The 138,176-nt window shown below is 51.0% G+C and overlaps 4 protein-coding genes and 1 long non-coding RNA gene across 9 annotated transcripts in view; 3 read left to right on the top strand and 2 right to left on the bottom strand.

The window, feature by feature from the left end:
- The window catches only part of G3BP2 (G3BP stress granule assembly factor 2), a 19,729-nt gene extending 15,694 nt beyond the window's left edge, over positions 1 to 4,035 (top strand). For both annotated transcript variants that reach the window (XM_071555302.1, XM_071555300.1), the window contains 3 exons: positions 52 to 180; positions 337 to 455; positions 1,164 to 4,035. In XM_071555302.1, the coding sequence (XP_071411403.1) occupies positions 52 to 180; positions 337 to 455; positions 1,164 to 1,463 (548 nt within the window). In that variant the 3' untranslated portion in view covers positions 1,464 to 4,035. The remainder of the gene's footprint in view (positions 1 to 51; positions 181 to 336; positions 456 to 1,163) is intronic.
- A 12,436-nt stretch (positions 4,036 to 16,471) lies between these two features.
- On the bottom strand, positions 16,472 to 26,830 carry ALB (albumin). Its single transcript, XM_071555299.1, has 15 exons — positions 26,694 to 26,830; positions 25,792 to 25,852; positions 24,432 to 24,564; positions 23,531 to 23,745; positions 22,819 to 22,951; positions 22,551 to 22,648; positions 21,706 to 21,835; positions 20,648 to 20,862; positions 20,371 to 20,503; positions 19,469 to 19,566; positions 19,197 to 19,335; positions 18,433 to 18,656; positions 17,789 to 17,921; positions 16,864 to 16,920; positions 16,472 to 16,653 (listed from the first exon to the last, which is right to left on the bottom strand). The coding sequence occupies exons 1-14, from the start codon at positions 26,776 to 26,778 to the stop codon at positions 16,870 to 16,872; spliced, it is 1,848 nt and encodes a 615-aa protein (XP_071411400.1). The 5' UTR covers positions 26,779 to 26,830; the 3' UTR covers positions 16,472 to 16,653; positions 16,864 to 16,869.
- A 3,940-nt stretch (positions 26,831 to 30,770) lies between these two features.
- LOC139671987 (uncharacterized) lies at positions 30,771 to 42,499 on the bottom strand. Of its 2 annotated transcripts, XR_011697835.1 has the most exons (5): positions 42,251 to 42,499; positions 40,380 to 40,494; positions 37,462 to 37,577; positions 34,942 to 35,189; positions 30,771 to 31,657 (listed from the first exon to the last, which is right to left on the bottom strand). It is a non-coding gene; the product is annotated as an uncharacterized lncRNA (long non-coding RNA). The 2 variants fall into 2 exon arrangements; XR_011697834.1 differs by lacking the exon at positions 30,771 to 31,657 and having other exon boundaries at positions 34,065 to 35,189.
- ANKRD17 (ankyrin repeat domain 17) lies at positions 42,357 to 117,012 on the top strand. 3 transcript variants are annotated; one of them, XM_071555297.1, is made up of 34 exons: positions 42,357 to 43,002; positions 77,406 to 77,559; positions 78,520 to 78,676; positions 81,231 to 81,378; positions 81,610 to 81,757; positions 83,382 to 83,615; positions 84,697 to 84,791; positions 88,479 to 88,716; positions 89,579 to 89,770; positions 90,082 to 90,191; positions 90,987 to 91,074; positions 91,627 to 91,754; positions 92,244 to 92,387; positions 92,950 to 93,052; positions 94,561 to 95,316; positions 100,223 to 100,368; positions 101,423 to 101,534; positions 101,692 to 101,837; positions 102,835 to 102,977; positions 103,418 to 103,631; positions 103,967 to 104,142; positions 104,372 to 104,534; positions 105,258 to 105,353; positions 105,579 to 105,695; positions 106,195 to 106,366; positions 106,632 to 107,079; positions 107,167 to 107,322; positions 107,521 to 107,670; positions 108,166 to 109,820; positions 110,781 to 110,978; positions 111,366 to 111,614; positions 115,254 to 115,429; positions 115,517 to 115,681; positions 116,423 to 117,012. In XM_071555297.1, exons 1-34 carry the CDS (start codon positions 42,643 to 42,645, stop codon positions 116,480 to 116,482), a joined length of 7,797 nt encoding a protein of 2,598 aa, XP_071411398.1. In that variant the 5' UTR covers positions 42,357 to 42,642; the 3' UTR covers positions 116,483 to 117,012. The 3 variants fall into 3 exon arrangements, with proteins under 3 accessions (XP_071411398.1, XP_071411397.1, XP_071411399.1); XM_071555296.1 differs by having other exon boundaries at positions 100,220 to 100,368; XM_071555298.1 differs by lacking the exon at positions 42,357 to 43,002 and adding an exon at positions 59,794 to 59,871 and having other exon boundaries at positions 100,220 to 100,368.
- Positions 117,013 to 118,824: 1,812 nt separating this feature from the next.
- On the top strand, positions 118,825 to 124,885 carry LOC139671785 (cytochrome c oxidase assembly protein COX18, mitochondrial-like). Its single transcript, XM_071555044.1, has 6 exons — positions 118,825 to 119,103; positions 120,943 to 121,043; positions 121,744 to 121,907; positions 122,632 to 122,744; positions 123,098 to 123,208; positions 123,913 to 124,885. Exons 1-6 carry the CDS (start codon positions 118,843 to 118,845, stop codon positions 124,093 to 124,095), a joined length of 933 nt encoding a protein of 310 aa, XP_071411145.1. The 5' UTR covers positions 118,825 to 118,842; the 3' UTR covers positions 124,096 to 124,885.
- Positions 124,886 to 138,176: the final 13,291 nt, after the last annotated feature.

The raw sequence follows: 138,176 nt of genomic DNA, 5'->3' as shown, positions 1-138,176 counted from the left end.
TGTCCATCCTGTGCTCACCTCCGTGGTTGTGCCTCCCTCCTGCTGCCCCAGGGCGAGGGGACATGGAGCAGAGCGAGTCGGAGAACCGCCGGATCATCCGCTACCCCGACAGCCACCAGCTCTTCGTGGGGAACCTGCCGCACGACATCGACGAGAGCGAGCTCAAGGAGTTCTTCATGAGTAAGTGCAGCCTCCAGCTGGGCAGGCTGAGGCCACAGCTGTGTTACAGACTCAGGCCCGGGGGCCTGGGCCCCACGGGGGCTCTCACCCCCAGCACAGCTCTGCACAGCTGCCACTGGGCTCTGGCAGAGCAGCTCTTCCTTTGTGCTTCCCCAGGCTTTGGAAATGTGGTAGAGCTTCGCATAAATACTAAAGGAGTGGGAGGAAAACTGCCCAATTTTGGTTTCGTGGTATTCGATGATTCCGAGCCGGTCCAGCGGATTTTAGTTGCAAAAGTAAGTATTGGCATTGAGTGTTCCCTTCCAGGGATGGACTGAATGCCTGAAACCCCAAGTGACGTGGGCTGTCCTGGTTGGCATTGGTGTTGGTTCTGGCATTCAAAACCAGCTGTAAGACAACCAGAGGTTTGTCAGAGTCCTGCCAGAAGTGCTGTGTAGCTTGCAAAAGCTGTGCCAGCACTCCTCAGAACACTTGAGAAGGAATTTGGGTCTCTTACCTGCACACTGGCAGCACACAGAGCTCAGCACTTTTAGAGAGCATTTTGAGGTGAAAGTGGAGCAGGTCACCCTTCGAAGGGCATCACCTGGATGTGTGAATTCTGCACCCTGGGGATGAGAGGAAGGAGCGGGGTTGTTTGCAGGTTTCACCTGAGGAAGAGGAGAGGAGGAAGCAGCAGTTTTCGTTGCTATGATGTGGGAGTGAGACCGGGCAGGGCAATTCTTCAGGAACCTTAACCCTGAAGTGAAAAGGCTAAAGCTGGAAGTGAAAGAGGCTTTTAAAGACAGCCCTGCTTTTATCAAGACCAGCACTTTATTGCTGCATGCCATGAGTGTAGGAGTGGTGTTGTGGGGCTGCCGGTGTGCTGCAGGGAGCCCGAGCTGGCGCTGCGTGCCGGGCAGGCAGCCGGCTCGGGGCTGTGCCGTGCCTGCTGCCCGTGCCTCCGTGGCACAGCGACTAACGCGTGCCTTGCCCCTTCCCACAAGCCCATTATGTTCCGGGGCGAGGTGCGCCTGAACGTGGAGGAGAAGAAAACCCGGGCGGCCCGAGAGCGGGAGACGCGCGGCGGCGACGAGCGCCGGGACCTGCGGCGCAGCGAGCGCGGCCCGGGCGGGCCCCGCGGCATCGTGGGCGGCGGCGGCGGCGGGGGGATGCTGCGCGACCGCGACGGCAGGGCCCCCCCGGCCCGCGGGGCCATGGCACAGAAGCTCGGCTCCGGCTCCGGCTCCGGCTCCGGGCGCGGCGCCGCGCAGATGGAGGGCCGCTTCGCCGGGCAGCGCCGCTGACAGCACCGCGGCCGCCCCGGCACCGGTACCGTGTCCATCGTGTTTGCATTCTTGTTCATTTCTTTTGGCTTTGGAATGTGACACAGCCCTTCTGATCATTTCTTTGATGTGAAAGCATCCTTTGGTTTCCGGTTTAAATTGAGGTGGACCTTCTTTCCCCAGTTTCACAACAGGAGTCACACTGCTAATTTATAAATGTAGACTTGGAGAATTGAGGACTAAAATGGAAAGAAAAGAGAAAAAAAAAAGAAAAAAAGACCGGTTAACTATCTGCAACAAAAGGACATGTCCAGTAGAATTCAGGTCCTTTCAGTCAAAAACCCTCTGCTGCACATTTGGTGTGAGTGTTGCCGTTTCTGCCTACTACTGTTGGAAACACAAGTAGTGCAATTTGTGCAATTGGAGAAGCTTGCCTTTTTTTTTCCTTCTTAGAACACTCCAAACAACTCGTGTTTACGCACTCATCAAAATGCACTAATGGGTCCTTTGAACTCATTTGTACTGACAGCTGCAGGGGGCCTCGGAGGGAAACCCTTCATCTCTTACTCAGAATAGCCTGGGGAACGGTGCGGGCATTGCTCTGCTTGCTGTGACCAACCTCTGTACACACAAACCTTAACGAGACTACACCTTTGTTCCAGAAGGAATCCATTTAGCTGTAAACTAAGCAGAACCCAGAGTTTCCAAGTCGTAGCCCTGAGCACGCAACCAGTTTGGTAGCTCACATTTTCTATCTGCCCCTCTTGAGTGCAGGGCTGGCTGCTCAACACACTCCTCCTGCCCCTCCCCTTCAAGAAGCGTTGTACAGTGACACTTGTCTGACTGTATTTGAGTTCTCTGGTAATGTAATAAGCATGATGGTGCCTTCTATGAATACATCATTCCAGTCTTGCTGGTGATTTTGTACAGTATCGTGTATGAAGTACTGTGCTGCCAAGCCAAGTGGCTGCAGAGCATTTAAAGGAAATAATTGGAAAACTGTATTAAAAAATTGCAGTATCTTTCAATGAGTAAACGTTGCTCAAATGATCATCCACCTTGCTCTTCAATTACCCAGTTTGCCTGTGTCTTTGCAGAGGGGGGAAGGGAGGAAGAAGGCAGGCAGGGAGGCTCCAGCCTGGCCCCTCTTTAGTCCCTGTCACAGTTAAAGGCAGCAGTTCCCATTGCCCGGGACTCGACTTGCAGGAGTCAGTCCAGAGCGGGGGCGCTTCTGGGCAGCTCCTGCTGGGTAGACCTGAGCCTCCCTTGTGAAGGTGAGCTTCTAAAACGGGGATACTGCAATTTTCAGAGGACTAAACAGCAGCTCTTACGTTCTTGCATTTTCCAGTTGCACTTTTTTAAAAACTCGTACTCATTTTGCACATAACTCTGAGCTGAAGGTGACGCTGACGTGGCTCTGGGCCGAAGCATAGCAAGGACACCTCCTCTTCTGCAGTGTGACTGGTGGGTTTCTGGAAGGTGTTCTGGAGTGCACTCCTGTCCCTGCAGCTGGAGCAGACAGAGGAGCTGTGCCTGGGGCCGGGCCTGGGCCCTGCGGGCTCGGGAGCCGAGGGGTGTGTGTGTCCCTGGGGAAATGTGACCACCTGAAGCTGCTGCTCAGCACGGAGGACCTCAAAGGGAAAAATGGCAATTCCAAGCAAAAGCAGAGAGGGCATCCGAGCACTCTGCCTCTGGATTATGCAATCATTTGCTGGTTTCCAGGAAGCTGGAGGATTTTGCACAATACTTTCTGTTAGGCTAGGCAAGGTGCAGTGGCATCTGTTCTCTGCCAGGCTTGAGGTCTTCTGTGTTCCGTGGTAAGTCTTGCACTATTTTCATGCGCTTTTTTCTTTCCAGGATGCATTTCTACCGGTCTGCATTTTCATATTTCAGGTTTTTTGTTGAAGGTCTTGCAATTTCAGCTGTTACCTGGAAATCTGTAGTACTTGAACTGCTCTCCACACAGCTCCACTCCTTAGGTTTGGAGCCCTTGGATGAATTGCTGTCAGCAGTTAGCAATTTGCCACGGCTGTGGTTTGTGTAGCCTGGAGGGGTTTTTTCCTTCTGTAGTGCTGTGGTGTTTTGCTGCCTCCTAATTCATTGGTATGGCAAATGGCACTGGAAATAATCAAGAACAAAAACAGAGTAGTAAAAAGAGCCACTGAGCCGTTCTGCTTTTTGGCTTCTTGTTCAAGTGACACGAACCCTTGGGACATCATGCAGAGAAGTTTACATGGTGATAGCTCACCTGCTGTACTGTGGACTCTTACGTGTTCTCGACCCTCTGGATAGTAACTGTACCTCTCAGAGCAAAGGAAGGGACTCACTGACCATTACTGTTAGTTGCTGATTTGTGAATGGTGGGAGTATTTTGTCATTACGGTTCTATTTCGACAAACTTGGCTGACCATCTTGGCTTTAGTAGGTATTCAAGACAGTGGATTACCATCTTTATTGCTGTAACGTGTCAAGCATTATATGCTAGTAGATTCTAGTTTAATTGTTGCAGGTGGAAAGTATTTTTACTTTTAAGTTTCCATTCTGAATGTGTTTTGACTAAACATACCAATAAACTACTGATGTCTGCAGCATCTATCCATGTCCCTAATTCTCTTGCATGCAGGTGGCTGTGGAGCACTGTCACCCCTTGTTTGGCACAGCATTGTCCCTGACCCGGCCACTCACCATGGAAAGCCACAGCAGCACAGCCTCGTGTACCTTGAAGTGTTTGACCTTGGCTTCTCTCACCTCGAGGTGCCAGTGGGGTGTCCCAGGTGGGGTTCTCCACACCCTGCCAGGCTGCAGCCTCCAGCTCCAGGGTGCAGCTTCAGGGAGGTGGTGCTGCTGCTGGGAGGAACCTGAGCCGAGTTGTCTTAAAAAACAAACTGGAGTTGTTTGCTTCGCACCTCAGGGCTGGTTACTCTTGATGGTGAAGTGATTGTCCGTTTTGTTGGCAGTTACCCACAAAGGCTGGTTAAGGGGTTGTTCTCACACTGCTGAGGGGTCAGGTGTGGCTGCCTCATGGAATCTGGGCTGTTCTGCTCTGGGTGAAGCTGCGGTGGCTGCTCTCTGCTGTGTCCTGCCACAGGCATGTCTTGGCTGGAGTATTTATTTCCTGATAAACAGCAGTTAGGAATGGTCTGAAAAGTAGTGCAGCTGTGTGAGTTGGAGCACTGGACTGAAAAACCAGGACCCTGTAGAAGACGCCCCAGAGCCGGAGTCAGCAGAGGAGTCCTCAGAGGAGCAGCCTGGACAGCTGCAAGGTGTGCTGGCCCCAAAGATCCCTGGAGGAACACGATCCCTGTGCTGCCTGCAGCGTTCAGGCCTCGGGGCCCTGCTTGGTGAGGTAAATGGGGCCGATTCTGTGGGGCTCAGGGGGAGGGCAGGAGATAATGGGATCCTAAACCCACGGGCCAGGCAGGACCTGCTTTTAGTTGTGCATCAAGTCCTGCATCTTTAGAATTGTTCCAGAGCACCTTTTGTCAGCACCAGAGCTGATGTTTAGGCTTGTAGTGGCAGTAAAAAAGTGAGGAGCTGCCAGGGCAGCTGAGGATGCCACAAAGGTGTGACCTGCCCTGTGCTGCCAAGGCCTCGCCGGTTCCCTGGGTGGTGCCCACGCTCAGGCCCTGGTACAGAGTCCTGTGCTGCCAAGGCCTGGGCAGTGCAGCCATTGCTGGGAGTTGTGTTTTATGAGGAGAAATACAGCATGGAAAAGTGATTTATTGGACAACAGGGCACCAAGGACCCAGGGGTGCCCTGCAGCCCTCACAGCAAGTCCTGGAGTGCAGCTACACCAGTGCTGCTCTGGGCAAGGTGTGGGCACCGTGTGTCCTGATGGACCGAGGACACAAACTTGGAGCTCCTGTGCCACCTCTTGGCCACTGCAGCCAGCCAGTTACCTGGTGAGTGGGTGGGTGTGCTCTGCCTGCAGTGCACCTGAGGGAGGCGAGAGCTGTTTGGGCATCTCTTTGGGATACAGGGTGGGTGATGTTTGGGTGGTCAAGACCAACCTCCCTCTGGCTCAGGTCCCCTCAGCAAAGAGAAGAAACACGAGGTGTGTCCCTCCCAGCACGCTGCAGTGAGAGCTTCCCTGAGACTGAGGGAGTGCTTGGCCTTTCCCTGGTCTGTCAGACTCTGCTGGCCTGCTCCTGTATTCTGCTGAGCTGGAATTCCATTCCCATCCCTGCAGTGCTGCTTGGAGTTCCACTCCCATCCCTGCAGCCCCAGTTCGGTCCCAGTCCCGTCCCTGCAGTCCCAGTTCAGTCCCAGTCCCGTCCCTGCAGTCCTAGTTTGGTCCCAGTCCCGTCCATGCAGTCCCAGTTCGGTCCCAGTCCCGTCCCTGCAGTCCCAGTTCAGTCCCAGTCCCGTCCCTGCGGTCCCAGTCCCGTCCCTGCAGTCCCAGTTCAGTCCCAGTCCCGTCCCTGCAGTCCCAGTTCAGTCCCAGTCCCGTCCCTGTAGTCCCAGTCCCGTCCCTGCAGTCCCAGTTCAGTCCCGGTCCCGTCCCTGCAGCCCCAGTTCGGTCCCAGTCCCGTCCCTGCAGCCCCAGTTCGGTCCCAGTCCCGTCCCTGCAGTCCCAGTTCGGTCCCAGTCCCGTCCCTGCAGTCCCAGTTCGGTCCCAGTCCCGTCCCTGCAGTCCCAGTTCGGTCCCAGTCCCGTCCCTGCAGCCCCAGTTCGGTCCCAGTCCCGTCCCTGCAGCCCCAGTTCGGTCCCAGTCCCGTCCCTGCAGTACCGGGTGCAGTTCCCAGGGGCGGCCGCCAGAGGGCGCGAGGGGGCGGTGTCCGCCCGAAGCCGCCAGGGGGCGCTGCCGCCGCGGAGGCGCACGTGCACCCATCGGCCGCAGGCAGGCGCATGCGCGGTGCGAGCTCCGTGTGCCGAGCAAGGGCTCCCGCAGGGAAAGGGCCGGAACTCCGCGTGTGCCCCGAGTGTTTGCGGCTTGGACTGCACAGGGGCAGCTGGGGGGGAACCGCACCGGGGGGCTGCGGCTGGAGTGCCCCCGGGATGGGGCTCCCCCCGGGATGGGGCCCCCCCCCGAGGATGGGGCCCCCCCCCGAGGATGGGGCTGCCCCCGGGATGGGGCTGCCCCCGGGATGGGGCTCCCCCCGAGGATGGGGCTCCCCCCAGGATGGGGCTCCCCCCAGGATGGGGCTCCCCCCCGAGGATGGGGCTCCCCCCCGGGATGGGGCTCCCCCGAGGATGGGGCTGCCCCCGGGATGGGGCTCCCCCCCAGGATGGGGCTCCCCCCCGAGGATGGGGCTCCCCCTGGGATGGGGCTCCCCCCCGAGGATGGGGCTCCCCCCGGGATGGGGCTCCCCCCCAGGATGGGGCTCCCCCCGGGATGGGGCTCCCCCCCGAGGATGGGGCTCCCCCCAGGATGGGGCTCCCAGCCCGAGGATGGGGCTCCCCCCCGAGGATGGGGCTCCCCCCCAGGATGGGGCTCCCCTCCCCGGGATGGGGCTCCCCCCCCGGGATGGGGCTCCCCCCCAGGATGGGACTCCCCTCCCCGGGATGGGCACCTGCAGCCCCCTGTGAGACTGCGCAAGCCCGGGGAAAGGCTCCCTGAGTGTCCCTGTCCCCAAACAAGCCGTGCCTCTTCCCAGAGGTCCTGCCTGGGCACGGCGGGCGGGAACCCCCCGGCTCTGCGGGCACGGGGAAGGGGAAGGCGGGCGGTGCCTGCTGCGGGAGGGTGCGGTGGCCTCGGGGGTGCCCGAGCGGCGGTTCCGGAAGCCCCGAGTGGGGCGCGGGCCGTGCGGGGGCTGCAGTACCGGCGGGGGCCATGTGGGAGCGTCCGTGTGTGTTCACATGTGCTTGTGCACACTGAAGTGCGTGTGAATACCTGGACACACCTGTGGGCACCTGGGCACACTCACCTGTGCACACCTGGACAAGCTCTCGCACACCTGTGCACACACACACGTGTGCCCTTCGAGTGCAAGGGGGACTGGGGGACTGGGAGGGACTGGGGAGGTGACACTGGGACTGGGAGAACTGGGAGGAACGGGAGAGGGTGACACGTGTGTGACACTGGGTGTGTGACACAGTGTGTGATAGTTGTGACACCGTGTGTGTGTGACATGTATGTGACACTGTGTCTGTGAGATGTGTGACACTTGTGACAGCATCTGTGTGTGACATGTGACACTGTGTGTGTGTGTGACACTGTGTGTGACAGCGTGTGTGTGTGACATAGCACTGTGTGTGTGACACCATGTGTGTGACATGTGACACTGTGTGTGTGTGACAGCGTGTGTGTGTGACATAGCACTATGTGTGTGACACCGTGTGTGTGTGACACGTGTGTGCGCGTCCCCACGTGTGGCCCCGCCCCAGGCCCCGCCCCCGCTCCTAGCCACCCCCCCCATCCTTAAGCCCCGCCCCTCAGCTCCTGCCACCTTCTCATTGGCTCTCAGCTCCCCAAGCTCCGCCCCTCTGGCAAACCGCGCCCGATTCCCGCGCCCATTCACGCCGCCCCTCAAGCCCCGCCCCTCTTTCCACTCCCCATTGACCCCCAGCCCCAAGCCCCGCCCCCTCGGTCACGCCCCTTTCCCGCAGGGCGTGGCCAGGCCGCGCGGGGCTGGGGGGGCTTTGGGGGGTCCCGAGGGGGCCTTGGGGTGCCGGGGGGTGCCGGGGCGATGTTCGACTGCCTGGAGGCGATGGCGGCGCCGCGGCGGCTCCACGATGTGACCAACCGCGGGGGCTGCGCCCTGCGCGGGGTCCTGGTGCCCGCGGGCTGCGAGACCCCCGCCCACAGGGGCACAGCGGGTACGGGGGCAGCGGGGGGTACGGGGGGCACAGCGGGTACGGGGGTACTGGGGGGGTACGGGGGGTACGGGGGGGGCACCGGGACATGGGGGGCACAGCGGGTACGGGGGCACTGGGGGGCTACGGGGGGGGGCACCGGGGGGTACATGGGGGGCACAGCGGGTACGGGGGCACCGGGGCATGGGGGGCACAGCGGGTACGGGGGCAGCGGGGGGTACTGGGGGGGTACGGGGGGCGGCACCGGGGCATGGGGGGCACAGCGGGCACGGGGGCACTGGGGGGGTACGGGGGGGGGGCACCGGGGCATGGGGGGCACAGCGGGTACGGGGGCACCGGGGGGTACTGGGGGGGTACGAGGGGGGGCACCGGGGCATGGGGGGCACAGCGGGTACGGGGGCACTGGGGGGGTACGGGGGGGGGTACCGGGGCATGGGGGGCACAGCGGGTACGGGGGCACCGGGGGGTACTGGGGGGGTACGAGGGGGGGCACCGGGGCATGGGGGGCACAGCGGGTACGGGGGCACTGGGGGGGTACGGGGGGGGTACCGGGGCATGGGGGGCACAGCGGGTACGGGGGCACCGGGGGGTACTGGGGGGGTACGGGGGGGGGCACCGGGGCATGGGGGGCACAGCGGGTACGGGGGCACCGGGGGGTACTGGGGGGCACAGCGGGTACGGGGCACACCGGGGGGTACTGGGGGGCACAGCGGGTACGGGGCACACCGGGGGGTACAGGAGGCACCGGGGCACAAACATTGGCTGCACATTTCTCCTGTCAAAAATCAAAACCTGGCCTGATGAAGAGGGACCGTGCCCAGAGGCGCGTGTGAAACCTTTGCTGTTCAAGCACCAGAGAGCTTTGCCCTCCCTAATGCTGCACAAATAGTCAGGCAAGCTGCTGTTCTGTTGGTGTTAGTTCTGTGTAACTGAGCAACCAGAGCTCCAGATTGTTTCATTTCACAACCTTTTCAGTTTTCCTTCTGCTGTGTTGTGTTTGTTTTCTGGACATACTCACTTTTGCTTTCACAGGTAAAAATAATAAAATAAACTTTCTGGCAGAACAGCAGGAAATAAATGGCACTTGTGCATTTTTCATTGATCTTGAAAGATGAGCCAGAGTTACTTTTGGATTTATCTGTGCTGGTTGTGTTAATGAGCTCCCAAAGAACCTTAAAGAAACAAAGTCTCTGTTTTGCTCCTGTCTGTGGTAGAGGCAAAGAAGAACCAAATGAAATATCAAAATCACTTGCTTAAAAACCTGATCAACCTGTAGGAAAAAGATGTTTTCTGCTGCATCATTTGTCATAAATGGAATTAAGATGTGAAAAACCACCACAGCCTTAGTGGTCTTTGCCAGAAATGGGACAAGCACAGCCATCCTGACAGTTATTCCTTCAGTCTTTGTGACCTCCAAAGACAACTGAATTAGCACAGAAAGCAGAGCTCTCACACACCCCACAGCCAACGGCTGCCAAAGCTGTGAAAGCCTTTATTGATTCAGGTTACTGCAAATGCTGTCCCGAAGCAGCAAAAGTGACTCTGCACTGAATTATTTAACCCTTTTACTCTTTGACTGAGGTTTGCTTTGGCCTTGCCTGGTCCCACTGAAGAGCAGTGGGGGGCAGGAACAGGGAGAACTTGATCATGGACTCACAAAAGCATCAGCACACACTCTTGGGTTGGGGTTTTTCTCTCCCCACCCCCTGCACTGGGGGACAACACTCTGGGCCTGCCTGGTCTGTTTGCCTGGGCATTTTTAATTCTGCACTGATGGGTTTGTTGTCAGTCACCACACAGAGCACGGGCACCAGTATTGGTACTTCCTGCAGGTTTGGGGCCTCCTGTGGATGTGGCTCCAGGTTTTGTGTTTACAACCAACCCTCAGTTCTTGTTTACACTGTGCATTTTGTTTATAAACCAGAGAAAAAAATCACAGGCTCCCTAAGGTTGAAAAGCCCTCTGAGAGCATCGAATCCAACCCTGTCCCCAGCACTGCCAAGGCCACCACTGACCGTGTCCCTGAGTGCCCCATCAGTGCCCCCAGGGTGGGCCTGAGCCCACAGTGACACAGTTATCCATCCCAGGAGGCCCTGCAGGGCAGGAACTCACATTGCTGGAATTAGGAATCTCCACAGTGTCTAACAACACATCCATCACCTCCTGTCCCAGCCAAGGCAGTGGCTGCACCAATCACAGATCTCTGGCACAGGCAGCCCCTGAAATCCCATCCAGCACCCCAGCAAAGCTGCCCCCTCCCATTTCTGTGCTGCTCTGCAGTGCCTGTGAAGGGAGATCCCAGAGGAAACAGGCACGAGGATTCCCTGTGTGTGCCTCAGTCTCTGCACCAGCGCCCCAGTGCAGCCAAAGGAGAGAAAGCAGCACTGCTGGTAGCACCTCCTCTGTGACTGAGCAGAGACTGACACAGCCAGAGCTGTCAGACAGCAGTGAAAGTCTCACTGCACGTGCTGAAAATCTTTCAGTGCTAAATACACATTGAAACAGCCTACTTGTCATGTTTCTTCTAATGGGGAATTAGCATTAGTGTCAAAACTTGTTAATGCAATACAGAAATTATCCTGGGAATCTCCCTGTTCCAAGCTCAGTCTGGGTGTGTCGCTACCCTGAAACACGTGGGAGGGAACAGTGAGTGTCAGCTCTGCTCATGCTGCTCCCAAACCCAACCCTGCAGTGCCTGGGCTCACCCACAGTCCCAGGACAGCTCTGGGGGGACAGACAGAATGTTTAGAACAATGAAACCTTGGCACAGCGATCGTTATTTCTAAGTCTGTGTTTCTCTCTGATCCCTTTGTTGGGGTAACTGATCTAGAGAGTGTTTGTCACCTCGGGCAGTAAGTGAGGTGTGTCAGCTCCCCCAGGGGCAGGATCAGCACATTCCCGGAAGGAATATTACCCTGGACTCTGTCAAACACAGCAGGGAGGAGAGGAGTGGGGCCCATGCAGTGCCACACAGCAGGGCTCCATCTGCCCCGTGCAGCCACTCCAACGGGCAGCTGGAGCTTCGGAGCTCACTCCAATCCACACTGACTCTGTGTCTGCACCTGTCCCAGCAGTGGGAATGTGCCTGATCACCCAGAGGGACAGACTCCAACAGACCTGTGGCCCAGTGTCCCACTGGGGACCAGGGCACTGTGGGGGGCACTCACAGAGTGCACAGGGCACCCAGAGGCACCTTTCTGCTCATACCACCCCCCCAGGCTGCCCCAGGCTCTGTCCAACCTGGCCTTGGATACTTCCAAGGATGGGGCACCCATTTAAATCCTTTAAATGCAACGTCTCCCGTGCCCCTTTCCATACTCGGCAGGATAGATAACTGATTTTCCCTTTTCTTGGAAAATCCTGGCCCTCTTGGGATGGAATCAGGTTGTGTCCAGTGAACACTCATTAGCAGGGGGGAAACATGTATGGAGCATTTAACTGGAGAGGAGTGTGGGCAACACTAGGAATGAGATCCACTGGGGAGCTCAGTCCTCATTAGGAGCTGCCATTGTCCTTCAAGGTGCAGAAGCCACATGGACAGATTCAGTTTTAACAGAATCCATGGAATTGACCTTCCACACACCGTGGCAGTTTGGGTCAGACCCAGCCCAACCCACTCCTTTGGCTGGAGTGCTGCCACCTGAGGCTTACAAGGCACAGCAGGGGTTTCCACTTGGCTTTTGGGGACCTTATGGGAGAGAGAGGAAGGTTTTCTCTTCAGATGCCTTAGGAGAGTGTGCCAGTGGGTGAATCTGTGCCTCAAACCAGAGGAGTGGCACGCAGTGTGCATGCAGGGCACGGGGAACACCTCAGGTTACAGACTGGGTGTTACAAGAATCCCGTGAGAGGGTCCTCACTGCCCTGCCCCAGGTGTGACAGGTTCCCCTGGGCTGGGCACTCATTAGCACCTTCCCGCACCTGAGGGCTCTGCTGAGGGCCCCATGACTCGCTGGGCAGTCCCACCTGCACCTGAGCAGAGACAAGCTTGGGCTTGGGGGGCGTTTCTGCCCCTTGTTGGGGTCAGAGGAGGACCAGAACCTCAGCAGGACTGCAACTGCCACTGCCGACCAGACTGTGACCATCATACTCACCAGCAGGTTTGCCTTTCCTTTTGCTTTGCGCTCAGGGGGCCGACGTGGGCCATTCTGTTTGTGCCCCAGGGGCTGCGTTAGACCTCTGGGGTTTGTGGGTTAAACCGGTTTGTCTTTGTATCGTTGTATTTGCGGTGATCTTTTCAGGAAGTTGTAACTCTGGCTCCTAATCCCTTTGGAGCTGGTTCATTTCTCACGCTGGTTTACATTTATTAGACCAGCACACCTCATTACCCATCCATTCAGCAACCTGGCTCTGAGTGTATGGCCTGGGAGCAATTCAGGAAGGAAATCCAAGTTGTTCACTTCATTAATGGCTGTTAACGACTCTGATTATTTGCTGTGCTGGGGAGTGCGAGGGCAAGAATGGCTCTTTTCAGCCCTTGCCAATGATTAATTCTACCAGAATCACTTAGGAACTCCTTTTAGACCCAGATATGATTTCTCACTCTTGTTTCTGACTCCACGTGTAGCCCAGACCTTGTTCTTTCTGAAGGACTTTATAAATGTAGGGACTATCCATATGGAGCATGACTTGTTTTGTGGAAACCAGGCAGTTTTCAGTGGTCCTAAAGGATTTCCTTGTTGCCCAGCCCTCCCCTTGGCTGAGGGATGCTGAGAAGCTGTGCATGGTGTGATCCAAACCATCATTTGTCTCGCTAAAAGGATCCTGTTCGAATTCTTTGAACTTCAGGGAACTGAAAGATTCATCCCCATCTGTTTCCTCCCTTGTTTGCAGCCCCTCTGAGGTGATTTGTGGGGCCCTTTGGTTTGATGTGAAGTGGCAGAGTGTTCCCCACGTGTGAGTGACTGTGTGGGCACAGGACAAGCTGTGGCAGTGCCAATGGGAGTGTGCCCAGCCCACACACCCCCACACTCTGCTGTTCCTCTGCCCTTGGTCTCCTGGGATTCACCTGGCTGGGAATGAACCAGCTTTCCTCACTGCCTTTCTGGCAGTGCTTCTCTCAATCCATTTGTTTCTGGGCTTGTGAGGACTTACTGGATCCATGTTTTGTGCCAATGGCATGTGGGCAGGAAGTGCACTGGGTGCTTGGCATGGTCCCAGTGTTGGGAATAAGTTGCCAGGTCTCTCAGGACTGCTCTGTGTGGGATGTCAGGTTTTGTGTCAGGTGCAATTTGGTCAGAGGACAGAGTTGTACCCAGTGAGTTTGACTGGTCAGATTTCCACCCTGCCCTCCTCCCCTTCCATTTCATTCCACAACCGTGGCAAAAGCAACACACACCTCTCCCCCAGAGTACACCAGGAACATCCTCCAGGAGCTGTGGCTTGCCTAGGAGGCCATCTCTTCTGCAGCAAACATGTTTGACAGGAAAAATAACCAGAGGAAACTGATCCTACTTTGGACTTGGAGGACTGACACCTCAGTTTGGGAGCTGAAGTCCCAGTCTGGTTCCCAGAGTGGTGGTGGTGCCAGCAGGGCTTGATCAAAAGAACTGTTTGCTTTTATGCTGCCCCTCACACTACAATGAAATGGTTTTGTTGTCCTACCTTAGGTGAGGGTTGTTTCAAGGTGAGGCCCTTCCACTCGGTGCTGAGTGCAGGGAATGCCCCTCTGGAGGCTCTGAAGGAGGGAGCTGTTACCCCCAATAGAGGAAGGAATGAAGAACTGCCCTGGGGGGCTCTCAGTGCAGGAGGGGGCTCTGCAGCCCCACCCCAGTGTGCCAGCTGTGCAGGGTGCTGTTGGCAGGGCTGCACAGGTGTGTGGCACCAGCACCACAGCCCAGCTGGCAGCTCCTGTGAGGGCCAAATGGCCCCCAGCCTGTGGAGCAGGAGGGAGACATTGCCCAGCTGAGCCTTTGTCCCCAGCCCTTCCCAGGCAGAGCCCTCCCCTCCTGCCCTTGGCTCTGTCCCAGTCCCCCCGGGGCCCATCACAGGGCAGGGACACAGCAAAGGGCAGAGTGTGCCATGGCCAGCCTGGGGGGCCCTGGGGCAGGGCTGGGGGTGCCAGCAGGGCTGTGGGCACAGCTCTGGCCCTGGGGCAGGGCTGGGGGTGCCAACAGGGCTGTGGGCACAGCTCTGGCCCTGAGGCAGGGCTGGGGGTGCCAACAGGGCTGTGGGCACAGCTCTGGCCCTGGCGCAAGGCTGGGGGTGCCAACAGGGCTGTGGGCACAGCTCTGGCCCTGGGGCAGGGCTGGGGGTGCCAACAGGGCTGTGGGCACAGCTCTGGCCCTGGATCTCAGCAGGGTACACTGACCTGCTGGTCAAGGGGGGGCACTGGCACTGACATAAGGGCCAGTGAGCCAGGGCAGAGGGGCACTGGCTGTGCCTGGCACTGACACAAGAGCCAGTGAGCCAGGGCAGAGGGGCACTGGCTGTGCCTGGCACTAACACAGGGGCCAGGGAGTCAGGGCACTTTTCCCACCTCTTTAGGCAGCTCTGAAGTGGTTCAAGAACACTCTGTCCAGGTGCAGGTTTGGCTCCAGCTGCAGGTGTGCTCTGGCATCTCTTCCTCACCTCTGACTCTGCAGGGAAAAGGGAAGGGAGTCCATTAGAAACTAACCTAGATGGCAAAAGTTGCCAGCTGTGGAAAGGCACAGCCCAAGGAGAGCCTGGGAATACAAGGACATGGCTCAGCAGAGGACCAAAAGCTCTGGAGTAGGAATTTTCCAGCCCACACCACCACTGAGGCTTAAGATGCTGCTTTGAGTGCTGCAGAGCTCTGTCCTGGTGCCACCTGCCAGACACTGGGACACAGCTGAGTTCCTGGGCAGGGTCCAAACAGGGCTGGGATCCAGGGAAATCAGAGCTTTTCACATATTTTTGGCATTTTGGTAATTGACTTGATTCTACTCTTGTGGCACATTGTTCTCTTCAGCATCAATAAATGATCAATGCAGCCTGCAAATAATCTGTCAATTCTGTACCTCTCTGGAGGCAGCAACATGACAGACACAGGAATTATAAACACATTGTCATTTACTAAAGCTTAATGGAATCCTTAACCTGCTTTGGTTTGGAATTGGGTGGCTGAAAAGCCACACCAGTTGTGGCAGGAAGGGAGGGGGCAGATGTAACAATTGTGATGGGAAGGGTGTAGGGAGCAGCTGGAAATCTAATGAGAAGCCTCGATTTTTCTGACAGATTTGTGGGGCTGGTGATGATCGTTGTGCCTCAGAATCTCCCCTGAGTCTGTCCCACCAGCAGGCTGAGCTGCAGCCTCCCTGTCCTAGAGCAGGTTGGTTTTAGCTGCAGGGAATGACTGTCAGATTTTTGGGTGAATTTGATATGAGAATGGGCTTCAGAAGGACAGATTGTGCTCTTTTAAACTGAGAGGAGAAGCTTAACTGAAACTGCCAAATGATTATTCCTCAAGTTCACAACACTTGGATCCTTGATGTTTGTAAATGCTTTGGGGTCATGTAAACTCCCTACACCAACATGTAAGGATGCCTTGGAGTGAGTGAAGGTTCAAAGCTTTCAGCTGAAACAAGGCTGAGTCCTCCTGTCCAATTTTGAACCCAGTATCTTAAGAATTTCATCCTCCAGCCTGGAGAGCACTCCCAGTTCCAAACTCCAGGCACAAAGGGTCTCAAGGCCAAGTCAGCTGCCCCTGTGAAATGCCTTCCTACACAGGGGCTCTGTAGCAGTGCAAGGGACTCTGTTCAAGTGTTCAGGGCTTGGGGGTTGTGTCCATGGGCTGACAAGGAAGGTGTACTGGAAAATCACACAGCAAATGTCTCTCTTGGAGCTTCCTGCACTGAAGGACACCACTGAGCTGGTGGGCTTTTCAGGGGAAACTTTAACAGGTTTCTTAAGAACAAGTCAAGTAATGAAAAGTGTTTAAAAGCAGGGCTGTTTGCAACTCTTTGCAAGTGAAGAGATACTTGATTTGTGGCTGATGAAAAAATAATCTCATTTCTTTTTTTAATAAGGGCTCCTTGCTGCTCATCTTACTTAGACTAAGCAGTACATTTGAACCTTCTCTTAACAATGGCTGAAGTCAAGCCTAAAACCAACCAGCAGTAGAATCAGAGTAGTAAGGTCTGGCTAAATGTCTTACCACCTTTCATATTCTTTCTTACAATTTTTCCAAGAGCAATAAACAAACCCCAAATCTGGAATTTGGAATCCCTGCCCATGTATTCTACTCAGAGGAACCTTTTGGTGTAGAGAGCACTGCAGAGCTTTGCCTTGTGGTAGTCCCCAGCAGACAAGGACAGTTGCAGTTTTATTGAGCTTTTATTTTCTTTTTTTTCAAAGTAAAGGAAGTGAAAAGTTTGTGGAAAAGCACAGTTTGACAAAACACAGGAGACTCATGAAACATTCATTCAGTACCAAAGGGTAAGGGGTGGGAGAAGTTACACAGAAGGGTTGTTTTCTTCGTGTTTTTCCCACTGGCAACCTGGATTGGAGAGACAAACAGGAGTATTGGGTCAAGTGGCAGCACAGGGGTAGCAGTTCAGCTTTCTGTATCCTGTGCAATGCAGGTGGTCAAACAACCACTCAAGGAAGCCAAGGTGGTGTTGGAAGGGAAGCTGGATGCTTTGGGGGGATAAAGGAGCCAAGGGGAGGGGCAGACAAACAGACCATGTGCATTATTGCTGTCACCTACCTGGGGTTAAGCACCAATTCCTAATATGGCTCTGCTCTGGACTATGAGGGCTGCACCCTGGAGAAAGGAACACACAGTTAGGAGACAAACCAAGGAGGTTTTGCTTGAGCTGGAACTGTTGCCAACTTAAACTTGTGCCTGAAGTGCAGTTCCAAGGATAATTCTCCTGGTACTGCCTGACCCTGGAATCCATGTGCTCCTGCAGGTTGGGTATCTTTCAGTTTGGCCAAGGTGGAAAATGATTCTTTGGACTGCATTTAGAGACAAAACAATTCTTTCCTAAGTCTTCCTAATATTTTTACCTATGCAATACTTTGGATCTAAATAAAAGAGGATTTGATTAATAAGCAGTTTAAGATATTAGCAGTACAGTTCTGTGCTTTATATGATAATGAGGTTGCTATTGGAAACTGTGACATTTTTCCTAGGAACACAACATGGCTCCAGATGAACTTTTCCTGGGACATAATCAGCGGAAACCCCCCAGCCAATATATCTGTATGTGCTGGGCAGTTCTGATAGTTGATCCAGGTGCACTTTTACTGGTAATCCCAGAGTTCTGTAAGGATCTGCAGCACAAAAGGAACTTTACATTTGCTAGAGGTCAAGTTTAAATTCTACACCTGGGTATTTTTCAGCTGTGGCTTGTAAACACTCAACTCTTCTGACAAGGCCCTGAAGAACTTTATCTAATGCAGGATTTAGATGTGCTTTGAGCAGGTGACTGATTACCCTCAGACAACCTTTCCCATGAAATTGTACAATAATTCCCATCTGTGGAGCCAAGAGAAGTGCTGTGCTCTGCACATGCATTGTGAGAGCACACGGACAAGTGGCCATAGCAGTTTGCAGAGCCCCTTTGCCATGCACAGCTCCCAGTTCCCTGGTTTGGGGTGGGTTTTTTAAGGAAGGAGCCAGGCAGTACCTCCTCCCCGAGGCAGGTGTCAATGTCTGCTGCCTTGCAGCACTTGTCCATCATGGTAGTGAAGCCCCCAGCAATGGTCCTGATCTGCTCGTCTGTCATCTGGGGCTTGCGCTTGATGAGGTTGATGAGCAGCCTGCAAAGGAAGCCACGGCACACACACAGTTAGTGCTGCCTGCTGGGGCTGAGCCCCCACTGCACAGCACGCCATTCTAACCAGCTACAGCCCTTTTCTGAGGGCTTTTTGGTCATGCCTAGAGAGCCTGTGCCTGCTGGTGACCCCAAACTCCCAGCACAACAGAACCATCTGTTTGCTTTTGCTAACCCAGTTACAGGTAGGCAATAACTCAGGGAAATGATCTGCATGTTGTCTTAACCAAGTGCAGCTTAAAACTTGCCCTGGCAGTGGACCTGGCTGAACTCATCAGTTAAGAGAGTGATTGTATTTGAAGAAAAACCCTCTTTTGCCCCTTCCAGACTGCTTGATGTTACGCACTGCCCAGGGCTGTGCACACAGTTCCACCTGGTTTCCTGTGTCACTAGTGGGGCCCCAGCTGGATGACAGAACAGGGTGTTTGCAGCTCTCCCCTGCACCCCACAGTGCTACACTTGCCCAGCTTGGCCCCCAGGTGTGTCTCAGGGCTCACTTGAGCTGGCTGTCCTCACGCTCGGCAGGAGGGGCACTGCACAGCTTGTCATCGAAGTTGAACATCATGGGGTCGAAGGGCGGGGGCACGTATTTGGTGTCTACGCCCATGGCAGTGAAACATGGCCTCTTGTAAGAGTACAGCTCATTGCAGCAGTGTGAAACTTGCTCATTGATGGGGGTGCTCTCCTGTTTCTTGCACATTTTTTCAATCACGATGCTCAGCTGAAAAGAGAAGAACAAGGGTGAGTTACACCTTGCCCAGAAGCAGAACAACTAGGTGAGGTTGGTGCCACAATAGCATCACTGGAAGGGGAAGCTGTAGGAGCTAACACCTGCTGGGAAGTGGCATGGGTTTAAAATTCAAAATAAATAGGCATTCCTAGAGTTGGGCATCTCTTCTTCTCCAGAATGGCTGGGCATTGGGCTACAACCAGCAAGCCTGGGGTTTTCAAGAGACTGCTTGGCTTTTCCAAATGCAACCTGACACAGACTTGATCAGGGAGCTCTGAGCAGCCCAGTCTAGTGGAAGGTGTCCCTACCCGTGGCAGGGGGTTGGAACAGGATGATCTTTAAGGTTCCTTCCAACCCAGGCCATTCTGTGGTTCTGTGATTCATGATTTCATCATTCTGTGGACTTCCCTCTGGTTTCTGAGGGAGAGCAAAGCTTAGCTAACATTTTGAAGCTATGTCACCAGAACCCAGTGTCTGTGAGAACGGCCGTGTCCCAGGGGAAGAGGGAGGAGAATAAACCCATGTACTCACGTAATGCTCAGAGCAGGACAGGCGTTTCTCCTCAGGAAGGCTGCAGCACTTGGAGCCCACTGCTGTCATCTTCTTCCCAATTTCAAGCAGGGTGTCAGTTGTCACTTGGGGCATTTTTTTAGTGTAACGGACCAGAATTCTAACAAAGTCAAAGCAAAATGACTTAGTATTCTTAAATGTGAGCTGAGCTAAGCACTGAAGACCAAACCCACTTGCCCAAAGCAGCCAGCACAGATGCTTACACTGCAGAATATGGATCAGCAAGTGCTCACCCTTTGAGGAAGTCTCCCTCGCCGTGGGTGTTGTAGAGGTCACAGTTTGTCTTCACAAGGTCCTGAGTTTCCTTGATGTGCTTGTTCAGTTCCTCTTCCTGCAAACAAGTGCAAATTCTTTAGTAACAGTAGAGCAGGACTTGATGGCAACAGTCATACAAATACCTCTTCTAGCTCTTATTAACCACTAAATACTCATTTTGCAAGGCTGATCACTAATGTATAGTCAGGGTGGTGTAGGCAGGACTTAATTCCTTTGTGGGTCTTAAGTTCTAACAGCAATTCCCTTAAAGAAGGCAGCCACATTTCTGAGATTTAATTTACATTAATTGTTTGTTGGACTTATTTTCCAAGCAGTGGAGTTTTGTTTATATAAATCAAGTTGATAATTTGAGTGTAGGTTTATCAGCCATGAGGGGAACTCTTTCTGTCCCTTGGCCAAAGCTGCCAGGGGCTCAAGTTGTGCTGTGTGATTGAGGTGAGGATGAGGAGCCCTAAGCTTAGCTGTCTGTGTGAGCTGGCCCTGCACACTCCCATCCCCATCCATGAGCATCCACACTGTATATGCAGCACAGGCAGTGGGAGCCATGGACTAACTCAGCTATCAGTTGTTTTCAGGCAAGCAGAATCGCTTTTGAGACAGAGGCACCCGGCAGTGGAGTCAGACTAGTGTGAAATGTCATAAGATGACCAATTAGTTACTCTGTGATTTGAGAAGAACCTTGTGTTCTTGCCATTGGCCCTGGTCTGCCTCATGTCCTGTCAGAGCACTCAGCTTCCCCTGGGATCAGTCTCCCCAAAGCCTTCTTGTCTGCCCTTCCACAGGAGCTTCTCAACCCAAGTGTTTCATGGCAGTCCCACCCAAGCCTTCCAGTCCCCTGCTGGCAAAGCCTGGCACCTACAGCGTGTCCGTAGCACTCAGCAGGGTTGTCAGTCTTGCAGCACTTGTCCAGGAGTGTTTCATAGCCCTTGGTCACCCTCAGGATCAGCTGTGTGGAGAACTCGGGGTGTCTCCGTGAGTATTCATAGACAAACCTGGAAGGCACAGCAGCAGAGAGAATCAGAGCCCCTGAGTCACGTGCTGCTCTCGTCAGGCACAGGGCAGTGCTGACAAGGACAGTTCCTCTGGTAACATCCAGTCAGGGACAACGAGCCTGCCATGCTGCTGGCACTACTTACTCTGACAGGAATGCATCGTGGCCTGCCTCGTAGCTTTTACACACTTCCTTATCCTGAATGTATTTCTCAACCAGTGAGGGAAGGTTGTCAGGCTTTTCATCAAAATCTGCCTCCATGATGCACTTGGTCCGTTCCACAACCGGCTTCTCGCAGCAGGGCTTGAGTTTGCTTGAGAAAACATCTTGTTTAGAGCACAGGGAGTTCACGAGCTCTGACTGTAAAAGTGAAACATGGTATCAGACAAGCTATGAAATAACAAACACAGATTAATTATTCCATCTCCTCTCCCTGTTTCGGACTCTTCCCTTTTCATTCAGGTCACCTGTTTACTTAGCACTTTGCTAGAGACACGATGTCTCCATACAAGAGGGATAAGCATGTCCTGTGTATGCTGAACATGATGTTCACAGGTGCAGGGCGAATGGTTCCCCCCTGATTTCCTGGAAAATCTGGGAATCCAGGTTCTGGAAAGCCAAGGCAAGTCCCTGAGTGCTCTGTCACAGGGGTGCCTGATGGATTTTCTCAGGCCTGTCAGATGCCCAACTCTGGCACAGGACAAAACATGGTTATGTCCAGAGCCCTGGACAGCAGCTGGTTCAACAAGTGTCTCTGAGTTTCAGTCAGTCAGGATACATTGAAATCATGTCACTATTGCACAGGTTTGTTAGCCTGATCTCTGGCATTCATTGGCAGGAAAGCTGGACTAATGGCAGTGCACTTGACAGGGCCTTTTTGCCTCTGCTGCCTTTTGCTTTGTTTATGATTGATTTAAAGTTAGTAAATACCATCAAACAGCCTCTCTGACAAATGTTTGGATTTCAGCCAAACACGGTGCAAGCAGCAGCTCCTCACAGGCCTTAAGGGCTAGATCCCAAAGGGGCCCAAACCTACTTGCAGCAACAGTCAGCTGAGCTGACCCTGAGTCTTTCAGTGCCTGAGGAGCCTCCCAGCAGTGCTGAGTCCAACTTTGAGTCCCCTGCACTGTGAATGCCTGCACAAATTATGATCTTTCTGAACACTTTTTGTGTGTAAGCATTTGTTTGAAACAGGGAGCTTACCCAGTCATCCACACACTCCACCATGTCCCCCTCACAGCACTCATGGTAGACATCCTTCACCTCATGGACCATCTTAACAAGCTCTCCAAATGGAGCCTTGGGGTACTTCTGGCTGAAGCGAGCGAGTTTGCTGGGAGGAAAGGAGGAAAACACACTTGGTTGGGGGCACTGCAGGAACAGAAACCTTGCAAAGCACTGACATGTGATATGGTAAATCAGGACTGTTTCAAGGGAATGTTCGTTCTTCTCTAGTTTCTGGTAGCTAGAAAAGGGTATTGACAGGTGCACCAGTAAACCAGAGCTCCTTTAACATAGCCAGGAGGAAACAGGATTCTGGTGGTTCTTGTCTATGTAAGGATTGCTCCCCAGAATTCCCCATCACTCCTGAGTGACCAGAAAGCACTCCAGATTACTTGGCACAGATGGATATAGTTTTGATTAGACCCTTAAATCAAAGCTGACTGTATGTGTAAGACAATCCTAGTCACTGTTAGTGTATCAGTCTGGTAACAGAAGCAGTTCTCTGTGCTCAGGCAGGTGATCCACTTATTAATTGCAAAAGCTTTTCTTAATCTTTTAACAGCTCTGATTCTGCCAAATTTGACTTTTCCATTGAAACTAGCAACCTACTTTGCTGATTAGTGGTGTCCATCAGTAAAGCATTGGAATAGGGCACAGCTTTGGAACATACTGGAATCTCTGGTTCTGAGTGGCATTCCATCATTTAACTGTGCATCTTCTGGGTTCACTCCAGTTCCATTGCTCTGCAGGTCAGAGCTGAGCTTTTTGCTGGCAGTCCCACTCAGGCTGACAAGTAAAAGAGGTGCAAATCCCTTGGAACTTACTTGGCTTGGAAGGTCCTCTCCCCATACTTCTCGAGGATCCGGCAGCCGTGCTGCTGCTGCACTCCGATCAGCTTGGCTCTCTCTTTGATCACCGCTGCCTGTGGGCACAGGGGGCACACTGTCACCCTCAGCTCAGCACACCCAGTGCCTGGCATCACCCCTGACCTGCCTCTGAGCTCTGCATGCCAAGATTTGCATCAACAGGAAAACTCTGCCTGTTTCTCGCTCAGTTGCTTCTTGTTCATGCACGGAGACAAACGCACTGTACCTTTTCGTCCAGGCAAGCCCCGATGTCGCTCTCTGGGCAGCAGCTCTTCAGTGCATTCTCATACTCAGCAGCCAGGCCCAGGATGGCTGGGGCGTGCAGGAAGGGGTTTCTCCTTGCTACAGTGTAGACAAAGCTAGAAGGAAAGGGAAACCTAAGTTCTGTGTTCCAAAGGCAACAGCAAATAGCTTTAAATCTCTTGTAGCTTCTCTAACCTTTTTCTCTAGTTTGGAAATGTAATTTACTTTTGTGACAAAAAGCTTACTGAAATGCTCTGTTAAACCTCACAGGACTCAGTAACAGTGAAGGGAAAGGAGAAGTCTGCCACCCAGTTTGTTGGACATCTGCTTTGTAAAAATATATCAACAAATACTTGAAAATTCTGATTTTCAGTGTGGAAACTTCATCTATGGCCCTTTCATGTCCCTTTGGGGGCCCTTTGCTAGATATTGTAAACCAATTCCTACTCTTTCACCCAGATTCTACTGCCAGTTTCTATTCTTTTTACCATTCTCTTTCTTCCTTGTTGCCAGTTACAATGGGGGTGGTGGGAAGCTGGAGCAAGGAAGTTGTTAAATCCCTGCTGAAACACTGTGGGCTTGCAGGGGCTTGGGGAGGAAAAGTCACCTGAGATGTCAAACCCTTTGCCCAGAACCCCTGTCTGGAGTGGGGAGCTGTGGAGGTGTGAGGAGGCAGGAGCTGCCCTGGCCCTTACTTGCCCAGCAGGGCCACCCTGTTGTCCTGGTACTCGGTGCAGATGACGTCAGCAGCAGGTCTCTGGTAGGGAGGGATGAAGTCTGGCTGGTGCACTTTGAAGGACAGGAAGCACTGGTTCCTCTCGGGGTCAGCCTTTCCACAGCAGTCAGCCATGGCCCCGTAGGAGTCACGGAGCTGCTTCACCTGGCAGATCCTGTCCAGGAAAATGGTGGGCTGCAAGGGAGATCCAAGGGTCAGAACTGGGGGGTGCACACAGTGGGAGGCACTTTCTAGTCATCTCTGAAAGAAAGCCCAGGCTGAAGAGTGAATACATTGTTACTGGATAAGATTCAGACCATAAACCTGAGTAATCTACTGTTTTTCACACAAGTTTTATTTTATGTGGTCTGATATCAAAACTGTTCCAATAGTTTATTGACTAAAACATTAACTACAATTTAAAATAGTGCAAGAAGGTGATCTCCTTTTACTTATAATCTGACTAAACTGAATTTTGAGATTAATGCAAGAAAGATTTGATATTTTACTTGATGAGCAGCTTGGGAAGCCTTTAGGGAGAACTAATGTCTCGCTGACCCACACACTTGGGTCAGTTTAATACCTACAGTTAGGCCTGTACTTTACACCTGGTTTTGCCCTAAATGCTCACACTTCTTTGCAGGCAATGCTAAATTTAATGTGCTGTGTGTGCTGTTGGTCTCCAATACAGGGCTCAGTGGATCACTCAGACACTTCTGAAAGGCAGCATTTTAGAGCCTGACAACAACAAGCTCTTCTTGTAGGCACTACACTGGCCAGTGAGAGCAGCCACACCCTGGGCTCAGGTATCAATGCTCAGCAAGGGAGATGCTGCAGCTGCACAGAGCGAGGAGAGGCACAGCCCAAGGGGTCCCACCTACCAGTGCCTTGGTGCACTCGGGAGCATCCTCGTTGGCCACACACTTGTGTGCCAGGTCAACAACATCCTTCACCAGCTTAGACAGCCCGTCGTAGGAGCACTTCTGGAGGTACTGGGCAAAGGTGATCATGGCCCTGAAACACAAAGCACAGGGGGGAATGTGAAGCTGAGAAACACATCAGTCAGTATGTTCAAAGGTGCTTTGAATTCAACTTGTTTGTGCAAAGCACGGGGGTTGACCAGAGTACCATAAAGAACATCGTGCAGATCCCACGCCCTTCCTCTTCTCACTTCCCTCCTGAACATGTTTTTAACCTTGCTTCCCAAGAACAGAATCTTGAGTAACAGGTTAGGAACAAACTAGAGGAGACTGTGATTGCAGTTTGCTACCACTGTTACCTGCACATTCATAAAGGCTGTAACTTAAACTGGGCTTGGCCACTGTTACAAATTCTGATTTCAGACTGTCTTCTTTCAGTACCTGTGCTCCTGTCAGACCCCTCTGCCTTTGCAAGAAACACTGAATTGTCTCAGAAAACCCATTGCAGGTTTGTTTTTTGAGATTGGTGCTTTGTTTGTGTTTTTTTTGGCAGTGTCTCAATCCAGCATAATTTCTCTTCATCCTAAGGATATGTATTCCTTGTGCCTGTTTTATTTTCACAAAAGGAACAGAGGTTTTTCCCAAGGTTTGCAGGGAGTTCTGTTCCATGAGAGCAAGCAAGTCCTTGTGATTTTTGCAGGTCTTAAAATACTTGTAGGTTTTGCACAATAACAGTAAGAGGCTGAGTTAAAAACAATCAAATCCAATAGAGCAGAACAGACCCCTTCCTTTGTTCAGCTCTGGGAACATGGGGGTGATTCCACCCAAGACATGTTCAACGAGACCTTTGTGTTTCCAGGTTTATATACTTAGTTACAACTGAAATTTAGGGTGACTTTTAACAGTTCTAGTGGGCTGCTCTAATCTCTGCAGCCCCGTATTTCCTTTTAACTAAACAATGTTACAGCTCCAAGCCTCAGCCCAGACAGGTTTTCTGATTTATTTCTTACAGCTTGGATTAAAGGCTAAGCTGTAAGGGCTTGGTTGATTAAGACTTAAAGTTCAGCTTACAGAGTTAAATTCCTCTTTGTCCAAAGCTCTGCATGGTTAAGATGACTGAAAAATTCATATAGTAAAGACCATATGATTTTATGGAGAAGAGAGAAATCCTTTTTCTTGAGGTGTCCCTGAATCGAGGCTAAATGTTTCAGTGAGACATACACACTGCTCAGAGCTCACACAGTGTGTCTGGTTCCTTTTCAGTACAACATCAACAGAGACAAAAGGCCAACCAGAAAACGGCAGCTGAACCTTCACTTACACTGCCTTAAAGGTCTCCTCCTTCAGGTCATTGTAGCGATGGGCGATGTGGCTCTTGTGGTCTGGGAAGGGAAACAAAGAGAGGGTGATGCTCCAGGGAGGGGCACCCCCGGGGCAGGGTCATGCACGGGGCGGGGGGGATGCTCCGGGGTGGGGGGGGGCGCACCCCCGGGGCGGGGGGATGCTCCGGGGTGGGAGGGGGCACACCCCCGGGGCGGGGGGATGCTCCGGGGTGGGAGGGGGCACACCCCCGGGGCGGGGGGATGCTCCGGGGTGGGGGGGGGGCGCACACCCCCGGGGCAGGGGGATGCTCCGGGGTGGGAGGGGCACCCCCGGGGCAAGGGGATGCTCCGGGGTGGGAGGGGCACCCCCCCGGGGCAGGGGGATGGTCCAGGGAGGGGCACCCCCCCGGGGCAGGGGGATGCTCCGAGGTGGGAGGGGCACCCCCCCGGGGCAGGGGCATGGTCCGAGGTGGGAGGGGCACCCCCCCGGGGCAGGGGCATGGTCCGGGGTGGGAGGGGCACCCCCCCGGGGCAGGGGCATGGTCCGGGGTGGGTGGGAGGGGCACCCCCCCGGGGCAGGGGCATGGTCCGGGGTGGGTGGGTGGGGCACACCCCCGGGGCAGGGGCATGGCCCGGGGTGGGTGGGTGGGGCACACCCCCGGGGCAGGGGGATGGCCCGGGGGGCACACAAAGGGAAATGAGATGCTGTGCTGCACGTGCTGGGCACCACAGCCAGACTCCCACAACTGTTGAGCATTCACTCAACTCTCCCCTGTGTGAGACACCCTTTCTTGCCAATTTACCTGCAGACACCCAGCTCTAAGTTGTTTGTGAAACTGCATTAAAAGCAGTGAATTGATAGAGCAGAGACTCCCAAGAGAATCAAGCAGCCCTTTCTTACCTGCATCTCGTGCTGCTCTGTGCAGGTTCCTGGATCTGGCAGAACTTAGGAGGAAAATAAATGAAATGAACGTTAACCACTTCATGGTTGCAGATTTTGATGTGAGCAAAATTGCTCAAAAGTGCTAGGAAGATTGAAGGGAGAGCTTTTGCTTATATACTCTAGACTAGCTGTGCCTGTAAAATATTAACCCCAGAGCTGGCATCTGTACATTTCCACTGGGCCTGGAGAGGATTACAAAACTTGGGCTGCCCTTGCCAAAAATTAATTTGATATCAGTTATTTATTATGGGTTGTTACTCTGGGCCTTTTCATCCTGAAGAGGTCGAACCTTCAGCACCCAAAAAGATAAAGTTTTGCGTAAATTTTCTTATCAAATGACAAACAAGGAGTTCAAGGCATCAGACAAAAAAGTCATCAGGGCTCATCCTATAGTCTTTTTTTTTTTTTGCTGGTATTTGGTCGAAAGCCAAGCAGGTTGATATTGTACAGCACTAACACACCCAGACAGGACTCTCTCCACTTGAAATTAGGGGATTTAATTTTAAATCACTTTCCAAAGATGAGATGACTCATGTGGAGCTCAAGGGTTGATTTGGGCATCTGGTTTGTCAGGTCCTGTTCTGGTTTTCCATGGGCACTGCTGTTCACCAGGGTCCAGAAAAACAGCCAAACACAAGTGCAAACATGTGCAAGAGCTGTCAGTTCAGAATTGTTGCAAGTCCTCATTTGCACTGACATCCTCCCAAGAGTAATCTCTTAATTAAGCCCCACTCCTCTCCAAAAATGTCCTATTGATTAGTCAGTGGAGATCCAACACAGGAGGAATTGTGCAGTTTGCACAGAGCCTCAGGACATGGAATAAAATGGAAATTACTTTTCTAGAACACTCAGTAAGAGGCTCAAACCCCCCAGCATTTATGAGGTTGGATCCTTACTAAGGGTGATGTAGCTCCCAGGTGGGGAATAGCAGGGTTTATTTTAATGACTGTGTCTCCCCAGTGTGTGGCTGTCACCCCACACACCTGCAGGTCGTGTCCTGCCTGGCAGCTCCCTGGCTTTGGCAGGACCCACGTGCTGCAGCTGAGAGTGAGGCCCTCAGACACTTCCTTAGGCCTCAAGATTCCCTTTTCCACTCCTCCTTTCCTCAGCTGGGCATTTTTGCTGTATTATCCCTAATGCAAGTAGTTAGAACAATTCAATCTTCAGTTTTCTGGAAACTTGACAAAATAAATTAAAAACTCCACTTCACTCTGTAACTGAGTGTGAGCTTTTGAATGTGCCTTAAACAAACCAAGTGATGTGTCTAAGAATAAAATATTTGCAGGCAGCTTTCACTTAGAAAATTGCCAAGGCCATGCATCTTGTGTTCCAGAAAGGCCCTTCTGCTCCTCAGGAATAAGCACAGGAACCTTAGATGAGTTCCCAGAGTAGTTTGACACAAGGAAATCCCTACTGGCTGCTGCTGTTGCAGAAAAGGGTTGTATTTCCCCAAGTCTGGTCCTGAGGCTTCTGTAGGTGAACAGCATTCCTGTGAGTGGTGCAGAGGAACAGGGCTCTGTTTGGGGAATTAAAGGTTATGTGGGTACCTCTTAAATGAAGGATGGTGGGGGCCAAGCCAGGTTGGCAGAAGAGCAAAGTCAAACATGTCATAATGTTAGAAATAGGGATTATTTTCAGGTGCTTGTAGCAAAATCCCACATTTTTGGAGAATGATGGGAATTATAATGAACGATTTGGCCTTTTCAGGTCTGTGCTGCTTTAGCCTGACAAAATCCCAGGAAAGAGCTGGTTAAATGATCCAGTCTGTGATTATTTCCCTGACCATATCCCTCTGCCAAGAACCATCTCCTTTCAAGGCTCAACAGAGCACTCAGTGGCACAGACACACACGTTTGGGAGCCCTGTGGATAACCACAAAGTGGCAAAAGTCTGTGGTAGTGGTGAGTTTCTTGCTTAGTACAGGACAGGAGATGCTCTCAGGCTGCAGCAAAGCAAGTCTGCAGAGAACTACAGGCAAAGGCTGGAGGGGGAGCTGAAATCCAGGGCAAGAAAAAGCCTCACTGTGCAGTCTTGCATCTTGAAAGCTGTCTGGAATTTTCCCCTGCAGCTTTGTGCAGTGTTAGCAAGAACAGTCCTGCTCCCCTAGAGTTAATATGTAAGTTGGGAATACAGGGTCCATGTTTATTTCCAGATAGCTTCTGTTGTCTGTCCTGTGCCCCATGCCAATGGTTCATATAACTGCTGAGGGGGAGCTGAACTCCCCCACTGCTGTTTGTTTAACAATATTAGTATTGTACTGAGCTTCCTGTTACACAATTCCTCCATCCTGTGTGCAGTGCCCCCCTGCACAGCTGTCCTGCTGTTAGGGAGAGGAGTGGAGCAATGGCACCTGAAGATGAATCCATTTCCACACACCTTTATGCCTAAAGTTCCAGGTGGGCACTGGTGTTACTGCAGGTGTGGGGGACCAAAGGACAGGGATGCCAAGGGTAAGTGACCTGGGAGAAGGATGCACAGTTTTTAAATATTCCATCATACCTCCCTGTGCAAGTGGGAAAGCAGACACAAAGTGGACCAAAACACACTGAAATGGCTCTGGAGTGACAAATGTGATCAATCATCACAAGGACAACCACCAGAGCCCTTTTGGAAAGTGAGTCCTTTCCAAAGTGACCTCTCAAAAACCAGAGAACAACTAACCCCCTAATTTTGTGGGCCTTGGTTTTATTTACTGCTGTTTCTTCTTTGTTTTCAAGACCCAAAGTTTTGTTTGGGTGTCTGAACCACGAGATACACCCCAAACCTGGAGACACTCTGGGCCATTCTGTGCCAGCAGCCACAGGTCTGGTCTGGTGCTTGGCTTGTTCCTGGGCTTGCTTTGGCTTTCATCTCATGACAACAGGAGGGAGGGCAGCCAGCTAGAGATCATTTTTCTTCCTCAAAATGTAAAACTTCCTTCTGCCAAAGCAGAAGGAACCAGCAAAGAGAATGTTCCCTCTCACCTGCCTGCAGGTGGAGGTGAGGGAATGCTGAGAAAGGAATTGCCAGCTCCTGTTTTCAACCCTGTGCCTGCAGACAAGTGGCTTGCCTGGTATTTTTTCCACTGGGCAGTAGCTCATGTTTTACTAACTGTAATGATCAGTATTCCTAAATAACTGTCTGTAGCTCTGGACACTCGGGCAGGTATCAGGTATGTTTTTCTGTGCCCTGGTGCACCATGTTTGCTGTTCTTATCAGTGATGTTTGGCTCCCATGCAGGAGGAGTCAAACAGCTCAGATATATGGCTTTTATTTGAACAAACTCATCACTGTAAAGGGAGCAAACATCAGGCTGGAAAGGGTTTGGTCCCACAGCAGAGCAGGCAGAGCCCTGCTCAGGTGTGGGTAACAGCAATCCAGGACAGGTGTATCTCCTGGGCACACCCTCAGTTCTCACACCAAACTGTTCCTCTTGGGACAGCAGCCACTCAGCTGCAGTTCTAGAGAGTTCTGGGCCATTAAAATAGGGGGTTTGAATCAGTGAGAGGGGCTGCCCTTGCTAATCCTGTCCCTTTGATGCCCAGGGAGTTCCACCATCCCAAGTGCACAGTGTGGTGGTGCAGCTGTTCTCCTAATCAAGTACCAACATCATCCTTTGGCAGCAGGTACAAGAGCAGCTTTGCTGTGCCTATCGGGCATTCCAGTGCTTGGCTCTACCCAAGCACACAGCCCTCAGTGCTCTGGGAGGGTGTCAGCTGGCACATCTGGAACTGGGCAGGACTTGCCTCTGCTTTCCATGTTCCCATTGCTCTTTTTTTGTGTCAGTACAAATAGGTAATCCACAAAGAAGATGAGTACTGGCCTGATTTTCTTATCCAGCCATAGTTATAAGGTCCCCACCCAAAAAACCACCCAAAACTCATTGTGGTGTTTTGGTGAGGGACAGACACCCCCAAGGTGCAGCATTGCTCAGTTCAGGAGGTCCTTCTCAGGCAGCTCTTTTGCTCCAGTGTTCCCTCCAAAGCCTTTGATGTGCTTTCTGGAGCTGCAATAGCTGTGGTGGTGTGACTGATGGTTGTCCCTGGGGTCCTTTTTCTTCCTCTTACATAATTCCCTGGAGGCCTTTGGAATCCAGAGCATTCACTTGTGCCCTAGAAACACGTTGGCACTGGGTTTCCCATTCCTCTGCTGTGCTGCTGGGTGGCCTTTGGCAGGAGACAAGAGCCCACTGCACTTGGTTGAGTCAGGAGCCAAAGCTGAAAGCTTTTGTTTGGCAGGAGATTGTTAATATTTCTCCCCCAGGTCTGATGAGCTTCAGGTTTAACAATAAAAGAGGTATTGAAAAGTTTTAAGGAAGAGCAGGAAATATTTGGAGGGATTTTTTGTCTGGAAGTCCTTGAACATTTATCCATGACCTCCAATCTCTAAAAACCATGGCTACAAACTTTCCTGGGAACTGTAAGAAGGTGCATTTGCTACATCAGAAACAAAGCAGGCTGGAAATGAACCAATGATTTTGGGAGCCCCACTGGGCTTTCTCCCAGTGTGAAACACTTCAGGGTCTGCAAACATTGCTGTGTGTCTAGGGGGGCTACAGGACTTGTGGAAACTGTTGTTGTGCAGCTGATGGTACTGCATCACTGACAGTGCTGACACTGATTTGTCCTATTTTTCATTTACTTTCACTGTAAACTTAGTTTTCCAATTCTGGCCCCAAAACTGCCAAGCTAAATAAATATTTTCTCTTTCATGTCCATCTCCATAGAAACAGAATCTGTGTTACTGCTATAATTGTTCTCTTGTGCTGTTTCTTCTCTCATGGCCTTGGGTTTATGTTAGTTTCTTTCTTTGGAAGATAATAGTTCACCTATTTAAGACAACTTGTAAATGCTTGAGCATTAAGGAGAAAAAGAGAGTGATCCTCTTCTCATTCTTTCCTCTATTCCTGAGCAAACATTCCTGAAGATAAAGGCCTCACAACTCTGAAAAAATGGAAAGATACTTATTTTAAATGAAGTCCTGGAGCAAGAATAGGATTTCCCACCTCCAACACCCCCTACTGCCTTTGGCATTTCTTTAACTGAGAGTCAGGCAAACCTAAGGACAGGGACTTTTCTGTGGTAAATCCCAATTGTTTTTAACAGATCCAAGTTTTTCAAGCAGCATTCAAGCAGACCACATTTCTTAGGTGAGCTCTGGCTTGTAGCTCCAGGTGCAGCACTTCCTTAGCTGTGAGCTGGATTCCATGGTATTTCCAGGATGCAATCACCTTTTAGAAGAGAACTGGATTTGCAGCAGCAGCACCAAAACATTGTCTTTCTTCTGGTTGCTGTTTTCCTTCCTATGTTCTCCTTTCCCTGGATTTGCTACACCATGACATGTAATGCCACAAGTCTGGAATTCCCAGTGTTAAGGAAATGACAAATAATAGCACAAACCTGAGGAAATGTTGCTTGGTTGGCTTGTTTGCTTTCCTTTAGAGGAGTGCTTGCAAACTCTGATCTTCAGAGGAGACAAGTGGTTGGGGTTTGAATTTGAACCTCTGAACCTGAGAGCCTTCAGGAAGATCCAATTTTAAAAGAGAGGTTCCTCAGGACAGTGCCAGAATCAGTTCTCATCTGAGACCAAACCCTGAGATTGGGGTTAGCAAAGATCTGTGTGGCTCTTATGGTTCTCTTAAAGAAGCAAACATCAGTCCCCACCTGAAGGGAACTCAGCAGGCACATCTGGGGCTGTGCAGAGCCTGAATAGCTGCTATGTCTGGTTTTTTCAAGTTGAATGCCCACTGGAGAATCCTTCCCAAGCCATGCAAAGAAACATTAACAAGCTCTTTGCCCGTGGAGCTGTCAGTGTTGCCTGTTGGATCAATCAAGCCGAGGCTACACTCCCCAGGCCATTCCTCTGTGCCCTCCCTCCAGCCCACGCTGCCAGGCCTTGACATTTGCTCTCTGCCCAGAGGCCTTGCACGCTGCCCCCACCAGCCCTGCAGCTGCCCCCCAGGCACACCCACAGCCTGCCCACAGGCCTCCAAAGCACCCCAGGGAACTCAGCTGGAGCAGGTCACTCACAGCTGCCCTTAGCCAGCACCTTCCCTTGGGATGGGCTGCCAGTTCTGACTCTCCTCCTCGCCTCTGAGTGCTGGAAACACAGAGGGGGGTCTGCAGTGCAGGCCCAGGAGCTGTGCCCAGTGCAGACAGGACTGAGGCTTCCCCCGCAGGCAGTGCAGGCCCAGGAGCTGTGCCCAGTGCAGACAGGACTGAGGCTTCCCCTGCAGGCAGTGCAGGCCCAGGAGCTGTGCCCAGTGCAGACAGGACTGAGGCTTCCCCTGCAGGCAGTGCAGGCCCAGGAGCTGTGCCCAGTGCAGACAGGACTGAGGCTTCCCCCGCAGGCAGTGCAGGCCCAGGAGCTGTGCCCAGTGCAGACAGGACTGAGGCTTCCCCTGCAGGCAGTGCAGGCCCAGGAGCTGTGCCCAGTGCAGACAGGACTGAGGCTTCCCCCACAGTCAGTGCAGGCCCAGGAGCTGTGCCCAGTGCAGACAGGACTGAGGCTTCCCCCGCAGGCAGTGCAGGCCCAGGAGCTGTGCCCAGTGCAGACAGGACTGAGGCTTCCCCTGCAGGCAGTGCAGGCCCAGGAGCTGTGCCCAGTGCAGACAGGACTGAGGCTTCCCCTGCAGGCAGTGCAGGCCCAGGAGCTGTGCCCAGTGCAGACAGGACTGAGGCTTCCCCTGCAGGCAGTGCAGGCCCAGGAGCTGTGCCCAGTGCAGACAGGACTGAGGCTTCCCCTGCAGGCAGTGCAGGCCCAGGAGCTGTGCCCAGTGCAGACAGGACTGAGGCTTCCCCCGCAGGCAGTGCAGGCCCAGGAGCTGTGCCCAGTGCAGACAGGACTGAGGCTTCCCCTGCAGGCAGTGCAGGCCCAGGAGCTGTGCCCAGTGCAGACAGGACTGAGGCTTCCCCTGCAGGCAGTGCAGGCCCAGGAGCTGTGCCCAGTGCAGACAGGACTGAGGCTTCCCCCACAGGCAGTGCAGACCCAGGCAGGTGGCTCAGGCTGTCCAACTCCTGGTGCCCTGGGCAGGCAAGGTGGAAGCTGTGCCAATGATGTGTTGAATCCAATTTCTCACTAGCAGAGCAGAGAGCCCAGTGCTGAGCCAAGGCTCAGGACTCTGCTGCTGGTGAATCCAGAAGGCCTGAGGATGCTGAGAGCCTGCCATGAACACGAGTGTGTCACCAGGGTGCTGCTGCACAGGTGGGCACTGCAGCCTTGTTGCTGTTAGCACTGTAAGAGTGTTGGGATGGACCCTCTGACAGTCCAGAACTTCAATGTTCTTGGATCATTTTACAGAAATCCCTCCAGCTCAGGGCCTGCCTCCCTGCAGGTTTGTCAGAGCCACAGTGGAAATACAACTTTAGATTTCATGGAAGTTCATCAGATCTCTGATGTTTCCAGAGAAACATTTTGGGTTCAGCTGATTGACACGGGTCATTGGTGCACTTGGCAGTGCTGAGCTAATGACCTGATGATTTTAAAGAAACCAGATTGGACAGGTACAGTTTGCCCTCAGTGAAGCTGTGCTGGCTGTCCTGGTCACCTCCTTGTCTGGCCTGTGCCCCAGCATTGCTGCCATGAGGATCTGCTCCATGCTCTTCCCAGGCACAGGGATGAGGATCACCAGTCTGGAGTTCCCTGGGTCCTCCTTTCCCCCCTTTTTAAAAACTGGAGGGATGTCTCCCTTTTTCCAGTCACTGGGGACTTCCCTTGATGGCTGTGACTTGTCCACTTGGATACATCAGCCAGTTCCCTCAGGACCTTGGGATCCCTGTCACCAGGCCCCAGAGACTGGTGGCTGTACCATCTCCCATGCCATTCCCAGCATCCCAAACCAGAACCTCCACTGGCAAGGGCTTAGGTTGTTTTATCTGGCCACCCACAGCATGAAACCTTCATATTCAAGCTGGTCATCAAATTGAGTCCAGAATGATGCAACATCAGAACCCAAAATCACTGTGTGCAGGTGGTGAAATGGAGAATCTGCCTCAGGTCCTCCGTGTAGGATTTTGGAATAGACTCAGCCCTGGCCTGATGCTGTTCAGGTCCAAGTCTGTGCCAGAACTCACCTGGCTTCATGGTAAGCAAGCTGGAGAGAGGGGAGGTTGGATCTTGGATCTTTCCATACAGATTTTTGACCCCCTCTACAATATTTTAAGGAAGTTATTTCTCACCAAATCACACAAATCTTTTCAGACTGGTTAGGGAAGAGCAGGAGATGTACCTGCTAAAACCAAGTCTAGCTCGGGCTACTCTGAGATGACTCTAAACCAGCTGCTCAAGTCTAATCCCTTCCTCAGCGAGAGCTCCGGCAGGGAAAGCTGCGCTGTATCCTGAAGAAATACCGGCATTCCAAAGCACTGCCCCGCGAGCCCTTCCAGGCTCTCAGGTGGGACAAGTCTGCCGCCTGCTGCTGACAGAATTATTTGCACAGAGAACCGGCGGACATCGAAAGGGAGAACTTCAATGTTCCTGTGGGCAAAGAAAGTGATAGTTTTTGAGAACTTGCCATAATGGTGTGTTAAAAATTATATTTGCTCTCACTGGGGCTTGATTAATAATGGGAGAGAAAACTTGTCTTGTTGATTAATAATGATGTGATTTATTGGGTGCTTTTACTGCCAAGTATTTGTGAAGGCTTTTAGATGTACTTTTGGTGAGAAAAGATCCCCTTGTCCTTACAAGGGTGTTTTTAAACGAAAGAAAGATATTGGAACCAGAGAATGTGAGAAGTTCCCTAAGACAGCAGGTAATGCTGCTAAAGCATTCCAGAAATTCTGAACAGCTTTTCTGGCACAGTCACAATCTAACAGAGGACTGCAGGCCTTGGAATTACGGGACCTAAAGGCTCCATGGGAAGTGCCTTGCTGACTCCAGGTGGTTTGAAACTCCCTGGAGTGGAGTGGCATTTAAGAGCTCTGATGAACATGTAGAGACTGCAGCCATATCTGCAGGTAAGCTTGGGAATTTCTGTTCCTCCTGAGCTCTGGGACACAATGTTAAGTACTGGAAATTAATATCTTGTCTATAAGTGAAAATGACACACTTGAGAAAAGAAACCAGGAGTTTCAGGCTGAGCCTGTGCATCAGAATTCATGAATGAGAATAAAAGACACAGACTCACCTTCCAACACACTCATAGGCTCACTCACCAGGCAGCTACAGGAAAATGTCTGAGGGACTTTTGAGGTGCTCCTCACTTAGAAATACAAATTAATTCATATTCATGAAGGAGAAAGGAAGAGTATGACAAGAAAAATTTACCCCATCAGCAATTTTTCTCCTTATTGAAAAGGTCATTCCTTCAGGAACACCAAGCTATTCAAGGCATCTCCTAACTATGCAAATATCTTGCATCAAAGTCAGTGGCATTAAGAACAAAACAAAACTAGTTCCTGCTTAGTCTGCTGGAGATGAATCACACAAAGAATCACTTTTACTGAAGAGTGAAAAACACCTTTCTGTTTTAGGACACACATGTCTAAGAGTCCAAGGCTTTGGTAACATTTCCCTCGTGCTGGGAGGAGAGAGCAGGCTGGGCTGCAGGTGGATCGCTGCCTTCCAGCCCCACCTACTGAGGCGAACGGAAACAACAGGAACACCGAGGTTTCCTCCTGGAAACACGATGTATCCCAGCTGCACGGCACACGGGGAACAAGGCAGGGCAGGCTGTGCCTCAAAACCTGGGGGCAGGGGGTTTTACACCATTAAAAGCTTGTAGACAGTTCCTAGTTTTAATTTGAACTCTGAAGAAATGTTCTTACTCCACTCGACGTGCCTTTCTGAGATATCAAAGGCATTTCTTACACCTCCTTCACTGAATTCAAGGTCTCACCAAGTTTCACATGTTGATTCTGACTCCCTTCCTTGCCCAGAGATAAAGTGCCCCGGGAGGATCAATATTTTGGAGGCACACTTGATATGAAGATACCAAACCCAGCCTGAGCCTTGTTGTTCTGCACGTCAGCCAAGGCTGCCTGCCCTGAGATCCCCCAGGCTGCCCCAGGAGAAGCCATTTCAAGGACTACTTTCAGAACTAATCAATTGTTTACTTTAAAAGTGGTTACTATAGAAATTATCATTATGGACTGGCAGAACTCAGGCAAAACACGAAGTGTAAGAAATGTTTAACCTCCCAGCTGACTCCTGTGCAGGCCACAGTTGATGCTGCCTGAAATGTCAGTGGCAAAACACCCCAATTAATTTGACACGTAGACTTTGATATGCAAATGCAGGCGAGGTCTCATTTACACTTGTGGATTACAGATGCATTATGCATAAAACAGACAAGAAAAACTCATTGTATCTCATTATTTGTCTCTATTTTACTGCAAGAGCATTTGAAGAGAATGAGAAAGAATCCAGGAGCTCAGCCAGATGCCCTTTGCCTCCAGCTGACATGGTGCTCTTCAGTGCTCTGCTCCAAGGATAAACACTTTGAAGGCCTGAGTGGCAAATGAAGAACCTCAAGCACACTGTGCAAAATCATTTTGCACATTAATATGTAAGTCTCCCCCAGCACTGCTGAGTTTGGGGATTTCAGGTGCTCAAGCTGTTTCTTACCTCAGACTCCCAGAGAACAAAATATTTTACAGAACAAATGGTTTAGTTTTTTGACTGTCACAAGTGTTGCTTTCTGGACTTGGTTTTCCTTTCCCAGCCCTCTCTGTGAGGAAGTGGCACAGCTGGCAAGATGTTCTAAGGGCAACCAGCAGGAGGTGTAATAACAGTAATGTAGATTTACCTTCTGCTGGAACTCCTGGCACTTCCCCTGCTCTTGAATTCTTAATCTGTCCAGATCGTCTTCATTTTCTTGACTCTCAAGGCCACACCACTTGAGAGAGACTCACAGGACCCTTGCTGGAGAAATGGAGAAATAAACAGTTAAAAATGGAATTTAAAGCACGTGCCATGGCTACATAAAATTAACTTTTCATCATTTTTTTCCACATGTAATTTACAGGTATTAGAGTAGAGTGTTGTAGGAAAATCTTAAACTGCCCTTTTCTGAAGCAGAGACATTTGGGCTTGGTTCCTTCTTCCTCCCTTTGCCTTGGGCAGCAGTCACTGTCCAACAGCCAAACAACTTCGATTTTATTATTTTTGTTTAAAATAATTCATGATGGTCTAATTTTAGTTTATTTTGTCTCCCATGTCAGATAATTTTTGGGACAATGCTGTGCACCAAAAGGAGGTGCAGTGAGGCAGTCCCTTTGGTATGTGTGTTGAAACAACACAGTTTGGGCTTCACAACTCCCAGAATGATACAGATCAGAACACCCCAGCACATATAAAAGCTGCAGCAGCTGCAGAACAGTATGTATGGAAGATAACCAGTGCAGCCACTCCTTCTGTCAGCACTGGGAATGGCAGGATTTGGGCTTTGGGTTCCTGTTAGAGTTTCTTTGGGTAGTCTCTTGGTAGGCCTGTGGCAGATGTAGCAGCCCTGAGGTTGGGTTAAAAATTCAAAAGTTACAAACTGTGTTTTCAGTTCCCACATTAATGGCAAACCAACTCCTGCCCTGGCACAGCTCCCAGCAGCTGGAAATGAAGCTGACAGCAGGTCCATGCAGATAATCACCCCAAGGTGCAGGTTTTCAGTGTGCCAGTTGTTCTGGAGAGCTTTGTAAGGGATCTGGCAAAGAGCAGACAGGTGCTGAGAGCACCCACTGAATCCAGGCCTCGGGTCTGCCCAGTGCAGTGACCAGTGACCGGGTGGGAACTGAATCAGTATTGAGGGCAAAGTCTCAGAGCAGAGGGATGACCAAGGATTATCATTTTTCCCAAGATTCAGGAAGAGTCTTCCTTGTGAAGGCTGGTGAAGCCCTGGCACAGGCTGCCCAGAGAAGTTGGATGGGGCTTGAAGCAACCTGGTCTAGTGGAAGATGGCAGAGGTTGGAACTGGATAATCCTTAAGGTCCCTTCCCACCCAAACCTTCCCTCATTCTGTGATTTCCTGCAGCTTTTTGTGCCACCAACAAACCCAAATGTCCAAAGTCAACCAACCTCACAGACTCTCCAAGGTAAGGACATGTGTTTGTGAGGTGTTACTGCCCTGCTTAGGGCCCACACTGACTTTGCAGTGCTGTGCAATCCATTCCCTAAGAGCCCTGTGAGCAGGAAACAGCCCTGGGTCATGCACCCACAGGGAAACTGGGACACACACACAAAAAACAATATAAAAAAAAACATTATTTACTCTTTCATGTGTCTTGATGACTTATCGTGGTGTTTACAACAGTGTTTAATTTGGAATTGTAAAACAGAAGGTGCTGGAGAAGTCTCACACCTTCCTAAAGCACCCAAACCACCCTAAGGTTCAGGACTGGGAGCTGATTTCCATTATCAGCTTTTGCCCAGGACAAAAAGGATCCTTTTAAGCCCATGGATCTACCACTGAGCTTCTCCAAACAGCTCTGAGTGCTTTTACTGCTGTTGCACTCACAAAGGCATACAGGTTGGAAAAGCCCTGCCAGCCCCTGGAGCCCACGCTGTGCCTGGTCCCACCTTGTCCCCAGCCCAGAGCACTGAGTGCCACATCCAGCCACTGCTTGGGCACCTCCAGGCTGGGCACTCCAACCCTCCCTGGGCAGTTCCAATGCCTGACAACCCCTTCTGTGAGGAAATTCTTCTGATGTCCAAGCTGCCCCTCCCCTGGCCAGGCTGAGGCCATTTCCCTGTCCCTGTGCCCTGGGGCAGAGCCCAACACCCCCTGGCTCTCCCCTCCCAGCAGGGATTGCAGAGCCAGAAGGTGCCCCCTGAGCCTCCTTTTCTCCAGCTGAGCCCCCCCAGCTCCCTCAGCCTCTCCTGACTTACCCTCTAGACACTTCTGCAGGTCCTTTTCCCTTCTCTGGGCACAGACCAGCACAGAAGGCTCCAGGGAGGGTGGCAGGGAGTGCAGGGATAAATAAAAAGGGAGGGTGCTATAAAAATGGGGGACAAGGCCTTGCTGTGCAGTGCAGCACAGGGAGGTGCCACTCTTTGATCAGGACAGAGGTCACACCATAAAAGAAACTGAACAAACAGTCTCTGCCAGGCCAGGCTGCCTGTGCCAACAGCCGTGGGGCTGGTGATAACCCTCCAGCTGAGCTGGGGCTTGGGAGCACCACAGAGACACTAAATCCTATGGCTGCTCTCTCAGCAAGAAACGGGGCCCTTCCCAAGCCTCACAGCTGGAATGGATCCCTGGGCTAAGGTGCAGATGTGCCCAGAATTAGGGGTGGGTCTGTGACAGTGTGACAGGGGGTGACTGTGGCCCCAGCTCGGTGTGTTTGGACAACCCTTTGGCTGCTGGTACAACCAAACCAGACCAACGTGTGTTTGGCTGAGAGAAAGGCAAAAAAAATACTTAAAGAGACCCTCTTGGATTAAATGATGAGGATTAGGTCACTTTTCCAGGCTTATCCATGGGAAAAGTGACATCTCATCACACCACACTGAATCTCAGCTGGTAGGGCTGAGGTTACTGGCAATTCTTTTTTCTGCCTCTTGTGATGACAACAAATAAATAATGTATAATGTAAACACTAAATAACATGTAATTTCTTATATGTTATATAGAATAATAAAATAGTTGTGCTTGTACCTCATGGAATCCAGTAAAAATCAGTGCATTTACATTATTTTTAACACAAAAAGAAATTATAAGAGGACAAAGGTAACCTCACTGATCTGCCATCATGTGCCTCACTCTGCTTTGGTTCCAGATTCCTGTGCAGTCACACCAGGAAGTTGCAGGAATATTCAGTTTGTTCTTCTTGGATCACCTCACTGTCATCTGCAGAGGGATTTATAAAGGTGTTCTTCAGTTAGACCTGAAGGTTAGAGGGGAATCTTCTCAATGAGAAGGCTGAGAGTCTCTATCAGTTATAACCCGATGCCTTGGAAATAATTTATCAGGGGGGCTGCTACCCCTAATGCAGCCTTTTATTAGGAGCATAGAGAGGTTCATAACAAGGTGTTCTGCTGGGATTTAAGGAGCCTGGAGATTTGGGGGGAACTGAGCAGGCTCCACAATGAGTGTTATCTCTTGGAGAATTCTTTTTGAAACCAGTGTTTGATTTCAGGGTGCTGCAGCCCTGAGTGCTGAGCCCTGAGGGACCACTTAAATAATGAGATGACAACACTCTCTTTGCATTGCTGTAAAATACAACTGGAATAGTTGTCTTGTAAGTGGAATTGGTGTTTCTGCCTTGAAACACCAATTCCAAAACATCTGTATTGTACCATGGAGGTGATGGTATGAATATCCTGAGCACCTTTTGGGGATGAAGTGTGGGGTGGGGGGCCCGAGGGAGCAACTGGGGTGTAGTGATACAATTAACAGGGCTCATTAAAGGAACATGGCCTGATTGGCACAGCAATCTGGGTGTTTCTGTCATTTTTTGTGGTGTTTTCAGACAGCCAGTTGGAGGTTACTTTGGAATGCACAGTGAGGAAGGAGTGTAAGAACACAGAACCCAGGACAGTATGGGCTGGAAAAGCCCACGGAGACCACCGAGTCCAGTCTTGGACAGATCCCCCCTTGTCACAGAGTCACACACTGGGGGGGTGAGCTGGGCCCCATGGGGGCATTCTGGGGGGCATCACTGCCCTCACACCCCATGGAGGGCATTCCCAGGGGCAGAACTGCCCTCACACCCCATGGAGGGCATTCCGGGGGGCAGAACTGCCCTCACACACCATGGGGGGCATTCTGGGGGGCAGAACTGCCCTCACACACCATGGGGGCATTCCCAGGGGCAGAACTGCCCTCACACCCCATGGGGGCATTCCGGGGGGCAGAACTGCCCTCACACACCATGGGGGGCATTCCCAGGGACATCACTGCCCTCACACCCCATGGGGGCATTCCGGGGGGCAGCGCTGCCCTCACACCCCATGGGGGCATTCCGGGGGGCAGCGCTGCCCTCACACCCCATGGGGGGCATTCCGGGGGGCAGCGCTGCCCTCACACCCCATGGGGGGCATTCCGGGGGGCAGAACTGCCCTCACACCCCATGGGGGGCAGAACTGCCCTCACACCCCATGGGGGGCATTCTGGGGGGCAGCGCTGCCCTCACACCCCATGGGGGGGTCTCAGGGGGCAGCACTGCCCTCACACACCATGGGGGGCATTCTGGGGGACAGCGCTGCCCTCACACACCTTGAGAGGGTCCTGGGGGGCAGCGCTGCCCTCACACACCATGGGGGGGTCTCAGGGGGCAGAACTGCCCTCACACACCATGGGGGGCATTCCGGGGGGCAGAACTGCCCTCACACCCCATGGGGGGCAGAACTGCCCTCACACACCATGGGGGGCATTCTGGGGGACAGCGCTGCCCTCACACACCTTGAGAGGGTCCTGGGGGGCAGCGCTGCCCTCACACCCCATGGGGGGGGTCTCAGGGGGCAGAACTGCCCTCACACACCATGACGGACATTCCCCGGGGACAGCACGACCCTCAAACCCCACGGGGCCGAGCTCGGCGCCATGGGTGGCTCCCGAGGGGCACTCCCGGGGCAGGCTGGGCCGGGGGTCGCGCTCCCCTCACCGAGGCGGGCTGAGGGTGATGACGCGGGCGGCGGTTCCGGCGCCGGGGCGGTGACCGAGGCGGCGGCGCGCACGGAAGGGAAGGCAGGAAGGGAAGGAAGGCGGGGGGGGAGCAGGAGGGGAAGGTCCCGCCGCTCCCGCCGCGTTCCGGTCACCGGGGCCGGGCGCGAGGCCCGTGAGGGGCGCGGGGGCGCGCGCGGGCTCGGCCGGTGGCGGGAGCGCGCATGCGCCAGGGGAGCGCGCGCGGCGGGAGCGGCGGCGGCGGAAAGTATCGCGAGAGTTGGCGCGGCGGCGGCGCTAGAGGTGACCGAGGCAGCGGCGGCCGCGGCGCCTCCTCCTCCTCCTCCTCCTCCTCCTCCTCCTCCTCCTCCTCCTTTTCCTTCCTCTCCGGCCATGGAGAAGGCGGTCGGCGCGGCGGTAGCGGTGACGGCGGAGGAGGGCGGCGGTGAGGGCGGCGGCGGCGAGGCCGGCAGCGCCACGGCGGGGCCCGGTCCCCCTGAGGGCCCCGGCGCGCCCCCCTCCCCGTGCGGGCCCGGCGCGGCGGGGCTGGTGCGGGTGTGCGATCTGCTGCTGAAGAAGAAGGCGGCGCCGGGCAAGGCGAAGCGCGGCGGGCGGGCGGCGAGGCCGGCCAGCAGCAGCGAGAGCGGCGGCGGCGGCAGCGAGAGCAGCAACAACGGCAGCGACGACGACGACGAGGAGGAGGAGGAGGAAGACGAGGAGGAGGAGGAGGAGGAGGAAGAGGAGGTCTCCGAGGTACGGGGGGCAGCGGGGGGAGGCCCCGGGGGTTTCCCTGCTGATCCGGTTTCGTAATTGCAGCTCGGCCGGCGGCTCCCCCGCCCGCGGCCCTGCGGCACGGCCGGGCAGGGGCACTCACAGGGGCAGCACCTCGTGGCGCGGGCACCCCCGGGCACCCCCGGCCTCGGGGGCGGCTCTCCGTGCCCCCCGGCGGTCCCCGGGGGTGGGGGCTCCCCGGGGGCGGCACAGCGGCCGCCCGCGCCCCCGGTGCGGGTTTGTCCCGAAGGGAAGGCCCGGGAGGCGCGGCAGGTGCGGGGTGCGCCGTGCCATGTGCCGCACCGCCATGGGCACGGCAGCGGGAGAGCCGCGCTGGGCGCTGCTGGCACGGCCGGGATGGCGCTGCGTGCGGGGCTGGGCAGGTGCTGGCAGTGCCAGGCGTGGGAATGGCTCGGCTTGGGCAGCGTGTGCAGGTGAGGCAGGGGAAGGGCAGCCGAGGCCGGCAGAGCGCCTGGGGTGTCCCTCTGCCTCCTGGGAACGGCCCGGATTCCGTGGGAAGCAGAGGGCACCCCAAGGAGGCGTTGGGAGCTCGGGTTTTGTCTAACGCGCCGTGTTCAGGTGGGTATCGCTGGGAAAGGCCCGGCAGGGCTGGCAGGCCCTGGGTGCCATCCCTGGGCACACACAGCTGCTGTGCTGCACGGGTTTCATTCTGTAACCTCGGCTGAACCTCCACTTCTGCTTTTTGTGGGTTTTTGAGTAGTGTCCTCAGAAAAGGCCTCTTGAAGTTTGGTAGCTTGTCTTTGAAGTTGTTTTCTGAGCGCTTTGGCCTTCGAGTGTTCTATCTGCATTTCTGTTAGAAATGAGCAGGAAGGAACAGTCTGATAGGCCCGAGGAAGGGCTGGGCCAAGATGCTGAGAGGTTTTTCCGTGGTCAGGCAGCACTCTGGGTTTTATTTCTGCCAAAGTTGATACAAGAAGCATTTTATCCACAGGCTTTGAGGTAAGTTGCACACAACGAGCGTGTCTCAACGAGCCTTTTCACCCAGTATTTGTGTCTGCAGTGTGGAGTTTGAGGAAAGTGAACATCATTGTGTAGGTAGAAGTTCCTGAGGTGTAAGACTTGTGGGATAACTGGTGTCCATCAGTCCTACAAATGCTTGGAAGACTCTTGAGCAGAATCCTTGGAGTTGTGCTGGGTGGCGTGTGGCCCTCGATGGGTCAGTGGGCCAGCCCTGCGCTGAGCTGAGTGGGATGGAAACACTTTGTATCCAGTGAGACTGACTGGCAGAGTCACAGGTGGGTTTGTTCAGTGCTCCACAGCCATTCTTCCCGATGGCTCCTTTTGCTGGGAGCTTTCCCATGGAATGCTGTGTGTGGTGTGGTGGGGAGGGCAGGGACAGCCAGGAGTAAGTGCAGGTGGTTGGTGAGGGATTCCCTGCAGGTGGGGAGGCCGTGCCTGCAGGCTGTGCCTCCCAGAGCCTTGGGCTGTGCCTCCCAAGCTTTGAGACCTGCAGAGAGACCAGAAAAAGCAAATTACTGAGTAATGAGGCACAATGCCTGGCTCTGGTGGGGGTGTTTGAAAGTCTGACATGTGCTGTAGTACTGATAGCTGGGGAGGCAGTGGGGCATCTGGAAGCTTCCCTGGTGGTTCCATCCTGTAGTGAGTGGAGGCTTTGCCAGGCTGGGGCACCTGGGATGAAACATCAAGCAGGTGAACAACAGAGAGTTGGTGAAGTTCAGGGTCCTGACGAGACGTGTGCCACCAGCACCAGTTCTGATCAGTCTTTTTCTTGGTCATGGGTTGCTTGCAGAGCTCTAGTCCTGGTGCCACTGCCCCAGGGTGAGGTGTGCAGCTTGCAGGACATGCCCAGCTGAAGTGCCAGTGTTCAGAGTGTGGACATGGGGATGGCCTGCTTAATGGAGCAGAGATCCAAGCTCACAGTCACTCCCAGCAGCTCCTGGGGAGGAAATGTGTGTGGAGTGTTCTCAGCAGAAGGCACGTTCCTTGGGAAGTGGCCTGATGGTCAGTTTTGGCTTTGAGAGCCTAAAAACAGTCCTCCAATAGAAACAAAGGGGGTTTAGTTGTTTGGGGGTTCCATTTCCTTTAATTTCAGATTGACTCGAGTTGTGCCCAGCTCTACACTTGCACTGTGGCCTTCTGAGCACTGTCAGTCTGGAGGGCACAGAAAATGGAGAGGAGAGAGGACTGTCAGTCTGTGGGTTTGCTGTAAAGGGAAACCACTGTGGGAACCCTGAGGAGGTGCTGTTCCCTCCCAGCCAGTCCCCTCATTATCTCAGTAAACTTAAGACAGTTTGTCTTAGGCTATTTTTTGCCCTTCCCATGCCTAATACATTAAGACTTCTCTAATCTCTGGAGCCAAGTGCTTCCAGATTGGGCTGCTGGTGAGGCAGCTCCTGGAAATCAGGAGGGCAGGAGTTCTGAGGGCAAACTGGCACGTCCCAAGGCTCAAACCCCAGCAGTGGGAGGACACTGTTTGGCCCATGTGTTGCTGAGCTGATGGAAGGGAAAGAGGAGTTGTAATCAGGTGTTTTCATCTCTTCCTGTGCCTCAGCTCTGTCACATCTCCCTGTGGAGGGACAGGCACTGGAGAGAGCTCTGGGAGGAGATAAATGGGAATTTGGTACCAGCTCCCACCACACTGCTCATGGCAACCCCCAAGGCTGATTTTTTTATATAAATGGCAGCAAATCACTGCAAACCCCTAAGATTTTAGGGAGCCTGGTCTGGTGCTGTCTGCAAATGGCAAATTGCCTTTTCCCTAAAACAGAGTTAGTAGGAAATGGCAGCTTTCCTCAGCACACAGGAGGAGGAATCTTCAGGTGTGATAAAAAGCAGAGTAGGAGTGACCTGGCAGGGGAGGGCAGCCTGCAGATTGTTTGAGGGGGTTCTTGTGGGAACTGATTTCATTCCATGGCTGTCTTCAGTAAAGAGTGAACCATAATAATTTCTGGGAGCAAGTTGCTGCTGAAAATCTGATGTCCAGAGTGCTTTAGGGTTCCTCTTGTTTGCCCCAGAGAGGGTCAGTTGTGGAATAAAACTGTTCCCAAGCTTATTTCTAGTCCTTGGACTCAGAGGAAGTTTCTGCTGGCAGTGAGGTTTGTGATTGCTCTTCCCTCTGCTCTGACTTTACCCACCTGAGTGGTTTGCAAGTTCAGATTTCTGTGTGACTCTCAGGATGATCCAAAGTGTAGACCCATCTTGGATTTGTGTTTATTTCTGTGCTCTCATCTGTTTTTGCTGTCACTGGATTCTTCCATGACGTGCAAATTAACTTTTCCAGGGCAGAATCCTCCACTAACTGTACCTGAAGGGGCTGTCCCAGGCAAGGGATGCTTTGGGGGATATTTGGGCTGGGTTTTGAGCATCCTTGGGCTTGCTGGAAACACAAGTTCACTTGTGTTTTTTCAGCTGCAATTGAATTAGTAATTGAACTGAGCTTGTAAGATGAACAGAGTAGAAGAACAACACACCACAGGTCCTCCAAAATTTCACACAAAAGAAACTACTCTTCATTCTTCAGGTTGAGATTTGAGGTGTTGACCTGCAAACTTGGTGCTCCTGCTGTGGATTCAGGAGCATCACAGGCACATGGGTGTGATACTTACCCTGGAAAAGCCTTGCAGAGCTGAAGTGTTCAGGTGAACTGATAGGAAACACAGCATTTATTTTATAAATCTCTGTTGTTTTTAGCCCCAGCTGCCTTCATTAGAGTGCTGGGCTGAGGCCTTTGGGTTGTGCAGGGCTGTGTGACTGGCTTGCCCACTGTGTGATGTGTTTGCTGTGGTGCCCGTGGGTCCCACAGACCTGCCTGACCGTGCAGGTTTGGGCCCTGTCCTTGGAGTGGGTGACACCCTGGCTGCACTTCAGTCTTGGACTCTGCCATCTTGGCTTTGTTGTTATTCTTTTTTTCCTGTCTGTTTTGTCTGGGTTTTGCCAGCTTTGTTTCCTCCCTCCTAAAGGAAAATAATAGTGAAATCTCTTAGGGTGGTTCTCAAAAATCCCTCAGACATCAGGGCTGGTCCCAGGGCTCTTGAGAGGTGAATGTACCCCTGACCCCAGGAAGCATTGGGCAGAAATGTTGATTATCATCCCTTCCTTGCTGTCCCAGACCAAGTTCCAGCAAAATCAGTCTGAGCACACCCACCACATCAATTTTTTAAGAAGTTGTAAGTATTATTAATTTTCTTTTAGTCTGCTCTCCTCAGTTGAAGGAATTACTGAGTATCAGGGTGCAAAGCAGCCCCTGCATGCAGAAGGTGGAGCTCAGTGTTGGTGGCACCATGTGAGTTTGTTGACTTCCTGAGATGTTTCTTCAGGAAGTGTCCCTATAAACACAGTTCTGGTGTGCTGGAGCCCAACACCCCACACTTCAAGCTCAGCTCTTCCAAGAGAATGGGTTCTGTGCAAGAGATTCAGCTGAGAGAATTTCCTCATCTGTCAAGGCTGAAAGCAAATGGGATTATGAGTTTGGTTTTTCCCCCCTCTATCTGTGTTTTAAACCCAGAACTGTTGGTGCTTATTTGTCAGCTGGATTTGGGAATTGAAGGACCAGTGCTGCAGATCCAAGACAAGCAAGCAGCCTTTGTTTCTGGGGTGAAAGGGAACAAGCCCTTTAACTTGGGGGCAAATAAAAATTGCCCAGATTTGATACCAGTGGGGTTAGACCATTTGAGCAGAATTCTGGCTGGGTTCTGCCTTGTTTTTGGTTTATTTTCTGAACTGCTGCTCTCCTGGTTTGGTGACGGGGTGGCTTTGTAGGGGACTGAGCTGCAACCCATGCTGAGGATGTGCTGTGTCTGTTGAGCTTCTGCAGCCAAGTGGGGCTTGTTTGATCCTTCCCATACCCTTTGCTCTGCTCAGCGAGCTGTTGGTGGGGAAGGGTCAGTGCTGGCAGTTTGGGGAAGGTCATGTAGCCAACATGTCCTAGGAGAGAAGCCTTCCCTGAGGTGGGGTTCCCTTTGCCAGGGAATATCGGTCCATCCTGGTGTTGGTGTGGCACTTCTGGTGACCTGCAGCCTGTCATTGTGCAGCATCCACAGGAATCCTGGGCAGAAACCCCAAATCCCTTCCTGACCAACAAAGGGCAGCATTTCCTGCCTGTTCGCAGCCAGTTACCCCCCTGTGCCATCCTGAGCCCAAAGAGCTGCAGCCTCTGGGGGTGTTACTGAGCTGTGCTGTCACCTCCTCCTTCCATGAGGTGATAGTTGTGCCCCGGGAGCGCCTGCTGTGCCCCAGGAATGCCAGTTGTGCCCCGGGAGTGCCTGCTGTGCCCCAGGACCACCTGTTGTGCCCCTGGAACCCCCACTGTGCCCCAGGAGTGCCCTGCTGTGCCCCAGGAGCGCCCGCTGTGCCCCAGGAGCGCCCGCTGTGCCCCAGGAATGCCAGTTGTGCCCCGGGAGCACCCGCTGTGCCCCAGGAATGCCAGTTATGCCCCGGGAGCATCCGCTGTGCCCCAGGAACCCCAGTTGTGCCCCAGGAGCCCCAGTTGTGCCCCGGGAGCATCCGCTGTGCCCCAGGAATGCCAGTTGTGCCCCGGGAGCACCCGCTGTGCCCCAGGAGCCCCAGTTGTGCCCCAGGAGCCCCAGTTGTGCCCCAGGAGCCCCAGTTGTGCCCCGGGAGCGCCTGCTGTGCCCCAGGACCACCTGTTGTGCCCCTGGAACCCCCGCTGTGCCCCAGAATGCCCCGCTGTGCCCCAGGAGCGCCGGCTGTGCCCCAGGAACCCCCGCTGTGCCCCAGGAACGCCCCGCTGTGCCCCAGGACCCAGCCACGAGGCCAGGCCTGTCTTTAATACATCTCTGTGTGTCCTTGCAGTGTTTGCTTTCAGGCTGCACGTTGTCATTAGGGTGATTCTTGTCGGCCTCGCCCAAACTCACATTGCTGGTGTTGGATGTGCAGCCGGTTCTCCTCTGCTGTGCTTGAGCTGCCTCCTGCAGTCAGGAGAGTCGGGGTGTTGGAGGAAATGAGCTGCGATGAACCTTGAGTGTGTTCCGCCCTGCCCCACCCCGATGGCTTAGGTGCTGCTAATCACCCAGAATGGGTAACATGTCCCGCTAGGCAGCTGCTCAGATGCTGGAAACGTGTTGGAATATTAAAAAATACAATGAAATATTGCTGTTTATGATATCAGTTTGGGGGGTTGGCCACCAACAGATGAAAAGTGAAATGTCTGTTTTGGGTTGAAATCCAAGGCATTGTGCACACAGTGATGTTTTTTACTGCTGCTGAAGGTATTGGGGCTCAGGTTTGATTCTCCTTGCCCTGCTGAACGAGGAGTGCTGGTTTCCAAGCCTGAACATCTGTCCAGCTGTGCAGGGGCAGTGCTGGGGGGTGCAGGCAGCAGCAGGGGAGTGTCTGAATCCTCTGGAGGGCAGGCACTGATGCAGAGATGAGAGGGGGAAGGTCCTTTTTATCCTCTGCCTTCATCTCCCAGTTCTTCCCACGCACCAGAACAGAACTGAGCCCTTCAAGGAGAAGCTCCCTCTGTGTCTGGCAGGTGACTCACACCTTTTCCTGTCCTGGAGCTTCCCCATTCCCAAACTTCAGGTGTTTCTTGCCTTTTGTTCAGTCTTGTCCTGCAATGCTTTGCCAGCAGAACGTTCCTCTTGGTGCTGCTCTGCAGGTGAATTGTTCTCCTCCCCAGAATGGAAAATAATGCTTTAATCAGGTTGAAAATTTCAGCTCATGATGTGACTTAGTGGGTTTTTTTCCCTCAAGTGCATGGTGGTGTTCAGCCCCTGTGTCAGCGTGGGTACTGATCCCACTGAAGTTGGGCTTGGAGGAAGGGAAAAAAAAAGAAAAAAGGCATTAATTGCTCCTCCCAGCCCCTTGGGAAATGATCTGGTTGAAAAAAACCCACCCTCAGCAACAGAAAAACCACGTTTCCAGTTGGTGAGTTGCTGGATCCAGTTTGTCAGGCAGGAGAGGTTGTGCTGACACAGTGAGGAGCCAGGAGCAGGGAGGAGGAGGAGGAGGAGGAGGAGGGTGGGCACGGCCCCTTTGGTGCCATCACTCATTCTAAGGCCTGGCAGAGGAGCACACACTGTCCTGGAGGGCTCCAGCTGGGAAGAATGGTACAGAGCAGGGAGCATTGTTGTCTCCAAGTGACACTTCTCTGGATCTCCTGTTTGGAAGTGGCTGGCACAGACAAATCACACAAATCTTTCTTTGCATGTGGCTCAAAAACTTAGAGCTTCATGAGGTGAAATCAGCACTGCCTTTTTGTCTCTGGTGTTTGCTCAGGTTCTGGAAAGCAGGGTGTTAGGAACAGGGAGAAAGAGAGGAACAAAGCAGGATTTTATTCAAATATTGCAGCATTTGGGTTCCTGACCATCACTTTTGTGCTGTTCAGTGCAGTGCAGCAAAGGAGTTGCTTTGGACAGTGAGTGGAGGAGTCACAAAGCACAACTGGTGATACCCATAACACCAAACAGCAGCTAGCTGAGAGGAGAAGAGCACTGGGAACTCAGCAGTGTGCTCCATGCATGAACATATGCCTTCTGTCCATCTCTGTCACTAACAGAAGTGAGAGTTGGCACAACAGCACTCTGGGATTTCTGTGAAGCATCAGCTTCATCCAGGATCTCCTCAGGGATAAATATAGTGGCCAACTTTCTGTGCTGAGCTCCAGAAAAGGGCTTTTCTGGAGCTTGTGTGTCAGGGAAGTGTCTGCAGCTCTGTGTGAAAACCACTCTGTAAATGCACTTGTGTCTTGGGTCTCAGAAACTTTGCTGGTGTCTCTGAGCTGAGGTGGGTTTGGAAACATTGCAGGACCTGCCCCACAGTTGGGCTCTGCACAAATGCTGAGGATTGAGGATGGCAGGCTGTGCTGGGTGGCTGTGCCAGCCCCCTCTGTGCCCTCCTTAGCCAGGCATTGGTGGAGCAGCTGTGCTGAGGGCCACGTTTGTTGTGAAAGTCGATCTGGTGCTAATTCCTGCCCTGCTCTGAGCAGTCGTGCTGTGTCCCAGCACTGCCCAGTTGGGTCAGTGTGGCCCAAAGCTGGGCAGGCCTGCAGCAATTTGGCTTTGCACAAGTGTGGGAGGTTGTGACACCCAGTAAACACTCCCCTGAGGGAAAATGGGACTTGGAGGAAGGTACTAGTGGAACTCTGAATGAACTTAATGTAAATATGTATCTTACATTGAAAAAAAACTACCCCAGAATGTTTTCAAAAGACCCCTGTCTTGGGTGGTGACAGAGTTGGCTGTCATGGGTTGTGCAGCCCTTCCAAACCACTGGAATACTTGCCAAGAGAAATAACTGGAGTCACTGATTTGTGACAGAAGTATTGTGCACCCAGTCCAGGACATATTTAATCTGAGATAAACTGAACCTGAGGTGTTATCTCTGGACACCCAGGGACAAAGAGATGGGGGAACAGGAGGAGCTGAACTCCAGTGTTGAGCTGTTGCACTGTTTCCTTCTGGCCACACTGGCAGGTTGTGCTGTGGCCCCAGGTACCCTCAGGTGTGAACAACCTTACTGAAAGAAAATAAAGACCACAGTAGTATCTCATTTTTTCGTTTAATTGATGTATTTTCCCTTCTTTACTCTTGTCTAACAGCTTGTGAAGTCCAGGCTTGACTCTGCTATCAGTGAATGCAGTAGGTTTGCCAGCCATTTCAGTCTGTCAAGTTGAAGGTGCCAGCTGAAAACTCTGATTATTGAGAGCTTTGTGAAAGAGGAAGACATAAAGCACATTGTTGGGGTCCTGCTTTTGGGGGGGTTTCAGAATGTGGTGTTAAGCAAGTCCCAGTTCATTGCAAACAGCACATCTGAATGCAGAGCTGCTGAAACATCCACCTGGTGCAGAGCCAGGAAAGGGAAGGCAGGGACACCAGAGCTTGGATTAGAATTGGATGTGTAACTACTTGGTGTGATGTTGGCAGTTGGAATTCATGCATAGAAGTAAGTGATGGACAAGGCCACTCAAAGAGGTGGAGTCTTTGTTCTAAAAAGTGGCTTTTTCTGGTTGGAGGCTCTTTTGACTCTTGGCAGGGAATGTGTCTGCACTTAAACCACTCCAGAACTTGCACTCAGGTTTTCACGTGTGGTGTGGAGGTCTCAGGGCTGGGTACCTGCCTTAGGATTTGAGAGGGGTCAGTGTCAGTGTTGTTGGGCTGTGTGTGCTGCTTACCTTGTACACAGCTTTCTGTCACCTGTGCTACAGGAAACATCTGTATATTCATTGGTTTGAGGAAGGAGCTTCCCTGCCCCACGTTGGCTTTTCTGAACGTGTTTGTCCCAAGCCCAGAGTTCCTCAGTGTGTTCAAAGTCCTTGGGCTAAAGCCCTGAGCATTGTATTACCCAGTGAAAACATGGATTATTTAAAGGAAGATCTCTTCTAGAAACCTCCCCTTAGGCAAGAGGTTGTGCCAGTAATCTTACACTTGTGCTGGAAAACCCTTGGAAATTGCTGATGTAGTTTTGTCTCCCTTTTCCACCTTTCTCAGGTACATTTGGGTTTGGATTGGGCAGTTCCTCTGTGTAGCAGAGTTACAGGGACTCCTTGAAGAGGAGAGCAAAGGCTCTGGACAAATGGGAGCCACAGGAATGTATTTCACACAGGATGTTCTAGTCCAGTTCATGTTCAGGGCAGCACTATGGATGAGCAAAGGTATTTGCTTTCCTCCTTTTTCCTTGCTTTGCTTTTCCTTAGGGAGTTGGAAACCCAAGGAACAGGGCTGATGGGGCAGAGGCTCCTGCTGTGGGCAGGGCTGGTATCCCTCTGGCCAGAGTGCTGCCTGCTGGGCTGCACAGCTGCCCACGCTCCACTTAGGCTGAGCTCAGGGCTCATTCCAGCTTCCTTTGTGCTGTGCACCAGCCTCAGAGTGGAGATGGATGGTGTAGGGTGAGAGGCTGCTGTAGGCCGAGCTCAAGGCTTATTTTCTGTGCTGTGCACCAGCCTCTGTGTGGACATGGATGGTGTGGGATAAGAGGCTGCTGTAGGCCGAGCTCAAGGCTCATTCCAGCATTGTTTCTGTGCTGTGCACCATTGTGGACATGGATGATGTGGGATAAGAGGCTGCTGTAGGCCGAGCTCAAGGCTTATTTTCTGTGCTGTGCACCATTGTGGACATGGATGGTGTGGGATAAGAGGCTGCTGTAGGCCAAGCTCAAGGCTTATTTTCTGTGCTGTGCACCATTGTGGACATGGATGATGTGGGATAAGAGGCTGCTGTAGGCCGAGCTCAAGGCTGATTTCAGCATCATTTGTGCTGTGCACCAGCCCCTCTGTGGACATAGATGGTGTAGGGTAAGAGGCTCCATTTAGGCTGAGCTCAGGGCTCATTCCTGCATGGTTTGTGCTGTACACCAACCCCTGTGTGGACATAGATGGTGTGGGATAAGAGGCTCCACTTAGGCTGAGCTCAAGGCTCATTCCTGCATTGTTTGTGCTGTGCACCAGCCTCTGTCTGGAGATGGATGGTGTGGGATAAGAGGCTCCACTTAGGCTGAGCTCAAGGCCTATTTCAGCATTGTTTCTGTGCTGTGCACCAGCCCCTGTGTGGACATGGATGGTGTGGGATAAGAGGCTGCTGTAGGAGTGAAGATGATCAGCTCATGGCTCTTGACTGGAGTGTTGCAATCTCACTCCAGAGCTTTCCACATTCCTTGTCTTCCAGTTCCTGGGAGAAGTGCTGTGAGCTGAATGCTCTTGGTTTGAGCTTGAATGTCTGTTGGTGAATCCTTGTGTGTCCCTGAACTGCCTGGCATGCTGGTGCAGACTCTTCATTCAGGTGTGCAGTGGGTCTCCTTTGTTCACTGACTCTTGAATGAGAAATGTATGAAATGGTGAGGCAGTTTGGATGCTGGAATTCCCAATTCCCCAGCTAGCAGTGGGAGGATGTAACCCCTGTTTGGGAAGGCCTGGCTGGCCAGGGAGTCCTCCCCTTCCCTGGGCCCACCACAGCCTGGGAGTTGGGGTCAGCCTTGCTGGTGCTTCTGTCAAGGGAGAGCAGCTCTGAGAGGGTTGTGCAGGGGATTGGGCGGGTTATTCCAACAGACAGGGCACAGCCATCCCACTGTGTTGTAAATGGCCAAGCTGGAAACCCCTGGAGTGTTTTGCAGCCCTTTCAAGGGCCATGAAAGACTTGGGGTGTGTCCATCGTGGCACTTTCAGAGGCAAAGTCAGACACGTTTCAAAGATTGTAGTTTCCCTGGAGCTGTGGAAAAGCTGGATCTGAAGGATACCATAAGGAATAGAATTTCATCCTCTCCAGCTTTGTGTCCTCACCAAAATGAGCAACAAAACGAGCAGAAAACACTGAATGTGTCAGAAGGGGCTGGAAGGCCTTGCTGCTGCCCTGGGCCGAGGGAAGAATAGGCTGGAGAGAAATGGAAGGTCTGTCTTGGCAGAGAAATGTGGGTTTGAGTGGGAAATCCTCTTGGATGGTCAAAAAATTGTTACATGGTTGTTAGAGAAGGAAAACTGGATTTGTTATCAGTCTCCTGTCTGTGGGAGGGGGCAGAGGGTGGTGTGACAGTGACAATGGGCAGCAGGGATGGACCATCCTGTGACTGCCAAACTCACGTGGGAGCCACTGCAGCCTTGGCAGGGCAGGCTGGGATGCTCAGAGACACACTCAGAGACACATTCAGGGATAAGGATAAGGGAATGAACAGAAATCCCAACAAAAGCACGTGTTAAAGGGGGGGTGGTGTGGTGTGTTTAATGAGGTTAAAGCCCATCATCCCCACACGCCCCAAGAACGAAAAAAAGGAAGAAAAAAGGAAGTGCCTGCCTGAGGGATGTTGGAAATTCAGGCAGGCTGTCAGTGTGGAGCTGTGATTGCTGCAAAAAATGGCAAGAAAGAAACCAATATACAGTGTGAAAATAGCAAAACCAGAGGAGGGTCGTGACTTCAGAGGGTGCCTGAGGTGTTTGGGCTTAGGCTGCCTTGTTTTTAGGTGGTTACCAACCACTTAGGATCGAGAGGAAGGAGCTGATGGACCTCTCTGGAGAGAGAGGTTGGAACAGGTTTAAAGCCCTGTTATTAACACAGAGCTAAGTGACCTTACAAATGGCTCAGGGGGTGACTGATGAAACTCCTGCAAAGCAGAGGGTGTAGGTTTGGGGTTTCACATGATTTTTCTGTTCCAAAGAGAAAAGATGATCCGAGAAGTAGCAGAGAACATTTGTAGTGTCCTGTTGGTTGTACTGATAGGATGGGATGCTGAAGGCTCCAGGCACAGCTGGGGCTGCAGTTCCTAAGGAAGGCTGATAAATCCTGGTGCAATTTGTGGGGCAGTGAGTCCCCTTAGCGGGGTGTGTTTGGGGAAACAGTCAGTTCTGACTTAGTTGCCAAGGGGGTTGAGAGCTTGTTTTTATTCCAGGAGCAGATCGGCAGAGCTGGGCTCAGTCCAGCAAGATGAACGTGGGTGGGAGGATCATCACTCTAAAAGGGGAAGAGTTGGGTCCAGCACAAGTTCGAAGCAGCCTCTGAAACATCTCTCTGGATATTCCTTGCAGCATCAAGTGTTTCTCTTGCAACTGCTCCTGTGTCTTACAGTGTTTTTTTATTTCATGTCAGAACAGGAAATTTGCACATTTGAATGTTTTATTTCCCCTTTGGAGATTAATAATTTCAAGGGTGTTTGTAAGCCATGGTGGAATGTCAGTCTTCTGTTTACAAGTGTTTCCTGCTTGGGGTTTTTTGTGAGTTTTCAAGGTATTCCATGTGGCAGTGGTGGGGAGTTTCCCCCTTTCCACTCTATGCTTAGCAGATAAACAGAATGTCACAAAATTTGGGCTGCAAACCCGCCCTGCTTTTTGATCTTTACTGTCTCAGGAACTTTTGGATTCTTTTTGGACTCCCTGCCTACTGCTGGGAAAGGAAATCCTTGGAAGAGCCACACTGGAAGGGATAATTCAGTGATAGTTTGTCCTGTATTGAAGGGCTGTTTTCAGCTCTTATGTTTTCATCTCAAAATGATCTGTGTTTTTAGTAGTGAATGCCCCTCATGTGTTGAGGTTTTGCTGAATAAGGTGTTCCCAGCTGTGTGGGGCAGGGGTTGGACATCCCACCCTGCCAGTTGCTCTGGCTCTGCAAACCCCCAGCAAAGTGTGCTGATGTGCTTTGGGCCAGTTGGTGACCAGCACTGCTCCATCAGCTGGAAGTGGCCAACAATGTGCTTTTGTGATATAAGAGTGGGGATTGTCTGATCAGTTGTGCCATGCTGACATTCCTGGGTGCCAGAAGCTGTCTGGGATCAATGGCTGAAAGGCTTGTGCCTGGGGGGACGTGGTGCCAGCTCACAGTTCCTGCTGGCCTTTGGGGTACGGGAAGGTGGAATGGAGGGGCTGTCCGAGCTCTGGGCACTTGCACCTCCACTCTGTGTGAACAGCTGTGTTCTTGTGGAGGTGTTTGTTCTCCCTTTGCTCAAACTCTGTGCTTTCACTTTGGTTTGGTTGCCAGTGCTGTTGGGGAACACAGTGCAGAATAAACCAGCCTTGATCTGTGCCCATCTCTGCCTTTGCCTTTCCAGTAACACTGTCAGGATTCCCTTTGGTGTAACAGGTATCAGAGTAACTTCAAATAGGACACTTTGCTCTCTTTTTAGGGCTGTGTCTGCTCAAGCTGCAGTTCAGGTGTTGCCTCTCCCCCCTGCTGTGGGGAGCAGAAGGGGTTTGTGTTTGGGCCTGTGAGGGGTGTGATGGGTGGGCACAGCTCAGAGGGCTGTGATGGGTGGGCACAGCTCAGAGGGCTGTGAGGGGTGTGATGGGTGGGCACAGCTCAGAGGGCTGTGATGGGTGGGCACAGCTCAGAGGGCTGTGAGGGGTGTGATGGGTGGGCACAGCTCAGAGGGCTGTGAGGGGTGTGATGGGTGGGCACAGCTCAGAGGGCTGTGAGGGGTGTGATGGGTGGGCACAGCTCAGAGGGGTGTGATGGGTGGGCACAGCTCAGAGGGCTGTGAGGGCTGTGATGGGTGGGCACAGCTCAGAGGGCTGTGATGGGTGGGCACAGCTCAGAGGGCTGTGAGGGGTGTGATGGGTGGGCACAGCTCAGAGGGCTGTGAGGGGTGTGATGGGTGGGCACAGCTCAGAGGGCTGTGAGGGGTGTGATGGGTGGGCACAGCTCAGAGGGCTGTGAGGGGTGTGATGGGTGGGCACAGCTCAGAGGGCTGTGAGGGGTGTGATGGGTGGGCACAGCTCAGAGGGCTGTGAGGGGTGTGATGGGTGGGCACAGCTCAGAGGGGTGTGATGGGTGGGCACAGCTCAGAGGGCTGTGTGGCTTTAGGGGCCTCCTGGGCAGGAGAACAGGCTGGCTTTCATTAGTACTGGTACTAGAGGAGGGCACAGAGTGGATCATGCTCTTCAGAGTAAGGCTAATAAAGGTTGTTGGCTTGCAAATGGAAGCTGAGATGTCCTAGAAAGATAGTGTGGTTTATCTTTTCTGATCAAACACTTCAGGTAATTCCTAGAGCTGGACTCGAAAGTGAGGAAGAGCTGGGTTTGTGTTTACCTGTGCAGTGTGAGATGTAATTCCTGGCCTGTGTGTAAAACCCAGAAGCACCCAATAGAAATACCAAATATTTAATCACTGATGTCTACTTTTTTATTTTTCCCTTAGAATGTTCTTTTTTTGTTTGTTTATTTATTTATTTTTCAGGAACAGGATGGAAGGCTGCACTGAAGCCTTCACTTTGCACCACTGTGAAGTCCTCAGTAGGACATGAAGAGTTGGGGAAGGGCTTTCTTTGGAGTTCAGTGTGAACGTTTTTGAAGTACAAAGGGAAGCAGGACAAGGTGTCACTTGGCAAACAAACGCTTCTCTCTCAGCCAGCTGTGGATTGAGGTGGGCCAGGAGAGGGCAGGAACTGAGGGGGCACAACGGGGATTATTGGGGTGAGCAGGTTTGGAGTGTGACATTCGGAGGGCTTTGTTTGCTGCCCTCAGACCAGGAGGGTTCTTGGCTGCCCTCATGGCTCACATGTGGAACCTGAGTCCTCGTGTTTCTCCTGGTGTCAGAGGAGCTCTGAATTCTTCCCTGAGGCTTGTAGGGGTTTGAAGTGATGCTGTGGCAGTCAGGACTGTGTGGTTTTCCAACTGGGGAATGGTTCAGCTCTTGAGAGGAGCTTGTTCTTCCTCCTCCTCCTGCAGGTCTTGGGTTGTTCTGTGGAGCTGGAGGGGGCAGTGCCCCATCAGGAGGCCCTGTGTGGAGCAGAGAAGCTGCTCCTGTTCCTGTGTTATGCTGCCTGCCCAGCTGAAAATGTTCTCAGTGGTGGGGTGTGAAGGATCTCCATCTCAGTGCTGTGTTTTCTACTTTTTTGTGTGTGTGTGATATAAGGTATCTGTTAATTCTTTCTGAGGCTCAGAAGACTGAATAGCTCGTCTTTTGAGACATGAGTGTTATGTGGGAGGTGGTGGCTGGTTTTTCTCTTTCCTTTTTTTATACAGACACAAAGAAATCCTTGAAGCTGGCAGGGCCAGCCTTGTGCTTGGGCTGACGCTGGTGTGTCACTGCTGGGTCCTGTGTGCAGGGCAGCACTTGCAGGGGCTGCTGGAGGTGTTAGAACTGTGCCCTCAGAGCAGGACTGCAGGGCAATCACAGAGTGGCATCCTGTGCTTCTGCCTGGAATTAATTCTACTGAACAGTGTAAAGTCTGGGGTGCTTCTCAAAGTGGAAAAGTAGAGTATGGGCAGCCCGAGCTGGTGTTGAGTTGGTATAAAATGGGGGATTTTGTGATGGGGAGTAGGATGCAATTCCTGTGTTAGGTGATAACATTATTTTTTAATGCAAGAACATCTATGCTTAAAATTTAGACTGATAACTTGAATTTCTGTTTGTAATGTTAGGAGGCCAGTCTAGTCAGCTTTATAAGAATAAGGTGAGAATATTCTTATTGTTAAGAGAGTGTTTGTTACAATTGGAGTGTTTTTTGGGAAAAGATGATGTTGATTAAACCAAGTGATTACTGTGAGCATTTCTTGAAGTCAGAATGTGAATTTAACTCCTTTGGCCATTAGACCCCTTTGTGCTCTGCTAAAACGAGCTCACTAGAAAGGAGATTTTTGTGGGGACAAGGTTTATTGTGCTGCATGTTTTGAACTGGAAAATGACTTATTTAGAGAGCTGCAGATCTGCTGCTCAGTGAGTTTGACCTGCTCCGTGCACAGTGGGTGTCACTGTCCCCTGGTGTTGATGGAACGTGTGAAATCTCGGGGTTTTGGTGCTCTTGGTGTTGGGGGTGAGATCCGAATCAGGTGCTGCCCATCCTGGTGGATCGATGGGTGATGGTTCCCAAAGCCACAGAGGGGTCAGTACCTCTGGCCCTGGTGTGTCCCAGCCTGTTCCTGGAATTGCTGCCGCGCTGGAGCAGCAGCCTCTGGAGGAGGGGCCGGGGTGGTGGAGCAGCGTATGAGAGATTGGTTCGATCAGGTGTTGGGCAGCGGGGCCATAGCACAGAGACACGCGGGCCATGGCACGGACCTGCTCCGGCGAGCGCGGGGGCTGTGCGGGCTCGGGGCGGGGAGGGAGGTGCGGTGCCTGCCCCGGGAGCGGTGCGGTGCCTGCCCCGGGAGCGGTGCGGTGCTTGGCCCGAGTTGCGGTGCCCCAGGAGCGGGGCGGTGGGTGTCCCGGGTGCAGCGCCTGCCCCAACTTACGGTGCCCCGGGTGTGGTGCGTGTCCCGGTGCGGTGGGAGCGGTGCCTGCCCCGGTGCGGCCCCGGGCGTTGGGCGGTGCGCTCCCCCCCCCGCGCGTTGGTAGGCGCCGGGCGCGCACGGGGTGGAACGGTCCATTTCCTGTTCCCGTGCCGCCGGCGGGGGGGGCCCGGCCGTGAGGGAGGGGGCGGCGGGGCATGGCGGCGGCGCGGTGAGGCGGGGCGCGGGCGGCCGCGATGGAGGCGTACGTGCTGGAGGACATCCTGGAGGTACGGCCGGGGCACGAACAAAGGGGCACGGGCCGCAAGGGCCGCCCGCGGGGGCTGCGGCGCTCGCCGGGCCCGGGGGGCAGCGCGGCCGAGCCGGGGCCGGGCACCGGCGCTGCCCCCCGGGAGGGCCCGGGGCACCAACCCCGCCGTGACACTGCGGTCACGGTACCGGGGGCTCGGCCCCAAATCTGGCCTCTTTAATCTCTGTTTGTGCCGGGGTGTCATTTTCCGGGACTCGCAGAATCAAGGAGTGGTTTGGGTGGGAGATCATCCAGTGCCACCCCCGCCGTGGCAGGGACACCTCCCACCAGCCCAGGGTGCTCCAAGCGCTGTCCAGCCTGGCCTGGGACACTGCCAGGGATGGGGCAGCCACAGCTGCTCTGCCCAACCTGTGCCAGGGCCTGCCCACCCTCCCCAGAATCAATTTCAACCTAATGGTCAGTCTAAACCTCCTCTGTTTGTGTTTGAAGCCATTCCCGCCGTTCCTCCCTGTCCTGTCATTCCAGGCCCTTGTGCACGATCTTGCCCCATCATTCCCATATGTTTCCTTCAGGCCACAGTTATGTCACCCCAAAGCCTTTTCTTTTCCAGGCTGAACAATCCCAGTTCTCCCAGCTTTCCCCAAAGGAGAGGTGTTCCAGCGCTCTCAGCACCCTGGGGGCCTCCTCAGGGCTCGCTGCAGCTGCTCCGTGTCTTTGCTGTGCTGGGGCCCAGAGCTGGACACGGCACTGCAGGGGGACTCACCAGGGCAGAGGGAGAGGCACCTTTGGTGCACTGTGTAATTGCCCTTTCTGCATTTCCAGTTGTCTTAAGCATAGCCTGCTCTTGCTTCCTCTGCAGAAGCAGATCTCCCTCTGCAGGAGTGATTTATTATGAAATAAATGACATTATCCCTTCCTGTGAAGCTAAGCTGAAAATGCCCTTTCAGCCAAATGGAGAGGACAGCCTAGAAATCATAAAGTGAAACTCATGTTCCCAGTGACACAGGTCTCTGCTCCAGGTCATGTTTGCTGTAGTAGATCTAAGAAATGTTCACTGGCACAGGTGCCCAGGGGAGCTGTGGGTGCCCCATCCCTGCCAGTGTCCAAGGCCAGGCTGGACAGGGCTTGGAGCACCCTGGGACAGTGGGAGGTGTCACTGCCCGTGGGAGTTGTAACTAAAAGAGCTTTAAGGTCCCTTCCAACCCAAACCATCCTGTGATTCTATGAAGTACTTTTTTCTTGTTCCTGTGGTTTTTCAGGTTTTGCAAGCAAAACCAAGATTTCATTGCCAGGTGACTTGTCAAAATATTTGCATGTATTCTTTATTGTAACAAGAAGCTTCTACCTTATTACCTGCTGTCAGAATTAACAAAACAGTACTTCAGTGATGCCTGCCTTGTAGGCTTTGTCCCTTGGTGGCCACACTATGGTTGCTCTAAAATTGCAAATCAGTAGAAATACTTGGTGTTAACTTGTGTGTGACCCTTGGCACTGTTCCATGTAACAGCAGCCAGAATATGAACACACTTGTGCTGAGGAGCCCTGCACAGGGGGGTGAGCAGGGCATTTCCACCAGCCCCTGGCTGGGTTGGTGTGGGGAGGGAGGCAGAGCAAGAGGGAACTGGGCTTTGTGCCACCAAACAAGTATTTCAGTGCTTCACTTCTCTCATTGCATTCTGAAAGCTTTCTCTTTTTTCCCTTAACCACAATTATCATGTGCAGCTTCATTGTATGTCAAATTAACAAGGTACGTGGTGCTTATTAACAGTCCTCTTTGGAAAGGCAGTTGGGAAATGGATTTTGTCAGTATAGCAGAATTTTGGGATTGTTGTATGAGCTGAAAAAGTCCATCTGGCTTCTCAGGGTGGATGTGGTGGCTTTTCTTTGGGTGGTTTCGCCACACATCCTCTTCCTGGTCACAAGACCAACCGGATCCAGGTTAAACATCCTCAGGAGTCAGGCATGGCTTGTCTGGCTTTGCTGTGGGAATGAATGGTTGAATCAGTCCAGCAATCCCTGACATGCTCTGCTACCACTGGAAGCTCGTTAGAATTTCTTAGCACATCAGTAGAGGCAACATAATTGTCCTGCATTCCAGGACATGTCCAGAAGTACCACGTAGTTCCCTCAGAACTTGTTTCTCATGTAACTGAGAGCAGTGTGGTTATGGTGTGTGTCTTATTTTCCCATTTTAGGGCTTTTTTTTCTCCTGTGCAGCAGTTTGTGTTGCTCATTCCAAGACAGCAGCGTGAAGGTTGAGAGAACTGCTCCTGCTTATGCAGCAAGATCTGTCACCTGGGTGGAACTGAACATGCTTAGAGCTACTTAGGACTTGGTTAAATTCACAGTGATCAGGCCTTGCATCTTCACAAAAGCTTCAAGAATGTTTTTCCTCTGAGTTGGTTATAATTTAAAACTGGCAAAAAGGGTGTTTTCTGTAGCCTGCTAGTTCTGGTGAAGGGACTGGAGCACAAGTGCTGTGGGGAGAGGCTGAGGGAGGTGACCTGAGGAGGCTCAGAGGTGACCTCAGCACTGTCTGGAACTGCCTGAAGGGAAGTTCTGGCCAGGTGGGGGTTGGTCTCTTCTCCCAGGCACTCAGCAATAGGACAAGGGGGCATGATGGGCTCAAGCTCTGCCAGGGGAAACTGAAGTTGGAGATCAGGAAAAATTCTTTGCAGAGAGAGTGCTCAGACATTGGAATGGGCTGCCCAGAGAGGGGGTGGATTCCCCATCCCTGGAGGTTTTTAACCTGAGCTTGGCCGTGGCACTGAGTGCCATGATCTGGTAAAGGGACTGGAGTTGGCCCAAGGGTTGGACTTGATGATCTCAGAGGTCTTTTCCAACCCAATCCATTCTATGGATGTGGCACTGAGTGAGAATCCACTGCATCTTGATCCACTGCATCTTGATCCACTGCATCTTGATCCACTGCATCTTGATCCACTGCATCTTGATCCAACCCTACTGTGATCACCAGCCCAGGGCACTCCGTGCCCTGGGCTGGTGATCACAGTGGGGCTGGATCAAGGGTTGGACTTGCTGATCTCAGAGGTCTTTTCCAACCCAATCCATTCTATGATTCTGTGATTCTGGTGAGTCAGTGCAGAGCCTGAGGTTGGAGTGGGGTTGAGGATGCTGCAAGGGGCATGTGGGTGGTCCTGGGGCTGGAATCCCTTGGGAGTGATGGAGCAGACCTGTCCTCAGCACATTTCATGGAGCTGCAGGCAGACAGGGCTGTCAGCACAGGGCATTTCACGGGGCATCCTGCCTGCCCTGTGCTCAGGCCACCTTCAGAGGAGGTACCTTGGTACAGAACTGGAGCTGGCTTTGCTGCTCTCAGCTGAAGAGGAACGTTGTGTTGGCTGTGGCTCTTGAGCCTGGCATTGAAAGCTGTGTGTGGGAATGCAGTGGAACAGTTACAGCACAGGGGGGTAATGCACAGTCAGCTTCTGTTCACTTGGTTCTGCTCCTGTGTCTTGGCCACACTTGTTTGTTGGAGTGTGACCTTCCTGACACAGGGCCTTTTTTGTTAGTGTGACCTTTCAAGTGTGTGCCAGTGAAGGAATAATTGCAAGAGACCTCAGGATGGTATTCAGGGTAGGTGTAAACCTGTAGTTAGTTGTGTTTCTGCTGCTTGAGTTAGTCAACAGGAACCTTCTGTCAGGTGGGAGAACAGGAGGTGGTGTGTCCTGACAGAGGAGGATGTTCAGCATTGCTGTGTGCTGAACTCGGGCTGGCAGCTGAGAAATCCACTTGGGAAGCTTGGCACAGTGCAGGGGGAAGTGTATATTCCTGTGTGGATTTGAGGCTTTCCAGGAGCTGCAGCCTCGTGCTCTGACCTTCAGGTTCTTTGGGAGCTCGTTTGTGCAGGGAGGCAGAGTGGAGCCTGGCACAGGCTGTGTGTGGCACTTACCAACTGCTTCTGTGCCCTTCAGCTCCCCCCTGCCTTCTGCTGAAACACAGTGAGAGCAGAACCACCTTCATTTGTTACTGTGCAGTATTTCCTGACTGCTCCATGGACCAGGGTGGAAGGCAGAGCAAACGGGGAAGAGCAGAGTCATGTCTACAGTGCATGTTCAGAGACCAGGGAGGCCTCTGCAATGCAAGTTTTCTTTTCTTTAATAGGCTAAGGCTTTCAATATTTATAAACATTGTAGTCTCTTAGTCTGAAGATTAAAATCAGCATTATATTGCAGTATTTGGGCATTAGTAGCTTTCCCACGTTCCAGCTCTTAAACAGGCTAATCCTTCCCCTGTTTTCTTTCTCACAGTTTCTCTTGGTAGTCTTGTCTGGTTTACTCTTTGCCTGTTTTCCCATCTTTTCAAAGAGTCTGCCTGTATGAAGTCAGAATCAGCTGTTGATGTGCTGCAGTGTTTCTCGGTGATTTCAGTCATGGAATATCCCCAGTGATCCCACCCCTTTGGAGCTGCTCTTCCCATGCTGCCTCCTCTGCCCATTTCTCCTGTGCTGTGAGGCAAAGGGCTTGGAACAACATGTGCTGAATCTTCTAGAAACCCAAATCCTATCTTGGATTGCTGTTACTTTCCCCCTGCCTGCTGATTTGGTAGGACTGTTGTGCAGGGCAGGGAGCTGGATCTGGGCTCCCCTGTGTGACAAACAGGAACTGAAATGTAGGAGATGCCATTTCTCTGTGCCTTAAACTGTTTGTTCTTGACCTGCAGGAAGAGGATATGAGCTTGCTGGTGTAATTTGGAACCATTCTTGTCATTCATGTTTATTGCTTTATCTTTTCAGTAATGGTTTGTTCTTGGTGCAGTAATGTGAAAAGGCAATTACTGTGGGAGAAGCCTCTGAGGCAGGAAAGCAGCTTCATCCTTGGGAAGTGCTGCTCAAAAGGTCGGTGTGACTCGTGGTTGTGTCTGCCAGTGAGGGCCCTGCTGGTTGGGAAGGATCAGCCAAGGCCTGCAGAGTTCTCTTTGGACCAAGGCTCTCCATCTTTTAAGCTGTTTGTTCAGGTTGAGTCCTTAATCAAAAGCATTAAGAGAATTGAAAGAGTTGTTTCATTCAGACAGGTGAGTTTATGTCGATTTTTTCCCCTTTTTTTCCCCCCATCTATAAATCCTGTCTTTAAACTTCCATGGTAGTGTGTGAAGAGGTTGTTTCCTGGCTAAGGTGGTCGTTCCTTTTTTCCTGCATGTGCCTGAAACCCCTTCAGATCTTTGCCTTGCTGGGATTTGCTGGCTGTGGTGGCTGCTGGGGAGTCAGTCACATGCCTGGAGCTGTAACCCACTCTCCAAACAACCTGTGGCACTGCCTCAGCACCCAGTCCTGCCAGAGGGAAACCCAGGGAGCTGCCTGCTGGGAATACCAGTGCCCCTCTGGGGCTTTGTGGCCTGAGAAACATGGAGGAAATAGGGTGAAATTCCTGTGTGGCACAGCTGTGACCAGAACCATTAGGGGAAAGCAGGAATCAAAACTGAAGGAACTTGGCACATGATGTTTGATCTAACTTGGAAAGCAAACAGCAAAAAGGAAGAGCTCCACTTCAAATTGCTGTCTTTGCCCTTAAACTTTGATTTATTTTTGCAAATAAAACCTCTTCTTGCTATGATGGGACAAATAGACATATTTGGCTTTAGCTGTACTCATGCCTTGCTTTAGCTGCCTTCACAAGTCTGCTCATTTGCCATATGTAAAACCTGTTCAAATCTGTTCAATATGCAGCAGCTTTCAGTTGGGTGTGCCAAATAGAGCAAAAGGAATTTGTAATTCATTTATTAGGTATGCCAAGCAGTAGTTTGTATTGAAGGAGGAATCCAGGGACTGTCAGGCTTGTCAGAATTTTAACCAAATGAGTCGAAATTATTAGAAATAATTCCTTCTGTGCTCGGTTCCCCAGGCAGTAACAGTGGGAATTCTAATCAGGTACTGAATCCAGGTGTCCCTGCTGCAACTCTCTCCTCTCTTCTCATCCAAGAGGGGATTGGTGAACGAGGCCTTGCTGGTTCCCCCACTGAAAAAATGCCCCCATTGTGAGTGCCAGAGAAGGGAAGGAAATCTGTGTTACATTTCAGCTGGTTCAGGGCCCTCCTTTGGTGGGCTCAGGGTGGGGATCTGAGCCTGGGCCCTGGGGAGGGACAGGGGCACAGCTGCTGCCCCAGGGAACTCCATAGGGCAGGAAGAAATAGCAGTTAATTACATGGGAATAACTGGAGCTAACTGCAAAGCTCTTGGCCCAACTGGGCATGTGCTCTCAAACTTTTTGATTAACTTTCTGGATGTTTCTACATAATCCTTGGCCTTGGTTATGTTGCCTGATGAGAGATACCAGCAATTATTAATATCAGTAATTATTTCAGCAGGGTAATTACATGGGGAGATGGAGATGTCCTCTCATTTCTACTGTCCCCTCCCCAGTCCTGATGGGTTAAATTGAGTGTGGGCTGCAGAACTCTGGAGGCAGGATACAAGCCAGTTCTTGTCACCTGCACAGGGGGGAAAATGGGGGTTGTACAACTTGCTCTGCAATTGAGTGGCACTTGGCATTTGGTTTTCCTGAACTTCATTGAAAACACGTTCCCTATGGAGCCATTCTTGAGTCTCCTGAGTTTCGGGCAGGAGCAGCTTTGCTGGTGTCTTTGCTGTTTCCTGGCTGGGAGGTTGAGGGGAATGGGAGCTAAACCTGCATGTGCTGAACAGGGCTGTGGCAATTCCACTTGAACTTGGGGCAGGCTGGAAACAAAATGCAGGTCTGCTGTGTCTCCATCTATTAGCAGAGAGATGTTGGACATCTCTGTCCTTCAGTGACAATCATTTCCCCTGCCTTGTATGTTCCTTCTTGTTTCTGCAGTGCTTTGGTGTCCACTGCTGTCCATTGGCCACTGAGTAAAGGAGGCACCACCTGGCCTCGGGAAAGATGATTCTTTGGTTCTTCCAGACCCTGGAGTAGAGTTTTGTGTTGTGACTGTGAGGAGAGGAATGGAGTTCAGATCAGCTCAGTTGGTTCAAACTTGGCTGTAACAATGCCAAGGTCAGGGGTTCAATCCCCTGTGTGGGACATTGACTGAAGAGTTGGACTCGATGGTCCTTGTGGGGGTCCTTCCACCCAGAATAGTCTGAGATTCTGTGAGTCTGAGTTGTCCCACAGGGTGCAGTGGCACTGACCTGATGCTCTGATTGCTTGGGTGGTGGGAGGGGAGAGCTGTGACTGAGCCAAGCTACACGTGGCGTTGCTTGAAGAAAAAATTTCTTCTTCCATTGCTGCTTTTTGCTTCACATATGCACTCCCCAGCAGGTCCTGTGTTGCTGTGGAGAAGCCCATGCACACATCAGTGTTCCATTCATGCCAGAGGGAATGCTGAGCTGGATGCAACAGAGTAGCTGTTTGTGTGTTCACCCTGTCCCTCCTCCACATGTCCTCCTTCCCTTCTGCTGCCTCATCCCTCAGTGCAAAGCACTTGCTGTTGTGAGGAGCAGCCGACCAAAACTACTTACAGAAGGGAAAGATTTCCTGCCAAATTTGTGTAAGAAAAACATGTGGGCAGCTTACAACTATTTCTGCTTCAAGCCCAACTGGTGGTGTGCAGTTCAGACTGCCTGCTCACTGCACTGTATGCTCAGGAGCCACAGGGAGAGAATGAGTGAATCTGTGTCCTCTGGGTGCCTGAGCTGCACATGGCAGAGCAAGAGTGCTCAGAGCTGAGCATCTGAGAGCATTTCCTTTTAGCAGGAACACTGGGGAAGGAACAGGCAGCTTAGCTGCATTTTCAGCAATTTTTTCCAAGGCTTTTTTTTCTCCAGTGTTGCCCTGGAGGAGAGAAATGGTTCTGGAGGGAGTCTGGGTTATGCACAGTGGGCAAAACAGGCAGCCTGGAGTGGGGGGAGAGCAGCTTTGCTGCCTTGCACTGGTGGGAGAGATGGTTGTCTGTCCTAGGGAAAACTCCAAGGCAAACTCTCCACCTGGCTTTGGGGCATGAGAAGGTGTTGGAGGTGCTGCTACAGCAGTAATTGAGTTGTTTGTGCAGCAGGGCAGTTGCTGTCCCTGAGTTTGGCTGGTAACTGGAGGGCTCTGTGTTTGGGAAGGGGAAGTCTGCAGGCATCAGGTTTGTGTGCAGCCTGGCTCCAGTCTGAGCAGTAAATGGGTGTGATGCCCAGAGCCTCTGAAGGCTCTGTTGTGGCTTCACAAAGGTTGGTGAGGCTTTCACAGACACCACTGTGGTGGTGTGGGCTCCCTTCCCATGACAGGAATGCCTGGGATCCGTCATCACAGACAGCTGGTCCTGCTGGGTGGGTGGCAGTGGGTGCTGGTGCAAGGGTCCTACACACACTGTCAGGAGGGCTACATTCCAGGGAAAAACCAGAGCTGTTACCTGGAAAGGTTGGGGAAGGGCAAGGAGCTTCCTAGCGACAGGAGGCACGGTGTTTGAGTCAATAAAGGAGAGCATTAGGAGTCAGAATAACCTGTGACATAATACAAGGTATTTAATCCTTTACTTGTGTTCCCATTATTTCTCCTGTCCTGTGATTTTACTGATCTGTGTTTCAGCATCTCTGTTTGGGGATGAAAATAGTGGACGAATGTGGATCACTTGCCTTCTGATGTTGAAGGAAATTACTGTTGGCTTGGTAGCTTGTCTGCCTGTCAACACTTCCATGGAATGGAGGTCTGTCTTCTGTTGGGAATCTCTGGCATGTAAATGAGCATGAGCTGCCCTCTGTTTTGGGGACAAATTGGGCTTTAAGGTCAGAATTGGGAAGCAGACAGAAGGAATTCCTGTGACAGCAGTTGGGGCCCAGCAGTGTGTTCCTGGTGGGAGCTGTAGCTGCTGTCCCACCACTGTAGTCCTTGCAGATGCAGGAGGAACGTGGCCAAGCTGACGGGGCTGATTGCTCAGTCTGTGCTGGCTGGGAAATGCTTGCTGGCACATCCAGTGTGAAAATCTGAAGCATCTCTTGGTGAAGGCTGGGAAAGCCCCTGGTTTGTCTCTTCTTAACCTTAGAAATGGAGTGTGCTCTGTCAGGGAAAAGGCACCGTGTGGGGGCTCCCTTTTGGCAACTTTCCTTTGAATGGATAGAAATTCTGATGGAAAGATAGGGCTGGTCTTGCCTGTGGTGGACACGCTGGGCTGTAAGTGCCTGTCCTCTCTGTGCTCTGGTTCTGCACGGTTTGCTCAGTTCAGCAGCTCCCTTGGCACGGATTCCAAAGCAGAGGGGCTGCTGCAGTCACCTGAGGGCCGGCTGCGGTGCCAGCAGGGCAGTGCTGGGGCAGAGCTGCCCCCCGTGGGCACACCTGAGCTCTGCTGGGCAACCCTGGAGAGAGGGCAGGGCCCTCAGCTCCGTCTGCCCGGGGCGTTAGTGCCGCTGCCTTTGGCCCCAGGCGAGTTCCGATGTCTGCTCCCATTGTTCAGCTGTGCCGAGCCACGATCCTTAGAAAAACAACTCGTTTCAACTGGAAATGGATGGGTGTGCACAGTTCTGAGCTGGAACTTGGACACAGTGCTGCGGGCCAGGGAAAGGGAAGAGGGGGAATATGTCCTGAAACAGCATTTGTGAGCAGTTGGGCGCCCTCAGTGGTGCAGAGCTGCTGTAAACTCCCTTCTGGAGGGGCTGGGGAAGGGTCTGGGCTGTTACAGCAAAGCCTGAGAGTGACAGAATTGGCTGCTTACGGAGCTGTGAAAAGAAAGCTCAGGGTACTTGAAGGCTCTGCAGGCAACAAATGTGTAGACAAGCCCCCTCAGGTTGATCACTGATCAAGAAAATAAATGATCATTGGGATTTCAACCTTAGCTCTTGGAGAGGTAGCACTGAAACAGTGCATGTGTGCTTTTTACAGCTCAGTCTTTTGGGGGTGGTTTTATTAGGTGTTCACCTTTTGCTTAGCTGTCACTTGAAAGGAAGATGCTTCAAGGATCCAGGTGGGTTGCTGTGGATCTGTCAGTGCAGAAAGGGGCTTCCTGGCAGGCTTAGAAGTGCTTGTATGGAGAAGTAATTGAATCTATCCTTGGAATAGTCAAGGCAGGAGGTGAGTCCGGTGGAAAGGGAACGTGACCGACTGTTAGAGAAGGATTTTCTCTTTCTGGGGAGCTCACCTTCCTTAAACAAGGCTTAAGAGAATAATTAGTCCCTTGAAAGTAGGGCAGTGAGGAATAGGATGTAACAGTGCACAGCAGGACTCCTCAGTCCCTCCTTAGCTGTGCACCCCTTGTCTGGAGATGCTGGTGTTGTGTCACTGAGGTGTGCTTCAGGTGGGCACCCAAAAGCCTCTGCTAGGAGCAGAGTCAGGCTTGATGTACTTCCCAGTTTGTATATTTGGATGGCAAAACTGAGACCACTTCCTGCAGCGATGCTGTTCTGTGCTCCTTGTGTTCTTCACATCCCACAGTTCTTGCTGCTGGATCCCCCCGAGCTGGCTGTGGTGTGACTGAGGATCAGTGTGTGGTGGTGGGTGCTCAGGGGGTGTTTGTTCATCCCGGGAGGCTGAGAGTCCTTGGGCTGCCCTTCAGGCAGACTCTACAGTGCCCTGTCTGTGGCTCGTGTTCCCAGGCCCTGGCACAGCCTGGGGGTCAGGGGGAGTGTGACCCCCCTAAGCTTCCCACAGCTTTGGTGAGGAGGCTGCTCTGAGTGGCCCTGGGAGGGACTTGGTAAGGAGCTTAAGAGATGCTTAGCTCAGGTGCTTGAGAGAGAGTCCCAGGGGGCTGCAGCTGCTGTTCAGGTGTGGCACTGGGGGATTTTGGCACCGAGGGGAGAGGGTGGTTCTGGGAAGCTCAGCTGGACCATCTCCTCCTTCGGGGTTCTGTGCTCCCTTCCCTGTGTCTGCTGGAGAGACGTAGCAGTGGGAGGATGTGACAGGTGCCTTGCTAATGGTGCACAAACGGCCTGCACAGGCTCAGGCTGTCTCTTTGGTATCCTCCAGTTGCCAGGGGTGTTTTGCAGAGAGCAGTTTCCATTTTGGTTGTGCCACAGCCTTTGTTCCAGGTGTTCCAGGTGTTCCTGTGGCTCTGCTGTGCCGTTCCACACCGCGGGGGATATATATAGATGCACAGCAGCTATTTATACTAAACACTCCCAAAGCTTTGCTTCTGTGGTCAGTGCTTTCCAAGCCTGCTCCAGAAGAGATGGTTTCTGTCAGAAGTTCAGGCTCTGGGGGGTCTGGAGGGAGGGTGAAGGTGCAAACCTGTTTTCAGGCAGTTGGATTAAAAATGTGGCAGCCTTTTATTTTTGATGTAACAGTGTTGTCTGAGCTTTCACAAGTGTTTCAGTGGTTTTTTTAGTTGCAATTTTTGTATCTTGTTATTCATGGCAGAGACTAAACTGTGTATGTTTTCCCCCCACGTAAATGTGAAATTGGGGCAGGGAGCTTGAAACGAGAGCGAGACGAGGTGTTGTTATTTTTACATTGCCATGAAATTCTCCTCGCACCAACGGCTGCAGCTGAATACCAGTTAGTGCATGAATTTGCTTCATGTGGCAGTGTGCCAAGTGCTTGGAATTAGGATTTGAAATGGAAAAAAGAGTATTAGTCCGTGTAGTTTCCCAGCCTCCTCCCAGCCCCAGCTTTCAGCCTGCCTGTCTCCCTGCTGTGTGTGCCGAGCAGAGCAGGGAATTTTCCTGTGGATACCTCGGCACCTGTCTCGTCAGCAGCAGCACTGCAGTCCCAATGCAGGTGGCCCTGCAGCACAGGCTCTGCTGGTGCCAGTCTGGGCACTCTCTTGTACCGTTTCAGCAGCAGGGACTGGTGCTCCTCTCACCTCCCTCCCCCTGGGTGTTGCTGTTGGCAGCAGCCAGAGAAATGGAGTGTGCATTTGAAGGAATAAAATGAAAGAAGATACTGTTGAGATGTTCCGGCTGCCAGACTTCAGATTTCTGCTGAACGAGGCAGTTTGGTCTGGGAGGGTCAGAGCACGTTGGGAAGACAACAGAGCTGATTGTGCATCCCACTGTGCAGGGAGGAGCTGGTGCTGTCAGAGGGTGTCTGTGCCCACTGTGCTGCTGTAGGAGCAGGGCAGGGTAAGGGAGAATCACAGCTGGTGGAAGAGAGATGGGAGGAAACCCCACGAAATCCACAAGGCTGACATGGAGAGGGCAGGATCCTCTGCTGCACCGGGCTGTGGTGGCTGTTTTCCCTTGCAGTGACCAGGGAGCTGCTCTGTAGATGGAGAAAATGGTGTCTTAAGGAGCCAGGAAAGCATCACTTTCCCTCAGAGCTGTGTCAGCTGCACTGGCTGGTGGGGATGCTCTGGTGGGACCCACAGACATGGCAGGCACTGCCAGAGCCTTGGGCTCAGGAAAGCTTGGATGGAATTCTTTCTATAATCCATTATTAATGCTGTGAAGGTCTGTCTTAAAATGCCTTGAAACCTGTGTAGCTAAGTGGTGATTTCACCTGAAAACACGTGGCTGAGGAGGCAGAGCCATACACTTGGCCTTAATATTTGCTTTGAGAAAGCCCAGATACATTCCCACTGTTGTATTTGAAGATGTATTAAGTTGGTTTCCCTGTCTTGATACTTCAAATCAGTGTATTTTTTCCACTAAGCTGTCTTGAAACTGATGTGGGTTCATGTGTTTTGAAAGCATCAGAGGTGAGATTGTGAGGGCTGGAAGGCAGCAGGGTGAGGGGGAGCAGGCATGAAGCTCTTGCTTTAGTATGGTGCATTATCCAGCACAATTTGCAGGTTTGGGGCTGGCTGTTGGGTTTGGGATCCTGAGGTGGGAAATACTCAGCCTGGTTTGCCACGATCCAAATACACCATTGACTTGTTTAATTCCCTCTTGCCCCACAAACCCCTTGATGTGCATCAAATGGTTTGATAAAAGACATCAAAAATACCTACTGTGTTGTGCAAAAGGAGCTTAGCTGGTTATCAGCCAGAGCTGGACTTTGTTCTTGCACTGGGAATGGGGTTTATTTCCTCTTGTGTGTTCCAGTTGCAGGGTAATAGTACAAACGTTGCTATTTCTGTGTGGAACAGTCGTGGGGTGTATTCCTGGAGTGAACAGCAAAAAAGGTGTTGCTGTAAAGAAATGCCCATCAAAGTTTATGAATGACTGAGATATATATAGATATATATGTACTTATTTTTGGTGCAGTGTCTTTGAGGTGTGAGAGCTAAAACTGTTGTGGGGCTGAAAGCTGAGCTTATCTTGGCCAGGAGCTGTGGGAGTGCCAGGGAAAGCAGTGGCAGGGGGGCAGTTCCTCATGGAAATCAGCATTAAAGCTGCTCCCCCTGAGACAGACACTTTCAGCTGAGCAAGGGGTGAGTCTCAAGTGGGACTGAAGTCAGTGTAGTAGGGTAAAGTTTATTAACTGACCTGGCATGGGGATGTGGGTTTGGTCTGGAGGGGGCTTTGCAACACCTGACAGATCTGAAAATCCTTATTAAATTTCATGTTGTCTTTAAAAACCTTTCGCTGCTCTCCAAAAATTTGGGAACTGGGAAAAATCGACTGTTAGAGCCCTTACTGATTGACTGCAGGTGCCTCAGGAAGGACCAGTGCAAGGCAGTGTCGGGTCAGGTCTATCTGAGGGGTGCACTGTGCTCCCTGCCAGTAGCCAGGGGCTGTTCCTGCTCTGTGCAGTTCTTTGGAAAGGCCTTGTCTTGGTGCTGCAGGGATCCGTTTGGCACCCTGTGCGTGTCAAACACCCCAGGCCCAAGTGTCAGGGTACAAATTGAGCAGATTCTGAATTGTATTCAGTGCCCAGTAAAAGGCAGGAGTTATGGGAGTCACCTGAGAAAAGCTGTGTTGGATTGTAAACCTGGGAAAGGGGCCAGCCCCAGGAATTAGGGAAGAACCTGCAGAGGAGAAAGTTTTCATGAAAGGGGAAAGTTATTTTCTACAGCCTTTTCTTACTGCCCCTGGGTTGCCCTTAGAGCACAGCTGGGATGGAGGAAAACTGTAAATCAGTGATAACCCAATGCTGGAGATGCTCTGTAAATTAAGGATTAGATGGATAACTAATGGGCTTGTGGCACCTGAAGTGAGGGCAGTGGGAGCTGCAAACCAAATGTTTTCTGCCATTAGTCATAAAGGACATATAAATGAAAGAGTTGATGTTACTGTTCTCCCCTGTCAATAAAGTTCAGCTCATCATGAAGCCCCGTGGCAGTTCCTTGTGATAATAAGGTTAGGGTTGCTGTCATTTTAGGCTGTGATGTTAATTTGGGCATTGTACACCCATTTGGGGGTTAAGAGACTGGCCTGGCTTGATCCCTTGGTTGCTGGTGTGGTTCTGGAGGAGCTGTTTGGTGTTGGCTGTGGGATTTCCACCTCCTGAGTGAAGGGAATGTGAAGAGACAGTCGTTGGTAGGTGGAGTATTTCTTCCCTCCTCCCTGGCATGATGTAAAATTAGGAAGATGCTAATCCATGTTTAGCCTTATCAGTAACAAATTTGGAATCAATAGATAACTCAAAGCTTTTCTTCAAGTCCTTAATGCATGGCTGTTTTTATTTTGGGGTTTGTTTCTGATTTTTTTTCTGTGTGTGTAGTTAATTGAAGGGTTTTTTGTTGGGTTTTTTTATTGTGAGGGAAGCTGGGAGGAAGTTTGTTGCCTGACCTTAGTTCACCTCTGTGTGAGGTGATGTGGAAGGTTCTGTGTGCTCTTGTGCCCACTGTGGGGTCGGTGCTGGTGGCAGTTTGCTCGGGCTGGTGGGGTGGGGAGAGATGGATGGAGGTGGAGCTGCCCTCAGGAACTCAGCTCTGCCTGTTGGGCTGAGCCTCACACGGTGCCCAGAGCGGTGCCAGTCAGAGCAGCTCAGCTAACTTGGCATTGCTTCAAAGGCACGTGCAGTATTGTGTGTTTGGCCCTCAGAGCATCAAATTCCTGCCATCTCACAGGGATGCCTTTGGGTGTGCAGACAGGAGTCCTGCTGGGGGGCAGCCACAGCTCGGGACTTCTGTTCTGGTCAGTCATGGAAACATCAGGGACACAGCGAATTATTATAGGCCAAGTAAACTTAGGCAAGGACAGAACAAGAGATTTTTGTTGCAGGAGGAGAAATCGTGTTAAAGGATTTATGTTGGGGCCTGTCTGAACAACTGGGGTATGTCAGAGTATTGTTGGGTGGGAGGGATGTGATGGGCAGTGCAGATGAGGCTTTCTGATCTGTGAGGTGGAGCATTTGTGTCCTACCCCACACTTAGGTAGGGGAAATAAATACATCTGAAGCCCTTTAAAGGAAATGTCTGTTGACTTGGCTTGGTACATGGAAATGCTTTGGCTTCAGCCTGTAGCTTCTGTGGATTTTCTGAGAATCCAAAGTGGAGTTTTCTACCAAAACACAGTTTTATTGCCCTGCTGTCTGACACTGTCCTTTCTCTCTATCCCTCTGTGGTATTCAGTGTCATGTTGAGGAGGTGAAAAGGCAAGACTGTACATCTCATGAAACTCTCAATCTGAGTGGCAATTTTGAGACTATAGAGGAGTGTAACTGGACACTGGGTGGGAAGCTCTGCAAGCTGCAGGTTGCAGGTGGATCTCTTCTACCTTGGAAAAGGAAAGATTTTTAATCTATATTTAATATTACACAATAGTCTAAAGTGTTTTTTTCAGTAAATTATTTTCTTGATGTTGCTCTGAAATGGTGTGAAAGGCAGCACACAATACAAGCATTCCCAGCACTGTCTTGCAGGGAAGTTTTCTCTGGTCCCTCGTGGGTGTCTCGGTGCTGTGTTGTTTGTGGGTGGATTTCTGCTTCTCCCTGTTCTCCCTGGGCTGTTTATTTTTATTCTCACCACGCTCATATTCTTAGCTGGAAGGAGGACTGGAAGATTTTCCATTTGAAACTTAGACTGCATAAAAGGCCTAATTTTGGGGAGAGGATGTGAGTGGGGGAGAGATGTTTTCCTATTTTGCCTTAGTTCTTAGCAAATATTTCCCAGTGTTAGGAAGAACCACGAGCAGCTGTTCCCTGTCTCCCTGGGAGGAGGAGGATTTTCAGTTAGTCTGAGCATTGGGCTGGTGCAGGAGTTGGGTGAGCCAAGAATCCTTCCGACGGCTCCGGATTTGCCTGTCCCGTGGTGAGATCCCGCTTGGCTCCCGAGCAGCACAGCGGCTCCTGTCTCTGCTGCAGCAGCCTGTCCTCTGCAGGGACACAGGGCCAAGGCCTCAGGTGAACCCAGAGGGGCCTGGGAATGGTGGGGTGGGTGCAGGAAGCAGTGAGGGGCGAGGGACCCTGGTGAGGAGCATGGCAAGTGCTGAGGATGGGCAGGGAGGCAGGAGTTGCCTCCAGCAGTTTGGCAGCCTGGGCAGAGCAGCCTGCCTGAGTCTCACTTGGAAAAGTAGTGCTGGGGAGCAACCTGGAGTGCTGCAGGACTGTCCTGCTGCTGGCACCGGGGCCACCTGGGGCTGGAGCTGGAACTCCTGCCCTTCAGCTCCGTGTGCCAGGGTTGGAGCAGGAGCAGGAGGGCAGAGAGGCTGCAGAGGAGCAGAGGGAGGTTGAGAGGTGCCCTCAAGGTGTGTGTTTCTGTACTGCCAAGAGCTGACCAGAGGTTTTGTTTCTCAGTGATGCTGTTGAGGGGTAAAAGGAAGAAATTTGGGAAGTAGTTCTGGGCCTGCCTTCTTTAACAAACAAGGTGCTCAGGTTCAAGCTCAGCATATCCTGGGAAGGGGTGAGCGGGAGGCGGAAGGCAGAGCTGTGTGAGCTGTGCCCTTGTGATAAGAGAACGGATGGGAGTTCTGAGTCTCTGCTCTGGCTCATCTGCCCACACAGATGGATTCCTGGGGCATTTATCTGCAGGAATCTCAGCTTGTGATACTCATGGGACTGCTCTGAAACTTGGGAGACACACATGAAGCTGAAGAAATTAAACAAATTGTGGTTGTGTCTCAATGAGCCGTATTCCATGTGGAAAGAGATGGCTGCTGTGCTACAGACAGTGGCTGCTTTTATCCTGAGGTGGCTCAAGTTGGGCCAGTTGCAGGGGTGGCTGACACGTGCTTTTGTCTGTCAGGCAGGCAAGTTTGGAGTGATTGGGATTTTGGATTGGGATTGGGATTTTTTTAAAAATCCTTTGGAGTTTGAAACTGGGAGTTTTGGAAGCTGTTGAGCTTTGGCGGGGGGGTGATTAAGCTTGGTCTTCCTAACTTAATAAATATTGCAATGCCTAATTCACAGACCTTGGAGTGCGTTCATGGAACTGTTGGAGAAGAGTCTTCTCTAAACTGCTTGCCCCAATCCCCCTCTAAGAGCAGGATAGCACAAATGGGTATTAAGGGCTTTCCTCTCTGATGTGCTCATGTCTTCCTTAATTTCTGCGTGTTTCACAGCAAAAACTAGTGGAGGGCACAGGGAAGAGAACTTGGATCACTCAGTGCCTGTTTTCTGGAAAAGGCAGATACAGCAGGTTGCATATTCTGTAAACAAAGGTTTAAATAAAAGTTTTCTTGAGAAAGAATCTGTGAAGTTCTTGCCTGTTGCACTGGAGCTGATGGTACATGGAAGGTGTTGCTGGTCCTCTTGGTTGTTTTCTTTGCATTAGGAGACATCAGAGTTGAAGCCACCAGAGTGCTTAGAAAGCAAATGCTTAAATGATAATTAAATCTATTTTTGTCAGTTCTGTCGTTCTTAAGCCAAATCTGTTACTTTCCAGGTGGAATCGTTTATCCTGGATCAGGATGATCTGGAGAACCCCATGCTGGAAACAGCTTCCAAGCTGCTGTTGTCGAGTACTGCTGATGGTGCTGACCTGAGAACCGTGGATCCCGAGACCCAGGCGCGGTTGGAAGCACTGCTTGAAGCTGCAGGTGAGTCCTCCTGTCCCTCCTGTCTAACCCCAAGCCCTGGCACGAGGCTGTGCTGGAATCACTTGCACAGGGCTGATCCATGGGAGTGTGATTGGGCTCCAAATGTACTGAGGGGTGCACTCAGCAAGGGGTCACAGAGGAGAGGGAAGGTTACATGGAGCATGCCAAGGTTTGGAAAATCATGTGAAGGTGCTCCTGGTCAGATCCCTCCAGTGGGGGGTTTCTAAAAGCCTGTGTCAGAATGGCCACCTAGTGCCCCTGCACTATTGCATCAAACCCGAAATTGCACAGTGAGGTTTATTTGTAACAGTTGCTCTATGAAAAGCTTTAGCTGTTGCTTATTTTAAGCAATTGTCAGTAGTTGAACACTGATGGCTTCTGGTTCTCCCAGGCAACCAGGAGTAGAACAAGAGGGCATGGGCTCAAGCTCTGCCAGGGGAGGTTTGGGTTGGATATCAGGAAGCAATTCTTTACAGAGAGGGTGATCAGGCATTGGGATGGGCTGCCCAGAGAGGGGGTGGATTCTCCGACCCTGGAGGTGTTGAAGATACTCTGAGATTAGTTGGTTAAAACTTGGTTTTAATAATGCCAAGGTCACGGGTTCAATCCCCTGTGTGGGCCATTGACTTAAGAGTTGGACTCGATGGTCCTGTGGGTCCCTTCCAACTCAGAACAGTCTGTGATAGTCTGTGAAGATGAGACTGGATGTGGCCCTCAGAGCCATGATCTGGTGATCACAGTGGGGTTGCACTTGATGATCTCAGAGGTCTCTTCCAACCCAGTTCACTCTGTGACTCCGTGGATTGGAGGGCTTTAGTCACGTGCAGCTTTTAAACTGGCATTGCAGACAGTTAATCCCGCCCTTTTGGAAGCTGTGCTGGAGTGCGGCTGGAAGGGCTGTGCCAGGATGCATTTCCCTTGTGTGTTCTCTCCCCTGGCTGGCACCGCTGGGCACGGCAGGCATCGGGAAGCTGTCGACGGCGGACGGCAAGGCCTTCGCGGACCCCGAGGTGCTGCGCAGGCTGACGTCGTCGGTGAGCTGCGCCCTGGACGAGGCGGCCGCGGCGCTGACCCGCATGCGGGCCGAGAGCACGGCCAGCGCCGGCCACACCGACAGGTACCGGGCCCCGGCCCCGCCCCGCAGGCTGGGGGGGTGTCACTCCTGCTCCGGGGTGGGGAAACCCTCATGTGCTGGATTCACCATCCCTGGAGGTTTTAATCTGAGCTTGGCCGTGGCACTGGGTGCCATGAGCTGGTAAAGGGACTGGAGTGGGACCAAGGGTTGGACTGGACAATCTCGGAGGGCTTTTCCAACCCAATCCATTCTGTGATTCCATGGATGTGGCACAGAGTGAGAATCCACCAGGTCTTGATCCAACCCACTGTGATCACCAGCCCAGGGCACTCTGTGCTGGTGATCACAGTGGGGTTGGAGCAAGGGTTGGACTTGCTGATCTTGGAGGTCTTTTCTAACCCAATCCATTCTATGATTCTGTGATTCCATGGATGTGGCACTGAGTGAGAATCCACCACATCTTGATCCAGCCCTACTGTGATCGGAGTGCCCTGTGCTGGTGATGACAGTGGGGTTGGATCAAGGGTTGGACTTGCTGATCTCAGAGGTTTTTTCCAACCCCATCCATTCTATGAATGGGACACTGAGTGAGAATCCACCAGGTCTTGATCCAACCCCACTGTGATCACCAGCCCAGGGCACTCTGTGCAGGGCATGGAGTGGGGCACAGTGGGGTTGGATCAAGGGTTGGACTTTCTGATCTCAGAGGTCTTTTCCAACCCAATCCATTTTATGGATGTGGCACTGAGTGAGAATCTACCACATCTTGATCCAATGGAGGTCTTTTCCAACCCAGTCCATTCTATGGATGTGGCACTGAGTGAGAATCCACCACATCTTGATCCAACCCCACTGTGATCACCAGCCCAGGGCACGGAGTGCCCTGGGCTGGTGATCACAGTGGGGTTGGATCAAGGGTTGGACTTGCTGATCTCGGAGCTCTTTTCCAACCCAATCCATTCCAGGATTTTATGAATTAGTGCCAGGCTTTCACCTATGTGTCTCCTGTGAAATATTTCTGGACTGGCATGTGCTGCAGTGGAGAGTGAAGCAACAATTACAGCTTTAGGATTCAGGAATCACACTCCAAGAATTTATTGTGACCAACTGTACAAGTGTTTCTAAGCTCTTCTGTAGTGTGGGCATTAGAACTGTGACAGAAAGTAGCAAATCCTAGAATCCTAGACTATCTTTGTCATCAAAAAACACCTTTTAGGAACTTTTTAATTGACAAGGGGAAACAGTCTTGAGGGACTGGAGCTTCATGGTGGTCAGCATCCCTTAGGACCCTGGACAGAGCCTCAGACAGGGAGTTGGTGCTCATGCTGGACTTTGTGGCTTTATTTGTGGGATTTTGTCTTACTGGGTTGTTCAGTAGAAGGGTAATTAAAAAATGGTTTCTTTCTGGGCTCTCATTAAGCTTTAATAAAAAAGTGGAAACATAGTTAGGAGGGAGAACAAGTGCTGCTGTGCTGGTTGGAAGTTTGCTCCTTCTACACTCCAAAGGAACATTCCTTGGTGAGGGAACAGGACACAGGAAGAGCAGTATAATTTAAGGCTGTGTCTGCTTCTATTGTGTGTACATCCCTCCTCCTCCCCAGCTGCCTCTTTCTGGGGAGAAGTGGCTGTTGCCAAAGATTTACTGGGACAGAGGGTCTGAGAAATAAAAATAAACATTGCCATGCAGTGAACAGATAGATTTGAGAGCTAATTCTCTGTGTATTAAGATTGTGTCTGGTTACAAGATTCTGGTGTTTTCAGCACAGGACAGAGGACAAGTGGTTAGTTTGACTCCAGGAGGAGAGTGATGTAGATAATTTGTTTTAATTTCATTAACAGTTACAGTGCTGAACAAAGTTTTCTTAAGATGAACAGGTGATTTCTGTGTCGTCTGATCCTGGGGTATCCTGCAAATGTTTCTCCTGGAAGCTTCTGTTAAAAATTAATAAGAGGAGTGGATATGGACACGACTTAGTTTTCAGCCAAGTTAGCTGGGAAACCTCAAGTGTAAAACTGGCACCTCTTTAATTAGCAGTTGGCACGTAGTTAGCTCGTGTTTCCTCTTTGGCTGGCGGCGCCCTCCCGGCAGGCTGGGTTTCAGCATTCCAGGCCCAGTGCATTTCCCTGCTGAATGCTCTGTCTCCTTAGCTGGGTTTCAGCATTCCAGGCCCAGTGCATTTCCCTGCTGAATGCTCTGTCTCCTTAGCTGGGTTTCAGTATTCCAGGCCCAGTGCATTTCCCCAGTGACACTCTCTGTCTCAGCTGGTTTCAGCATTGCAGGCCCAGTGCATTTCCCCACTGACACTCTCTGTCTCAGCTGGTTTCAGCATTGCAGGCCCAGTGCATTTCCCCACTGAACACTCTCTGTCTCAGCTGGTTTCAGCATTGCAGGCCCAGTGCATTTCCCCAGTGACACTCTCTGTCTCAGCTGGTTTCAGCATTGCAGGCCCAGTGCATTTCCCCACTGACACTCTCTGTCTCAGCTGGTTTCAGCATTGCAGGCCCAGTGCATTTCCCCAGTGACACTCTCTGTCTCAGCTGGTTTCAGCATTGCAGGCCCAGTGCATTTCCCCACTGACTCTCTCTGTCTCGGCAGCCGCAGCTTGGCGGAGGCTTGTTCCGAAGGAGATGTGAATGCCGTGCGGAAGCTGCTCATTGAGGGCCGCAGTGTGAACGAGCACACGGAGGAAGGGGAGAGCCTCCTTTGTCTGGCCTGCTCAGCGGGGTATTATGAGCTCGCTCAGGTTGGTCTCCAGGCTCTGTGGTACTAAACCAAGTGTGAAATGAATGCATTGCGGTCCTGCACCTGCAAGGGGCTGTTAAGGGGGTGGGAAATGCCAGTTCTCAGGGAGTGCTGCGGGTGGGTTCTGGGGGCTTGTCTGCCTTAGGGGTCTGTGGGCACAGTGGGGGCTGTGGGGGTGTTTGGGGCATCCCAGTTTGCCCCCCTGGTGTTGCTGATGCCCGTGTGCCAACAGGTGCTCCTGGCAATGCACGCCAATGTGGAGGACCGGGGCATCAAAGGAGACATCACGCCCCTCATGGCCGCTGCCAACGGCGGGCACGTCAAGATTGTCAAGCTGCTGCTGGCTCATGGTGCTGATGTGAACGCACAGTCATCCACAGGTGAGCAGCTGTGGGGCTGGCTGGGAACTGGGCAGGAGGGGCTCTCAGCCAGGAAAGGATTCCTTCTGCTTTCACCACTGAAATTCTTTTACATGAAACTAAAGTGTTGTTGGATGCAGGTAAAATATTGCTGTGTGCAGATAAAGTGTTATTGGATGTAGACATGCAAATATGGATAAGGTCAGTTGGTATCTGGAAGGTGTTTGAGTGCATGGGGTTTGTTGTCACATTTTAAGCAGAGTTTGGTAAGTTTGTGCATACATGGGACAGTTGTTTGGTGGTGGGTCTGGGAAAACAAGGGGAAAATGGGAAACAGGAGGAAATGGCCCCCTTCCCCCTGTTCCCATGAGAATTTGGTAGGCATCTGTGTTGAAGTGACCAGACTGGGAAATCTTTTAAGTTTCTGCAGTCTGGAAGTGGAGAGCTGGTGTGGAGTCAGCAGTGATTGACAACTGGAGATGGCCCTGAGTGAGGAGGAGAGAGTGGGACCAGAAAGCACCTTACTTACTTTTGTTATATTTTTCTCAGTGCAGTAGTGTCAGTAACAGTACTGCCTTGACCTTTAACTTTCTTCAAGGTATCTTTCATAAAAGCTGATCCTTTGACTGTGCTGTTCAGATTGATATTTGTGCAGTTTTTCTATGGAGACATGAAGAGGGATGGGCATTTTGGAACCAGCCTTTTAAGACGTGATTTAGAAGCAGCAGCTCTTTCTGCTCCCGGTTTTGAGCTCTCGTTCTTACAACACAGGGTGTCCCTGCTGATCAACAGGAAAAAAGATGGGGTTTTGTGATGGAACCTGGGCTGGAAATGGGAAGAGAGCTGCATCAGCACAGGCAGGAGATCACAAGGAGATCACAAGGAGCTCCTCAGTCTGTCAGCCCCAAGCTGCTTGGTGTCATTGCTTCTTTTCCCCTGACAAGCCCTGTTCCACCATCTGGGTAAAAGGGACAGTGGTGGCATTATTACTTCTTTTCCCCCTGTTCCACCAGATACCCAGGTAAAAGGGACAGTGGTGCCATTACTTCTTTCCCTGATAAACCATGTTCCAGCACCTGGGTAAAAGGGACTGTGGTGCCATTACTTCTTTCCCTGATAAACCATGTTCCAGCACCTGGGTAAAAGGGACTGTGGTGCCATTACTTCTTTCCCTGACAAACCATGTTCCACCACTCAGGTAAAAGGGACAGTGGTGCCATTACTTCTTTCCCTGACAAACCCTGTTTCACCACTCAGGTAAAAGGGACTGTGGTGCCATTACTTCTTTCCCTGACAAACCATGTTCCACCACTCAGGTAAAAGGGACAGTGGTGCCATTACTTCTTTCCCTGATAAACCATGTTCCACCACTCAGGTAAAAGGGCCAGTGGTGCCATTACTTCTTTCCCTGACAAACCATGTTCCACCACTCAGGTAAAAGGGACAGTGGTGCCATTACTTCTTTTCCCCTGACAAACCCTGTTCCACCACTCAGGTAAAAGGGCCAGTGGTGGCATTAGTTCTTTTGCCCTGCCCAGCCCTGTTCCACCAGATCCGCGGGTAGAAGGGAGAGCGGGGTCAGGCGGAGTTCCCGCTGTGGAAACGCCGCCGGGCTGCGAGTCCAAGCCTCCCTCTCTGGCTCCAGGCAACACGGCCCTGACGTACGCCTGCGCCGGGGGCTACGTGGACGTGGTGAAGGTGCTGCTGGAGTCGGGCGCCAGCATCGAGGACCACAACGAGAACGGGCACACGCCGCTGATGGAGGCGGGCAGCGCCGGGCACGTGGAGGTGGCCAGGGTGCTGCTGGAGAACGGCGCCGGCATCAACACCCACTCCAACGAGTTCAAGGAGAGCGCGCTCACGCTGGCCTGCTACAAGGGTACGGGGCAGGGGGCACCCGGGAGGGCCTTCCAAATGTGGGTTCAGACCAGGTGCACTGTGAGCTGGCACTCTGTGGTGCCTTCACTCTGCCGCGTGTAAACTGGTCTGGGTGGAGAGTTACAGTGGCGAGAGAAGTCCCACCAAAGGTTTGCATGATGCTTAAAGATGCTCTGCTCAGTGATTAGGGGGCAAGGAACTCATATTGCAGACTGTGTGCTGAACTTTCTGTGTTGGAGCTGTATCATAAAGAAAGCTCTGCTTAGATACAGAAATTATTGCATGTTAATGGTCTTAGCACTTGAAAAGTCTGGACTCGATGATCCTTGTGGGTCCCTTCCAGCTTGGTATAGTCTGTGATTCTGAATAACTTGCAGAATCTCAGACCTTGCCTTCAAGGTGTCAGTGCTTGGGCACCAGCCCTTTGTTGCCTCCCTCAGAGCATTAGGCAGGGATCACCCAAGGAAGGGGTGAAGATGTTTAATTAAGAGGCCAAATACGTTCCCTCAGCTCAGCAACTGGTGTTGTACTCACTTAGGAGGTGTTTTTTTAGAGCTATTAGAGTGGCCTTTGGCATCACAGAGTGGTTGAGTTTGGTGGCAGAGGTACTTGGGTGGCAACTGTGTAGAAGGTGTCTTAGTCTTTCACTCATGTTCTTTCTGTGCCTTGATGAATTCTTGGCTCACTGTTGCTGATGGCCATCATAAACCATGATTGATTTTTTTGTGGTGGCCCTCAGAGCAAGGGCTGTGTTTGAAAGAGAGGAGTGAGACCCCAAAACCCATCCTCCCTGAGGAAATATTCTTGGCCTCTGAAGCCTGAAGTGAGGTTGGAAAGCAGAGGTGAAAAGTTAAAAGACTGTGCTTAGTCAGTGAATTGGATTGTATTTATAGTAACTACACTGTTAAACCTCGGTGTATATTGGTTGCAGAGACACAAACATGCCTTTCCAGAGGAAGTGGGTTCTTTATGTTGTGGCATGGCCACCCATTACCTTCATTGTGTCCTTTAGACCCTTTCTGTGAGGTGTGAAGTGCACTTTCTGAAGCAGTTTCTCTCTGTGAACTGTTTTCTCCTCACAGGCCACCTGGAAATGGTGAGGTTCCTGCTGGAAGCTGGTGCAGATCAGGAGCACAAGACAGATGAGATGCACACTGCTCTCATGGAGGCTTGCATGGTGAGAGACTGCAGAATTGACAAATTAAATAACTTAGAGTGGGACGATTTGTTGAAATCCTTTTAAGAGTTCTAATATGCCAAACATTGTGCTGTGGGAGGCATTTCACACACCTGGGTGGTGTTGGAGGAGTCTGTAAGCTGATTTCTCTGTCAGTGTAGGTGGTTACCTGTGTATGTTCACATAGCCATGTGCACCTTGGGAACACATGAACAGAAGCTGTTTGGGCAGCAACTAGGAAATGGAAGGGGAAATATTTTAGCTTGGTACTCATCAGGGCTTTGATGTTGCTGCTTTGTCCATCTGAGCCAGTTGTATTCATCTGAATACATAACTTGACTGTTACACTGAGAATTTATCCCTTAAATTTCCTTTTTCTCCTTCTCTGCAAGTAGATTCCTCGTGGGCTGGGTTTTTCCTGTCATTAGCCTTGTGTAGAGTCACACTGTGAACCCACGGCCATGCAGGAGGGCAGTAAATCCCTCTGTAGTGTGCCCTTCCCTGAAACAACTGTAGAGGTTCTAAAATCAGCCAGTTCTGTCTACTCAGGGGTAGGGGAATCATTAACAGAAACCATTATACTTCTCAGAAGTTGTTGCAAAGAAAGTCACGTAGATAAACAGGACTCCAGCTGTCCTTTATCTCACCCTGAAACCTCAGTGCAGCAGCCACATAAATATCCTGGGCACTTGTCTGGCAGCCAGTTCCCTGGCAGGTGAGGATAAATGTACCTTGTTTGATGCTTCTGTCGCCTTCTCATCAGGACATCTTTTTGGTGGAGCTATGGCTGAAGCCTTCCTTTTCTTGCCACCCTTTTCCTCCCTTTGACCTCCACCAACAGACTGAAAAAAGGCCATTGGACTCACAAAAATGTTGAGACCTAATTTTTGTTAAGAACTACTGAGCAGTAGGAAAAAATGGTTCTCTGATTTCTGCAGGAAGCTGTTCCCAGGGAGGCATTTCCACACTGCTGCTCAGAGCTGGCAGACAGCTGAGAGCCTCATACCTTCAGCTCTGCTGCAGAGAGGAGGCAGCTTTCTCCAGCAGTGTTTAAAATGCTTGCTGTGTGAAATGAAGCAGAGCAGGGACTTCCATCTCAGCATGGTTTTTATGCAGAAACAGTTACTGCTGTTCAATAGCACAAGCAAACTTCCTTCTCTGGAACAGCACTGAACTTGGCTTTGTGTTCCAGAGCTGTTTATCTGTGGCACAGCAAGGGAGGGTTTAAACCTTGTCCTACAAGGCGTTCAGGAAGAGAGTTTTTTATAGGCAGCAGCTAATATTGATTTAATGCAAATGAGGTGTTGGGCAATGGCACTTGCCTTATGGGAGCCTAAAGCAGGTTGGTCTAGTTTGTGTTTCCTCTCACTGAAGGATTGATGCCCCCAGAGCTTTGTCTTTAAAATACAGCTGGTGCTCTTGTGCAGGTCACTCAGTGCCTGTCTCTGATCCCTCAGCAGCTGGGAGGCTTTCCCTGGCTGTGGTAGCAGAGCTGAACAGCCCCACCCCGTTGCAGGGTTTATGAGGGCAGGGATCCCATTCCCGTGCGTGGTGGAGCACCATGAGCTCCCCTGCAGGCTGCCTGGCCCACGTGGGAAGCTTTGAAGCCAGCCTTGGTGCTGCTGTGTGCCACCCTGCTCCTGGGGGGGGTGGACACTGAGCTGCTTTGCCAGAGCCTGATGGCTGAGGCGCCGTCTCTGCATTTCCCTCCGGAGAGATTCTTTATGGAGTCTTGGAGTTTTTCCCTAAAATAGGACTGTCATTTCATGTAAAAGGTGAATATGTCCTAGTTAATGTCCTAGATATTTTTCCAAGAGGAAATCGTGCTTTGCTCCCTGAATATCAGAAGGAGGTATAAAACACTTGGGAAAATGAAGTGGAAAAATGTCAGATGCAGTTTGGTATTTTGTCTGGAAAAGAGCTTTTGGAGTTGTGGTTTGCAGCGTGGTGAGGACAGCGTGGCTGCGATTTGCTGCCTCGTGGGAGTTAATCTGAGATCAGGGTGTGCTTCCCTCCTTCAGAGGCAGCCTTGGGATAGCCTTGTGTTCCTGACGAGCAGCTCTTAGTTCTCTGCAGCCCTCCCCGTGCCCTGTGTCAGGTTATGGGCACTCCAGGTTGGGCTGATGGCCATCTCCTCAGGGGGAAAAGCAGCTTGGAGGGTTTCTGCTGGTTTTGGAGCACGGGACCAGGCCGGTCTCTGCTTCTATCTGAAGAGAAGCAGCGTGGAGTAGCAGTTGGATGTGTCACAGTGTAAACACGGAGCTGAGGAGCCACTGCACAGAGTTCCTGAGCTTGTGGCATCCTGAAAACATGACAGAGATCCTGGGCTCAAACATTTCTAAGGGAAGAAAGCAAACTTAGGAGGTCCCTTTTGGTAGAACAAGTTTGACAGCATGGTCATGGATATCCTGCCAGGATCCTGCCAAGGGAAGGCTGTGGCTCTGGTGGCTCCTGGGATGTGTGAGGAACTCCTGGCAAATGTTTTGGGTTTGGCTTTTCTCTTGGAGGGAGAAAGTGAAGTCCTGACACTGCTGTTAAACTGAGCAGTGGAATAGTTTTGCAGGAGCCAAGAGGCAGGGCAGGTCAGTGTGCATGGCTGCCTCCTAAGAAAGGAGAGAAGCAGCAGCATTGTTCTTGGGGAAGAGGCCAGCCTCTGAAATAGTGGTGAGCTCCCTCTCAGCTTTCTGGACTTTACTCTGGACTTGGTCTCCCCAGGCAAGTTGATCCCAAACACTTGAACCTGAGTCTGAAGAAGTTGTCCACCTTGTTACTTGTACCACTGACAGGCAGTTTAGCTATGAGGCTTGTGGCACTTCAGTTTTAAATTGAACCATATCTAGTAAAACCTGCTCAAGGTTTCCTCAGGTGCCTGTCTGATAGGAGAGCCCTGCCTGGTAGGGGAGCCCTGCCTGGCAGGAGAGCCCTGTTTAATAGGAGGTTTTCAGCCTTTATCCAAAATACTCAGGGAAAATAGGAGAACTGTTAAGCAAGTTTAATTACATTTTTGGACTCGTGCTCACTCCTTGCTTTCTGTGTCTGCTGAGGGAGTTTGAGTCTGTGACAAAGCTGTGGAGAAAAGCAGTTTATATTCAGTAAAACCTGCTCAAGGTTTCTTCAGGTGCCTGTTTGACAGGAGAGCCCTGTCTGGCTGGTAGGGGAGCCCTGTCTGGCTGGTAGGGGAGCCCTGTCTGGCTGGTAGGGGAGCCCTGTCTGGCTGGTAGGGGAGCCCTGTCTGGCTGGTAGGGGAGCCCTGTCTGGCTGGTAGGGGAGCCCTGTCTGGCTGGTAGGGGAGCCCTGTCTGGCTGGTAGGGGAGCCCTGTCTGGCTGGTAGGGGAGCCCTGTCTGGCTGGTAGGGGAGCCCTGTCTGGCTGGTAGGGGAGCCCTGTCTGGCTGGTAGGGGAGCCCTGTCTGGCTGGTAGGGGAGCCCTGTCTGGCTGGTAGGGGAGCCCTGTCTGGCTGGAGATCTTTAGCTTTTATCCAAATACCTTTTTAATCGGAGGTCTTTAACCTTTATCCAAATACTTAGGGAGAACAGGAAAACTGTTAAGCAAGTTGACTTACATTTTTGGACTCCTGTTGCTCACTCCTTGCTCTCTCTGTGCTGCGGGCGTTTGAGTGTGTGCCCGAGCTGTGGAGAGCAGCAGCTGTTCCCGTGGCCAGCCCCTGACCTGTCTGTTGGGTTGGCAGGACGGGCACGTGGAGGTGGCGCGGCTGCTGCTGGACAGCGGTGCCCAGGTGAACATGCCCGCGGACTCGTTCGAGTCGCCGCTGACGCTGGCGGCCTGCGGGGGGCACGTGGAGCTGGCGGCGCTGCTGATCGAGCGCGGCGCCAACCTGGAGGAGGTCAACGACGAGGGCTACACCCCGCTCATGGAGGCGGCCCGGGAGGGCCACGAGGAGATGGTGGCACTGCTGCTCGGCCAAGGTAACTCCTGGGGGCCTCGCGCGGGCTGGAATCCACCAGTGTGGGTCTGGGGGACAGCACTGAGTTCCTGGGGTGCCTCGTGCACCAGGATGTGGTTTGGCTGCTGATCGAATAACCCGCCTTCGAATAAAACCACTCACACCACAGAAACCACCTCCTGAAACTGCCCATGAGCTTAAGCTTCTTTGCCCATCACTTCTGGGAATTCCTCTAATCCTTGTTTCAGCACTGTTCCCTATACTCTTGTTCCCTTCACCCTACAACCAATGAATCTCAAACCATCTTTCAGCCCTCCAACTCTGATTCTTTCATTCAATCACAAAACAGCTACTACCAACCAATGACTCTCAAACCATCTTTCAACCCTTCAACTCTGATTCTTTCATTCAATCACAAAACAACTACTACCAACCAATGAATCTCAAACCATCTTTTTGCCTTCCCAACTCTGATTCTTTCATTCAATCACAAAACAGCTACTACCAACCAATGAATCTCAAACCATCTTTTTGCCTTCCCAACTCTGATTCTTTCATTCAATCACAAAACAGCTACTACCAACCAATGAATCTCAAACCATCTTTTTGCCTTCCCAACTCTGATTCTTTCATTCAATCACAAAACAGCTACTACCAACCAATGAATCTCAAACCATCTTTTTGCCTTCCCAACTCTGATTCTTTCATTCAATCACAAAACAGCTACTACCAACCAGTGAATCTGAAACCATCTTTCTGCCTTCCCAACTCTGATTCTTTCATTCAATCACTAAACAACTACTAACCCCCCTAAACAAAACAGGACAGAAATGAGCCCTAATCTTCACATCTTGTTCTAACTGGGTGTTTTTTGTTGTTTTAAGGAGCAAACATCAATGCTCAGACAGAGGAGACGCAAGAAACCGCCTTAACTCTGGCTTGCTGCGGAGGGTTCTTGGAAGTGGCAGATTTTCTCATTAAAGCAGGAGCTGACATAGAGCTTGGCTGTTCCACACCTTTGATGGAGGCTGCTCAAGAGGGGCACTTGGAGCTGGTTAAATATTTATTAGCTGCAGGTATGGAGTCATTTTGTTAACAGTTTTGTGAAGACTTAGTCTAAGAGAAAAGTACATCTGATATTCATCATGTTTTCATTCACTGCCTCTTGAAGTTGACTGCAAAGGTCTGTGGAGCCCTAAATAATCTACTGATTGGACTCTAATTTCTGAAGATTGAGTTGATGTAAACTTGCTTGGAACTGGACTTAGAGTTTATTTCTTTATGACCAAGTTACCAGTTGGGTTGGAGGGGGGCAGCTCCATATGCAGACTTGCATATTTGCTGTAATGAATTCATCAGGCTGATGTGGCTTTGCCACTGTTTTCAGGGGCAAACGTGCACGCGACGACGGCCACGGGTGACACAGCACTGACATACGCCTGTGAGAACGGACACACTGATGTAGCAGATGTCTTACTGCAGGCAGGTGCAGATCTGGTAAGTCACTGCCTCCTTAAAAATCTCATTAGGAAATAAAACTATTAGTGTCGGATAATTTGTTAATTTTTGGGTTTGTGTTCATTGCTGAAAGTTTACATGTTTGCTGTTAATTGCTGGAGTTGTATTCAATTATCTTTTAACCTTTTCTTCTCCCTGACTGAGAATTGGTGGTGGTTCTCTAATGTATTTTAGGCTGTTTAATTACCTGGAAGTACTGAGGTCAGTTACGTGACCAGTTACTCTGGTGATTGATGTCTAAAGCATTTCCAAGCCATTCAGGGCTGCCTGGACAGGAAAATAGAGGAGTTCATTCCTTTGTCGTGGTGTTCAGCTTTGAATTGTTGAGCTGATTCTGGGTTGGTCCTTGTACCTGCAAGTTTGTTCCATTCCTTGTGCAGCAGCCAGTTCTGTTTGGATGTGATCTGTTTGGTGTGCTGTAACAGGATTAAGATGGTGGAGGTGGATTGATTTATATTTCTCAGTAGGCTTGTACACCAAAGTGAAGTTAAGCATGGCAGAAGACATCCTGTTTAACTAAAATCCTCACCATTTGCCTGAGTGCTTCTTGTGCAGGAGTCTCCCACCTGTACAGAGACAGGTGGTAGATGAGTCACCTGCCTTCAAGATGCCCTCACTCAGTTCAAATGCCAGCTGAATATTTCCATCTGAGCTTGTGAAACTCTAAAGAACCATGTTCCATGCTAAGACCTTTCCATTCAGAAAGCCCAGGGGCCACCTGGCCTCCTCTCACGTGGTACTTGGGATTTTGAAGCCTTTTTTTATCTGCTCCAGGAGCATGAATCAGAAGGTGGAAGAACCCCTCTCATGAAAGCTGCCAGGGCAGGCCACGTTTGCACTGTTCAGTTCCTGATTAGCAAAGGTAAGAGTTGGAAAGGTTTGGGTTTTCCTGAGAAATACTCCCAGTTAAGAACATGGTAGAACTGGTGTAACTTCTTTGGATTTGTTTCAGCTGTCTTAACTCAGGAAAGTCATGGATTCTCACATGACACATGTAATGATCACCTCTGGTTTCTGCAGAGATTAGTGGGGCTGCAACTGGTAGTAAACCCAGTGTATTCCAGTGTTTAATTTCTAGTAAAAGCAGCAGTACTGGGGGTTCCTGGGGCCTCTGTGCCTCTGGTGCAGCCTTGGAGCACTGTCTTCAGGAGTTGTAACTTCAGGCACCTGTAGGTTTTGAATAACTTGGTTGATGTTTAATACAGAGCCCAGAATTCTTATTTTCTCTCTCTTGAGCTGGTTCTGATGGATTTTTGTTGTCTCTACCCTGTGTGAAGCAGGACAGAGCCAGCAAGATGGAACTTTGCCTGTGTAGATTGCAGAGTAGTTAAATTCTCTGTTGCTTTCTGTGGGGTTGTTTTGACAGACCTGTTGGAGTCTTGTTTAACTGATCCTGTCCCCTGTGTTTCTGCAGGAGCAAATGTGAACAGGACCACTGCTAACAACGACCACACAGTGCTGTCCCTGGCCTGTGCTGGGGGACACTTGGCAGTTGTGGAGTTACTGCTGGCTCATGGTGCTGATCCCACACACAGACTCAAGGTCTGTCCCTCAGCTCCCTCCTTTTCCTCTTGGATAATTTATCATCACTCTTAAAACTAAGGGTTCCCAAGTGAATTCTCTCCTTTTGTATTCTCTGTGACTGATGCAACACGTCATGATTTAAATGGAAATAAGATGCAAGAGCTGCTGTTTCCACAAGCAGGTGTTGTGCTCATGAATATATTTATAGAAGTAAGGGTTAGGAGGAGTGCAGGTATCACCAGGACTGTAAAGGTTCATTTCCAGTTGCAAGGTCATAATTGTGGAAGAGGAAGGAAAATTTTTCAAAGTACTGATCCTTTTAAAAATAATTCATTGAGGCCTTAGGTTTAGATGTGAACTTGCTGAGGTGGAGTGAATATTTACTAAAGCAGAAAGCAGGTAGTAGGTACTGAGCTGTGTCTCCCAGAATGCTGCAGTGTTGTTCTGCTGATGTCAGTGTTGTTCTGGTGAAGCTCTTTCCTAACTCTGTGATCTCTCCCTCTCCAGGATGGATCCACTATGCTGATTGAGGCAGCCAAAGGTGGTCACACCAGTGTGGTTTGTTACCTCCTAGATTACCCAAACAACTTGCTTTCTGCTCCTCCACCCGATGCCACTCAGCTGACCCCACCATCCCATGATCTCAACAGGGTAAGATCCCAGGGCTGGTGGTCTCTGGGGCTTTCTTGCTGTTCTTTTTGCAACTTGCTCAAGAGATTAAAGATGAGAGAAGAGTCAGTCGTGTCATTTCATGAACTGTAGGTGAACAGACTGAAAAGTACTTTGAGTTGTAGGGAAAATGGGGAAGACTTGTGAGCATTATCATGTAGTTCTTTCATCATTCTTCCTGCTCTCTAAGTACTATTAGGAAAAACACTGCGGAGGGAAAACAGGCAAGTGCAAAGTTTAATGAGGTTAATTAAATGCTTTATGAGGCTCTCAGAATCTGATCTGTGGCCTGTTGTGGCCTGTGTTTGCTTTACATCACTGTGCCATGCTGAGTACAGTTTGGCAACTCATTTTGACCTTAAAAATGCCAAGTATATCAAAATCCAGTGATCTCCAACTGTTCATTATTGAACTCTACGTATTACAAACCATATTAGGTGTTCCTAGTGACCATTACAGTCTGCTTTTCTAGCAGGTTTGTTGACCTTGTGCTGAGTTGTGACTAGCATAGGGTATGAGGAGAGTAACGTGTTGGCCGTTGCAGGCTCCGCGAGTGCCGGTGCAGGCGCTGCCCATGGTCGTCCCACCGCAGGAGCCCGACAAGCCCCCTGCCAATGTCGCCACCACCCTTCCCATCAGAAACAAAGGTCAGTCCCAGTTCTGCACCTCACCTTCTGCACGTCCTTCCGAGGCACAGGGGACAGGCTTGCACTTGTAGCAGAGTAGTTCCTATGAAGAGTGTTTATGGATTCAGTCAAGGAAACTGCAATTTTGATTCTTTTTTCTTTTTTTAAAACTTTTTTTAAAGGATTTGCTTATCCACCAAGTGTCAGTCATCTAACCCTGTAATCACAAAGCGTCAAGAAATCTGCCTAAGTAAATATGTTAAAATCTCCATTAGTCTGACGTACTGGACTAATGCAAAATGTCACCCAGAAGCCTGTAGAAATTGGATAATGGAAGGTGCAAAAGTCCTGTTAATCTCCATATTGTAGTTGATTTGATAACTCGTGTTTCCTTAGGATAGTGGTCTTGGAGTGGGTCTGACTAATTGGATTGAAGGCGGAATTTCTTGTGCTATAAAACCTTTAGTCTGATGTGGCTCAGGTCCTGCTAGGCCTGAATTTGCTATTTTGCTATTGCCATTTTGACACTTAACACTTTCTGTACTTAAGAATTCTCTTCCAAGCCCAATTGTCAAGGATCAGCAGTAGCAAATACAGGCGTGCATGTCCTAAAATTAATCCTGTGTGTGCACTTGTATTGTTCTGGAGATACAGCAAGGATGGCTGGAAGAAGCCAGGCACCTCCACTGCCTCAGATCCTGAGCTTTGATTTGCCTTTCGCCCTTCACGTTAGCCGGTTGTTGCCTCTCCACCTGGTATGGCAGAGCATGTCATGTCAGCTGTGTCACTGGGGACTTCTGCATAAGAGACCAGTTGGATTAGTCCATCGCTCGTTCTTGCAGGAGGGCTGCAATATTTGCCTTGCTTGGGCAGAGAGCTGAGTTTGGCACAGGCAAAATCATGTCTGCTTTGGATAAAGTGTAGTGGTTAAGCACCCCCTGTTAGGTCCTGCTAAATCTAAATGACTCTCCCGGGTTCTGGCGCTGTTTGTCACCTGAGCAAAGCTGGATACCTGGAGCAAAAGGATTCCTAGTCCTAGAAGGGGTAGCGCTTCCTAAAATGTACCGAGTCAGTCGCAGAACCGCTGGCCTAGCCCAGTCCCCGAGGTGTTTCTGCACCCCCTGGGCTGTGCTCTGGGGGCTGTAAGCACATGTTGCTGCCCTAACTCCGTGCCAGACCAGGACACCAAGTACAGAGGCAGCACCCCCTTGCTTTTTGCTGCCAGTGTTCTGGGAGCAGCCCTCGGTCGCAGCGGCTCGAGACAATCGCTTCCCTTGGCGAAGGCAGCACGATTGTTGGAGCAGACCTGTCCCCCTAGCACAGGGCTAGCTGGGCTGTGTGTGCAGGAGTGTGCCCTGCCCCGTTACACTCCAGTCTGGCTGCTGGGGGCACACTGGTTGGCAGGTGTTGCTGGAGGGCGCCGGTGGGTGCTGTGCCTCAGCCGTGCCTCGGCCCCGCAGTAGCTCTGTAATGACGATGCCATTCCTATGCACTGCCATTGGTTCTGAGGGGGTTTCTTTTTCACACAGCTGCTTCTAAACAAAAGTCCAGCAGTCATTTGCCAGCAAACAACCAGGATGTACAGGGTTACATCACCAATCAGTCTCCAGAGAGCATTGTAGAAGAGGCTCAGGGCAAGTTGACAGAGCTGGAGCAGAGGATAAAAGAAGCCATAGAGAAGAACGCTCAGCTGCAGTCCCTGGAATTGGCACACGCTGACCAGCTCACCAAAGAGAAGATTGAGGAGCTGAACAAAACGAGAGAGGAACAAATTCAGAAGAAACAAAAGATTTTGGAGGAACTGCAGAAAGTGGAGCGAGAGTTACAGCTGAAAACTCAGCAGCAGCTAAAAAAGCAATATCTAGAGGTAAAAGCGCAAAGAATTCAGCTCCAGCAGCAGCAGCAGCAACAGTCTTGCCAGCATCTGGGACTGCTGACTCCCATTGGGGTAGGAGAACAACTCTCAGAGGGAGACTATGCACGATTGCAGCAAGTGGACCCCATCTTGCTCAAAGATGACCCCCAGCAAGCTGCTGCGCAGACGGGCTTTGCACCAATTCAGCCTCTGGCCATGCCACAAGCTCTGCCTCTGGCAGCAGGGTCCTTACCTCCAGGGTCCATCGCAAATCTTACAGAACTGCAAGGTGTTATAGTTGGACAGCCAGTGCTGGGCCAAGCACAACTAGCAGGGCTGGGGCAAGGAATACTGACAGAAACACAGCAAGGGTTAATGGTAGCCAGCCCTGCTCAGACGCTCAATGACACGCTGGATGACATCATGGCAGGTGGGTTTGCACTGTTACCAGCAGGTATAATATTTGCTTGACCAGCTGAGGGTATGTCCACCTCTTTATATGTGTGTGTGTGTGTGTTTATGTATTCCCACGAGCTCTACAGCAAGTACCACTCGCCCTCTGGTCCCTGTCTTGAGAAGCTGGGACAACCAGCTTTAACTTTCCAGGCTGCAGGAGTGAGCTAACTGGTGCCAGTTGGCCAGGTTGGTTTGGTGGAGGTGGCACTTTGAGCTCAGCATAACTTGGGGGGGCTATGCCAGGTACAGACAGTTGTGTTTTGGTCTGACTGTAGCTCAGAAACAGCACCATGACAGTACTGGGTAGTGCTTTGGGCTGGCTGAGAGCTGGCTTGGAGAAGGCTGTGATCAACTGCAGCACCACATCAGGCCTAGAATGTGTGAGGAGCTTATCTTCTGAATTAGAGCTGCTCTAGCTGGCCTTAAATTGTCTACCTAGAGAAGGTTTTTACTCGTGTTTGGGAAAAAAGATGATAATCCCATGACTTGTAAAAACACCTACTCATAAAAATGGCTGCTTTGCCAGCAAGAAAGTTGTTTAGCCTGACCAAAGGCTCGTTGTCACTTCCAAGAACTCTTTACCCAGTGGCATCAGTGCTTTTAAGGCCTTGACTAGTAAAATAAAAGAATGAAGCAGGTTTTTTATGGGGGATGTTAGTGTTGCTTTAATTCACACCTCCAGCTGCCCTTAATCCCCTTTCCACACAAAGTGGGGGCTGAAATACTCGGTGTGACTCCTGAGCTGAGCACAGGTGAGCTGGTAGGACATGGCCCTGGAAAATGATGAGAGTGTACTGAGGTGCTCTTGGTTAAGCTGCTGCACTTCTGTTTTTCCAAATGCTATTTGAACAAGTGTGCTTGGCAGGACGTGTTAGGAAGGGAGAGAGGTGTGTGCCAGGTCTCCAGGAAGGTGTCAACCCAGACCTGGTCCTGTCTATACCATGAGAGCTGGAGTGTGATGGTGCAGAGTGGATGGAAGGTATGGTAAATGCTTAAACTGCCAGGTGGGGGTTGTCTGGAATACTTGGAAGGACACTTTTTAAATTAGGCACCTAATGAGAGGCACCTGGTGTCCAGGCAAAGCCTCACTACAGGTGACAGAAACTTAGAGCAGCTGCAGAGATTCTTTTCTGGAAATCTTGTGTTAGAGTTGAAGCCTGGACGTAGACTCAAAGTGACTAAAAATAAGTGGATGCATGAAAAGGTAGATAAAACTACATTTATCATGCTCTGGTGGTGTAGGTTTCTCTCCCCTGAAGATGCTGGGATAGAAGACAATAGCAATTCTACAGTTGGAGTAATTACAGTTCCTGGTAGCTTAGAAAGAATCTTTGCAATGCTCTTCAGTTGTGGTTAAATACAACTTAAACCTGGAGTCAGGACATGGGCCATGTGTTTAACTACATGTAGCATGGTGAGAAGGTGTGAGTTCAGGTCACCTGCCATGCACCCAGATTCCTGTGTGTGCCTTCTGCCCTGGCAGGGTTTGCAGTGGGGATTGGAGGGAGTGTTTGAGGGCTCAGCCCCTCTGTCAGTGACCTGTGTGCTCACATGGGAAGGGGCTGGGCTTAGGGGTGTTGGTGAGAACAGACAGACCTGAGGCCAGAACCTCAGTGCCAGCCTGAACACACTCGTCAGAATTGAGTGTGGAGCTGGAATGGGCTCAGTGTAACAGAGAACATTGAAACAGGCACTAAATATTCCATTGGCAGCTCTGTGTGTGGCTTTCTTAGAAAGTTCTAGGGTATTCCATGGATTGAAATTCCTGTTTCTGAGATGCCTTGAGTTGAGCTCCATGGCAGAGCTGTGCTTACAGCACCAGTTACAGAAACAAAGCTTCACCTTGACTGTGCAAACTTAATTTAGTGTGCATCTCTGTGCCTAATTAGTTGCAAGCAATGAGTAAGTAGTGAATAATCCTTCATTTTTGTCTTTGGGCTCCTTTCCAATCCTGCTGGAACTGAGGACAAGCAAAGGTTTACTCCTGAGCTTCAGGTGTTGGACAAGTTCTTTGCTTGCTGCAAGGCTTGTAAAAAGAAGTATTTTTAGTATTATGTAAGTCTTGCATTATGAAAAGATTCCATCTGTTGAGTGGTACAGTAAAGAGAGAGAAATAAAAAAGCAGCCCTGTTTTTAATAGTGAACTTTTTTCCAAGTAGAAACCTTTGGAAGGGTTCTGTCCAGGCCCAGAGCCTCACAAAGAACTTGAGGAATCTTGAAGCACTTGCTGAGATGAATTCCTGTGAGCTTCCTGGTGGGATGAGTCAGTTCCAAGTGCAACTGTCTAAATACATGGCCAAGAGTGTGTGCTGACTGTGGGTCCTTCCAGCTGCAGAGCTGGAAAATGGGAGGCTGTGTGGCACCTGGGGCAGGAGCAGGGGCTGGCTGTGTGTGGGACTGGCCCCACAGGGCTCCTGGCACATGGAATAACAGCCACCAACCAGGCTGCTCTTGGCGTGGGACCCCCGGGGCACAGGAGCCGTGCTGGGCTGGCCCTGGAGCGGAGAACGTTGGTGTGATTGATCCCTGCTGTGCTTCTCCAGTGCTCGGGGGGGATTGCAGCCTGTGTGGCACCAGGGAGAGCACGGGCATGGCAGGCACAGCAGGAGCTGGGGGGGCAGGCCTGGAGAGCTGCCTGGAAACCACCTGGGACAAGCTGAGGTGTCCAGGACGTGTCTGGTAGGTTTTTATTCAGTTCCTCAGCTTGGCCTGTTGCAGTGTAATGTGGAACAGCTTTTCCCATCTCCTGCTGGCATTCCAGGAGGTGAGGAGTGAGTGCATAAGGACAGCACTGTGCCCACGGTCAGTCAGCACAGGGAGACATGGGATGGTCCACAGGAGGAGGAAAGGGGATTATAAAGGTGTGAGACAAATGCCTCTCCTGAAGGGCAGGAGGGACCTGCTGTGGGGTGTCCTTTTTCATTTAAATTAAGAGACAGATGAGATGTGCCCAGAAAGAAATGCAGGTAAAGAGCAGCTCTGCTCCCAAAGTCAGCAAGCACAAGGCTGCTGGTCTGAAACACCTGCAGGTGACCTGGCTTTGGAGCCTGGGTTAGCCCAGGCAGGAAGCAGGGATGTGTTTGTGGGGAGGAACAGGCTCTGAGTGCAGCTCTGCCAGCAGTGCAGTGAGGGAGGAATAGAGGGAAAAGTGAACACTGACCCTCAGTGTGTTTAGCTTTGATAATCAGGCTAGCTGGCTACTCTTCCCAGTGCTCAAGAATGCTGGGGAAATCTTTTGGCTTAGTGAAAACTTGGAATAGTTGAGTTTGGGCATCATAAAGATTCTGCTCATTGCCCTTGGCATGGTCATTATAAGTTGGAACTCTGCACAGGTGATGTTGAAAAAATATATTCAAATCATTACCCATAAAAACAAGTGTTGTGTGCTAGTGACATTTCCTGTAGGGATAGAAACTGTAGTTATGAATTATTGCTGAAGGAATGTCTGTCTCTTTGGGGTTTTTGGGGGGGAAGGTGGGTTTGGGCTTTTGCTTCTTCACTGCAAATGTGAGAAATAGACTTTACCTGAATTAAGACCTTAACTAACTTTTTTTTTAAGTCTAAGAACTGTAATAGTGTCTCTTGTGACATAGTAGATGTTCCTCAGTCCCCATACTGGGACAGGAACAGGAATTCTTAGCAACTGTTTGAAACAGGTGTGCTATTTTTGACTTTACAGCAGAATATTTTGGCAGAGGTTCTGTAAGTCTCTTGTAATCTGTACCAGTGTGATTGATAAGGTGAGATAAGTTTTCAAAAGACACTCCAACATAAAGATCAAGGGAGTTTAAATCCTGAAATCTGATTTAGTCTTAAATAATAAAAGGTTAATGGTACTTTTGGCATGAGGAGTTTGGAGTTCTTTGTTTCTTGCAGTGACATTTGTTAGCTGCTTTGCTGGGATTGTGGTAGGAAGTCCAGAAATTAAATTATTGGTGAGGGTAAAGCATAGGTGCCTTGCAGAGGTGAGAGCACACCACTGGGAATACTGGGATACAGGTTGTGGGGCATCTCTTGGAAGGCTTTGTCTCGTTTTGCAGTTGAAGGTGCTTTTGTCAGCTGGGCAGAAGTGAGCAGTGCTCCATCTGCTCCTTTGCTGGCACACCTGAGAAACACCTGGAGAAAGGACAGGGAGAAAAACATTGAGTTCTTCTGAGGAAAATGGGAGTTTTTCCCCAAAGGTTGTTCAGGTTTGCTCTGTGCTTGGGAACTCCTGTGTGTGGGATGGATTTGGGGCAGTGTGGCAGTCGGTGCTCTCTGTGTCATGTCCACACACTGTTGTCACTGTAAGTGGTGTTACCTTTGCTTACCTAACACCTTGGCCAAAGTCTCTGCAAACTGGCTGTTCTGAAGCTTCCCCCTCTCTGGTTCCAGCCACTTCTGCCATGTGAGCATCCTCACCCTCTTGCTTTTTCCTTGTTTATGGGGGTGGGGGATGAAGGTTGGACAGACCTTTATATGACAACATGTAACTGTTCTGAGAAAAATTGTGTCAATACCTGTTGATTGGACTTGTTCTGCCAGCCCTGCTTGTGAAGGTATGGAACTCTGGTCCCAGTAGTGGCTGAGTTGTTGTAGGAGAGATCTTTGGGTTAAAAAAAAATATTGTTATTTTTTTCTTGTGATTGGCTTCTAGAAAACAGGTCAAGCTGATACTGAACTCTTCCTTTGATTGAATACAGTAAACCTTTTTCATAGTTCAGAGAGTTAAATGTTCAAAGAGTGGGTTCCATTTGTGGACTATAATATATATATTTGTGGAAAACACAGTTTTCAGGGGGCTCTGTCAGTGGGAGTTCACCCCACTGCCCCCTTACTGTCACCTCAGGCTTGGGAGGTGTTTTGCTTTGACTAAGTGTGGTTCTTCTGTCCAACAGCAGTGAGTGGAAGAGCATCTGCAATGTCCAACACTCCTACCCACAGCATTGCAGCCTCAGTGTCCCAACCTCAGACGCCGACGCCGAGCCCCATCATCTCTCCTTCAGCCATGCTGCCCATCTACCCTGCCATAGATATCGATGCCCAGGTGAGCCTGCTGCCCTCTGAGCCAGCAGCTGGGGGCTCTGCTCCCTCAGGGGTGCAGCAGAGCTGAACAGCTCCCCTGCACACTGCCCTGGGGGCTGCCTGGCTGCTTCTGGGGGGCCCAGACAGCCCACTTTGCCGTGAGCTCCCCTGGGCAGAAGAGAAGCTCTCTGAATGACTGAGCACTTGTATTTCTTACTCCTTTGTTGTCAGGATTATGAGAAACAGCAAAGCTGTCTACTGACAAATGAAACCTGTTTCTGGCCTCATACTCTAAGACAGAAATAAGCCCTAAAACCTCAGCTGCACACTGATATTTCTGGAGGTGCTTCAAGTTGTTGGCCAGCAAGTGCAGACGTGTCTAAGTCTTGAAACTAATACTTTCTGTGATTTTTTTATTTAAATAAGAGGAAATAATTCAAGCTCTTATTTCTACTAAAGAAAGGGCTTTTTTGCAGAGCAGATAATCAATAAAAGGGCAATTTTGTGTTGCTTTAGTGCCAGCTGGCCATCCCCAGAAAGCATGCATGGCATACAGGTGTGCAGAGCTCTGCACTCTGGATGATGGGGCTGAGGGTTGGGCAGCCTGCAGTGGAGCAAAGGCATGGGGTTGTTGTGGAGAAAGGGAGAGAAACCTCTGGAAAGCCAGTCCTGGGGACCTCAGCTGCCTGTGCCACTTGGCTTGGTTTCTGCTGTGGCCGAGCCTTTGGTTGAACCAGAGTGTTAAGAATTAAAGATAGAATTCTTCCCTTCATTAAACCATCTAAAGGGCACAGTCAAGCAGTGGTAAAGAAGTTAATCTGGTTAGCAGGGCACAGGTGAGAGCTCAGTTCCTGAAGGATCTGTTCTTGTTGGGATTTCTTCTTAAATCTCCCAGCAGAGCTGACTTGAGAGGCAGAATCCTGTTAGGAACTTGCACACAGAAGACAGTTTTACAGGAATCAACAAATGCATCTTTAGCTTACAGAATTTTACATTCTTTGGGCTGATGTGCAGTAGAGCAAGGGCTGTCCTTGACCAAGCAGGTGTTTATGTAGTGTGTGTGGTGCCTGTTGCAGACTGAGAGTAACCACGACACAGCACTGACACTGGCCTGTGCTGGGGGCCACGAGGAGCTGGTGCAGACCCTGCTGGAGAGAGGAGCCAACATCGAGCACAGGGACAAGAAAGGTGCGTGTCCCCTCGCTGCCTCTCCAGCCCCTCACACTGAACACAGCCCCAGTGAACCCAGTCCTGATGGGAAGCCTCTGGGCTTGATTTTCTGCTGGTTGGACTCCCCTGACCTGAGCTGTGAGCAGGGACTCCTCAGCCATCCTTTCCCTTGCAGGGTTTACTCCACTGATTCTGGCTGCCACCGCCGGCCACGTGGGCGTGGTGGAGATCCTGCTGGATAATGGAGCTGACATTGAAGCGCAGTCTGAGAGGACCAAGGACACTCCCCTGTCTTTGGCTTGCTCAGGAGGGAGGCAGGAGGTGAAGTACAACTTAAGTCTTCATTAGCAGTGTGTGGATTATATATTGTGTCAGTGTAGCCAAGCAACCTTCCAGGAAAGTTCCAGTTACTTAATTCAGCACTCCTGTTTCAGGATGGTGTGCTCAAAAAGCATGCAAAGAGGTTCACCTTTGCCAATTTATGCATTACAGCATGTCCTGCAGAGATTGCTTTCTGTCTTTGGTAGCTGGACAGGTGCTGTGCAGGTGTCCTCCTGGCATTAGTGCCTCATTAGGGGCCCTTTTCCAGCATAATTAGGGGAAGGTCTGAAAGGGAACGGGATGAGTCTTGTTGAGCAGCAGGAGTTAGACACAGATGGGTTCCATATATGAGCCACATCATGGGTTTTGGGAAAGCAAATGGGAGGACACTGGGCTTAGGGAGCAGATGAGGATGCCCTCCTGCCCCAGTTGGGCAGTGTGCTTGTCCTGTGGTTTCATGGGAAGGGATTCTGATGGAGAATTGTGCAGGTCTAATCTCACCACGTTTTATGCTGTAAAGCTGAAAGTGAAGCAAATTGAACATTGCACTGGACATGACACAGGGGCTTTTCACCTGGGTGTAGGTTGGGATTTTGAGTTGCTAGGCAGTGCCAAGCCACAGCTGTGCAGGAGAGGAGAGGACAGAAAGAGGAGTGCTCTGTTCCCTGTGCTCACACTGAGCCTGTGGGCTCAGCAGTCTTGAAAGGCCACTGAAATAATCATAGATAGGTCTGTTTTTTCTTGCTGTGTTGTGCAGTTTGGTGTGAATGGTTGAAGCATGCTAATGGATTTTTTAAAGAAAGTTTTCCAGGGGCTTTGGGAAAAGAGTTGCCCCTCATCTGCTCATGGAGGCAAGGAGTGTAGGGAAGCAACTGCCTGAAATGGCTTTCTTACCACTGACATCTTCCTGCAGTAGATTCAGGCTTGAAAACCATTTGTCCTGCATAGATTTGCAGGATCTGGAGCAAACCAGATGTTCTTGGTGAACACATTGCAGGTGGTGGAGCTGCTGCTGGCTCGAGGGGCAAACAAGGAGCACAGGAATGTCTCTGATTACACACCTTTGAGCCTCGCTGCCTCGGGGGGCTACGTGAACATCATCAAGATTCTGCTGAATGCTGGGGCAGAAATCAACTCCAGGCAAGTTCCCTTTGCACCCCTTCTCTTGTGGGTTTAGTTGGGAGTTATGTGAAGAAAACGTGTGTGTGTTACCCCTTGGTTTTCCCTGCATTGTTTGCTCTCTGTGTGATGCTTTTGCATCCATTGGGAGGTAGAAAACAGCTCTGGTGGGCACTGCACAGGTCAAAGGAAAGTGCCAAACACAATTTAGCTCCTCCTAAGAGATGCCCTTAGATTTAAAACAGTTAAAAAGTGACATGCATGGGATCTGTAAGTAGAAATGTTTGTCCTAAGTCATGCTACTGGGGAAAACTTCTTGTGGGTTCAATAGTAGGTTCAAAAAATCTTACCCAAGATTTTTCAGTCTTGGATAATACTCTGCCTTCACTAGGAAATCATAATCACAGGTATGATATGACTTTTAAATAAGAGTTTTGGGGTTTTTTTGCCTTCTCTCTCAGAACTGGGAGCAAACTGGGCATTTCCCCGCTGATGCTGGCGGCCATGAACGGGCACACTGCTGCTGTCAAGCTGTTGCTGGACATGGGCTCTGACATCAATGCCCAGATCGAGACCAACAGGAACACAGCCCTGACCCTGGCCTGTTTCCAAGGGAGAACTGAGGTGGTCAGCCTGCTGCTCGACAGGAAAGCCAACGTGGAGCACAGAGCCAAGGTAAGCAGCAAACACTGCACAGCTCCCCAGAAAGAGCTGCTAGTAAGTCAGCACTTGGCTGTTGTTACCTGAGTTTCTTGCCTTCCGTGCAAGTTGACTTCTCTAGTTCAGTCCTGCAGTCCAGGTAACTGAACTGATCCATATTTTGTATGAAAAAAAAATGGCTGCATTTGAGGGTAGGAGTTTTGTGGTTACACAGTTCATCAAAAAATGGGTTTGTTCTGAAGCCTTTATTCATCTTAAGGTGCTTATAAGCATAATAAGCCATGGAAGCTGAAATAAATGCTGGCTCTCAAGTGAACCCCCCAGCTCCTGACTGGTTGTTTTTGTCCCAGACTGGCCTCACCCCATTGATGGAAGCAGCCTCGGGGGGATATGCAGAGGTGGGCAGAGTCCTGCTGGACAAAGGTGCTGATGTCAACGCTCCCCCAGTACCCTCATCCAGAGATACAGCTTTAACCATTGCAGCAGACAAAGGGCACTACAAGTTCTGTGAGCTCCTCATTAGCAGGTACTGTATCTGTGAATGAACAGCTTAAAGAGAGGTATGGCCTTACTGACACTAATTTTCCCAATACGCAGTAATATTTCCCACTATACCCTCCAGGGTCAGACATGGGAAAGTTTCTGTGTCTGTGAGCATTGCTGTGAACTTGTATTTACTGCCAGGAACCTCTGTTGGGGTCAGAGTGGCTCCCTCTCCCCCAGGCAGGGTTTGCAGGGCGTGCTTGGCTTTGCAGGGGCGCTCACATCGACGTGCGCAACAAGAAGGGCAACACTCCGCTGTGGCTGGCGGCCAACGGGGGGCACCTCGACGTTGTGCAGCTGCTGGTGCAGGCTGGGGCCGACGTGGATGCAGCTGACAACAGGAAGATAACTCCCCTCATGGCAGCCTTCCGAAAGGTAGGGCCTGAGGCTCAGCCTTGTCTCCATCATCCCCACACAGCTGGTACAAGTGGAACACAAAAATTACCTATTTAAAAGTGTGTCAGTTCATTGTAATACTTGGCATTGAATCTTTAAAAATAGGTGTGTGTGTCACCTGTGTGATGTATCTGTGTTACATTTGAGCAGGAGTTTGCTTTATGGGCAGTTTACTGAGGCTGGTTCTGGTGTGTGTTAGGGATGGTATTTGCAGGGTGTTTATGTGTGGTAGAACTGGAGGAAATTGGATTGGTTCCTTGTCTAAGAGAGGATGAGGACTTTGGTCATAGAAGGTGCAGTTTAGTCTGATCTGAGTCTGGAGATGATTGTTGGCCAGGGAGTGGGGTTGAGGTGCTGCAGTACGGGGGAAGTCACAGATCAGCGTGGGATCCTGCAGCTGTGAGAGCTGGGCATCTGAAAACTGCCCCAAAAAGGCAGAAAATTGTGAAAGGACAGCTGGAGCAAGGGCAGCCTGATGACAGGTACTGCAGTGAGTGCCTTCTCTGCTGTCAGAGGTGTGCAGAAACGTGCCCCACTAGTTCAGGAGGGGAGAAAGGGGGAGGAAGAAAAAGTGTCGAGAGCATCACGTGTCGAGGAGTTGAAAATAAATATTCCTCGAGGAGTGCTGGGACTGGAGTGTTGGTCAGCACACCAGAGGCAGCTGCTCTGAGGGAAGTGTCCCCCCTGGCATCTGTTTTGCAGGGCCATGTCAAGGTGGTGCGTTACCTGGTGAAAGAGGTGAACCAGTTCCCGTCCGACTCGGAGTGCATGAGATACATCGCCACCATTACTGACAAGGTGAGAGGGCAGGAGCTCCTGGGAGGGAATGGTGCTGTGCCTCAGCCTCAGGGGCCTGTAGGACTGCTCTTCAGCCTGCTGGCCACCAGCTTCCAGCCAGAGCATGACTGCCACGGGAATTCTTGAGAAAAAACAGCCAAAAAAGGTTCCTAAATCCCAAGTGTAAGCTTGAGGTGATAGATCTAAACCCTGGGAAGCTGAGGGTCCGTGTGCTCCCCCCTGCAGGAGATGCTGAAGAAGTGCCACCTGTGTATGGAGTCCATTGTTCAAGCCAAAGACAGACAGGCTGCAGAAGCCAACAAAAACGCCAGCATTCTGCTGGAGGAACTGGACCTGGAGAAGGCAAGTGGGAAGGGACTGGGGCTGGGAATGCTTCTGGGTTAAAATTCCAATGTCATGTTCCTTCAGGGTGATAAGGTGGGCAAAGGTAGGGGTTGAGTATAGGGGTTTGTGTAATTGCCATAACTGGAGTGTCTAGAGCTGAGCATCTTCTAGTTCAGGTCACCTTGGAACTGTGCTATTATTCAGAGGAATTGGATCAGGAAATGCCAATGTAACTATTTCCTCTGGAATAATATTGTACCAAAAGAAGGATTTCTGACTGACTGTTTTTGTCAAGTGCAAGACAGATGGGCATTTTTCAGTCATATTCATGTGGATTTTAGGTCTAAACCCGGTTTTGTGTCTTAAATAAAACACAGAAATTTCCTAGAAATTGTAGTACTGTAATAGAAAGTTCACAGAAAAATCCAAGTTCAGTGTCCTAGGAAATAGAAAGCATTTGGATTTCTTGGAATGCATGGGACATCTTGTAATGCTGTTCCATGTGCTTGACTTGCAGCTGAGGGAAGAAAGCAGGAGACTGGCTTTGGCTGCCAAAAGAGAGAAAAGAAAGGAGAAGAGGAGGAAGAAAAAAGAAGAACAAAGGCGAAAGCTAGAAGAAATAGAAGCAAAAAATAAAGAGAATTTTGAACTCCAAGCTGCTCAGGAGAAAGAGAAGTTAAAAGCTGAAGGTGATTTGTTAAATTGCTACTGCATTTATTCCAAGAAAAGAATGAAATTCTGTGGGAATTGATGTAAAAAGGGGAGAGGCTCCATGTTATGACATCCATAGTAGTTTTATGGATGTCTGCATAGCTGCTGGTTCTGAGTGGTGTTTGGAGCCTTGTGAAGTTACTCGTGGGTCATTTGATAGGATGGGTGTGATTTGGAAAGCAGAACCACACAAGGTTCCTGAAGGCAGCCAAATTACTCCTGCTTTTTTTACTCTTCCGTCAGATGATCCCGAGGTCCCGATGGAGCCTCCCAGTGCTACCACCACCACCACCATAGGTATATCTGCAACCTGGACAACACTAGCAGGATCCCATGGGAAGAGGAATAACACCATCACCACAACAAGCTCCAAGAGGAAAAACAGGAAAAACAAAGTAACCCCTGAGAACGTTCAGATTATATTTGATGATCAGCTCCCCATTTCCTACAGCCAACCCGAGAAGGTGAACGGGGAGTCCAAGAGCAGCAGCACCAGTGAGAGTGGCGACAGTGACAACATGAGGATCTCCAGCTGTAGTGATGAGAGCAGCAATAGCAACAGCAGCCACAAAAGTGACAATCATTCCTCCACAGCCACCACTAACACTCAGAGCAACAAAAAGCAACCGTCGGTGCTTGTCACTTGTCCAAAGGATGAGAGGAAAGCAGTTCCTGGCAAGTCATCCATCAAGTAAGTTCCTGTGACCTGCATGCAAAATACAAGTTGCCCTTTTTCTTTTCTTCCCCACGTAATAGCAGCATTTCATTTCTTTCACAGGTTATCTGAAGTTATTAATGAAGTGACAAGTAATTCCTTGTCTACTTGCACAAAATCTGCTCCTTCTCCCCTTTCTTCTCCAAATGGAAAGCTAACCATTGCTAGTCCTAAACGTGGTCAGAAAAGGGAAGAAGGATGGAAGGAAGTTGTGAGAAGGTAAGCAAAATATCCCTGTTTCCCATTGTTGATGTCCTTTGTGTAGCCCTCCCTGGAGTTAGTGAATGACCTTCTTAGTGGGTTTGAGATTTCACAGAGTTGCTCCTACATAGAAAATAGGAGGTTGTTTTGACCAAGCTTGCACAGCTTCTTGCCTTGGAAGTGTTTCCCACTTAGTGTTGTTTGTTTTCTGTGCAGATCCAAGAAGGTTTCTGTTCCATCGACTGTAATTTCCAGAGTCATTGGCAGAGGAGGCTGTAACATCAACGCGATCCGGGAGTGCACGGGGGCACACATAGACATTGACAAACAGAAGGATAAAACTGGGGATCGGATCATCACCATAAGGTGAGCAGGAGCTTCCTCTGCTCCTTCCTGGGGGATCTTCTCAGGGCAGAGCCCTCTCTGTATGGAGAAACGGAAAGGCTCAATCTGGTGGTTCCCTGGGAGGTGAGTTTGAGACAGGGGAGGTGAGTGGGCTGGGGAAACACGAGTGCAGCCACCGGTTGGTACCGTGGTGTTGGTACAAGTACAAGCTGTGAGACAGGGCAAAGCATGAATGGTGAGATTGCGTAGACATGGCTAAATATGTAGATTTGTTTAGGGAAGTAAATACTTAAACCTTTTGGGATGTTTGGGAGTTGGAATTATTCAACTTGAGCTTCTTGAGTAACTGTGAGCAGCAGGAACCAGCCAAGCTCAGTTTTCAGGTGCAGAGTTGTTCTCCTGTCTGTGTTAGCATGACAGAAGGCAGGCTGGGTCATGGATCACGTGTTGGAGATTCTTGGCTATAATGTGTCCATCAGTGCTTAGCTGCACTTTCCCCTTCCTTCCACTCCGTAGGGGTGGCACAGAATCAACCAGGCAGGCCACGCAGTTGATCAATGCTCTGATTAAGGATCCTGATAAGGAAATTGATGAACTTATCCCAAAGAACCGTTTGAAAAGTTCGACTGCAAACTCCAAAGCAGGATCCTCCACACCTGCCACCACCACAGCTGCTAACAGTTCCCTCGTGGGCATCAAGGTGACCACCGTAGCCGCCTCGTCGGCGTCGCAGCCCGCCTCGGCGCTGGCCGTGCCCGCCATGTCCTCGGCCTCTGCCCACAAGGGCATTAAGAACCCGGTGACCAACGTGCGGCCTGGGTTCCAGGTGTCGCTGCCGCTGGCGTACCCCCCTCCGCAGTTTGCACACGCGCTGCTCGCCGCGCAGACCTTCCAGCAGATCCGTCCGCCCCGCCTGCCCATGACGCACTTCGGAGGCACCTTCCCCCCGGCGCAGTCCACGTGGGGCCCGTTCCCCGTTCGGCCGCTGAGCCCCGCCAGAGCCACGAACTCGCCGAAACCTCACATGGTGCCTCGCCACAACAGCCAGAACAGCAGTGGTGCTCAGGGCAACCCGGCGAGTTCTTTGACGACGAGTCCCACGGCCACCACCACCTCGGTGGCGTCTACCGTGCCTGGTTCTTCCGCCAGCGGCAGCCCCAGTTCCCCCTCGGTCCGGAGGCAGCTCTTCGTCACCGTCGTGAAGACGTCCAACGCCACGACCACCACGGTGACCACCACGGCGAGCAACACGAGCACGGCGCCCACCACCGCCACGTACCCGACTCCTACTGCCAAAGAACACTACCCCGCGTCCTCCCCGTCGTCCCCCTCGCCCCCGGCACAGCCCGCGGGCGTCGCCAGGACCAGTCCTGCCGACTGTGCCACCGCAGCCTCTCCCAACAAAGGCGCTGCCCCGCCCGACGCGGACGCTGCCAGCCCGCCCGCGGTGGAGGCGAGCGGCTCCACCGGCAGCAGGCAGCCCAACCCCGGCCCCGCCGGCCCCTCCGCGCATCCCGCCCATCAGCAGCCCCCTGGAGCTCCTCTGCCAGAGCCCAGGCCCCCTCTCCAGCAACCTCAGGTTCCTGCTCCAGACCCTCGGATGGTTGTGCCTCCAAATCTCGCAGTGACCAGCTCCTCCGCCCCCGTGGCAGGCCCGACCACCGCCCCGCTGACCTACCCCGTGTCCCAGACAGCCATGGGCGCTGCCCAGCCCGCTGCCAAGATGGAAGCCCCGGCCATCAGACCGCCCGTGCACGGAACCGGCGGCAGCCATAAGAACCCAGCTGCTCCTGTGCAAAACTTCTCCGTCGCAGTCCTCAACGTGAACCACATCAAACGGCCCCACAGTGTTCCTTCTTCAGTGCAGCTTCCTTCTACCTTAAGTACACAAAGTGCTTCTCAGAATTCGGCCCACCCGGCGAACAAGCCCATGGGGAACAACTTCAGTGCTACTCTGCCTTTCGGGCCCTTTAGTACATTGTTTGAGAACAGCCCCACGTCTGCCCATGCCTTCTGGGGCGGCTCCGTCGTCTCATCTCAGACACCACCAGAGTCCATGCTCTCTGCAAAGTCCTCATTTTTGCCAAATTCAGACCCGTTGCATCAGTCTGACACTTCCAAAGCCCCAGGTTTCAGGCCACCGTTACAGAGGCCGGCTCCAAGTCCCTCAGGTGAGTGTGTTTTGTGTCAGTACCTAAATAATGCAGTTTATTCTCATTTCTTTAAGCCAACCTGAGCTCATTTTCCTTTGAAGTGCCTCCTCTCAGATTTAATAACTTTGGCAGGTGAAGAGCTTGATAAAGTCATTCTTTTTACCATTGCAGTCTGCTCTGCTGCAATAGCTGAGACAATAAAACTCTGGACTGTTGTTTCCACTTCCCTTCCCTGCCACCACCTAATGACTGTTCTGGTTTGTGATAACTTGTCCTGAGGCTGCAGAAAAATATGCAGCATCTTCCCGGTGTTAGAAGGGTAAAAAAGTGGGTGTTTTGATGTGAACTTGTAACTAACAAGAGATGTGTTTGCTTAATTACAGAATTTGAGTAAAAAACATAATTTCCTTGATTGCTTGAGTGTTGTAGGGAAATGCTGAGCCTTCTGCCCAAACCAGAACCTGTTCTGTAGCTTTCAGAAAGTACAGACATGGTTTGGGCCATCTCTGCCTGGTTTTGTAGGACCAGTTAATACAGCAGCAGTTACTTTCCCTGTTTTGTGAATGTGATGGTGTTCAATTTTGTCAGCTTAATACACTTCTCAGTATTTTGATCTATGACTCCATGAGTGTAAGATAGACAAATATATAAATCTTAGAGTTTATTTTCCTCTTTCATCCTTGAAGGGGACATGAAGAGAGCAATAAATCTTGTATTTTGAATGTCTTGGCTAATTGGTGCCATTTGGTGTTAATAAAATAAGAGTCCCACTTGATTTACATGTACAGCACAACTGCCACGTGCAGTCCAGACTCGCAGAGTGTGACGCTTGAGGCTCCAGCTTTCTTTGGAAAACAGTAACACACCCATCCAAAAATGGACTTGATGACAGTTTTCCTTCTCATTTCCATGGTGTGGGCGACCTGTCAGCAGAGGTGTTGGCATGCTGGGAGTCACCTGTGCCCGTTTCTCTCGTAGGTATTGTCAGTATGGATTCCCCCTATGCTTCTGTGACCCCTTCCTCGACACACCTGGGGAACTTTGCCTCCAACCTGTCGGGAGGGCAGATCTACGCACCGGGGGCACCTCTTGGCGGAGCACCTGCAGCTGCTAATTTTAACAGACAGCATTTTTCCCCTCTTAGTTTATTGCCCCCCTGTTCATCAGCATCCAACGGTGAGTTCTGCTCGGCAGGGGCTGGAGGGGAGCTGCTGGGTAAATAAAGTGGGCTCCCAGAGCTATGTAAGGCTTTGAGTTTATATCAGCTCTGGGTTTGGGTATAATGCTCAAATCCTCCATTTCTGATGGACAGTAATACTTAGTTAAGGTTTTGTTGTGTGTGTCCAGTGGCTGGGCTGCCCCAGGGCAGGATAAGCATTTATTTAGGGCACTGAATCGATGGTGAGTGTCTCTGATATGAAGGTAAAGCTTCAGTTTGTCCTGAAGTGTGTGCTGGACGAGCCTGGCATTCACCAGCTCCCCACTGTCGCTTGCTGCACGTTCAGGGGTGGCTTTGTGCCATCCAGCTGCCACCACTCAGTGCTCCTGTTGCTCTCCTTGCAGAATCTCCTGCTCAGTCCGTGTCCTCTGGAGTACGAGCACCCTCTCCCACCCCCTCAGCAGTGTCCTTGGGATCAGAAAAGCCCAGCAACGTTTCTCAGGACAGAAAAGTTCCTGTTCCCATCGGGACTGAACGCTCTGCACGTATCAGACAAACTGGAACGTCTACTCCTTCTGTTATTGGGAGCAACCTGACTGCTCCAGTGGGACACAGTGGGATCTGGTCCTTCGAAGGTATAGGTGGCAGTCAAGGTACGTGGTGGTCACAGGTTCACCTGAACTGGCCACACTGTTGTGGTGTTTCCCAAACTCACTCCAGGATGAGGAGGAAGTGAGTGTCTCAAATACAGGAGTGCTCTTTCCAAAGGGTTTGGAGCAGGCCCTTGTGTTTGCCCTCCCATCCAGTTAACGGTGTTCTAATGCGGTCTCAGGAAACAGTTCACACACCCCAGCTGCGAAGAGCTGGTACTCCAAGAAAGAAAGAACAGGAAAAGCAAAACCACAGGGTTTGCAGGGATGAACTGGGTGAGGATCACTGGATTTAGGAAGAGTGGAAATTAAGGTGTCTCAGGATAACTGTCTGTTCTCTTTTTGTTGATGAAAGACATTGTTTGTACAGTAGGAGTTAATATTTAATTTGTAACTGTGATAGAGCTTTTTGTGCTGAGGATGGTGCTTCTATAAAGTGGAAATGTTCTGCATTTGGGTTTTCTGGGTTTTTTTCCAGCCATTTGCATTTACCAACACAAGCTCTTGGCTCTGGAGTCCCACAGAATTCAGTGTTTCATAATTTATGAATAACTTTATGACAGCTTTCCTCAGCACACTCATCAGGAGTCTCTGATGCAGTTTATGGGAGACTGATGATTTTTTTTCATATTGATGGGAGAGTTTTTGTGTTGATTTTTAGTTTGTGGGGGGTTTTTTTCTTGTTATAGGAGGTGTGAGTCTTAAGACCATGTTGGATTGGACTTCTGGGGTCCTGTCAGCTTCCCACACAAAATGGGATTGCTGTGAGGCTGGACAAGGTTGCCAGGGCTTTATCCAATCTGCCTTGGAAAACCTGCAGGGATGGGAACTGCTCAGCCTCCCTGAGCAGCCTGTTCTGCTGCTTGACTGAGTCCAGACAGCTTAGGGTTTTAATTGACTGGCTGTCCTGTGTTTTTTCCTCAAATACAGACCTGGTTATTACTTTACTAGAGTTCTTTTCCCAGATAAGGCTTTAGAAATGTAATATTTCTTTCCATTGTCTGCTGTAGAAGTTATTCTTTGTGCCTGTCTTGGCCTTCAGAATGCTTCCTTCTTTCTATTTTTTCAATCACTTCAGCATTTTGATTTTCAGTTCACAACAGGATCAGCTTTTCTCTTCCTGACTATTGGGATGCCTCAGAAATGTTTTTGTGTTCCTTCTCCAAATGCAATTTCATTATGTTGTGTTTTAAAAATTGGCTTTGTGGATGCCTGAGGTTTGAACTCCCTCTGGTGAATTCATGTAATTAGAACACGAACACATGTCTGGAGCTGGTCATTGCTGGCTTTGCTTTGCAAAAGTACTTCTCTGTCTCTTAGACTGTTAAATAATTAATGGCAGAACAGTAATGAAGTGCAGCAAATAGTCTTCATAGCACACATAGAATCAGTTGGGTTGGAAGAGACCTCTGAGATCATCAAGTCCAACCCTTGATCCAGCCCCACTGTGACCACCAGCCCAGGGCACTCAGTGCCATGTCCAATCTCATCTTAAACATCTCCAGGGTCAGAGAATCCACGCCCTCTCTGGGCAGCCCATCCAAAGCCAAAGAACTTTTTCCTGATATCCAACCCAAACCTCCCCTGGCAGAGCTTGAGCCCCTGCCCTCTTGTCCTGCTGCTGGTTGCCTGACAGAAGAGACCAGACCCTTTTCACAGCACGACAGGCACAAGGAATTGAGGGGTTTGGAGGAGGGAGAGTGAGCCCAAATGCCAGCTTTGCTGGTGAGCTGGAGGGAAATTGCAGGGGACTGTTCCAGACCGCTGGCACTGCCCAGGGCTCTGGTGCTGGGGCCCCTCCCATGTGCCCCGGGTTCCACTGGGTGCAGGGGAGCCGCAGGGCAAGCAGGGGCACAGCTGGGCTCAGGGTGCCAGGTAACATGGTGTGCTGCAGGGCAAGCAGGGGGCACAGCTGGGCTCGGGGTGCCAGGTAACATGGTGTGCTGCAGGGCAAGCAGGGGGCACAGCTGGGCTTGGGGTGCCAGGTAACATGGTGTGGTGCAGGGCAAGCAGGGGGCACAGCTGGGCTCGGTGTGCTCCAGGGCGAGCAGGGGGCACAGCTGGGCTTGGGGTGCCAGGTAACACGGTGTGCTGCAGGGCAAGCAGGGGGCACAGCTGGGCTTGGTGTGCTGCAGGGCAAGCAGGGGGCACAGCTGTGCTCAGGGTGAAACATGGTGTGCTGCAGAGCAAGCAGGGGGCACAGCTGGGCTTGGGGTGCCAGGTAACATGGTGTGCTGCAGGGCAAGCAGGGGGCACAGCTGGGCTCGGGGTGCCAGGTAACACGGTGTGCTGCAGGGCAAGCAGGGGGCACAGCTGGGCTTGGGGTGCCAGGTAACATGGTGTACTGCAGGGCAAGCAGGGGGCACAGCTGGGCTCGGGGTGCCAGGTAACATGGTGTGCTGCAGGGCAAGCAGGGGGCACAGCTGGGCTCGGGGTGCCAGGTAACATGGTGTGCTGCAGGGCAAGCAGGGGGCACAGCTGTGCTCGGTGTGCTCCAGGGTGAGCAGGGGGCACAGCTGGGCTTGGGGTGCCAGGTAGCACAGTGTGCTGCTGGCTGAGCTGGGGGCACAGCTGGGCTTGGGGTGCCAGGTAGCACAGTGTGCTGCTGGCTGAGCTGGGGGCACAGCTGGGCTCAGGGTGCCAGGTAACATGGTGTGCTGCAGGCTGAGCTGGGGGCACAGCTGGGCTCAGGGTGCCAGGTAACACGGTGTGCTGCAGGGCAAGCAGGGGGCACAGCTGTGCTTGGGGTGCTGCAGGGCGAGCAGGGGGCACAGCTGGGCTTGGGGTGCTGGGTAACGCAGTGTGCTGCAGGGCAAGCAGGGGGCACAGCTGGGCTCGGGGTGCCAGGTAACACGGTGTGCTGCAGGGCATGCAGGGGGCACAGCTGGGCTCGGGGTGCCAGGTAACACGGTGTGCTGCAGGGCAAGCAGGGGGCACAGCTGTGCTTGGGGTGCCAGGTAACACGGTGTGCTGCAGGCTGAGCAGGGGGCACAGCTGGGCTCGGGGTGCTGCAGGGCGAGCAGAGGGCACAGCTGGGCTTGGGGTGCTGGGTAACACAGTGTGCTGCAGGGCATGCAGGGGGCACAGCTGGGCTCGGGGTGCCAGGTAACATGGTGTGCTGCAGGGCAAGCAGGGGGCACAGCTGTGCTTGGGGTGCCAGGTAACACGGTGTGCTGCAGGCTGAGCAGGGGGCACAGCTGGGCTCGGGGTGCTGCAGGGCGAGCAGAGGGCACAGCTGGGCTTGGGGTGCTGGGTAACACAGTGTGCTGCAGGGCATGCAGGGGGCACAGCTGGGCTCGGGGTGCCAGGTAACATGGTGTGCTGCAGGGCAAGCAGGGGGCACAGCTGTGCTTGGGGTGCCAGGTAACACGGTGTGCTGCAGGGCAAGCAGGGGGCACAGCTGGGTTCAGGGTGCCAGGTAACATGGTGTGCTGCAGGGTGAGCAGGGGGCACAGCTGGGCTCAGGGTGCCAGGTAACACAGTGTGCTGCAGGGCAAGCAGGGGGCACAGCTGTGCTTGGTGTGCTGCAGGGCGAGCAGGGGGCACAGCTGGGCTCAGGGTGAAACACGGTGTGCTGCAGGGCGAGCAGAGGGCACAGCTGGGCTTGGGGTGCCAGGTAACACGGTGTCTCTGTGCCCACAGACAAGGTGGACTGGTGCCACAGCGGCATGGGCAGCCACATGATGCACCGGCCCATGTCCGACCCCGGCGTGTTCTCGCACCAGCCCATGGACAGGGACAGCACTGGCATCGTGGCGCCCTCTGGTACATTCCATCAGCCCGTTCCCGCTGGATACATGGACTTCCCGAAAGTTGGGGTAACCACCCGGGCACACAGCACACCCCCCTCTCAGCCCTCCCGTGTGTCCAGGCAAACCTGCTGACTGTGGCTGTCCTTCCCACAGGGAATGCCTTTCTCCGTGTATGGGAACGCCATGATCCCCCCCGTCGCCCCCATCACAGATGGTACTGCAGGGCCCATCTTCAACGGGCCCCACGCTGCTGACCCCTCCTGGAACTCGCTCATCAAGATGGTTTCAAACTCCACAGAGAACAACGGGCCTCAGACGGTAACTGGGCCGGGTTCCACACTGTGTTTTATCCCAAACCATCAGGGGTTCTGCCTGTGCTGCTCTGCATTTGGGACAGCAAATTTGGGGGCAAAATTCGGTAGGAAAAGCTGTTCATTTGGTGTTAGTTAAGCCTTCCCTTCTCAAAAATGGAAACCAGGAGGAGGGTTGTTGGCTGGACTCTGTAGGTTAGGATGTCCTGACTGAGTTAGGAGTGCACCTGAGAAGGGACTAAAGTACCTCTTTGTCTGTGGCTCTGATCGTGCCTGGCTTGTCCATTAAGTATAATTTAGGCAGAGGGATTAGTTCCCCTAAACCTCTTGTTCCTACTCAGCAACTAATACTATAATGGAACATCAGTAGCTCTTGTCAGATTGTATCCTGTGTGTCTTTTAATTAGACACTGAGCTCTGTTACACTGTTACTAAATCAAGATGTTAATAGGCTTAATTTTGATGGGCACGATCCAGACCCCAGGGAACAGCTCTGGGCTCTGGCAGACCTTAAGTGTGTGGAACAAGGAGTTTGGTCACAGTTCAGGTGTTGCTCTGAGGTAGCTCCTGACCACAGGGAGGTGGGGTTTGGTTTAATGAGGAAACTTTGGCCCCCAGAGAAAGCTTTGCTTGGTTAGACTTGGGTTTCCCCAGAGCTGAGGGTGTTGGGGGGGAGTAAGGTGAGCCAGAACTCCAGTTACTGCTTGATACCAAGGCTGCATTGGGCTAACCCAGGTCTGTCTTGCAGGTGTGGACTGGAACCTGGACACCTCACATGAACAGTGTGCATATGAACCAACTGGGCTGAGTGGGATCAACGTGCTGGCCTTGAGATTCCTTGTTTGGCAGAGGAAACCACAAATGGCAGAAACAGTTTATGTGCTCCCAGATCATTCTACTGATGTGCTTGACTGAAGTGTGTAGGCTTTTTGCAGAAGAACTTACTAACTGACCTTTTTCTGTGAACATTGTGACCACCCATTCCCCACCATCATATGTTTCAACTTAGTTAGACTTTCTTCTTTCCTTTCCTCCTCTTTTTTTTTCTGACATAACTTTCTGTTGAAGCTGTTCTTTGGCTGGTTGGTTTTAGTACTGTAAACTGCTTCTGAGCAAACACAGAAATTTAGCAAAATTATGTAAACTTGATCCTGAAGTTTTAGAATGGCAAATAAATGTACAATTGTTTACATAACAAATGGCTAAGCAGAAAGTAAATTTCAATATGTCAGTTATAGAGGCTCTACTTTATGTAGACTTAAATTAATGTGAGATATGTACCTTCATATTCAGAAATCTGGATGTTTCCTTCATACATTAAACTATTAATAAGCATAACCTTTCTACTTGTGTAATTTAAGTACATTATAAAACCAAAAAACCCAGGCATTTTCAGAGGGCTTTTCCCACATGTGGGTTGGATTTTTGAGAACTCATACATTCTGTGCTTGGAATTAGAGGAGAGTTTCCCTGCTGGAGGCCCCAAAGGCAGGTTTGTTCCAGAATAAGCCCCAGGAGGGTGTGTTTGGACCAGTGCAGGTGGGAATTCCCTTACAGCCATTGTCAGGAGCTGTCACCTGGGAGCAGGAGGTGAAGTCTGGGGGTCATTTGAGGCCAGACAGGGTGAGCAGTGACAGATCCTCTCAGGATCCCCTACAGCTCCTGTACACAGGGTTTAAATGAGAGCTACAACTGAACTTTAACAAGTACAATTTGGTTTTATTCTAGTCCTCCTTTGAAAGACAGAAAAACTTGCCTCTTGTATCCATACAGTGATATTTGAGGTGCCCACAGCCTTGGGTGTACCTGTGTCCATACACCCACCCTTGGGTGGTGCCCTAAATGAAGGCAGGCTCCTTTCTCCAGCTGGAAAATGCATCCCCTGAAGATCTGGTGGTAGCAGAAGGGATCCTGAAATGAAGAACTGCTCAGAAGAAGGTTTGACACGGCCCCTCACCCCTCCCCCTGGTGGCACCGTGTCCTCCCCCTCTGCTGTGTGAGCAGCCCCCCTGCTCCAGTCACTGCCTTAAGGCTTTAGTGCTCTCTGAGGTTACTGGTTCTCAGTCCCACCAATAAAGAGTGCCCAGGATGGATTAAGACCGTGAATTCCAGAGTATCTGTTGGCCTGACAGCTCAGTGCACAGCTGGGGCAGCACAGGGTTGATGGTGGCTGGTCACTGGGAAATCCTGCATGGAAGGAATTGGACCTGGTTTGGCTTTTTTCTCAGATACATTTTTTTAATGCCTCCACAATGTGATGCTTTTTATTTGTCCAATAAGCCAAGGAATAGGCTCTTTTTGGAGCTGGCAGGTGCTCTTTGTTTGAGAAGAGGGAGAACAGAACCAGGATTAGGAGGAAGATGAAGGCCACACAAGGCAGAGTGTGGGTTCAGGGGTCTGCCACAGGAGAGGTAAGGAAGGCACTTCAGAACCTCGCTGGGCAGGAGAACACTGCTGAAGTGGAGTGGATAATTACTCATTAGTGATTAATTGCTCATTAATATGATTTTCAGCCTGAGGAAGGTGGGGCTGCTCAGCCTGGGGAACCTCAGCACCTTCCAGTGCCTGAAGGGCCTGCAGGAGACTCATCAGGAATTGCAGTGCCAGGACAAGGAGTGAGTACAGAGGGCAAGTGGGTGGATACAGGGAAGATGCTCTTTCCTGGGAGGATGGAGAGGCAGGGATGTGGCTGCCCCAACCTGGCACTGTTCAAAGCCATTGAATTAGGAAACAATCAAATCCAATAGAACAGAGCAAAATCCTTCCTTTTTCTCAGAACTGGGAACACGGGGGATAAATCAAATCCAATAGAACAGAACAAAATCCTTCCTTTTACTCAGCGCTGGGAACGTGGGGGATAATTCCACCAAAGACATTTTCAACTAGACTTTTGTGTTTCCAAGTTTATATACTTAGTTACAACTGCAAACTCCTCCCCAGAGTTAAGCAGCATATTTTGGGTGACTTGTAAACGCGATTGTTTTTAAGCTCCACTCCAGCCCCTTAAAGCAGCCCGTGATTACAATACGATTAATTCCAGCACGGCTCACCTGTAGTCGCTGCGCGCCCTTTTGCCCTTAACCGTCATGGCGGCCGCGGCGTCACGCCCGTCCGCGCGCCCTCGGTGCCGCGCACGCGCACAGAGCGGGGCAGAGTGAGCCAGTGGCCATGTGGCGGCTCGTGCGGGCCCCGCGGGCCGCGCTGGGAGCGGTACCGGGAGTGGGGTCGGGCCCGGGATCGGGGGGGCTCGGCGGCTGGTACGAGTGGGCAGCGCGGGCCGAGCCCGTGCACTGGGCCGAGGGCGGGCTGGCGGCGCTGCAGGCGGCCACGGGGCTGCCGTGGTGGGCCACCATCGCCGGCGGGGCCGCGCTGCTCCGCACCGCAGTGACCCTGCCCCTGGCCGCGCACCAGGGCCGGCTGCTCGCCAAGGTGGGCTCTGAGCGCCGAGCGGCGGGACAGAGAGCAGCGCGGGGCTGTCACTGCAGCGGGGTCGGGGCGGTTTGCTGGGGATGGAGGGCTCTGAGCGGCGGGGGGAGCTGTGAGGGAGAGGCTGAGGGGCTCAGAGGGCTCTGAGGGGGAGGCTGAGGGGCGAGAAGGGCTGAGGGGCTCCAAAGGCTCTGAGGGAGAGGCTGAGGGGCGAGAAGGGCTGAGGGGCTCCAAAGGCTCTGAGGGAGAGGCTGAGGGGCGAGAAGGGCTGAGGGGCTCCAAAGGCTCTGAGGGAGAGGCTGAGGGGCGAGAAGGGCTGAGGGGCTCCAAAGGCTCTGAGGGAGAGGCTGAGGGGCGAGAAGGGCTGAGGGGCTCCAAAGGCTCTGAGGGAGAGGCTGAGGGGCGAGAAGGGCTGAGGGGCTCCAAAGGCTCTGAGGGAGAGGCTGAGGGGCGAGAAGGGCTGAGGGAGAGGGTGAGTGAGGGGCGGGAAGGGCTGAGGGAGAGGGTGAGTGAGGGGCGGGAAGGGCTGAGGGGAGAGAAAGGCTCTGAGGGAGAGGGTGAGTGAGGGGCGGGAAGGGCTGAGGGGAGAAAAAGGCTCTGAGGGAGAGGGTGAGTGAGGGGCGGGAAGGGCTGAGGGGAGAGAAAGGCTCTGAGGGAGAGGGTGAGTGAGGGGCGGGAAGGGCTGAGGGAGAGGCTGAAGGGCTCAAAGGGCTCTGAGGGAGAGGCTGAGTGAGGGGCGGGAAGGGCTCTGAGGGAGAGGGTGAGTGAGGGGCGGGAAGGGCTGAGTGAGGGGCGGGAAGTGCTGAGGGAGAGGGTGAGTGAGGGGCGGGAAGGGCTCTGAGGGGCGCAGGGGGCTCTGAGGGAGAGGGTGAGTGAGGGGCGGGAAGGGCTCTGAGGGGCGCAGGGGGCTCTGAGGGAAGCGCTGAGGGCGGAGCGGGGTGGCCGCGGAAAGGGTATCACAGTTCTTTTATTGCAGCGGGTTTGGGGGTTTCTTTGGGGGTGTGACGGGTTCTAAGGTGCGGGCGGAGCTGTGAGGGAGAGGCTGAGGCAGGCACAGTAAACATCGCAATTCTTTTGTTGCAGCAGGTTTGTATTTTTGGGGTTGGGGGCTCTGAGGTGCGGGGAGAGCTGTGAGGGGCAAGAGGAACTGAAGGAGAGGCTGAGGAGGCTCTGAGGGGCTGAGGGAGGTGCAGAATAAACATCTCAATTGTTTCTTGCACCGGTTTTGGAGGTTTGAGGGGGTTGCTTGTATATTTTAAGGTATTTTTGTTAATTTTTGCGGGGTTTTTCTGTTTGCAAAAGTGAATATTTATTGCTTTCTTGTGTAACAGGGTCTTCTATGCTAAGGGTCTTTGGTCACTGCTGAGGGCATCATTATGATGATGATGATGATGATGATGTTGATGATGATGATGATGATGATGTCACTCCTGGGTTGTGTCCTGAGGGCTATTATTATTATTATTATTATTACTACTATTATTATTATTACTATTATTATTATTATTGTTGTTGTTCTTATTTGGTCACTCCTGGGTTGTGTCCTGAGGGCATTTATTATTTTTGTTATTATTAATAATAACAACAACAACAAGAAAAATATTTGTGTTTTAATTTCATATTTATCCTACATACAAAATACATTTATATACTGTCTATGATATAAAAGTTACATTATATATTTTTATTTAGAAGTGTTAGGCGAGTTTATTATCTGTTTATTTATTATTATCACTAAGGTGGCATTCAAGTTGGTGGGTCTTTCTAAGTAAAGTAGCTGGTCGGGAGAGGATGTGGTTGTTCTGCAAACTGTCCCAAACATTTTCCCTTTCCTTCAGCCAGCTGGAAAACCTGCAGCCTGAGATCAAAGGGCTGGCCCAGCGCCTTCGCTGTGAGGTGTCAGTGCGGGGGAAGCAGCTGGGCTGGTCTGAAAGGGTGGCCAGGTATGAGGGGGGACTGTGGGCACCTGAGAAATCCATTCCAGTGTGAGGGAGCATCCCAGCTATTCCAGAGTCAGGGAGCATCCCAGCCATTCCAGAGTGAGGGGAGTAATAGGACGGAGAGGGAGCATCCCATCCATTCCAGTGTGAGTGGTGTGATAGGAGGGAGAGGGAGCATCCCAGCCATTCCAGAGTGAGGGAGCATCCCAGCCATTCCAGAGTGAGGGAGCATCCCAGCCATTCCAGAGTGAGGGAGCATCCCAGCCATTCCAGAGTGAGGGAGCATCCCAGCCATTCCAGAGTGAGGGAGCATCCCAGCCATTCCAGAGTGAGGGAACATCCCAGCCATTCCAGTGTGAGGGGACTGGCATCAGGGAGCATCTCATCCATTCCAGAGTGAGGGAGCATCCCAGCCATTCCAGAGTGAGGGGACTGGCATCAGGGAGCATCCCATTCGTTCCAGAGTGAGGGAACATCCCATCCATTCCAGAGCGAGGGGAGTGATAGGAGGGAGAGGGAGCATCCCATCCATTCCAGAGTGAGGGGAGTGGCACGAGGGAACATCCCAGAGGCACCAGTTTTACAGTGAGATTCTGCCATTGCCCAAAGCTCAGATTTTCCTCCCCTCCTATGGTGCATTTTCTCTCTGCCCTTCCAGCCTGTCCTGTTCCCAGCTCTGACCCGCTGTGTCTCTCCCTGCAAGGCTGCAGTTCCAGAGGAACCTGCGGAGGGCCGTGTCGGAGCTGTACGTGCGGGACAACTGCCACCCGCTGAAGGCCACGCTGCTGCTGTGGGTGCAGGTGCCCCTGTGGCTCTGCGTGTCCCTGGCCCTGCGCAACTGCAGCGTCGGCGCCTCGGGCTCGCACGGTGAGGGCTGGGGGGCCTCTGGCACTGTCCTTTGCTGTCCCTCGCTGTTCTCACAGCCACTCTGGTGCTTAAACAGCACAGGCTCTTCAACTGGCTGTGTAAAACCCAGCTATTAAGTTTTAAACTTAATATAGTTTGGACTTAGTTTTAAACTTAGTCTGATAATTTAGCTGACTGATAATTAGTCTGGCTATTTAGCAAGTAGTATCACTCAAGCCACAGCACACTCACCATCAGTTTATATTATCTTTCTCCTGTATGAAATACTTCAGACAAGGTGAATGTGTGGTGTTTCTTTAAAATAAAAAATATATATTTTTTTTTTAGAGATGAGTTTGTTATTCTAAAAAATGTAGCTAGTTATGCAGTTATTAATAAAAATATCATTATTTCCAAAAAATTAAATAAGCACTGTAGGTTACTGCATTCTTATTTTCCTCATTGATTTATCAAATGGTTGAGGTCAAAGTAGTTTTTATTGCAGGTTTACTTGTTAGTGGCTGTCATGATCTAAGCAGGGTCTCAGCTGGTGTCTCCCACCTTTTTCTACTTACACTGGCAGCAGACTGTTAAACTAAAGATTCCTGCTTTAATAGTATTTATTGTGTAGATAGAATGTCCCTAGAAATCTGTGTGGTTGGACTGTAATGTATAGGACAGTTGGGGCTCACTTGAGGCACCAAATCAAACTCAAGTCTGTACTTTGCTTCAATTATTCCTTTAGTTCAAGAGCAGTTTTCCTCAGGAGGAGCTCTGTGGTTCACAGACCTCACAGCACCCGATTCCACGTGGATTTTGCCGGTTTCCCTGGGGCTGGTGAATCTGCTGATAGTGGAGGTAGGTTGCTGGAATAAACAGGGGGATTGCAAAGGGGTGATGGTTTCATGGAATTTTTAGGTGATATTACCCAGTTATAAAACACAAAGGTGTTTGCAGATTATCACTTCTTATATGCACTGGGCAGAACTGAACAATAACCCTTTTGTTCTGTGCATTTGAATGTGTTGGCACCTTCTTCAGAGGTATCAAACTGTGATGTGACGTCTCAGATTTACTTGAGCCTCAATAAAATTTAGTCTTGACTGAAGTTTCTCTTAGAATGATGTTCTAATGAGCTTTCTGGGTGCTAACCCTCAGTTTGGTTGTTTCAGAAAGAACCTGTTTATGAGTGTGATTTTCTCCTCTTTCAGATCTTTGCTTCTCAGAAAAAGATGCCAGTTTCCAGGTTCCAGAAGCTGGTTACGAACTTGTTCCGTGTGGTGTCCGTGCTGATGATCCCTGTTGCTGCCACAGTGCCCTCTGTAAGTACTGAGGTGACTTCCACAGCTCTTCACCTGTGACTGGTGAGTTCTGGTGCCTAAAGGGCAGCCCAGATGCCTCAGGGCTTTCCTGCTGCTGATTGCCCCAAAACGAATCAGATGTTTTGTCTACGAGTGTGTAAATTCTTCATGCATTTGGAACATTTTTGGCCAAGAGGGAAGAATCTGCAAACTTGGAAGGTTGTTCAGAGCAAGTTAATGTCCTTTGTGTGGTCTCAAAACAGAGAGGAAAACTGTATGTAAAGACATAGAGACAAAGGTTTGTTAAGTGGAAGACAAAACCAGCCTAGTTTTAAATGAGGAAATTTTCCAATTTTCTTCAAACACCTCTCATTTTTACCAGGTGTTCTACTGCAGAATATTCTTAGCAAAACCAAAGTGTTTGATTGTTTTCTCATCGATTTATAGTCTGAAATACAGCAGTTGAAACAAGTATAACATGCATTAATATATGGACTGTCAAGCCTCAGTGTAGATGACACTTTTCCCCAGAAGAGTTCAGAGCCAGAGACAGTTACATGTGACACGGAAGCCATTGTTGTTATTGAGAGCAGGAGTGGTTTAGGTGAGTTATTTCTGTCAATAACTGGGAGCACCCATGGCTGTGTTTGGGAGGAGCTGCCTGACTAACCCTGTGCTGTCCCTGCACCGTGTCAGCTGAGCTCTGTGTGTGTGTGTCGTTGCAGTCCATGGCGCTGTACTGGCTGTCCTCCAGCCTGGTGGGGCTGTGCCACAACCTCCTGCTGCGCTCGCCCGCCTTCCGCCGGCTCTGCCGCATCCCCCGGAGCGCCGCCGACTCCGACACGCCGTATCGGGACATCGGCGCTGCCCTGGCTGCCCGGTGTGGCCTGAGGAGGGGACAGCTCTGAGCTGCAGTGAGGGCTGCAGTGAGAGCTACCCGGCCTGGCCTGAGGAGGGGACAGCCCTGAGCTGCAGTGAGGGCTGCCCTGTCCGGCCTGAGGAGGGGACAGCTCTGAGCTGCAGTGAGGGCTGCCCTGTCCGGCCTGAGGAGGGGACAGCTCTGAGCTGCAGTGAGGGCTGCCCTGTCCGGCCTGAGGAGGGGACAGCTCTGAGCTGCAGTGAGGGCTGCCCGGTACGGCCTGAGGAGGGGACAGCCCTGAGCTGCAGTGAGGGCTGCCCGGTACGGCCTGAGGAGGGGACAGCTCTGAGCTGCAGTGAGGGCTGCCCGGTACGGCCTGAGGAGGGGACAGCCCTGAGCTGCAGTGAGGGCTGCCCGGTACGGCCTGAGGAGGGGACAGCTCTGAGCTGCAGTGAGGGCTGCCCTGTCCGGCCTGAGGAGGGGACAGCTCTGAGCTGCAGTGAGGGCTGCCCTGTCCGGCCTGAGGAGGGGACAGCTCTGAGCTGCAGTGAGGGCTGCCCGGTACGGCCTGAGGAGGGGACAGCCCTGAGCTGCAGTGAGGGCTGCCCGGTACGGCCTGAGGAGGGGACAGCCCTGAGCTGCAGTGAGGGCTGCCCGGTACGGCCTGAGGAGGGGACAGCTCTGAGCTGCAGTGAGGGCTTCCCAGCCTGGCCTGAGGAGGGGACAGCCCTGAGCTGCCTCAGCAATGAAGCTTTACTGTTCCAGCAACGTGTACTTATTTGCTGTGTATTTTTTTTCCAAATAAAGCACTGAAGGCCAGAAAGAGGGAGTGGGCTGCACAGATGTATCTTTATTGGGAAGCTTTGTTTCAAGGGTGGCTGTTTTGCAGTTACCGTAGTCCAGTAATCCAGGTTAGTCTCCTGAATTATTTTAAGGAGCTGTGCAGGTGAGTGCTAAATAAAACTGTGACTCTCATAGGCCTGTCTGTTTTCTACTGTAAATCCTAAAGGTAAAGGGTTTGGTTTGGGGTTTTTTTTTTGTTAAAGTGGTTGTGAATAATTCATTTTATGTTTTTTAAATATTCCAAGTTAATACTTAGATGTAATTAACAAAGAATTGGGAGCAGAATTTTTAATGCAGAATTGGAAGCATTTGTTTGAGTTGTGATGATACTGTAGCAAAACTCTAGATATGGCTGAGGTACAGTTTTCTGACTAAAACCATCAGTTTTGAGAAAAAGTGCAGGTCTCTAGTAACACTGCCTTTTACCTGTGGGCATGTTTTCACTGTCTGGTTATGAATCTCAGAACATCAGTGTTAGAGTTACATCTGGATGCTGCCAGGATGTTCTTACACCAAGAACAAACCCAGATGTGAAACTGCAAGTCAAAGAAAGCAGCAAAATGGTGTCATCTCATGGTGTGTAACAATTGAAAACCCTCAGGTAAGGAGGGCAGAGTCGATATGGTGAAGCCCTTTCCAGGTCTGCATCACAGGTAGGAAATTGTTTCTGGATTTTTAAGGAGTGTTGCAGATTTCTCTGAATGTCACAGCGTCGTTTTCCTTCAGCTGAAGGTGCTGGGAAAAATGCAAAGGTGCATTGAGGTTTTGTCTGGGAGTGTGTCAGTAGAGGGAGCCGGTGCTCTGTGCGGCTCAGAGGGAGAACCTGCACCTTCCTCAGGAGGGTTCCTGCTCCCAGGATTCCTGTTCCCAGCCTGCCAACAGGGCCACTGAAACCCAGTCCAGCTCTTTTGTAGTACGAAAGTAACTTGGGGTTTCTTGGGAAGCACGAGGAGGGCTGTGAAGCTGGTCACTGACAAGTACCTCACTGCTCTGTCAGGACAGTTCAGTGCAGAAAATCTGCTTTGTTAGATCTGCAGTTCTCCATGGATTTGTTTTGCAGTCTTTTGACCTTCTAAAATCACACCTGAGATCTGCCAGTGCCAGTTAAAGGGGAATCGAGTTGCTCCAGTGAGTGTGTTTGGAGGTGGATTTCTTACAGCGTTATTTGAGGTGAATCCTGAGTCTGGAAGAGGGTTTTTGGGATTCTGCAGGTACTTGGGAGGGAGCATGAGCTCGAGGAACATAAATGAGTGAAAGACAAGGTCCTTGAATGGGTTCTGTTCTGGTAGAACTCAAAACTGCTGAAATCCTGGCTGAGTTCCCTTTCTATGCATGTAGCTGGGAGAGCACACACTGCACACTGCTTAATGTAGGTTAATGAGCAAAGAAAAATACAATTATCTGCTTCAGGTTGAAGGAGGTTGTGGAAGGCCAAGGAGGGTTTCTGGAGGAGAAATCAGAACAAGCCTGTTGCTGTGTTCTCTGAGAAATACAGCTCTTGAAAAAGCCTGTGCAATTTTCTTGGAGGATGGTGCCATATTATTTAAATCATGTGATCTGTAGCTCTGTTTGGCTTAACTGTGTCACCACCTCTTCTGTTACTTCCTGTTCTGGCTTTGCTAAAGACAAAGAAATGGTAAGTCAACAATCCAAACCCAGTAGTAATAAAGGAATTGAGGTTTTAGAAAGGTGGTCCATTTCCTTCCTAACTTCCCTGTTAGCCTGAAATACTGTAGGAGAGAGGAGCTGGTCCCTGTCCCGCTGAGGAGTGAGATGCCAGTGTGATCCAACAGCTTTTGCAGGGTGCTGGAGGGGAGTGCTGCTGTCTGCCAGAGAGCCTGGCACCTTGCCAGTCCAGCTGGTGGGGAATCCAAACTCTTCCTCCAAAGCCCAGTCACTGGGGTGGATTCCTTGAAGTGCAAGAATTTTTTTCAAGGGCCAAGTGTCATTTTTGGCACTGTTCCATGGTTTCTGGAAAGGCAAAAGTGCTGAAGTACAGCTGAGTGTGCTGCTGTACACAGGGGGGTGCTCCAGGCTTCTGAAATCCAGGGCAAGCCAGGCATGGGATTAAAACATTTTTCTTCCTTTGTCTTTCATCTTGATGCTGTTCCAGAGCTTAATGAGCCTTCCCTCACAGTGTCCACTGCTCTTCCACCTCACTGCCAGGCCCCTTTGAAGTAACCCAGTGTTAACACTGCTGAGCTTGGAGGTGATGGCAAGCCCCTGCTGGCTGCTCCCTCTTTGTGGCTGAGGATGCCAAAGGGAAGCAGGCAGGTGGCAGGGCAATCCCTGGTTGTCTTTGCAAAGCCCTCCCTTTGTGCAGACATGTGCCCAGCTGGCAGCAGGACTCTCCTCTATTCACTGGTGTTATTGCACTACCTGTGTTTAATTGGTCTGATTTCTGGCAGTAAATACAATACCTCGTTCCTTTGAAGCTCAGAGTAGCACTAAGCAACAGCAGCTGCAGCTCTCCTCAGTGAGGGGTTTGCTCCATTTTTTTCAAGTTTGATGGATCACAAAATAATTCAGAGGGACTGGTGCTTTTTATCAATGGCATGGTGATGGTTTTGATCCATTTTTGGTGCATGCAATCATCCTCTGGGCTGTGGGCTTTGGCTTTGGGTAAGAAGCCTGTCCAAATTAGGTTCCTGATTAAGGGGAGTGCACACATCCATATGTTCCTTTATTTAAGGAGGTGAGCTTTGTGGGCTCATTTGTCCAACTGCCAGTTCATAATTTGCCTTAGTTAATTAACTGTGCCATTAGAGTAATGGTAAATAACATTTTTTAACCTGCTTTACTTAATATAATCCCCTAGTTCTGATTCACAGAAGAAAGGAAGAGACTGTTGCTGCCTTATTTATGGAGTCTTGGCTTCTGGATGGAATCTCCCAGCCACCAGAACCCCTGGAATTCCAATCCCTATGAAAACATGCAGTATTGTACTGAATGCTCTGAAGCCTGATAATACAATAATACCTGGTCTTCTTAGGCTTGGAGAAAGGTAGGGAAGGAAAACACATTTCCCTGTGCCAAGTGCCCTGCCTTCCTGCAGGGAACTCACACTTTGTGTGTACACTTGAGCAGTCACAAGGATGGGTTTGGTCCATGTTACCGAACCCAGCTGAGAACTTGGGGTGCTGTCCCCAGCCTGGGTTTGGCTTTATGAGTCCCAGGCTCAAATGTGTGAAATGGAGGGGTCTGAGAGGCAGGAAAGCCACTGGGAATGTCGGTGGGTACCACTCACTGTAAGGGAAGAGTGGTGGGAATTGGGACCAAATGGCAGTCCTGCTGCACCCAGAGCTGGGCCTGGCTGGGGCACTGCTGGGCAGGGGTGTGCAGCTGTGCCAGAGGGAGCAGAATGCAGCCCCTGGGAAGTGATGGGTCCTTGGGAGGGCAAGGAGAGCTGGGCATCTTGCCTGAAATGTGCTTTGGCAGCCAAGCAAAGCAAGCCAAGGAGTTGCTTTTCCACTCTCATGTTTTCAGGTGACCCAAGATGGGCCAGGAATCTTCAGGCAGAGACATAGGAAGTTTTGAAGTACTCAGACTTGAGCAGGAGAGATTCCTCTGCCTGCCTTTGGTCCTCCTTCCTTTTGAGGGCTGTGATGGATTCCCATTTGTCTCTCTGTGTGTGTTTCACTTTTGTCTTAGAAAACAGTGAACCCTGAACTTTTCTGATAGGGTAACGTTCTAAATATGGATTTCCTGGAAAGTTGGAAAGGCTGGGCTGGATTTCAGAGGTCTAGTGGAGGTTCCAGAGCACTTAAGTGCAATGATTTCCTTTCAGCACCTTTGTTTGAAGGGAAAACTGCCCCCTGTCCTGCTGGGGTTGCTGACAGAGGCTTTTCAAACATACTTTGATGGGAGCTGCTGCAGGCAGAGGCATCTTCTGGATGATTTCCTGACCTTGAGCCCTTTCTGTCTAGAAAATAAACAGTAAAATCTCTTACTGAGGGAAGCCAGTTGCTTAGAAATGTATCTAGTAAAATACAAATAGTGACAGTACTCTTTAGGCCTGTTACTTGTGCTTTGAGAGAGAGTTGGAAGTTGGCAAAGAGGAACTTTAATTTAGAGGTTCCATGTCAACATCTCCAAAGCCACGTGGGCACAACTAAAGGCAGTTTAGTTTAGAGCTGGCTTAAAGCTCAGGTTGTTTGTGCATTTTGTTCAAGTCCAGCTGGGCATGTAGTGAAACAAGATACTTTTCTCGAAGGTTCTGTACAGCAGAGGTGCTCACTACTCAGCTGTTGGGAAATGTTTCTCTTCCAGATTTTTAGGCATTTCTTTCATGCATTGCCAGAATTACAGTTGAGCCCTAGGCCCTTATCAACTTTTTTAAGTGGAGAAGGTGAAGCTTTGTCAGAAGGAGAATGGGGGGAGAGGGACTGGAAGTTGGTCCATTGACTCCCAAGTGGGGGCATTTGCCAAGAATCTCTGATTTTCCTCTCTAATTGCTGTGCATTTCATGGGGTTTATTTCATTACTGCCTGTCTAAGTGCTTGCTCCAGAGTGCAACTAATAATTCTCTTGTATTTTACAACATAAACAAGCTCAGATTAATTTGCTAATAAAAGCTTTGCTAGGCTTGCATTTTTCCACTTTAAATGCAGTTGCTGGAAGGCTGAGAGATAAGCTTTGTTTGGAGATCTTTGGAGTAATGGTTTCTGCAATGAGACCCCAGAGACTGACTCTGCACACGACTGCAATTTTTTAAAATATATACCCTGACCTTTCCCCTCTGATGCAGAGGGTTCAGAGCCAGCTCATTCTCCAGGCCAGGAGGAAATAGGAGCAGTGATGCTCTGAAGTGCTTTAAAAGCCCTGAAGGTAGGGAAATACTGAGCATGGGGAAAGCCAGCTCTGGTGTTCTGGCCAAAGGAAATGTGTCTGGTGCTTTAGGCTTGTGGACTCTTTCTGCTCCACCTTGTGGGAGGTGAGAGGATGTTCTCACACGGTTAAAGAGGGCAGACACCGGGCTGAGCAAAGGAGCTGTTGTGTTCCTGTGCTCTCACAACCCCTGGGGTTGGAATGGGCTTGGTTTTTCCTCATTGCTCTTTGGATGAGCATCATTTGGACCTGATGGGCCAAAGTTTTGCCAAAGTTTGGCCAAGTGTGTTGATTTTTATGCTTCACTTGAGTGAATTCATCTAAATTCATCCTTCCAGAGAGTTGCTGAAATCTTGAACCTGCTGCTGCCAGGGGGAATTGTGTGGCTGATTTCAGGGGGATCAAGATGTCATTTTTCTTTTCTCCTTTTTCTCCATTTTCTCTCTCCAGAGAGTAGAATGATACTGTTTCTTTCCATCCCTTGGATTATGCCACCATTTGGAAGCTGTAGGGAAAAGAAACGTATCTCAGGCTCTCTCTGTGAAAGGATTGCCAAAAATACTGAAATGATTGAACAGCAATCACTTGTTTTTCTCCCTAATGCAAGGTTTATGGGTAAGTGTTCCAGCATGCTTGGTAGAATCCTTTCTTCCTGTTTCCATCTAAATATTTCTGGTTTATGGAAGGAAGTTGTGCAAATAAACTGCTCTGCATCATTGCTCTCTCCAAGTTTAGAATATCCTTTGAGCTGCAAAACAAAAGCTCTGAGAGGTCAACTGTGTGAGCTGTGTCTGAAGTTTATCACTAAATAAATCCCCCAGCTTATTTTAGGGAGACTTTTGGCTTTGGTTTGGGGGCAAACTTAATTACTATTCCAAGCTTGGAGCCTGTGCTGCCTCTTATTACTGAACTGGGATGTTGGGATGCTGAATGTCTTTGTAAACCTGAGGATGTACCACCCCAAAGCCATGTCAGAGGCCTGATTCTGACCCCAGAAAGGCTTGGTGTGGGGGAGTAGGAGCAAAACTAATGAAGGAATTTTGAAATGCAGGGTTTTATTTGTGGGGTTTGTGCTCCTTCACACCATGAGCACAGCCAGTTTTTCTGCTGCATGTCACAGGAGTTCACTGAGCCCTGGAAACAGGAGCTGACTCCTCAGAGCTGTTTTCTTGAGTGCACAAGACACTTTTGCTCTAAGGAATCTGCCCAGGGAACTTCATTAATGTTAAATGTGAGATGAACTCACCTCCTGGGACGTGTAACCATCACCCTGGATCGGAGCATCTGGATGGCTGCAAAGTTCTTTCAGAATATCCACATACAGCTTGGCTTTAAATGAAGTTTATTTTTTATTTAATAGACTATGTGTTGCTATCTATTTTTCTCCAGACCCAAAGAGGAAATGTGACCTAAGGGTGTGCATCCACTTGCCAGACTTTGACTCCCTGGGTGCTGGCAGCTGCTCCCTCTGAGTTTATGGAGCTCATTTAGGCCCAAACAGGAAGCACGAACTTGCCATTTGGAGTTTCCTTTGTGCTGCTCCCAGAAAAACCCGACCCACTCAGCTTAATGTTTCATTTGCTGTGGGAATTTGCTTGGGCTAATGCAGTTTTTAAGACCTGTTGGTTCACTCAGAGGTCGAGGAACATTTATGTAAGAGAGTCCTCAATAACATTCCTGTAACTTGGCAAGTTGGAAAAGCACAGCACCAAGTTTTTTCTGCTCCTTGGAGTATTCAATTTTTTGCATGGATCCCTCTGACTTCCAACCAGAGAGTGAAATTGCTTTAAAAATCTGGATACAGCTCCATGTCAGGGCAGAGACAGGAATTATGGGTTGGTTTCCATTGATCTCCCCTTGTTCCTGTTACTGAGGGTTGACCCAAGCCCCAAGCCCCAACTCACCAAGTTGGCAAGGAGACAAAGGTAAGATGGGGTTTCCATACTCCAGCTTTCTGCTGTTGGGTTTTTCAGGCATCCCAACATTCTGGAGATGCCACATGTGATGGAGGCCCCTGTATTTTATTCTAGGTGCCTCCCTCTGCTGAAAAATCCACAATATTTTGGTGGTTTCTGTGTTTCCCTCACACTTGCTAGGTGAGGAAATGCTCCAAAGTATTTGTCTTCCCTCAAGTCCCTAAAAACCTCCACCCTGTGGTAAATTCCAGATGAAACCCCTCAGGTTAGGAAGCCTTTGTACTGATTTCCTTCCCTGGAAGGACAGAGATGCAGTGAGGTGGGGTGAGAAACAGGTGTGTGTTGGATTTAGCCAAACCCAGCCATTTCTGTCCTTTATCCCAGGAGAATGAGCTGTTGGAACTGCTGCATTTTGCAGTCTGGGGGGAAAAAGACAACAGATGGTGTATTTTCATGTGGGAGAAACCTTGATTGGTGGAAAAGTTATTTGTGAAGCTCTGAAAAAAATGTGAGTTGCCTTGAAGGGTGTTTGGCCTCTTTTTGCCTTGGTTTAGTGGGTGATCTGCCTGAGCTGTGGCTTTGCTGCTCAGCTGGGAAGGAACAGAAAAAATTTGGGTTTCTAACTGTGCTGCAGGACAAACTCCTGGCTTTATCCAGATTGTTTAATCCAGAATTCCAAGGGGAGACTGTTGTAGAGAAAGGTAAATTGCAGCTTCAAAATGCACATGCATTTATTTATGTGGGTTTTTTTCATTCTGAAATTCAATTTCTGATGATTGCTCTCAGCCTCTTTTTAGTGCTTCCTTGTAATGACTTTGAAGTGGCTCCTCAGGTTTATTTTCAGGACCCTCATCTGGTAAGTAAAACTTGCTGCACGTATTGCACTGTCTAGAACAAACAGCTCTTAAGTTTTCAACAATCCAAAAGCAGTCCTGATTTTTTTCCCCAGATTTTCCATACTGCTAATGCTTTGGGGGGAAAGTGCAGTTCTCAGGGCTCTCTTTGATTCCAGACTATATTTCAGATATGTAATTATTTACTAATGATTTACCGTGGGCAGTGCTGGGAGACACAACAGAACCCTCCCAGGTTCTGTGAGGGGCTTTCATTTGCAAACTTCAGAGCATTAAGGGAGAATAAGGCACTTGGCAGATTTGAAGGCACATCCAGACAAAGTGAGGGCACTTCACAAACTGTAAATTACCCAGACTCAGTGAGGCAGTGACTGGGGTTTTTTGGTCTGGCTTACAATGTATTTTGAGAGGAATAAGTTCTGAGAGGAAAGGAAAAGGAGAGAGAAAGGGATATATTGACCCCCTTGGGATCCAGTGTGGGCTCAGATGCTTTTAAATCCATTTTGTCCATTAAATCCACTATTTTGGGGCTGTCCGGGGTGAGTCCCCATTGTGGGGCAGCCCAGGGGTCAGTCCCCATTGTGGGGCAGGCCAGGGGTCAGTGCCCCCACTGTGGGACAGCCCAGGGGTCAGTGCTGGCCATTGTGGGGCAGCCCAGGGGTCAGTCCCCATTGTGGGGCAGCCCAGGGGTCAGTGCTGGCCATTGTGGGGCAGCCCAGGGGTCAGTGCTGGCCATTGTGGGGCAGCCCAGGGGTCAGTCCCCATTGTGGGGCAGCCCAGGGGTCAGTGCCCATTGTGGGGCAGCCCAGGGGTCAGTCCCCATTTTGGGGCAGCCCAGGGGTCAGTGCTGGCCCCATTGTGGGGCAGCCCAGGGGTCAGTGCTGGCCCCATTGTGGGGCAGCCCAGGGGTCAGTGCTGGCCATTGTGGGGGCAGCCAAGGGGTCAGTGCCGGCCATTGTGGGGCAGCCCAGGGGTCAGTGCTGGCCATTGTGGGGCAGCCCAGGGGTCAGTGCTGGCCCCATTGTGGGGCAGCCCAGGGGTCAGTGCTGGCCCCATTGTGGGGCAGCCCAGGGGGCAGTGCTGGCCATTTTGGGGCAGCCCAGGGGTCAGTGCTGGCCATTGTGGGGCAGCCCAGGGGTCAGTCCCCATTTTGGGGCAGCCCAGGGGTCAGTGCTGGCCATTGTGGGGCAGCCCAGGGGGCAGTGCTGGCCATTTTGGGGGCAGCCCAGGGACAGAAGATGCAGCAGGAGGAGCCAAAGGGCAGGGAAAGGCTGTGTGGGGTGGAGGGAGGAGGAGATGGGCAGGAGGGGCAGAGCTGGAGGGGAATGGGGCACATCCAGGCTCAGCTGGAGGGGAATGGGGCACATCCAGGCTCAGCTGGAGGGGAATGGGGCACATCCAGGCTCTTCCCTTGTCCCTGGCTCCTGGCTGGGAGTGACACAACAAAACCTCTCTGTCTCTTACACTCAGGTGAGTCAATCAGTTGGAAATTGCACTGGTTTTTACAGGTAACATTCTGTGTGTTAAGGATGTAAACATTTTTCTGATTATCATGAAACCATTTTCTGCCTCTAATTCAAGAGTCTCCAAGCCATTCCAAGCAGTTTTAAGCTCTGCTGGAACCTTTAATAAATGTGTTCTACAGCAGCCCTTGCTCAGCCAGACAAGACATTCACATCCCAGCTCCAGTTTTACCTCTCTCCAGAAAGGAGCAGCAACTAAATCTTGTTCTGAGGAGGCAAAACTATCCCAGCCAGGGTTTTACCTCTTTGTCTGCCTGATGTGTCTTCAGTAACAATTATTTAAAGCACCAACTCTTCACTGTCAGGGGCCGTAACTCACAGGTCTTTGTAAATAAAGGGGTACCTTGGGGACAGAGCTGTGGCAGCTGATGGGGAAAAAGAATCTTGGAAAGGGCCTCTTAGTCAGTATATTCCTCTGACTTCAGTTCAGCAGCACAAAGAATCTGCCTGAGGGTCAGACTTAAAGAGGAATAAAAAAAGGAGGGGAGATAATAAAAGTTGGGAATGGAAAACGGTTTGATCCACACTGAAAGGGGAGTGAATATAAAAAAGTGCTCTGTATTTCTTAATATTTATGATGGTGTCAAGCTTAAACCATTTACATGCTTTAGTTGTAAATCAATTATAAGTCTTAAAATTATTCACAATGCCCTTCAAGATTTAAAAGTATCACCACAAATTGTATTCCAGATTTTTATTAAACTTCTGTTAGAAGTAGTTGAGCAATTTTTGTCTGGTAGGTGTAAGCCTGTAGTGGAGTGAAGATTTCAGGGAGAGATTTTCTTTATATCTTCTTTGTATATATACATGCATATATATATATATATTTATATACACACACACATATATACATATACACATAAACATATATATACACACACACACATATATAATTTTTTATTTATTTATTTTTAAATAACAGTGATTTTTTGTAGACAATCTAGTTCTTAAGGTCCTGGAATGGGCTGGACTGGAAAGGATCACAGAGCTGATTTAGTACCTGTGGCTGACAAGTGAATGCCAGATGTCAGTGAAGAGTGAGGCATTTCCCCTTGCTGTGGAAGGAAAGTTATGATGCAGCAGAGAGAGGTTTGGCTTCCAAACTGCAGGTGTCATCAAGTGCAGTTTTATGCTGGATGTGGCTGGAGGTTTATGCTCGCTCTGGAATAACCTGGGAAGTGGATGAGAGGCAGAATTCCTCTGTCCACCCTGGGGAGCTGCCTGGATTGCTGGCTCTGCAAGCTCTGGCCAGTGACAGCACATGATTTTTAATGGCCACACCTCTTCAGCATTTGTTATTTTATGTCTCATCCAATCCAGGGGCAGGAGAAACGTTGTTCTGTTTCTGAAAAATAACAGCGTGCCTGGTAAGTGCTTCCAAAACTAACAAATCTTTGGAAAAATAGTGTGTGCTGGGGAATAGCAGGCTCAAGTTATTTATTAGTCTAATGTTTGCATAACAGGGCCATTGTTAATTTAATTAGTGCTTATTGTGCTGGCCCAATTAGCAAACATATACCATCTTCTGGTGGTTTGTAGCAGGTTCCAAGGAAACGTTAGCAGAAAGTCTCACCATGTGGGTTGGAAGGGATCTTGGAGCTCATCCATTTCCCCCCTGCCATGGCAGGGACACCTCCCACCAGCCCAGGGTGCTCATCCAGCCTGGCCCTGGACACCTCCAGGGAAAGGGTTCCTGCCCTTCAGATTATTGCAGAGCTGTGAGTTTGGGTTTAGCTGTATGGGATTTCCAGGTTTACTGCATTAACTTGCACCACAGTTTTCTGGGGTAGTTTCCAGCATTTGCTATGGAATTGTACTGGCATTCCTAATCCTTGGGAGAGCTTGGATCCACACTGGCACACGGGGTGGCAGTGGAAGCATTCTTGATTTTTAAGGTATTTTGTGTGTGTGTGAAAGAGTTTCTGCTTTGGAGCCTGGTTAGAGGCTCCTTGGTGTCCCTCACAGGAGCAGCCCCCAGACCAGCCAACTGGCTGCTTTGGAGCCTGTGGAATTCTTGCTGTCTCCAGACTCCAGCCAGCATCAGGAAACCACAAGAATCAAACACACAATGGGGTTTGTTTGGGACAAAAGATTTTTCCTAACCCTGCGAGATGTCATTTGCTGTCCATTGGGGGTTAGTAGGGAGGGAGGAGAATTGCACTGCTTTGAGCCCAGCCCCGAGGGGGTGGATGAGGGAAGGGCTGAAGGGATGGATGGGCACGTCTTGGGAACTGCCAAGAACTTGGGAGCTGCTCTGGGGAAGGCACACACAGCTCAGGGCCTGCTCAGCACAGCCCAGAGTGCTGAGAGAGTTCAGTGCAGATCAAGTGTGATGTGACTTCATCTCTTCAGCTTCTGACAGGAGTTTTGCATCCCCTGTGCTCCTCCAGCCAACGGGATCCCTTTGCCAGTTCTGTAGAGAACCCACAGCAGCCTGGAACCTTCCAAAACTTCCAGGACATCCTGGTGAGGCTTTGCATTACGTGCCATGATTTGAGTATTTCCCAGGTGTCCTTATGAAAACATTGTTTTCAAGTAAAACAGAAGTAGGCAGATATTTATTCTGTCTTAAGGAAAGGAAAAGATTTTGCAAACTCTTGTTGCATTTTATACAGGGTTAAAGGCAAATATTAGGGCAAAGTCCAACCAGAATCTTAAAGAACTACAGTTTTAGTACCATTCCAAGCCTGTATCACAGGAAATTCTCCTTGCAACTGAACAGCCAAGGAGCATTTAAGCAGCTGGAAGTTTTAGTGTTTGGCTTCAGTTTTGCCTTTCTGAAACATGAATTGCTCCTTTCTATAATGAACATGAAGGAAATGGGTGACAATTAGCAATTCACTGAGGTGATTCTGGAAAGAAGCGATGCTGGAGGTTTTCCCATCTTCAAAAGGTGGAATTGAGCTCTGTCTGTCTCCCATTTGTGTGTTAGGAGACAGAGGCTGCAGTTGAGTTCTGTGCTGTTGAGCTCTGGGGAGCAATTGTGAGACCCTCATTTCTACCCGTGTGACTTTCCCCTTGCAGTCTCTGTGCAGATAACTAAGCTGATAACAGCTCCTCTGCCTTATCAGGCATTTAGCAGAGTCTTGCAGCTGTGAAATCATGCAAAGTCTGCAGTTCTTACACACTGAAATACTTTCAAAGAATGGTAAAACACTGAACACTAACCTTGCAGAGCTGCAGAGGAAAAGTCATTGGCAAGACACACTCTCTGCCTATAAAAACCTTGGAAATTTAAAGGTACCAATAAAATCTTTAGAAAATGAAAAGAAAGAAAGAAAAGGCTGACCCAGAAGTCTGGTGTGGGACCAGCAGCTCTTGGCTGTGTACAAATTCTTTCAAAGAAACATTTGGAAAAGTTCTTTGCAGCATTTTTATTGTGCTTTTCTTCATCAGTTTAGCTGCCAAAATAATTTGATGTGGGCTGAATCCTTGCTGTCTGTTATTCTCTCCAAGTTCTTTGACATGAGCATCTCATCTCTCAGCAAAGGTAGCTCTTCTCTGCTAGACAGCCCTTGGAGCAGAATGGCAGCCCTGTGCAGCAATCCCCAGGGATTTGGGAAGGCCTGGGACCAGGGCTGTGCCTGCTGAGGGCTCAGGAATCCGTTCATGGCTCCACCATTGCAGCTGGAGGTGGCTGTGCCCAGGTTTGCAGGGGGATTGGTGAGAGATCCTGACGGTGAGACAGCCCAGGAGCCACAGATTGTAGTAAAACCACTGAAATGTCGGTGGTTTCAGTGGTCAGTGAATCATCTGGCACCAAACCCAGCAATAATTGGGAATTTCTGTTGAGCAATGGTGTGGGGTTTTTAAGAGTAAGAAAGTTACATTAGTAGAACAGATAATTGTCCATCTGGCCTAATGCCCCACTTCTGGATGCTTTAAAGCAAGGTGTTAATCAATCTGCCTTTCCTCAATATCCTGTTAATTATCCAGCCCTGTATCTGTGGTGGGCTTGGAGCAGAGGGGATTTCCTCCTGGTCCCAGCTGGTGAGCAGCTTATCCCTTGGTGATGCGGATTGATAGCCCCAATAATTCCTGGATTCCAGCAGCAGTTTGGTAGTTATTGCTTCTCAGAATGGCAACTGCATTTATGCTTTGCAGGCATCAACCAGATGAGGTGGAACCCCAATATTGCAGCAGCTCCTGGAGATTTGCTGTCCAGCT

This window comes from Pithys albifrons, chromosome 5 (genome assembly GCF_047495875.1).
Source record: "Pithys albifrons albifrons isolate INPA30051 chromosome 5, PitAlb_v1, whole genome shotgun sequence".
NCBI classification, from domain to species: Eukaryota; Metazoa; Chordata; class Aves; order Passeriformes; family Thamnophilidae; genus Pithys; species Pithys albifrons.
This window is presented reverse-complemented; position numbering and strand designations above follow the sequence as displayed.

What these genes read in the sequence shown, in the direction of transcription:
- ALB (XM_071555299.1), bottom strand. Translation starts at nt 26,778, where the DNA reads ATGAAGTGGTTAACGTTCATTTCATTTATTTTCCTCCTAAGTTCTGCC. An exon ending in CACGATGCATTCCTGTCAGA is followed by an intron (nt 20,504 to 20,647) that starts GTAAGTAGTGCC and finishes TGTGCCTTCCAG; the next exon opens with GTTTGTCTATGAATACTCAC. An exon ending in CGTGAGGACAGCCAGCTCAA is followed by an intron (nt 17,922 to 18,432) that starts GTGAGCCCTGAG and finishes CTTCCTTTGCAG; the next exon opens with GCTGCTCATCAACCTCATCA.
- ANKRD17 (XM_071555296.1), top strand. Translation starts at nt 42,643, where the DNA reads ATGGAGAAGGCGGTCGGCGCGGCGGTAGCGGTGACGGCGGAGGAGGGC. An exon ending in AGGAAGAGGAGGTCTCCGAG is followed by an intron (nt 43,003 to 77,405) that starts GTACGGGGGGCA and finishes GTTACTTTCCAG; the next exon opens with GTGGAATCGTTTATCCTGGA. An exon ending in CTCTCATGGAGGCTTGCATG is followed by an intron (nt 84,792 to 88,478) that starts GTGAGAGACTGC and finishes TTGGGTTGGCAG; the next exon opens with GACGGGCACGTGGAGGTGGC.
- LOC139671785 (XM_071555044.1), top strand. Translation starts at nt 118,843, where the DNA reads ATGTGGCGGCTCGTGCGGGCCCCGCGGGCCGCGCTGGGAGCGGTACCG. An exon ending in TGAATCTGCTGATAGTGGAG is followed by an intron (nt 122,745 to 123,097) that starts GTAGGTTGCTGG and finishes CTCCTCTTTCAG; the next exon opens with ATCTTTGCTTCTCAGAAAAA. An exon ending in TTGCTGCCACAGTGCCCTCT is followed by an intron (nt 123,209 to 123,912) that starts GTAAGTACTGAG and finishes GTGTCGTTGCAG; the next exon opens with TCCATGGCGCTGTACTGGCT.